The sequence below is a fragment of the Cynocephalus volans genome, chromosome X, assembly GCF_027409185.1.
Source record: "Cynocephalus volans isolate mCynVol1 chromosome X, mCynVol1.pri, whole genome shotgun sequence".
Lineage (NCBI taxonomy): Eukaryota > Metazoa > Chordata > Mammalia > Dermoptera > Cynocephalidae > Cynocephalus > Cynocephalus volans.
In genome coordinates, this window is record NC_084478.1 from 22,505,652 (window position 1) to 22,649,830 (window position 144,179).

At 36.4% G+C, this 144,179-nt stretch overlaps 1 long non-coding RNA gene across 1 annotated transcript; it reads left to right on the forward strand.

The window, feature by feature from the left end:
• Positions 1–37,719: 37,719 nt before the first annotated feature.
• Positions 37,720–120,536, forward strand: LOC134367694 (uncharacterized). The gene is made up of 3 exons (XR_010022437.1): positions 37,720–37,852; positions 87,132–87,219; positions 120,464–120,536. It is a non-coding gene; the product is annotated as an uncharacterized LOC134367694 (long non-coding RNA).
• The last annotated feature ends 23,643 nt before the right edge of the window (positions 120,537–144,179 follow it).

A 144,179-nucleotide genomic window follows, 5' to 3' on the forward strand; every position in this document is an offset into this window, starting at 1 on the left:
TGAGGGATGGAGGCTCCATAAATGGCAGTGTGCATGGGTTCCAGCACGGGTTGGCGTACGCATAGGACAGTTGCAGGAGCCCTGCAAAGCCTCTGAAAACTGAAGTGACTTTGGAATCCCAGTCCCCAAGAGGTGGGTTGGAACCCATGGCCTAAATTTAATCAGGTCAACTCCCTGCTAAAACAAAAAATATTAATATTCTCCATTTGATTTAAACAAGATGCATCTCACAGCATGATATTCATAGTGTCCAAAACACAATCCAAAATTACTAGGCATGTGAAGAACCCAGAGAACCTCAACTCACACAGGAAACAGCCAACATGTGCCAACACCAGGATGATCGAGATGTTGTAATTTGCTGACAAAGGCACAGGCCCAAAACCAGCTGTGATAAAATCTCTCCAACCTGAGGTCATGCATGTTCCTCAACCAAGGGAAAAACAGAAAAACTCAGGGAGGAAATAGAAGACATATGGAAACCAAATGGACATTGTAGAAGTGGGGATTCAAAAAAGAACAAGTTTATTAAAAACCTCACCAGGTGAGATTAGTAGGAGAAGGTGGATTAATAGCAGAATGGAAGAAAAAGTCAGTGAATTGGAATACAAGTGAATAGAAATTATCCAATATTAACAAGGAAAAAAAACACTGAGAAAAGAATGGTTAACAAGTTATCATATTGTCTGGTGGCGTTTTCAGCACGTGTAGATATAACACACAAGATAATTGTACTATAAATGGAGAAGGCAGGTAAAGGAGACCTAGAGGATTGTAGGTTGATAAATTCCAACTAGTGAAATGTTGATTCTAAGCAAACTGTGAAAAGCTAAATATGTATAATTTAATTTCTGGACAACTATGTACCATATAAAATTAAATCACTTCAAACAATATCCCATGCAGGCACTAATCAAAGGCAGATGGGGAAGCTGTGTTAACACCAAACGCAGTAGGCTTTAGTATATGTGTTGCCGAAGCGAGCACAACACCAAACGCAGTAGGCTTTAAAGTAAATAAAATTGCCAGGAATAAAGAGAAAAAATATACAGTGATGAAAGGGTTAAAGGAACAGGAACCTGAAACGTGAATCCACCGAATGACAGAACTTCAAAATACTTGAAGCAAAAATTAACAAACCTGAAAGGACAAATAGACAAAGACACAATTATGGTCAGGGTATTAACACTGGCCTATTGATAATAACTATACTGGGAAGGAAAAACTTCTCGATAATGTAGGCTTCCACTTTTAAAAATGTAGAAAAAGAAAACCGAAAATAAAAAATCAAACACAAGCAAGAGGAAGGAGATAATAAAGAGCAGAAAAAAATAAAATTATAAATAAAAATAAACACAGAAAAATAATGACATCAAAACCTGATTTTCTGAAAAGAGGAACAAAATTGATAAACCTCTAGCAACACTGTTGAAGGAAAAATAAGGTGGGGGGTGGGGGAGACGCAGATTGCCAATGTCCAGAGAGGAGGTCAGGACATCACCGCAGACACTGCAGACATCACAGGAAAGAAGGAAACGATGTGACAGGTCTACACACATCAGTTCAGCACCTCAGATAAACCAGACAAGTTCTCCAGAAAACACAAACTCATCCACTACCAAGACAGACCAGGACTGGGCTACTAGTAAAGAAACTGAATTCATAGTTCCAAACCTTGTAACGTGAGAATCTCCAGGCCCAGTTTGTTTTGCTGAGAAATTCTACTATATATAGAGAGAGAGAGAGAGAGATAATTTTATTTTATTTTGTTAATATACAGTGTGGTTGATTATTGTGGCCCATTACCAAAACCTCCCTCCCTGCTCCCTCTCTCGCCTCCCTCGCAACAACCTCATATCTGTTCACTTGTCCTATCGACTTCAAGGAATTGTAATTGTTGTGTCTTCTCCCCGCCCCCCACAGTTTATTTGTGTATTTATTTATTTATTTTTAGCTCCCACAAATAAATGAGAACATGTGATATTTCTCTTTCTGTGCCTGACTTGTTTCACTTAATATAATTCTCTCTAGGTCCATCCATGTCATTGCAAATGGCAATATTTCATTCTTTTTTATTGCAGAGTGGTATTCCATTATGTAGATGTACCACATTTTCCATATCCACTCATCTGAAGGGCTGATTTGCATTCCCGGATGCTGAGTGATGTTAAGCATTTTTTCATGTGTCTGTTGGCCATTCGTATGTCTTCCTTTGTGAAATGCCTGTTTAGCTCTTTTGCCGATTTTTTAATTGGTTTACTTGTTTTTTTTTTGTTGTAAAGTTGTTTCAGTTCCTGGTATAGTCTAGATATTAATCCTTTTTCAGATGTGCATTTGGCAAATATTTTCTCCCACTCTGTTGGTTGTCTTTTAACTCTGTTAATTGTTTCTTTTGCCATGCAGAAGCTTTTTAGTTTGATATAATCACATTTATTTATTTTTCCTTTGGATGCCCATTCTTTTGGGGTCGTATTCATGAAGACTGTGCCCAGTCCTACTTCCTGAAGTGTTTCTCCTATGTTTTCTTTAAGAAGTTTTATTATTTCAGGGTGTACATTTAATTCTTTAGTCCATTTTGAGTTGATTTTAGCATATGGTGACAGGTATGGGTCAAGTTTCATTCTCCTGCATATGGATATCCAGTTATCCCAGCACCATTTGCTGAAGAGGTAGTCTCTTCCCCAGTGTATAGACTTGAGACCTTTGTCAAAGATCAGATGGCTGTAGGTGTGGGGTTGATTTCTGGATTCTCTATTCTATTCCATTGATCAGTGTGTCTTTTTTTATGCCAGTACCATGCTGTTTTGGTTATTATAGCTTTGTAGTATAGTTTAAAGTCAGGTTTATTTATTTATTTTTTTTGCTCATAATTGCTTTGGCAATGCATGGTCTTTTGTTATTCCTTATAAATATCTGGATAGTTTTTTCCATTTCTGAGAAAAGTGACATTGGAATTTTGATGGGGATTGCATTGAATTTGTATATCACTTTGGGTAGTATGGACATTTTCACAATGTTGATTCTTCCAATCCAAGAGCATGGGATATCTTTCCATCTTCTTGTGTCCTCTTTAATTTCTCTCAGCAGTGGTTAGTAGTTCTCATTGTAGAGATTTTTCACATCCTTGGTTAACTCTGTTCCTAAGTATTTTATTTTTTTGGTGGCTATTGTAAGTGGGCAAGCTTTCTTAATTTCTCTTTCTGCATGTTCACTATTGGAAAATAGAAATGCTACTGATTTTTGTGTGTTGATTTTGTATCCTGCAACTTTGCTGAATTCATTTATCAACTCCAAGAGTTTTTTTGTAGAGGCTTTAAGCTGTTCAATATATAGGATGATGTCATTTGCAAACAGGGACAGTTTGACTTCATCTTTTCCAACCTGGATGCCCTTTATTTCCTTCTCTTCTCTGATTGCTCTGGCTAGTACTTCCAACACTATGTTGAATAAGAGTGATTAGAGTGGGCATCCTGGTCTAGTTCCTGTTCTTAAAGAAGAAGCTTTCAGCTTTTCCCCATTGAGGTTGTTATTGGCAGTGGGCTTATCATATATGACTTTAATTATGTTGAAATACTTTCCATGTATACCTAATTTGTAGAGAGTCTTTATCGTGAACGAGTGTTGAATTTTATCAAATGCTTTTTCAGCATCTATGGAGATGATCATATGGCCCCTGTGTTTAATTTTATTGATATGGTTGGTGTATCACATTTACTGATTTGCATATGTTGAACCAACCTTGCATCCCTGGGATGAATCCCACTTGATCGTGGTGTATAATTTTGTATATGTGTTGCTGTATTCTGTTAGCTAGCATTTTATTGCGGATTTTTGCATCTATATTCATTAAAGATATTGGCCTGTAGTTTTCTTTTTTAGTTGTATCTCTACCTGGTTTTGCTATCAGGGTGATGTTTGCTTCATAGAATGAGTTTGGGAGAATTGCCCCTGTTTCAATCTTTTGGAACAGCTTGTAGAGAATTGAATGTTTGGTAGAATTCTGTTGTGAATCCATCTGGCCCTGGGGTTTTCTTGGTTGGGAGCCTCTGAAAACAGCTTCAATCTCTTTTATTGCTATTGGTCTGTTCAGATTTTCTACATCTTCTTGGCTCAGGTTGGTAGTTTGTGTGTGTCCAGAAATTTATCCATTTCCTCCAGATTTTCAAATTTGTTGCTGTATAGTTGTTTATAGTAGTCTCTAATGATTCCTTGTATTTCAGATGTATTGGTTGTAATATCACCTTTTTCATTTCTAATTTTTGTTATTTGGGTCTTCTCTCTTCTTTTTTTTAGTCAGCCATGCTAATGGTTTGTCAATTTTGTTTGTCTTTTCAAAGAACCAACTTTTTGATTCATTGATCTTTTGTATCGTTTTGGGGGTTTAAAATTCATTAAGTTCTGCTCTTATCTTAATGATTTCTTTCTGTCTACTAACTTTGGGTTTGGATTGTTCTTGTTTTTCTAGTTTTTTTAAGGTGAAGTGTTAGGTTGTTCACTTGCCATCTATCCATTCTTCTGAAGTAAGCATTTAATGTGATAAATTTCCCCCTTAAAACTGCTTTTGCAGTATCCCACAGGTTTTGGTATGATGTATCAGTGTTTTCATTATTTTCAAGAAATTTTTTGATTTCCTGTTTGATTTCTTCTTGGACCCATATGTCATTAAATAGAGTGCTGTTTAATTTCCATGCATTTGTATAGTTTCCAGAATTTTGTTTGTTATTGATTTCTAATTTTAATCCATTGTGGTCTGAAAAAATACATGGGATAATTCCAATTTTTTTGAATTTGTTGAGACTTGCTTTGCAACCTACCATGTGATCTATCGTGGAGAATGATCCATGTGCTGATGAGAAGAATGAATATTCTCAGGTTGTTGGATGGAATGGTCTGTATATATCTGCCAAGTCCAGTTGGTCTAGAGTGTTGTTTAGAACTTCTGTTTCTCTGCTGAGTCTTTGCCTAGATGATCTGTCCAGTATTGATAGTGGGTTGCTCAGGTCCCCTGCTATTATGGAATTAGAGTCTATTTCCTTCTTTAGGTCTAATTGAGTTTGCTTTATAAATCTGGCCACTCCAACATTGGGTGCATATATATATTTACGATTGTTATGTCTTCTTCATGCATGAATCTTTTTATCATTATGCAGTGGCTATCTTTATCTCTTTCAATGGTTTTTACTTTAAAGTGTATTTTGTCAGATATAAGAATAGCTACTCCAGATCAGTTTTCATTTCTGTTTCCATGGTAAATCTTTTTCCATCCTTTCACTCTTAGTCTATGTGAGTCTTTATAGGTGAGGTGGGTCTCTTGAAGGCAGCATATAGTTAGGTCCTCCTTTTTAATCCAGTCAGCCAGAATGTGCCTTCTGATTGGAGAATTTAATCCTTTTCATTGAGTCTCTATTGAAAAGTATTGATTTACTCCTAGCATTTTATTAATATTTGTTTGGATGTCTTAAGTGTCTTTTGTTCCTTTCTTTCTGATGTACTCTTTATCTTCTGTATTTGCTTGTTTTTAGGGTTGTAGATAATTTTTTTTTCTCTTCATTGTTGGCATTTTTAATTTACTAGTGGGTTTTGATTTTTCTTGAGTTCTTATGACAGTGGTAGTTATTTTTCAGGTACCACACCCGGTACTCCCTTGAGAATTTCTTATAAGGGTGGTCATGTTGTAGTGAAGTCCTGCAGTTTTTGTTTGTCTGAGAAATATACTATTTGCTCTTCATTTTGGAAGGATAGCCTTGCAGGGTAGAGTATTCTTGGCTGGCAATCTCTGTCTTTCAGTATTTTGAACATATCATCCCATTCCTTTCTGGCTTGTAGGGTTTGTGATGAAAAGTCTGATGTTAGTCTGATTATAGCTCCTTTATAGGTAATTTGACACTTCTCTCTTGCAGCTTCTAAGATTCTCTCTTTGTCTTTGAGATTTGCCAATTTGAATATAACATGTCTTAGAGAAGACCTTTTTGCATTGAATACAGTTGGGGATTTTGGAGCTTCCTGAATCTGAAGATCTGTGTATTTTCCTATACCTGGGAAGTTTTCTGCCGCTATTTTGTTGAATATGTTTCAATGCAATCTCCTTTTTCCTCCCCTTCTGGAATACCCATGACTAGGATATTTGAGCAATTAAGGTTGCCTGATATCTCTCTTAGATTTTCTTCAATGTGTTTAATTCTTTTTTCTTTTTTTGTCTGCCTGTGTTATTTCAAACAACCCATCTTCAAGGTCAGAAGTTCTCTCTTCTGCTTCTGCAAGCCTGCTGGTTAAACTCTGTTGTGTTCTTTATTTCGTTGAATGAATTCTTCAGCTCTGCAAGCTCTGCTACATTCTTTTTCAGGGCATTGATTTCCTTGTACATTTCTTCTCTCAGGTCCTCTGTACTTTTCCTCATTTCCTCATGTTATCTAGTTGAGTTTTCTTGTATCTCATTTAGTTTCCTTAGAATTATCACTCGAAATTCTTTTTCAGATATTTCAAGGGCTTCTTGTTCTGTAGGATCTAGATCTTGAGAGTTATTACCCTTTGTTGGTGTACTTTCTTGATTTTTCACATTTCTGGTATCTTTCCTTTGATGTTTAGTCATTGTAGCAAGGGATTTCACAGTCCACTGGTTCAACACTACTGTCTGTGTAGGATCCTGCCAGGGCTGTCAATTTGGTACAGCTACCTCAGTGTCTGCTCGGTTGCCTGCTGGTGCCTTGGGCACGTGGTCACCTCAGGTCTTGGGCCTCTCTGGGGAGGCACCTCCCTGGTCAGCACACACTTGGCCAGGCTGGGGATGGGGTCCGATGGCAGCAAGGCCTCCTGCTAGGTTGTGTGCTGGCACCACAGGGCACATGGTGTCCATGGGACTCGGGCCTCTCTGGGGGGGCACCTCTCTGGTCAGCACGCACACATCCAGGCCGGGGATGGGGTCCGGCAGTGGCGAGGCCTACCTGCTCAGTCACCTGCTGGCACCACGGGGCACATGGTCTCCACAGGACTCGGACCTCTCTGGCGGGGCACCTCTCTGGTTGGCGCACACTCAGCCGGGCTGGGGATGGGGTCCAGCGGTGGCGAGGCCTACCTGCTCGGTCGTGCACTGGCACTGTGGGGTGGGTGGTCTCCACAGGACTCCGGCCTCTCCGGCCTCCACTCATCTTTAATAAAAAAAAGTCATAAGTTTTAAAGAATGTCTTCTAGAAAATAGAAGAGAAAGAAGGTTTCCCAAACCGTTTAATAGGCCAAGTCATTCTGATACCAAAACCAGAAAAAGAACATTCAAATAAATTAACTACAGATCAAAACCTCTCATAAACATAGACAAAAAAGTCCTCACCACAATATTATCATATTGAATCTGGCAGTATATGGACAGAATACTACACTACAGTCAAGTGGTGTTGTTTATTCCAGGAACGCAAGCCTGATTTCTTATTTAAAAAATAAAATCAATTAATATCATATACCATATTAACAGTCTAAATAAGAAAAATGACCTGATCATATCAACTGATACCAAAAAGCATGTGGTAAAAGTCAACATCAATTTATGATACAAACTCAGCAAACAAGGACTAGAGAGGAACTTCCCCAGCCTGAGAACGTGTATGTACACAATGTCTACAGTTAACACTTGATGATGAAAGACTGGGTGCTTTCCCGATGAGATCAGGAGCAAGCTGAGGGTGTCCAGTATGCTAGTCCTACTGAATACCATGCTGGGAATCCTAGACAGTACAATAGGCAAGAAAATAAAATGCTTGTAGATTGGAAAAAAGTAAAATAAAACTGTCCTTAGTTGCAGATGACATGATTTTATTCACAGAAAATCTCAAGAAATACATGAATAAATAACTCTCAGAAAAAATGAATGTTTAGAAAAGTTGTACGATCTATGCTCAACAAACCATAACTTTACATATGCATAGAAAGCAAATCACGTTTATATATAATAGCAATGTTTAATTGGAGATCCAATTTTTTTACACACCTTTTTACAATAGTTCCAAACAATGAGACACTGAGATATAACTGAAACATGCACAGGATCTCTAAGCATTACATACAAGCTGTAGGGAGGCAGAGAGAGAGAGAGAGAGAGGTGTCATGTTCATATGTTGACTCTTTCCAGATTGATCTGTACATTAATGCAATTCCAATCAAAACCCCACCAGAAATTTTAGAGTAGGCTGATTTTAAGATTTACATAGAAAGGAAAAGGACCTAGAACATGCTGCCTAATACTGGAGAAGAACAATGTTGGGGGAATTACATAGCACCATTCTGCAACTTGCTGTAAGACTCCAGTAATCAAGACGGTGGCATTGGCAGAGTAACAAACACACACATCCATGAAACAGAATACAGCATCCAGAATATCAGCACAAACGGACCCGAACATGCCAAGGGAATGATGGCAGGAGGAAGTCTTTCCAACAAACAGCTGTGGGTCACGTCCACGTCCACAGGCAAAAAAAATAAAACTCAGTCTGAACCTAACATCATACACAAATATAACTCAAAATCAATCCTTGACATCAATGTAAAATGTAACATATAAAAGTTTCAGAAGAAAACATGAGGGGAAATCTTTATGATCTGGAATTATGCAAAGAGTTCTTAGTACAATGATGTTGTACTCCATCAAAAATTTTAAAAATAAAATAGACTTTTTACTAAGCCATTCACTTTATATTGATTCCTCCCTAACAAAGGCCTGGTCCCAGCTGGACATCTCAGGAACTCTGTGCGAGGTGTGAAAAGCACGCTGGTGTCCTAGAGGTGCTGTAACAACTCACTACAGACTCGGTGGCTTAGGACAGCAGTTTATTTTCTCACAGTTCTGGAGGCAAGAAGCCCAGAACTAAGGAGCTGGCAGTGTTGTGCTCCCTCCAGAGGCTCTGGGGGAGGCCCTGTCCTGCCCCTGCAGGAGTGCCTGGGCTGTGGTGCAGACTCTAGTCTCTCCTCGGCAGGCACGCGGCCTCTGCCTCTGCTGCCCGTCAATCTCCTGCCTCTCCCTCCTGTAAGGACACATGTGATGGAATTTGGGGCCCACCCACAGAGTGCAGGACTATGTCCCCACCTCAAGATCCTCAATCTCATCACATCTGGAAGTCCTGTTCTGCCATGTAAGGTAACATATTCTCAGGTTGCAGGGATCAGGACGTGAACTTTTCTTTTGGGGGCTGTTATTCAGCACCCTACAGAAAGATACGTGAGGCAAAAAAAAAAAAAAGAAATCAGACACATAGTTTCACGCCTGTGTTTTTCTGTCACCATTTCACAGACATCTGCATCCTCAGGATGCTGTCCCAGCTGCATGTTTGAAGAGGTGGTGCTGCTGGTCTTTGTCTACAACAGCAAGTGGAACCGCGTGCACGCTCCAGCCCTTTTGCCATAGCGGGATGTGAAAGCGTGAAGCACAGAAGGCTGAATCAGGCCTTACACCGTCCCCTTGGAAGGCACATGTGACACAACAGCACAGGAGAGTCACAGATGTGAGCACACCTGCAAACTCTCCGAGCTGCCCCCTGAGAGGTGGGGTCTTCACCCCCACCCCCGCTGTAATGAGCAACCAACCTATGATGGGACAGCCACTGCAATGAAGTAGGAACGACACTGTGCTGTCCAGGCTGGTCCTGATGGGGCAGCTTCATCTTGGGGGCAGCACGCTGGTGCTTGTCTCTGAGCCACCACACATACCGTCTACCTGCCGCGAGGCCACCATGCTGTGAGGAGCCCATAGGGCACACTGGGGGGACACAGAGAAGCCCGAGACAGCATGAGCAGAGGCCGCATCTGACTGCAGCTGCCCAGGGACCCCAGAGAGTCCTTCCCAGGTCCCCAGCCCGTGGACACCCGGGACAGGATGGAACGGCTGCTTCACTGGAGCCCTGTACTCTGAGTGACTGATGAGCTGACACGGCTCACTGCAGTCACTCTCATTGTTGGAGGTGCTTTCGCTAGGAAAAGAAAGGCCCGGTTTGAAGACAGCAGAATATTACCGAGCTTGGACATATTCCAAAATGAAATCCTCTGTACGAGGGCCTATGCAGTTGTTTATCGTGTTGCCAAGGCAGGAAATAATTGGAGAGAACTCGGCGAGGGCCTTGTCCAGAGGTGGCCTCTCAGGTCTGAGAATCACCTCTGTGACATCAATCACAGCAGAAGGGCCCATGTCTCCTCTAGCACCTAAAGAGTGTTACAGAAGAGCTGGCAGCTGTGCCCTGTCTCTGTCAGCACAAAACCACGTGAAAACAGGACGGCTGCAGCCACCGTCAGCCCTGTCACAACATTGCAAGACTCCATGTCTTCAAAGTGCTCAAATGTTGTGGAAACTTCAGCTGGTGGAACACCTGCTCCTGTGTCCACATGCAGATGGTCTGAATCCTTTACCTGCTGCTGGTTTCCCTGCTTCAGAGGAAAATATATGGATGCACATTAGGGGAAATTGCCCCCATCTCAGCCAGAGGCTAACCACCCTCCATCAACAATTTCAAAAATGCTGCTTTCTGCTGCCATGAAAATTACAACCTTCATTGGATTCAGTGCAGTTCAGAGTCTGTTTCAAGAAATCGAGGTCAAATGTGGTTTTTCTTCTATGACAGAATTCAGTGGATGTGCCAGGCTGATCTCAAAGCACCAGACGGAAACCCAGAGGGCAAAGGCGGTTTTGAGGGAGAAGTGAAAGAGCCTGCTTTGTTCATGATCTGCTCGGAGGGGGCTTCCAGACATGGGCTTGGAGGAACCCTGAGCTGGAAGCACCCGGGCCTTCCTCGAGGAGGCAGCTGTGAACTGCCATCCTCTCTGGGTGCAGCCAGGCTGCTCCCAGAAGGGAAATGTGAGCATGGAGTTGTCCTGGGCTCAACTGTGTGCTCCTAGCACTCATGTCGAAGCCCTAACACCCAGGACCTCAGAATGTGGCTGTCTCTGGAGACAGGGCTTTTAAAGAAGTGATTAACTTAAAGCGAGGTCATACGGGTGGGGTCCTGATTCTACAGAACTGGTGTCCTTATAAGAAGAGGTGGGGACACCAGGGATGTGTGTGCACAGAAGGGAGGCCACAGGAGGACACAGGGAGAAGACACACCTGCAAGCCGAGGACAGAGGCCTCAGGAGAGACCAGCCCAGCTGACACCTTGATCTCGCACTTCCAGCCTCCAGAGGCGTGAGAAGAGGCGTGTCTGCTGTGTAAGTCCCTGCTATTTCAGCCCCAGCAAACTAACACAGGTGCCGTTAGTAAAACTCACGATGAATTTGAAAGTGTTAATTTCATGTCTGAGCATAGCTCTGGGCTTATAACCAGGACACAACCTTCAATCTTCTGCCTCCCCAAGCTGAGCATCTAGAAAATTCATACACGAACTCACAGAATGACAGGGCTACAGAGAAAGCTGAGCTGGAGGGGGACAGGGGTGTGTGTGCTTTCTTTCAAGCAAGTCAGGGAGTTTCCTCTGATGACATTTGAGTGGAGGCCTGAGAAGAAAAGCCTTCCAGGCTGAGGAGAGCACGAGACCAAAGACCTCAAAACATGCCTTGTTATTCAAAGAAACCACAGCAGCGTCAGACCAACACGATTTCCCTTTGAAGAGAACCAATTTTAATTCAGTTTCATTTAAACTATATTTCTCCATCACTCATTTTTTATGGTTTGCTCAAAAAGCACACATTAAAATAATGATTTTTGAAAAAAAATATGCAAATGCAGAAGAGCGCAATAGAAAGTAATAGTCAGCCTTAACCTCAGTGAACATGTGTTCATATTGGCTTCTGTTCTTTAAGTACATGTTTTTACATTGCATAAATAATACAATCGTACTTGGCATTTTAAAAATGAGAATAGTACCTGTAAAGGACTGCACACCGCTCACCCCCATTCAACGCCCTCCCTCCTCCCCACTTAACACCATCATTAACTAGTGTGTGTCCATCCAGCCTTTTCCTATACTTGTGCATAAGAACTGTGTGCACAGGTGTGTCAGTAGAAGGTATGTAGTATCATTTTTGATGGTGATGTGTTGTTTGTGTCATTGTGCAGATTTATTTTTATCGTAAGTAATAGATTTTGAAATCTCCTCATGTGTCTTAGTCAGCCTGGGCTGCTATAACAAAATATCAAAGACTGGGTGGATTAAACAGCAGACGTTTCCTCCTCAAGCTCTGGAAGCTGGAAGTCCAAGGTCAAGGTGCCAGCCTGTCAGTTCCCAGTGAGGACTCTCTTCCTGGTTTGCAGACAGCCACCTTCTGGCCATGTCCTCACATGTGGAGAGAGAGATTGTCTGTCTGGTGCCTCTTGTTATAAGGGCACTAATCCCATCATGAAGGCTCCACGTCATGACCTAATGTCTTCCCTAAGGTGTCATCTCCAAACACCAACAACTTGTGGATTAGGGCTTCAGTGTGTGAATTTGGGGAGGGCACAAACATTAACCCCCAGCACGATGTCGATACACAGACCTGAGGGATCCCTTTTGAGGGCTACATAGCAGCCCACTGTAGTCTTAACTGGGTTTTCCGTGGTCTCAGCATGGTAGGTTATAACAAGAAAAGCTTTTTTGGTTTTTCCTTTAATAATGTCCTTCAAGCAAACTCAGTTCATCTCTTACTCGCATCCCCAAAGGAAACCTCTAACAAACCCCTTAACCTTGCTGGTCATCTCAGTCACCAACCCAATCCCTGTTTGAGAGCATAATCATAAATTCCATTTATGCGGTGTCCCTTTTCCTCCCCAAGCATAGGCTTGAGTTGGGATGAGGACTCGGGGGAAACCTGCAGGCACATCGCAGCTGGACTGCCTCCCAGGCCCTAAGGGCTTCACCTCCTTCCAGACACGGTGCCGACGGAGTGTCAGCTTGGCTCTCGGCCCTCAGCCCCTCTGGCAGCAGCCGCCCTGGACCCCACCTGGACTTCCCACTCCTGTTATTCTCTCCAGAGCTTAGATCAGCACACAGGAAATTAGCGTGTGGACAGCCCAGACCGAGCTTCCCCTCAGAGAGGCCCTGCATGGCCCGGGGTGGTGTCTCTGTCCAGGAGCCCCACAGGCCCACCGTATGGTGGGCAGACATGGACCTGAGACTGCCACCTCATGGAGCCCCTGGGAGGGGCTGGTTCCCCAAATCACTCCCAGGTGTTGGGTTAGATTCTTCTGCTGTGGTTCTCAGTGCCAGTTCTGGCCCCAGGAAATGGCCTGTGGACACTGTGTTCTCAGCCCCTGCACATGGAGGTTGAGCTATTGCCGTGTCTTTGCAAACAGTCCTGTGTAGAGTGTTCTGACCTGGAAGTTAATCTGCTGCCTGAGACACACACTCTGAAGTATAGTCGCTGAGCCAGGTGAGCTCTGCAACCCAGGCCATTGGCCACATGTGGCGTCAACATCTATGAATTTGGCAGTCTGCTGGGTGAATCTAGACTGTCCTGGTTTTCCTGTCTGTGTGTGTGTGCACCATGTGTGTTTGAGAGTTGCATTGCGTCGTTATTTATAAACAGTAAGATTCACCCATCTTAACCATACAGTTTGATGAGTTTTGCCAATTTTATAGTTTCATAACAAAATGTAGTATGTGGTTAGGCTGACCTCTTTTTCTTTTTTACTTCTTTATTTTTGGTGGCCACTGTATTGAGACATAATTCACATGCCATACAATTCACCCATTTAAAGTCCACAATTCAAAAATAATGATTTTTTAGCATATTCATATATCTTTGCATATTTAGTATATGTAAACATCACCACAATCAATTTTAGCAGATTTTCATCACCTCAGAAAGAAACCCCACCCCTCTGGCTTTCTCTTCTGGACTGTCCCAAGTCCTAAGCAACCACTAACCTACTTTCTGTCTCTGTGGACTTGCTCGTTCTGGATGTTTCTTGTCAATGGCACCACACAGCACTCGACACGGCCTTTTGTGACGGCTTCTTTCACTCACGGTAACATTTTCAAGGTTTATCCACATTGTGGCGTTTGTCAGTACTTGGTCTACTTTTGTGGTCATTGCGTGTGGTCATTCTTACAACTCAGTAATAGAAAGGCAAATAAACTAATTAAACCACCTCCTTATTTTTATAGATGGAAGTTTTTTTACATACAGTTGCTGGGCATCCGAACATCCTTTCATAAGCTACCTACACATGTGTATGCATTTTTCACTTTGTTCTCATTTGTTTATGAGAGATCTTTAAGTATCCTGGATACTGATTCTTCCTTACCTATGTTGACAGTACAGTTTTAAATAACTAAAGAACTTTTATTTTTGACATATTTAAATTTATTAATTTTTTAATGCTCTTTTTATTTTGTCTTCAGTAATGTTTTTTAATTATAAGATTATGAAGCCACAACTTTGTTTTCTTTAATAACTTTAAAGATTTATTTTCAAAGATTTTTGTTATCATTGAATTTATTAACGTATTGATGTCATTGAATTTATTACATGTGGATAATAGGAGAATGGTCACTATTATCTTTCCCAATTTGGATTTGAGTTGTTCTAGCACCATTGATTAAATAGTATATTCAATTTTTTTCCTATTTATTTAGTGAAACTTACATCACACACAGATTCCTAGTGAATAAACACTCGTTCCATTTAATTTTGTCTCTTTGCCAATGACATAATGTTTAATTAACAATAATTTAATAGTATGTATTTCTGTCTGGTAGGGCATATGTCACCATGTTGTGCTATTTTCTCATAATTATTTTTTTTTTAATTTTTTTCAATTTTGTTTATGTTTAGTTTTGTGTGGTGCAGTGTGGTGTTTCAGTACATGCACACACTGCACCGTGATTCACTCAGGGTACATGGCACTGTTTTCTACCCATTTTCTACCCGTCACTCCACCACTTCCTCTCCCTCCACTCACAAATGTCTTGTTTTCGCTTGCCCATTTGCTCGTTCATATAAATTTTAGAATCACTGTCAAATTAAAGTTGTTTTGTTATTTTTATGGTAATGAATTGCCTTTGCAGGTATCTTAATAATATTAAGTCTCTTAAATCATGACTTGTGATTTCATTCGACTTTTTAAAGCTCTTTTTCATTATTTTGTCTTGTGTATTTCATTGTTATAGACACAATCCTTTATTCTTTTGCATTTTCTTATTAGCATTCACTTGTTAGTATTATATTATTGATTTTTATTTCTTAATATTGCACTTGGTAAATGTGGAAACCTCACTGTATTCCTAATAATTTGATTTTGGGGGGTTCTACATCTATTTTGTTAGTATATTTGCAGAACTGTGCATCAATTTCAGAATATTTTCATCACCTCAAAAAGAAACCCCTACCTGTTACTTATCACCCCGATTCCTCTCACCCTCTCACCCCTAGCCCTTAGCAAACTACTAATCTACCTCTGTCTCTATGTTTTTGCCTCTTTTGGATGTACTTCATATAAACAGAATCATCCGATGTGTGTTTTTTTGTGTGGGACTGGCTTCCTTATCTTAGTGTGATGTTTTCAAGGTGCATCCATGTTGCAGTGTTGAAATCGTTGCTATTCTTGGTAAAACCTACTTAGTGAAAGTTTTCTATGATTTTCATATATTGCTGGATATGATTTTCTATATGCTATTTGGAATTCTGGTAGCTTATAGATCCAGACCCACTGTGACATGGTTTTCTCTCACTATCCTGAGTGTGGTTTTGGTGTCTTATGAAAGCAGTTATGGATTCACTCACTCAACATTGAACAGATCCCATTAACAGATCCCATGTCCCTAGACATGATCTTCAAAACAAAGTGATTTTATATATGATGACAGCAGGAAAGGAGACATGTCTCTGACAAAGACGATTCCTGGGCAGCAAACCCCGGCTCTGAGCCAAGCCTCCATGCATGACTAGATCACTCCGTGTGAGTTACTGATACAAACACGCATGTGGCCAGTGTGCCTGGCTGACTCCTGAGTGCTTGAACTCAACACCACAATCACTGAGTGATCACTGGTCTGTAATCTGGTGGCTATCAGCAAATAGTCCAGATAACTGATTATCACTGAACCCACTTGGAAATCCTTTATGCTATCCTCACCCATCTTAGTATTTATAGAGTGCTGTGCATATCTTACAGATCCTTACTTTAGCTAAACAAAACCATGCATTTTGCCAGAGCTTTTCTTCTAAACTTAAAGTCACAAAGTGAGGCCATGATTCTCTAATACTGTTCTTTCTCTGCCTCTTTTATGTCTGATGAATGAGAAAATTCTTTTAGGTATTTGATTATTCAGTCCAATGGTCAGAAAAATGACATTTCACATTAGTTTCTCTCCTGATAGAAAAGACCTTCTGTCACTATTTTTCTTTGAAAATTATCTTTGATGCCCATGTTCCTTGTACTTTGCTCTGCCATTGAAGCAAGCGAGAGCCAAAGACGAGTCTCCACTGCGGAGCTCCGTGGCAGCTGCGTGGCGGCTGCATCCATCCAAGCCTGTCACTGTGCTCAGGACTCTAGCTGCTGTGGTCAGCCCTGCACAGACCTTCCTGAGGCAGGACAGTTCAGCTTGGCTTTCCAAGCGGTCACACCATCTGAGAGTCTCAGAAACAAGTTATCAAAACAATTGTCCCCACTCCACCAAACCTGTACCTAAAATCCTCACAGAACTCTCTTTTTAAGGTCAGGTCACTGAAAGTTCTTATTAAAATTCAGATATTCCCCCCAAAAGGAGCATTTTGAGCCTTAACTGTCCCCTGACACCTTGCTTCAGCTGACCCATTAGCAGGTGAGCAGCAGGACACAGGGTTGGTAATTTTGAGAGGAGGGAAGGAAAGGAGCCTGTTTCTGAGGACAGGCCAGGGTGGAGCACATGGATGTTGGATGAGGAGGAATGAAGTCCACGGCAAGGACAAGAGGGGAGACCCCCAGGAAGATGGGGTCTTCCCAAAGACAGTCTGTGCAACCACCTGGAAACACCAGATGTGCATCAGCTGTCGGCACAGGAGATCACCCAGCGTGTCCTGCAGATGTGCATGCATCTGCGGCAGGTGCACCGCAAGCTTGTTGTGTGTGTGTCACACAGCATGCCCTCACATGTAACACGTGTGCACACACACACTTTTATTTGTCACCTCTATGGCCCTGCACATGGACTGAAAGTCCACCTGGTAAGCACAGGGAGGAAGCAGTTGACGTCCCTGGACATCCAGTCTTGATTTTTCCTCGGCCACAGGAGTCAGTGTGACTCTATAACCACACGCTGGACGGACAGAGGCTACCGGCTGGTGTAAAATAAGCATTGCTCTGTGGTTAGTGGTCAGAGAGCAGCTGCTGGGGAAGGCATCCTGTGGACACAGGCCAGGCTTTCCCCACCTGGGCACTTTGGTGTCCTTCTTGGCCATAGGGACTGTCCTGTGCCTCGTGGGGTGTTTAGTGGCATCCTGGCTCCCACCCATATAGGCCATGGGTGACACCATAGATGCATCCAGATACTACCCAATGCCCCCCGTGGGCAACAGAAGCCCAGAGGACAACTGTCCCCTGGAGCTCTGGGGCTGGTGAGGGGGACAGAGAGAGGACTCAGAACTACGGGATGAGTAATGCATAAAGTATCCCAGAGAAAAGGAAGAGACGGGGCATGCCGTAGTGTACCAAGTCCTGGGAGGCACCGTCGGGAAGGCTTCCCCCAGGGAAAGCTGGAAGCAAAGGCTGGAGATGGACAGCCCTGGAGACAGTGGGGCCCACCGGCCAGGATCACCGTCCTGCAGGAAAGGCCACTCTTCCAGTGTTAGTTTTAATCAAATCCTGGACCAACAGCCAATGAGAATTTTATCGATGTGTCTCAAGTGCAGCATGAGTGAGACTGAAGACCACCTTCGATTCCCTCTAAAACTGCAATTCTATGGTTAAAATTAAATATCAAACTTTCTACTACCTCCTCGATGATCTCAGAGAAGGAAGGTAACATTAATGTACTATTGGCAGAAGAGTTTGAATTATTTACATGAAAAAAGCTACATAAATGAAATTATTGTTTTTATAAAGAGCTTGATGGAAGGAAGATAAAAGCGGAGTTATAACTAGCAACGAGGACTCTACGCAGTTGAAAGCCACTCACTTTTTTATGCACGAGCAGCTTTTAACTGAGGGTTGTATGTGGCTTTAAAATATGTCGTTATTCAACACTTTTGCAGTTGTTTAGTGTCCACATCTTTCCCCACACGACCGTCGCAGAGGTCAGGATCTTATTGGTGATATCACCTCCTGGGCTCATAAGAGACAGCGGCTCTGTGTGACCGCCGAGCACCATTTGGGATGTCTCCCAGCTGCAGAGATGCAGAGGCTGGACGTTAGCGATGGGGTGGGGAGGAGCGGGGTGCAGAGCCTGTGGTCACCTTGCCCTGGGTCAGGTCAGGAAGCTCATGTGCTGTCTGCGGAGGACAGTGCACCTGGACCGGGTCCTCCCACTGATGGCAGCTCAGCTCCTGGAACTGGCCCAGAGAACCCCCAAGTGTTTGGAGTTTGCAGACACCTAACAGAGCAAACATATTTCTTTCTTACTTCTCATCTTAGTTCAGTGGAATAAGAGAAGAAGGATCTATTTTTCTTTTTAATTTTTCTGCTAAAATGATTAACACTTAATCAGTGATAATCAGATACCCAGGAGGAAGTGGCACTGGAGCAGACAATATAAATGACCTGTGAGCTCCGTTCATGGAATTGTGTCAAAGAGACCAAGTCACCATCATTGTCTAGACGGTCTGTATTGAGGTGTGCCCTGGACACAAACAAAATGGAACAGAGTAGAGTCCAGAAACAGACCCACATACACATGTTCAAATTATTTTGGGCCAAGGTCCCAAGATAATTCAATGGGGAATGAATAGCCTTTTCAATAAATGATCCAAAACAAATGAAAACCAGTACTCTGAAAAGAAACTTTTCTTGTAACCATACACCACACATAAAATTCAAAGAATGGAAAATAAGATATAAAAATCATTTTTTCCAGAGATGGTAGGGCTGTGTTTCTAGAAAATTACAAAGAGTATATGAAAAGATTATGAGAATTGATAAATATGTTCATTAAGTTTGTTAGATACAAAGTAATTAAAGAAAAATAAGCACTTCTTTATTAGAAACAAACAGAATAAGAAATTTAAAAAATTTGAATAGCTAGAAAAAATCTAAACAAATATGTAAAAACCTCTACATAGAAAATCATACATAGAAAATCATAATACATTATTGAGAGGAATTAAGTCAGTCCAAAACACAGGAGAAATAAACCATACTCTTATCTTGAAAGATTAAATTTTAAAGTGCCTCATTTATCTCAAGCTGACCTGTAGATTCAATGCAATTGACTTCAAAACTCTGGTCAGGTTTGTTTGGTTTGTTTTCCAAGAACATTTACATGCTTTTCTACAATTTTCATAGGGTGGCAAAGAAGGATTTCTCGCAAGGCTTATTATATAGCTGAACTGATTAAGACAAAGCAGGCATCTTGCAAGGATAGGAAAGCAGGCCATTAGAAGATAAAAAGCTGCCTTCGGGTTTTGAGTAATGAAGAGTTATTGAAGATTTATTCTTCCCAAGTCTGGAGTAAGTTGAAGCATTCTTTTAAAAATTCCATTAATGCATTTCATTAAGAAGCATTAAAGAGAAGACAATTTGCTGAATGTGGCCAGCTGGGGGATTGTCACTGTCTGGATTTTAGTGATACAATGTTTCGTGATCATGTGTTCTCCACACCTTTTTTCTCAGGAATGATTCAAAAACACAATTTCATCTCTCTACCCTGGAGGTGTTATGATATAGAAATCTGTTGTGGAAGGAGGATTAGGGGGAAAACACTGAGAGATTTAATGGCATTTCAAGCTGTCTGAGTTTGCTAGTAAGTGTATCTTTACCCCTCATGAAATGAATTTGATGTCCATAAAATAGGGTAAATACAGTTTCTGCTGAAATTACTGATAGGAATATTAATATAAGTAGCAGAATATAAATCACAAAGATGCTTCTGAGGCATAAACAATTATTCTACCATGATTATTTTTGAAGATAGCTAATGTTATGACATAATGATATATTTAAAGGCTAAATAAGGAAACCCACCTTTAAGCTTGACATGTTTAATTTGGTATAGTTCAATTTATTCCCAATAGATAAGAAAAAACTCATATAAGAATTTTTATTTTGTTTAAAATGCAGGAGATACTTTTGTCCTTGGAGATTTAATAGTTTATACACAGTTACACTAGCAGGAGTCATCTATCATTTTTAATACATAATAGGACATAAGCTTTATTTATTAATTAATTAATTAATTTATTTATTTATTTATTTGTTTATTATTATTATTTTTTTAAATTTTATTTTGTCGATATACATTGTGGCTGATTATTGCTCCCCATCACCAAAACCTCCCTCCCTTCTCCCTCCCCCCCTCCCCCCCAACAATGTCCTTTCTGTTTGCTTGTCCTATCAACTTCAAGTAATTGTGGTTGTTATATCTTCTACCCCCCCCCCCCGGTTTTGTGTGTGTGTGTGTCTGTGTGTGTGTGTGAATTTATATAATAATTTTTAGCTCCCAACAATAAGTGAGAACATGTGGTATTTTTCTTTCTGTGCCTGACTTGTTTCACTTAATATACGTCTCTCAAGGTCCATCCATGTTGTTGCAAATGGCAGTATTTCATTCGTTTTTATAGCTGAGTAGTACTCCATTGTGTAGATGTACCAAATTTTCCATATCCACTCATCTGATGATGGACATTTGGGCTGGATCCAACTCTTGGCTATTGTAAAGAGTGCTGCGATGAACATTGGGGAACAGGTATACCTTCAACTTGATGATTTCCATTCCTCTGGGTATATTCTCAACAGTGGGATAGCTGGGTCGTATGGTAGATCTATCTGCAATTGTTTGAAGAACCTCCATACCATTTTCCATAGAGGCTGCACCATTTTGCAGTCCCACCAACAATGTATGAGAGTTCCTTTTTCTCCACAACCTCGCCAGCATTTATCGTTCAGCGTCTTTTGGATTTTAGCCATCCTACCTGGGGTTAGATGGTATCTCAGTGTGGTTTTGATTTGCATTTCCCGGATGCTGAGTGATGTTGAGCATTTTTTCATATGTCTGTTAGCCATTTGTATATCTTCCTTAGAGAAATGCCTACTTAGCTCTTTTGCCCATTTTTTAATTGGGTTGCTTGTTTTCTTCTTGTAAAGTTGTTTGAGTTCCTTATAAATTCTGGATAGTAATCCTTTGTCAGATGTATATTTTGCAAATATTTTCTCCCACTCTGTTGGTTGTCTTTTAACTCTGTTAATTGTTTCTTTTGCTGTGCAGAAGCTTTTTAGTTTGATATAATCCCATTTGTTTATTTTTCCTTTGGTTGCCCGTGCTTTTGGGGTCGTATTCACGAAGTCTGTGTCCAGTCCTATTTCCTGAAGTCTTTCTCCTATGTTTTCTTTAAGAAGTTTTATTGTTTCAGGGTGTACATTTAAATCCTTAATCCATTTTGAGTTGAGTTTAGTATACGGTGAGAGGTATGGATCTAGTTTCATTCTCCTGCATATGGATATCCAGTTATCCCAGCACCATTTGCTGAAGAGGCAGTCCCTTCCCCAGTGAATAGGCTTGATGCCTTTGTCAAAGATCAGATGGCAGTAAGTGTGTGGGTTGATTTCTGGATTCTCTATTCTATTCCACTGGTCAGTGTGTCTGTTTTTATGCCAGTACCATACTGTTTTGGTTATTATAGCTTTGTAGTATAGCTTAAAGTCAGGTAGTGTTATGCCTCCAGCTTTATTTTTTTTGCTCAGCATTGCTTTGGCTGTGCGTGGTCTTTTATTGTTCCATATAAATGACTGGATAGTTTTTTCCATTTCTGAGAAAAATGTCTTTGGAATTTTGATGGGGATTGCATTCAATTTGTATATCACTTTGGGTAGTATGGACATTTTCACTATGTTGATTCTTCCAATCCAAGAGCATGGGATATCTTTCCATCTTCTTGTATCCTCTCTAATTTCTCTCAGCAGTGGTTTGTAGTTCTCATTATAGAGATTTTTCACCTCCTTGGTTAACTCAATTCCTAAGTATTTTATTTTTTTGGTGGGTATTGTAAATGGGCAGGCTTTCTTGTTTTCTTGTTCTGCATGTTCACTATTGGAGAAAAGAAATGCAACTGATTTTTGTGTGTTGATTTTGTATCCTGCTACTGTGCTGAAATCATTTATCAATTCCAGCAGTTTTTTTGTAGAGGTTTTAGGCTGTTCGATATATAGGATCATGTCATCTGCAAACAGGGACAGTTTGACTTCATGTTTTCCAATCTGGATGCCCTTTATTTCCTTCTCTTCTCTGATTGCTCTGGCTAGTACTTCCAACACTATGTTGAATAGGAGTGGTGAGAGTGGGCATCCTTGTTTACTTCCTGTTCTTAAAGGGAAAGCTTTCAGCTTTTCCCCATTCAGGATGATATTGGCAGTGGGTTTGGCATATATGGCTTTAATTATGTTGAGATACTTTCCCTCTGTACCTAACTTATAGAGGGTCTTTGTCATGAATGAGTGCTGAACTTTATCAAATGCTTTTTCAGCATCTATAGAGATGATCATATGGTCCTTGTGTTTGAGTTTATTAATATGGTGTATCACATTTATTGATTTGCGTATGTTGAACCAACCTTGCACCCCTGGGATGAATCCCACTTGATCGTGATGAATAATTTTACGTATGTGTTGCTGTATTCTGTTTGCTAGTATTTTAGTGAGGATTTTTGCATCTATATTCATCAAGGATATCGGCCTGTAGTTTTCTTTTTTGGTTATATCTTTACCTGGTTTTGGTATCAGGATGATGTTTGCTTCATAGAATGAGTTTGGGAGATTTGCGTCCATTTCAATCTTTTGGAATAGTTTGTAAAGAATCGGTGTCAATTCCTCTTTGAATGTTTGGTAAAATTCTGCTGTGAATCGATCTGGTCCTGGGCTTTTCTTTGTTGGGAGCCTTCTGATAACAGCTTCAATCTCCTTTATTGTTATTGGTCTGTTCAAATTTTCTACGTCTTCATGGTTCAGTTTTGGGAGCTTGTGTGTGTCCAGAAATTTATCCATTTCCTCCAGATTTTCAAATTTGTTGGCGTATAGTTGTTTATAGTAGTCTCGAATGATTCCTTGTATTTCAGATGAATCAGTTGTAATATCGCCTTTTTCATTTCTAATTTTTGTTATTTGAGTCTTCTCTCTTCTTTTTTTTTGTTAGCCATACTAATGGTTTGTCAATTTTATTTATCTTTTCAAAAAACCAACTTTTTGATTCGTTGATCTTTTGACTTGTTTTTTGGTTTTCAATTTCATTCAGTTCTGCTCTAATCTTAATGATTTCTTTCCGTCTGCTAAATTTAGGTTTGGATTGTTCTTGTTGTTCTAGTTCTTTAAGGTGAAGTGTTAGGTTGTTCACTTGCCATCTTTCCATTCTTCTGAAGTGAGCGTTTAATGCAATAAATTTCCACCTCTGTCCTGCTTTTGCAGTTTCCCACAGGTTTTGGTATGATGTATCATTGTTTTCATTAGTTTCAATAAACTTTTTGATTTCCTGCTTGATTTCTTCTTGGACCCATATCTCATTAATTAGAATGCTGTTTAATTTCCATGTGTTTGTATAGTTTGCAGAGTTTCGTTTGTTATTAATTTCTAATTTTAATCCATTGTGGTCTGAGAAGATACATGGGATAATTCCAATTTTTTTGAATTTATTGAGACTTGATTTGTGACCTAATATGTGATCTATCCTGGAGAATGATCCATGTGCTGATGAGAAGAATGAATATTCTGAGGTTGTTGGGTGGAATGTTCTGTAGATATCTGCCAATTCCAATTGGTCTAGAGTCTTGTTTAGATCTTGTGTTTCTCTACTGATTCTTTGCCTACATGTTCTGTCTAATATTGACAGTTGGATGTTCAGGTCCCCTGCTATTATGGTATTAGTGTCTATTTCCTTCTTTAGGTCTAATAGACTTTGTTTTATAAATCTGGCTGCTCCAACTTTGGGTACGTACATATTTATGATTGTTATGTCTTCTTGATGCATCAGTCCTTTTATCATTAAGTAGTGTCTCTCATTGTCTCTTTTTATGGTTTTTAGTTTAAAGTCTATTTTGTCAGATATAAGAATAGCTATTCCAGCTCGTTTTTCTTTTCTGTTTGCATGGTAAATCTTTTTCCATCCTTTCACTCTTAGTCTGTGTGAATCTTTATGGGTGAGGTGGGTCTCTTGTAGGCAGCATATAGTTGGGTCCTCCTTTTTGATCCAGTCAGCCAGTCTGTGTCTTTTGATTGGGGAATTTAAGCCATTTACATTAAGAGTTGTTATTGAAAGGTGTTGATTTATTCCTAGCATTTTATTGGTTGTTTGGTTGTCTTAGGTGTCTTTTGTTCCTTGCTTTCTGATTTACTGTTTGGTTTCTGTGTTTGTTGGTTCCTTAGGTTGTAGATAGCATTTTTGTTTGCTTGTTTTCTCTTCCTGAATGCCATTTTTATTATACTAGTGGGTTTTGATTTTTCTTGGGTTTTTATGGCAGTGGTAGTTATTTTTCAGGAACCAAACCTAGTACTCCCTTGAGGATTTCTTGTAAGGGTGGTCGTGTGGTAGTGAACTCCCGCAGTTTTTGTTTGTCTGAGAAATATACTATTTGCCCTTCATTTCAGAAGGATAGCATTGCAGGGTAGAGTATTCTTGGCTGGCAATCTTTGTCTTTTAGTATTTGGAAAATATCATCCCATTCCTTTCTAGCTTTTAGGGTTTGTGATGAAAAGTCTGATGTTAGCCTGATTGGGGCTCCCTTATAGGTGATTTGACGCTTCTCTCTCGCAGCTTTTAAGATTCTCTCTTTGTCTCTGAGTTTTGCCAATTTGACTATGAAATGTCTTGGAGAAGGCCTTTTTGGGTTGAATATGTTTGGAGATCGTTGAGCTTCCTGGATCTGAAGATCTGTGGTTTTTCCTATACCTGGGAAGTTTTCTGCCACTATTTTGTTGAATATGTTTTCTATGGAATCTCCATTTTCCTCCCCTTCTGGAATACCCATGACTCGGACATTTGAGCGCTTAAGGTTGTCTGATATCTCTCTCAGATTTTCTTCAATGTCCTTGATTCTTTTTTCTTTCTTTTTGTCTGCTTGTGTTATTTCAAACAGCCCATCTTCAAGTTCAGAGGTTCTCTCTTCAACTTCGACAAGCCTGCTGGTTAAACTCTCCGTTGTGTTTTTCATTTCACTGAATAACTTCTTCAGTTCAGCAAGTTCTGCTACATATTTTTTAGGACATTGATTTCCTTGTACATTTCCTCTTTCAGATCCTGTATACTTTTCCTCATTTTATCATGATGTCTAGCTGTGTTTTCTTGTATCTCATTCAGTTTCCTTAGAATTATCACTCGAAATTCCTTGTCAGTCATTTCAAGGGCTTCTTGTTCTATAAGATCTAGAGTTTGAGATTTACTAACTTTTGGTGGTGTACTTTCTTGATTTTTTGTATTTCTGGTATCTTTTTTTTGATGTTTATTCATTGTAGCAGGGGATTTCACAGTCCACCGGTTTGAGACTAATGACTAACTAGGATGTTGCTGTGGTTGCCAATTTCGTATGGCTACCTCCGTGGCTGCTCAGTTGGCCTCTAGTGCCTTGTGTGTGTGGTTGCCTCGGGTCTTGGGCTTCTCTGGGGAGCCACCTTTCTGGTCAGCTTGGACTCTGCTGGGCTGGTAGATCACCAACCACAGGGTGTGTGATTGCTGTTGAGCTTTCACTTCCTGTGCAGGACTTCTACCTGTTCCGTGTGCTCTGGCCCAGGCTGTTGGATCGTGCAGTGGTGACCCTACAGGGTGTGTGGTTTCTGTCAAGTCTCCGCCTCCCTGGCCGCATGCCTCCCCACTCTGTGCGCACTGTCCTGGCCTAGGGCGTGTTTTCTGCAACCCTCATCTATCAGCTGGGCCTTCAAGACCCTGCTCGGCACCGCCTCACCCAGGAAGTCTACCAGGTTTCTGCTAGGCACAGACGACCGGTCGCTCTGGGTGCCTTTGTAGTACTGTGTAGATCTTTCTCGGGACTTGTTCACCTTTGTATCCTCCCGGTATAAACCGAGTCTAGCGCCCGCCTGCAGCCAGCTCTCCGGCAGGTTCAAGCGGACCTGGGAACTCTCCTACCACGCTATTCCCAACCAGAAATTGGTTAGGCTTTTTTCCAAACTGGTGGCCGCAGAGATGGTATCTGCCTCCCAGTAACAGGAAGTTTACCGGGGTTGGAGTCCAGGGTTTGGTGGAGTGACAGTCGGCCCACCCGTACTTCCTTGCCCTCCCGACACTGGCCGGGGATGCTCCACGCCACCAACCCGCCAGAGAACCGCGGAGGGAGTGGGAGGGGAGGCCGGCCCACAGGCTCCGGAAAGCCCCGCGCCGGGCCGAGCAAGTGGGAAGGCTCAGTGACGGCCGAGCTGGGCGGAGCTGCTAGCACCTGGGAAAATGGAGGCAGCCCCGGGGCACTGAGTGACCCGGTGATGCAGGCGGGAGCCGCGTGGGCGTCAGCCCCCCAAACAGGGCTGGTCCAGGGTTCACTCACAGGGTTGTGCCAGGTCCGGCACTCACTCTCTGCCTCTGGTTTGCCGCCTTCCCCGTTCTTGGCCGCTGCCGCGTCGGGTTGTTCTGTCGCGGCGCGGCTCGGGCACTCCCAGGAATCTACTTTAATGCCGGCCTGAAACCTCAGTTTCTGAATAGGGCAGCTGGCTGCCTTCAGCACGGCCCCGGCCTCCAGGATCCTGTCTGCAACCACAGCAGCCCTGGCGCCGTGTTCCCTGTTTTGAGACTCGCTGCAGCTAAGAAACAGTTCTTTTCCTGCTCCACACTTCAAAGCTGTTGCCTGTAAATGAGGCAGCCTCTCCTGCCGGGGGCAAAGTGGCAGTCAGCCCCCATGACCGGCCAGCAGCTGCGGTCCTCCCTTAAGAGATGGCAAGAAGAAGGTCCACAAGTTTCCTGGCTGCCTGAAGCCCACTGGCCGCCTTTTCCACCTCAGCTACTCCGCGCCAACCGCCATCTTGAAACCTCTATAATCAAAGTTTTTAATTGAGCCCTTCTAATAGGTTTTCATTGGTATCTCATTGTCTATCTAAATTGCCTGTATGTAGGCAAGTCATACTTTTTTTTTTTTTGGTCACTCTCAGTAAATTGAGAAAATAGATCACCATGGGGAGGAGCCACTTGGGGTAAGGAAAGGGCACATTTGGGCTGAGAGTGGAGGTCTAGACTCTCAATTGGACCTTTCATGGTGTAGGTGAAGATGATGTTTGGCTACAGAAGAGTAGTTATTGTCTACAGGTTATCTGTTTTGTTTGGCTGTGTCTTTCTTAGTTCTTTGTCTAGAGAGTGGGCTTTTGTTGGCTTCCATTTTTTGTTCTTGTTTTTGTTTATACCCTTTGGCATTTTGGGATTGCCTGATTCTTCAGGTCTGGGTCTGGCATGTATGACGCAAAACAAAGCAAAACAAAACAAAAGGGAACTTAGCATCCTATTGTTCCTTGGGTCCTGAGTTCCCTAGTAGTTTTGAATTCTCTCCACCTACAGTTTTACGTTTGTTTTATATATAATATCCAGATTTTTTAGTTGACCTTCGGGTAAAATATGGGGAGAAGACGTTGACTATATCTTCTCTGCCATAGATATCCAGCAATATTTTTTAGCTAAATTACCTTTAGAAGCAGCGGATCTTTTGGGGGGGGGGAGCTTCATTTGTTTAATTCTCTTAATGTAATTATTTCATTCATCTTATAAATGTGACTTTAGATTTAGACACATCCCAGGTATAGACAATGTGCTGGAATTATGTTATTGAGGAACAACCTAGTAAGAATATAGACATGTAAATGTGGGTATTATTATGGAGGATAAATTTTGTGCTAATTTATTCCGCAGTAATACAATTAGGATATTACCTAACTTTTTGCATTAGATTCAGTGATTCAAGGATTAGCATTTGAATTATTTATTTTTCATGGTCCATGTAGAGTTAAATAGAATCACTTTTTAGAAATGTAACTTCATAATACTACAATTTCATATATTCACCCTTTCCTTTATGTTCTTCTTATATAATATTCATTTACACTAACATTTATCATTTTGCTTTAAAGAATCAGTTGTCTTTCAAAAATATTTGAAATTTTGCCGTTTTAAATTTATCCAAATGTTTTTCTTCAGGTATTATCTCCCTTTAGCGTAAAGAATTTTCCTTAGCATGACTTTTATTACTGGTCAGCCAGCGACATATTATTTCAGATTCTGTTATGTATCTATGCCTGATTTCCCTCTAAATTAGGAAGGATAATTTTGCTGAATATATAATATTGGTTGAAAGTTCTATCTTTTCTTTTGTCATTGGAGGGGTGCCTCCCCATTTACTTTTGTTTTCCATGAATTTTGTTGAGAAGACAGGCACCATTTAAATCATTTTTCCTGGGAATGTATTGTGTGCTTATTTCTTTCATTTATTTTTTGTTTGCTCTTATTTTATTAGTTTATATAACATTAAATGAAATAACTATAACGGATACACTTGTCCAAAGTAGATTTGGGAATGAAAAAGGTTGGTCAGTATTCACCTTAAATCACAAAAGCAGGAGGGTATAATTATAAGAGAAACTAGCCTACCGGCCTACTAGAGTAATCAGCTAATTGTGACAATTCTCCCTTCAAAAGCACTTTACTTTTCCCCTCAAAAAAGTGCCAAGCACAGATGGATTTGAATTTTTTGGTGGATATACATTTGTTCAGTTCACTAATGTACTTTATATTTTATATAGATGTCCAATGTATAATTTATTATTAAATATTTCAAAAACATAACTAGTTATTTTACCACTGAAAATTATTCTATTTATATAAGAAAATAACCTAATCAAAAAGAGCAAAAAAAAAAAATCGTAAGCAATAAGTCTGCATGAAAAGCACCAAATAGAAAAAATGATTTCTTACTTAAATATGTAAGAATGCCTGCATAGATATATACCAATTAAAATAATTGAAGCACATTCACAAGCAAAATATCGAAAAAGTTTGTTGCTACAACTTATAATGTGATCATTAAGTATCCTGGACTTGATATTGTATGATAGCCAAAATATCCTGATAGTGATACTTATATTTACTACAGCAAATATTTTATGTCTAATATAGTTATATAATATACAATACATTTTGCTTTGGGAAAATATGTTCTTTATGAAAAATTATTTATTTAAATATACTAAAATGTCACAATCAATTAAGGAACATGTGATACATAGAATATAAATGAACATAACAAGAGTTTATATATGGGTGTATATATACAATATATGTTATAAATACTTTTATGAATTAAGCACCTCTCTTCTCTCTCCCTTTCTGTCTCTCTCTCTATATATATAAAGAACAAGATAGAGAGAAAAAAGGGAGGCTTAATTTATAGTTTGGATATTCAAGTAATTATGAAATAATAGACTTTAAAAAATAGAGTTATTCGGGTGGGCCCAGTTAGCTCCTTTGGTTAAAGCATGGTGTTATAACACCAAAGTCATGAGTTCAAGTGTGCATATTGGCCAGCTGCCAAAAAAAAATTAAACAGAATTAGTAATTTGCATCCAAAGATGTAAGGAGAATAAATATAAATGGGCCATTAGTGTATTAAATATGTTGAATGCTTAGTGTAAAAATTTTAAGTAACAGGATACCCTTTTTATCTTGATAACAGATTACTGATAGAGTATAAAATGTCACTGGTTTTGAAAAGTATTTTTTTGTTGTTGTTCAATTGTTAACTTACCTATGGGTTGACATATTAATTTTCCTTGAAGGACTCTCTGAGAAAGTTACACGCGTGCACAAAAACTACTACACACATATGGTACAAAAGGCTACTTACGCATATGCTACAAAAAAGCAAAAAAAATCACTGTATTCATCACTTTGTGTTGGTTAATTTAACTATGTAAATTTTACCTCAGTTTTGAAAAAGTAAAAAGAGCAAAAGAGCCAAACTGCTATTTTAAAAATAACTTATCCTATGTCTATTCTATTAATACCGTGCAGCTTTTACACTCGTTTCGGTATTAAATGTTTACAGAATATATCTCCAAGACATGTTGCTAATAACAATAAAGCAAGTTGTAATTTACTTACAAACTTGAGTACAAAAATGTAAATATATGGTTTGTTTAAATGCATGTGTATACTTGTGTACAAACTGCAGTGCTAATCATAACCACTTCTTTTTTAAATTTTCTTTTTTTATTTATTTCTATTTGCTATTGTACATACATGTGCAGTACAACGTTGATTTTCAATAATTGTGTACAATGTGTGGTGGTTAGATCAGTATAGTTAGCTTATTCATTGTTACAATATGTGATAATTCTTTGTGTCTGTTGATCAATGAGAAATATTTGCAAAACGTGCATCTGACAAGGGATTAATATCCAGAATATACAAAGAGCAAAGACCACTTTACAGCAAAAAACAAATACCCAGTTAAAAAATGGGCAAAGAAACTGAATAGACAGTTCTCAGAGAAAGACATACAAATGACCAACAGGTATATGAAAAATGCTCAACATCACTATTCATCAGGGAAATGCAAATCAAAACCACTCTGAGATATCACCTTATAATCACTTCTTAAAAGGCGTCTGCATTAGCAATTTTTGGAAAATTTTACTTTCAGCATATGCCATATTTGTATGCAGTAAGAGATTTAAACAGTCACATGATGACTTCTTATTAATACCTTTTTTGAAAAACCTACACAGCTTTTATTTCAGAGTAGTACAGGATAGCTTAAGAAGGTAAGCCTATATAGAGATTTTTAACAACAGGTAAAAAGGAAAAATTTTAAGAAAAAAATAGAAAAACGATATGTGGAGAAATTAATTTAAATGAATTGTGAGCTATTGAAAAGAAGCTGAACTCTAGTTAGTTAGTGAAATCATTAAACAAGAAACTATAGGTAAAATTGTCACAAAAATTCTCTTTTATTATTTCACTTGGATTAAATTTCAAATGTATTGTAAATTATCTTAAAGATTAGAACCTCTGTTACCATAATGTCAGAAAATAATAATAATATTCAGGATTATAATAAACTCTCAAGTTTTATCTGATAAGTATATAGAAAAAATATGGCATTATTATGTAGACTTTTTGTGCCATTTTTGGTAATGTGTAATAAAAGTTTTGTAAGGACTGATATTCTTAGAAGAATATGTTTGTGTTTAACTGAATGTAATCTAACAAATTCGATAAATTCTCTAAGAAATTTTAATATATGACCTACAGGTTCCTTTTAGTTTCCAAACATGATCATGCTCTTTTTTTTTTCTTGCATTATTGCCCTGCCTAGGAACTCTATAAAATGTTGACTGAACTGGTGATAGTAGGTGTCCTTTTATCACTCTTGATCTCAGGAGGAAGATTCTCAATATTTCACCACTAATCATGTTATTCTTAATTCTCTGAGTTTTTTTTTAATAATAAGTGAGTGATAAGTTTTGTCAAATAGTTTTTCTATCTATTGTGATGTGACACATTTTTATTCCTTTGGTTTTTTAAAGTTGTTTGATTTCTAAGTGTTAAATCTACAATAATTCAGTCTTGGATTAAACCCAGATTTTCCTGTCATATGAACAGTGCTGTAAGATACATGATATTTGATGTGTCTTGGGAATCCATTTCTCACAAAAAAGCTTTTTGTTTTTTATTTTCCTTTTTTCAGCTGCCCGATATGGGGATCCAAACCCTTGACCTCGGTTTTCTAACACCGTGCTCTAACCAACTGAGCTGACCAGCCAGCCCAGAAATAAGTTTTTTGTTGTTGTTGTTGTTTGTTTGTTTATTTTAGCTTTTGTAAGTTAATGATAAATGTACAAATATCACAGTAATTTTTATGATTGCTGTTTTCTATGAGAGATATGTTTATCCTTCCACATATTGTCCCTAGTAGATTGGTGTAAAGTTTATATAGGTCTCATAGAACATTTTGGGAAGTGCTTTTACTCTTTGTTTTCTGTAGAAGAACTCCTGCAAGACTGATTTTATTTCTTTCTCAATTGATTTTATGGAAATGTTTATGGCTTAGGGCACCAGGGCATGGAAATTATTTTTAGGAAGGATTTTGATTAGACAAAATTTACTTAGTTGATATCGAAATATTTATAGTTCCTAAAGTTTTTTCTTATATATTATGTGTGCTTGTCTGAATTTCATCATTTTGTGTCATTTCAAATGTATTAAAATGAATTTGCTTATAGTATTATGTTTATGTCTCCAGAATCTGTAGTTAACGATACTTTCTACATTCCTGGTATTGCTAACGGTAGCCTTCTTTCTTTCTTAACCAGTTGTGCCATGAGTTTATCTTTTTTGAACTCTTACAAAAATGAAAACCAACTGTTGAATTAGTTTATCTTCTCTGTAATTTTGTTCAAAATTTCTTTTCTAGATCTTAATGTTACCGTTTTGTTTCTATTTTTTTTTGTTACTAAATTACTCTTTTTTTAAATTTCATCTTCTTGAGGCTGATTATCAGATCTTAAATTCTCTAGATTTCCTCTGCTGCTTTGAAATGGTGTATAAGTTCCTTTACACATGTACTTTCGTATAATTTACATGCATTTTATAACAGATTCATGGAGATATAATTGACTTAAAATAATCCATATTTATTAAGCTAACAAGTATTGAATTTAACAAGTAAAAAGTTACTTTATTAACAAGTATTAAATTAACAAGTATTGAAATGTGTGTATATTTGTAGAACCATATTCACGATTAAGAAAATGTAAATCTCTCTCTCACATGTCCAAGGTTTCTTCTGTATCTTTTCATTTCCCCCTTCTTATTTCTGCCTGTGTACCCACCCCTTTCCTTTGAAATAAACATTCTTGTGTCTTTGTATACATACATAATTTCATTCTTCTTGGATAAACTTCAATAAATGAAATTGTATGATTGGTGTACCTTTCAGTTATTTTGGAAAATATCAGTGTTTGGCAATATGCTTATACTATTATACACCCAACCAGCAGCACATGAGACTTGTAGTTGCTGTACATCCTTGCAGCACTTGCAGTGGTCAGCACTGTATTTTCCTTTATAAGTTTCATGTGTACAAAATGATGGTCAGTATTTTTAATTGTGGTTCTGTTAATAGGTATGCAGTGGTATCTCACTGTCCCTCTAAAGTACATGGGCATAATTAAGTCATTGTCCTTTCTTTCCCAGGCATCCCAATAAATGGAGAAAATGGATCACAGGCCTGATGCTAATTCTTTCCCTCTTATTCATATTTTGCATGTATGGTTCTTTTTAAATTGCAAATTGTATCACGTGTATGAAATATTATGAAAGTAATTTGAAGCCAGCGAGCATTTAATTTTGCTTCTGAGAGGCAGTTAACATGGAAGCAGTTTATCTCACAGCAGTCAGGAACTGAGAAGCTGAGTCTCAGGTTTTGTCAGGAATGATCTCTTTCGAGTTCATATCGACATTTAGGTCTTAGCCCCTCCAGGATGTCAAATGGACCTCTGGGTTGTTTTTGAGAACCTCTCTTCATTGGTGCACACTTAGGTGCAATCTGTGTCTTTTGGGATGGTAAAACTGCTGAAAGCCCTGGTCAGCTGCTTAGCTTCTCAGCTCCAGTTTACTTCTTAGCATCTGGACTTCTCAGTCATGTCCTTTGAGTTATCAAAAGCCTTGGGAGTAAAAGGGTACCAGGTTTGGGTCTCACCACCTGGGATTCTCTTCTAATTGCGACCCTGTCTTTTGAAATATTTATTTCCTTGGCTTTAAGGTGCCTTTAAACATATGTTTTTGAAGTTTCCAGCTTTCCCAGTATTTCTCAGTAGCATGGTTGGGCTATAAAGTCTCTCTGCCATTATTAAAAGCTATGTCTCTACAAACACTTCAAGTTTTAGTACTTTGTGTAAGGTCGCTGAGGAAAGAGACACTAGACAGGTAAAGGAAGAAGAGAAGATTTTGTTAGCAAGCAACATGCAGACCTGCCGGCCTGACCCGAGAAATGGCGTCAGCGCCGAGAGACAGCAGGGTGTCATTTTTCTAGGGATAAGATTGTCATCTGGCCTAGCCTAGGAAGACGGTCACAGTTTTCTACTCCGGATATAGCCTGCTTATGGGAGCAGACTTGGGGAGACAGAAACCTTGGGCTATCGGGGGAAGCAGTTACAGTGCTACACTCCAGGGACAGCTTGCTCGGCCTGCTAGTTGAGGCAGAGAACTTGAAGAACGAAACTGTTTTATTTTAAATTGACAAATAATAATTGCATGTATTCATGGGGTACAATGTAATGTTTTGATACACGTATACGTTGTGGAATGACCAAATCAGACTCATTAACATCCATCACCTCATATACTTATTGCTTCTTTGTCGTAAGAACTTTGAAAATCTAAACATTTAAAATTTAAAAAGAGAAAAATGCTTTTATGTTAGACTGTATGATAGGGCCATAGTGAAGTGCAGAAAACCACGTAGGCGACATTAAAATCAGTGGACCTTTGAGCTTATTTTGAAAGTGAGGAATATAGTGAATAAAAAGATCCAGCTTTCAGAAATAGTTTTTAAAAACACAATGCTTCATTTGTTTGTGATTACATACTGGAGAAATGAAAAAAATGATTAGTTGTGACCTGGGCCAGATTAGATCTCAATTACAGCACTTAACTCAAATTCGAGAATCTGATTGTGAGGATTTTGAATGTGTCTGCCTCTCATTTACAGGGAAGCACACTTGTGGATAAATGTCCACCTTTATGGAAATTTACATATGGATTATGGAAATAGCATAGTCTAATGCTCAGGACTGGATTACAGGAGGGATATTCTAAGGTTCGATTCTTCTATTCTCTCCTTAAACATGGGAAAATCTGGTCGATTCTCTTACTTTAGTGTTTTTTTTTTCAAACAAGCAAAGCGTCACTTAAGTGCTCCCATTCTATAGGATCTGAACACCAAGTACATGACACAAGCCTGAACATAAGGTATAGTATTCCAAAGAGATGCTAATATTTAAATGTGCAGCAAATTATACAACGTATCTTTTATACAGTGAGTCTTCAAAAAGTCATGGAAAGATTCGTATTGTCTTTTAATTCCGTTTTTCCACGAACCTTTCGATGTACCCTTGGATAAGCATGCCATTTTAAAATCATCATAAAGGGCCGGCCCCGTGGCTCACTCGGGAGAGTGTGGTGCTGATAAAATAATCATAAAAATGAAAACCCTCTCCATGGTTTAAAAGATGCACTGTTGAATAATATGCTATAAGAAAATTGTATATACAATCAAATTCATATATATTCATACATATTCAAATTCAGTATGTCATCATTTTTTAAAAAGTTTTCTAAATTAAAAAAAAATAATGAAAATAAAAAGGAAAGAAAATCCAGTAGGTAGGTTATCAGATACCCAAATACTCTTAAGCAATGGAATCATATCAGCTGAGATATAATATAAAGTGTAAGTGTCACAAGCCGCCAGCCACCCTATCTTTAATTTCCAAGTAGAACATCTTCATCAACGGTCCATACAGTTCGTACTTGAACACCAGTTGCAGGAATCCGCAGTTTTCGGAACTGGCCTAATTAATCGTTTCCCAACATGTTACTCTACATTAGCCCATTTTTTAAATTAAAGAATTTACAAGACATGCTGAGTTACTGTTGGGATTTGACCTGGGTTCACATTGAATAGGATTGCGTATGCTTCAAAGTGGGAAGAATTGATTGCCTTAAAAAACCCAAATCTTCCATTAATAAATGTTGTTAACCATTCCAGTTATTCATATCTCCATGAATTCCTCTCAATAATTCCCTGTAGTTTGCTGTGTGATGATTTCGCCAAGCTTTCATTAAAATTTTACCTAAGAGTTCGAGAAATTTTGATGGAGTTGTAAATGGTAATTTTAATAAAATTAATTTAATTATTTGTTGCTGGTATTTGGAATTACAGTTACAATTTGTTTTGTAACCAGGTAATCAATAATCTTGCTATATTCACTGATTCATTCTAGTTGTGACATATAGATTGATGTTAGTGTAGAAATATACACATTCAATATGTGAATAAGGGCAGTTTCATTTCTTCTTTTCCAATCCTTATGTATTTCTTTTTCTTGTTCTTGTATTATTGCCCTAAATACATATTGAGTGGAACTGGTGATAGTAGGAATCCTTTCCTCATTCCTGATCACCAAAGATGTGAATATTTCATCACTGATTATGACACTTGCTGCAGCTTTATGGGTTTTTTACTAATCTTAAGTGGGAGATAAGTTGTGTCAATATTTTGCATCTATTGTAATAATCATAACATTATTATATATTCCTTTGTTTTATTGAAGTCATTTGATTTCAAAGTGTTAATCCAACAAGAATCAATTCTTGGATAAAACCCAAGGTTTTCATGGTGTATCAGACTTGATATAACTTTGGATTCAGTTTGTCAAACTAACTTTTTATTTCCATTTGGTCATTAAAGATATAACTCTATCATTTTCCTTTTATGTAGTCAGTTCAGTGTAAAGTTAAAAGATTTGGAGGCGATGCCTGCTGTTTCTATTCTCTGCATTGTCTTGTGTAAGATTGGTGTCATGTATTTCTCAACTGTAGAGGAAAATTCACCAATTCAATCACCAGAGCATGGGATTCACTTAGAGGAAGGTTTTCCATCATAGGTGTAATTATTTTACAAACTTAAGACTATGCAGACCTCAGTTTTATTTTTCTTTAAGGTGGGTTTACTTGGACTTCTACATTTCATAGAATTTCAAATTTATTGGCATGTAAATGCTTATATTTTGTCTGTTTCCAGATTCTGTACTGATATTTCTTATATAAATAATGTCTTTCTTCCATTTTTGATTAATGGATTCTTTAATCATAAGACAGTGTTCTCTACTTCTAGTTACCTTCCTTTCCGGAAAGTCTACTTAGTTTGGCATTACTCTACCAGTTCTGGTTGTCTTATGCTTAATTTTACGTGATATGTTACCGTCTGTACTGTTACTTTCAACCTTAATGTGCCTTTCCATGTAATTGCCTCTCATTTAGCATATAATTGGGACTTACTTTATCCTAATCTGAAAAACTCTGCATTTTAATTGGAATGTTTAGACTTTTGAAAAATTCATGTTTATATTAATATTGTTTCATTTAAAGTTGGCCATTTTGCCAGTCTTTTTTATTGATTTTTTTTCATCACTTTTTATTTGTCTATTCCTCCTTCCGTGTCTACTTTTGGGATTATTGAAACTTTTTAATTTTTCAATTTAAATTCCTTCATTTTATTTTTATTTGAGGCAATTTAAAAATACACCCACCCGTTTTTTGCCACATCCTTCCTTCAAAAGTAGGGTTTATGGCCCTTTGTCTGGACTCTGGAGAAAGCTTAGTGCCTCTGGTCACGCATACAATGCGGGCAGTTGTGACATTACACAAATTCCTGGGCTGAAATTCTATCACCCGCCATTACCAACTGCCACCAGCGGAGGGCGCCGTCGTTGCCTTCGCGCCGGGTGCTCTTCCGGATTCCCGAGATTCTCAGTTCCCATCACGGGTCACTTCCAGCAGCCAGAAGGACTTCAGGTAACAACGCAAAGTACAGGTTGTCCCGCCACAGATTGTCTCGGGTTTGTTTATGTGGACTTGTGCTATTTAACTCTCAGTTTGAAAGGATAATGTTGCCTCATGTAGAATTCTGTGCTGACTGTTTTATTTTTTCTTTCAGCACTGGGAAGATTCTGCTCCGTTTTCTCCCGTTCTGCATGGATTCTGTCTCGAAGGAAGCCGTCTTTCCAATCGTCCCTCTGGGATAGGTAATGTATCTTTATTTCTCAGACGTTTTCACTTGGTATACATTTGCTTACTTCACTGATATTCTGTATATTTCATACAGATGCCTAACATATAGTTTAATAAAAAAAATTCAAAAATTCCAGCACCTATGGTGTCAAACTAAGAATTCCATTTATGTAAATGAAAATAAAACATGTTTTGACTGACAATCACTACAAAACACAGCAAAAGCAAGGGAAAAGCTCCCATGGAGAAACATCTCATTTTTATTTAAATGGATAAATATCTACAAATTATATACAAAATAAAATAATTTAAGCACATTCCCAAGAAAAACCTAAAAGTTGTTTTTATGATTGCTCATGTGTTGCTGATATTGACATGCATGAGGAAATGCGTGGGAAGGAATGAAAACTTTTTATAAAGAATAACGAAGTGACACTTGTATTACCTATAGCAAAATATTTGCTTTGTCAAATCATATTCCGTGTCTGAAATAGATTAAATATAGCACACATAGGAGTTGATTCACTAACAGGCAAAAATACAGAACATAAGTGAAAGTGAGAAGAGTATACGCACAAGTTCAATATATAAAATTTTTGGTGTTTAAAATAATTTTGAATTATAAAGTGAAAATGTAATAATAAGAGACATCAAACAATTTACACAAAATAAGCATAAATTTTAATTAACTCTTAAAATATGCTTAATAATTAGTACAAATTAAATAAATTACAAGATGTTTCTTTATCTTGATAACAGAATATCAGGGGAGTATAAAATAGTACTGGTGTTTTAGAAATTAACTTAGCATTAGCAAAGTATTTTTTTACCTACTTAAAAATAATACTGCCTTTTAGGACTAAGCTAGTGATTGTTTTCTAAACAACTACCATTTGCTTTCTTTTTCCTTTTAGTAGTACAGAATGTAGTACAGAAACAGTTAAGAAGTCAAGCTGAAATGTAGAACTAGAAAATAGAAAGGAAAGAAATAAGAAAAAAAAAAACAAGTTTAAGAAATAAGAAAAAAAGTGATTGTGATTCACTTTAAAGAAGCCGATGTCTAACTAGTCAGTGAGATCATTAAATAAAAGACTGTAGGAAAATTTGCACAAAGAATGATCTTTTTATTGTTTCCCTTGGATTAAATGTCAAGTGTTCTATAAAAGTTTTTTTTATATGTTAGTATCTCTGTTTTCATGATATCAGAAAAAATGATAGCAATCTTTAGAGTTATAGTGACTCAAATTTGATCTGATAACCATATCGAAAAAGTCTTCAAAATATAACCTTGTGCAGTGTGGTTATTGTGCTCTTTTTTATGATTTGTATGAAAAATGTTTTAAGAATTCCTATTCTCTGAAAAATGTGTCTTGTTTAACTGTACGGTATTCATCAATCTTGATTAATTCATTTATTAATTCTACTGCATTATCTAGAAGTTGCTTTTAGATTCTCTGCAGGCATAATTATGCAGTGGATAATGGCGGGGCTCATTTCATTGTTTCCAAACTTCATGCTTTTTTAATATCTTTTCTTGCATGATTTCCCTGACTAAATAGAACTGGTGGTAGTAGACATCCTTGTCTCTATTTTGATATGAAGGAGAAGTTTTTCAATATTTCACCACTTATTATATGTGCTGTAGTTTTCTAGGTTTGGGGGGGTTGTTTTAAGGAGAAAAAACCCTCATATGTAGGAGATAAATTATATCAAATGACTTTTCTGTATCTGCTTTCATAGTGACCTGATTTTGTTTGTTTGTCAAAGATGTTTGATTTGAAAGTGTGAAACCAACAAGAACAGCCTTCCTGTATTAAATCCAGCTTGTTCATGGTGCATTGTAGTTGTAGTGTCTTCGAATTCTGTTTGTTAAACGTAAAGTTTTAATTCCACTTAAATTTTTATGTTTATTCTGAGGAATACAGACCTTTGATTTTTTTCATATGATGTCTTTATCAGTTTGGTGTCAATTTTAAAGGGTCCTATAAAACATTTTGGGCGGTTTTTGCTGTTTCTCTCCTTTTAAGAGGTTGTGAAATATTGGATATTATTTAATTCTCAAATATGGGAAAAATCAGGAATTCTAGGTGGAAGACTTGGAATTCATTTATAGGAAAGTTTCCCTATAAATATGCAGTTTACTGAATAAAGAATCCTTGAGATTTCCTACTTTAACTATTTTGCTATTTTTTTAAATTTTATCATTTCATGAATTTCAAATTTATTGGCACAAATTGGCTCATAACGTAATGCACATGTGTTCAGTATCCTAATGATGATTCCTCGTAAATTCCTGCTGTTGATAATGTGCGTCTTCTTTTTTATCACCTTGATCACTGTTGCCAGGGATTCATCACATTTTTATTCTTTCACACAAAAAAAGAAAACTCTTGCATTTGTCTTTTCTTGTTTGTTTTCGGTTTCATTAATTGATGTTAACTTTAGTTTTTCATGCTAAAAATTCTGGTTTAAATTCCTGAATTACTTTTTAATTTTATGAAAAAATATTTTTAAATCTTAAATTTGCATGATTTCATCTGTTACATTAATGCTCTAAATTTTCCATTAGACATGTATTTTGGTATGTACCACACAATTATTTAGAGCTTGAATGAGGTGTAATTGATTTAAAATAAACTGCACAAATTAAAATAAACGCTATATATTTTGGTGTGTGTGAGAGAGAAACCATCACCTCAGCTAAGATTATGAGCATATTTATCCCTCTCCCCAGATTTCCTAGTGTACTTATGGACTTTCCCCTCGTAATTCCGCCCAAGCCCTCCCTCCTTTGCCATGCTACGCACATTCCTGTATGAGTCTGTTGATGGACTTGTAATTTCTTTTTTTCTTGGATAAACTTCAAGAAGTGGAATGGCTGAGAGGTGTTATTTCAGAGATGTTTGTGGTCAGTGTTTTTAATTGTAGCTCCTCTAATAGGTGAGCAGTGATATCTCGCTGTCACTCTAAATTGTATGGTGTACACGAGTCATTACTTTTTCTTTCATAGTTATCACCAATAAATGGACTGAATGAATCACAATCGTGATGCTTATCCTTTCCCCACATTTAGGCTTTTGCGTATATGTATTTTTTTAAATCATATGCTTTATTTTCTGTGTGAAATACAATAGAAATAATTAGAAAGCTGAATTAATATTACTTATTTTAGTGAGCATTTGCTTTTGCTTCTGAGAGGCAGTCAGCAGGCACAAAGTTCATCTCATAGTTCATCTCAGAGAATTAGTCCTTTTGAACTGGATGTCAGGTTTTGTGAGGTGTGTTCTATTTCTGGTTGGTATTGACATTTAGGGCATAATCCCTCAGGGATGCCAAATGAACCCTTGGGTGTCTTTCAGAACTTTTCTCTTTGGTTCACCATTAGCTCTGCCTGTGTCCCCTAAGCTGAGCTTTTGAGACTGCTGGAAGCTCTGCTCAGCTGTTTAGTTTCTAAACTACACCTTTTTGCTTAGCGTCTTGGCTTTGTAATCACCTCATTTGAGTTATCATATATTTTGAGTTAAAAAGAGTTACCAAACTTGGATGTCATCCCCTGGGCTTCTCTTCTGAGATCTTGTCTCTTCAAATGTTTGCTTCCTTGGGTTTGTAGTGCCTTCAAATAATATCTCTAATGTCTTCAAGTTTTCCTAGTTTTTTCTCAGCGAATGGTTAGCCTGGTAGACATTTAGTTGTTTTTCCTCTGATACCAAATTAACCTAATCTTTATAAAAATAAGGTAAATTTTCTTTAAAGGCAGGTAGTCTTCTGAAGAGTGGATCTCTTCTGTCTTTTTCTGCTTAATGTACTGCACTTAAATGTTTTCATTGATTGCCTAAATGTTTCTCCAGTTGCCAACATGTGCCAGGTATGGATCATGTGGTGGGGGTACATTATTGAGGTATGCCATAGTGTAAGACAGACAAGTAAGTTTGGAATATATTATAGGATATAAGTTTTGTGGTAATTTTTAAGCTACATTAGTAACCAAAGTGTTACCTATGCCTCTTTGTGTTGTGAGTTATGTTTACTGGTTGAAATAGAGTTTGGCAAATGAATCCTTTACTTATCTTGGTCTACTTAGAATTAAGAAAGTAGCAGTTTATATAAATGCAACCTCCTAACAGGGAAATTCCATTTATCCCCCCTTTTCTTTGTGGTCTTTTTGTCCTATATTTTATTTAAATGTCTTGTGGAAATTTTCCATTATTTTTTTAAATGAGAAACTTGAATATTCAGTTAAATGTGTAGATCTTCATCTAACATTTCAATGAAGTTTATAAATCATATTTTATATTTAAAATATTACTTAACATTTTGCTTCGCAAAACTAGTTGTATTGTTAATGTTCTAACTTTTCATTTGAATTCTTTTTTGACATATTTTTTATGTTGTACAATGTGGTTTAATTTTTACATGTTTAAAATTTTCCAAATTTCTGTCTGTTGTTGATTTGTAATTTCAGTGTGTTGTGCTAGAAAACATACTTTGTTGCATTTCGGTATTTTTACTCTGTTGAGGTTTTTTCTGCGGCCTAGTATGTGGTCTACACTGGAAATGTTCCATGTATACATGCAAAGGATGTGTATTCTGCAGTTGTTGGATGGAGTATTATACAGGTGTCTTTTGGGCCTTCTTATTTTATGATGTTGTTCACATCTTGCATATAATTGTTGATTTTTTGCCTGATTTTGTGCCTACATGTTCTGTTCTGCCACTCCAGCTTTCTCACAGTTGTTCATTGTATGGTGCTTCTTCCATTCTTTTACTTTCAGCATATTTGCAACTTTGAATATAATGTGTCCCATGTAGACAGCATAGAGTTATATGTTTTTTTATCTAGTCTGACAATCTTTTCCTTTGCTGGGATTGCTTAATCCTTTCACATCTAATATTGTGCTTGATATGGTTGGATTTGTGTCTGACTTTATTTTGGTTTAGTTTTCTATGTGACTTATGACTATTTTTTCCTTGTACTCCGCATTTACTTCCTTTAATTAAGTAGACTTTTTCTGTGTACCATTTTAATTTCTTTAATAATTTCTATCATGCTTTCAGGTTATTATCTTAATGGTTTCTCTGTGACTTACAGTATAAATTTTATCAAAATCTAGTTTGGACTTACACTATTTTTTAAATTTGAACATTTAGTTTTACATAATTGTGGGGTACAGTGTGTTGATTCAATACATGCATATACCGCCCAATGATTCACTTAGGACAGAGAGCATAGTTTTGTACTCATTAGTCCACCACTTCTGAGATTTACACAAAATTAATCTATACATCCATTCTATACATCCATCCAGTAGGATCCAGAATATTTACTACCATTAAAGTCCCTCATTTTCATGCTGTTTTTTATTCATATATTTTTGTATGTTACACACCCCAAAATACGTTTATGTTTATTGCTGTATACAATCTAATGTCCATTGAAGAAGGTAGAAGAAAAGAGAGTGAATTATATTTGTAGAGTTCATTTGGTTTTGTATTAAACTTATGTACTACTTCTGAATTTTTTCATTTGTTTTCTGTGAATTTGTTACCATTTGGTCTTAATTTCTTACTCCTATGGGGTTTCATTCAAAAGCCCCTTTATCATGTGCTTATTGTCAAATATATTACATTGATATATGCTATATGACCAAAATACAATTTCTTTTATATTGTTTTGTGCAATTGTCCTTTAAGTCAGTTATGACTAGAAAGGAACATCAGTAAGTCACTATGCTTTGTTTAATCATTACCTACACAATTACTATTATTGGACATCTTAATTTTTTATCCATACAGATTCTACCTGCTGTCTACTATCACTCCTCTCCTGCTAAATAACTTCATTTAACATTTCTTACATTGCAGGATATTAACAGTAAATTATTTGTTTTTATTTATCTATGAAAGTTTAAATTTTTCCTTCATTTTGAAAGATGGCCTTGCTGGAAACAGGCATCTTGGATGACAGTTTCTTTTTTCTTTCAGCACTTTGAATATGTCATGCCAGTGCATTCTGGCAGCGTTTCTGATGAAAAATAATCTGCTGGCCTTACCCATGACCACTTCTATGTGCTGATTTACTTCTCTCTTCCTGCTTTCAATATTTTCTCTTCATTTTTGGCTTTCAGCATATTGACTCTTATATCGCTTGATGTGAATCTCCTTGCATTTAACTTCTTGAAAGTTCATTGGGTTCTTAGGTGTGTAGATTAGTGTTTTTCATTGAATTCTGGGAGGTTTTTAGCTATTGTTTCTTTGAATATATGTTCTATCCTATTCTCTCTTGCCTCTTTCTGGTACTTAGTTATGTGTGTACTGGTATTCTTGATTGTGTCCCGAATTTATCTGAGGCTCTGTTCATGTTTCTTCATTCCTTTTCCCTTCTGTTTTTCCAATTGCATGATTTCTATTGATTTATGTTCAAGTTTGGTGATTTTTCTTTGTCATCTCAAATTTCCTTTTGTAGTCATCTAGTGAATTTTTAATTTTGTTAATCATAGTTTTCTGCTTCAGAATTTCAATTTAGTACTTTCTCAAAATAAGAACTTCTAAGTGTTTATTAATATTCTGTATTTGATGTGTCATTACTAATAGTATATCTCTTTAAATTTCAAAACATGGTTTTCTTTTGTTCTCTGAACATATTCATAATAGCTGTTGTAACATCTGTCTGCTAGTACAACATCTGGGTCCCCTCAAAGGCAGTGTCTGATGTTTGCCTTTTGTCCTTTATATGTGTCACACTTTCCCATTTCTTTCAATTTCTCATAATTTTTTTTGTTGTTAAGAAGTGGACATGTTGCATAATATAAGGTAGGAAACATGGACATTTATCGCCCAGCTGGCTTGGTGCTGCTATTTGTCTGGTGTTTGTTTGGTGACAAAACTGGACTAATTTTATGAAGTCTGTTTCTACTGCAGAGTACGGCTTCTGATATCCTTTCTCAGATATTTCCCCATGTTGTCATCTTCTAGCTTGGCTTTTTGGGTTCTTCGTCTGGTCAGCATAAGACACTGTTTTGTCACAGGTTTTATCTTTAAGCTTCTTACCAAAAGGGTATTCATCCTTTACCTTTGGTTCTGTTTGTGGCTTGGGTACTGCTCTCATGGTTCTGGGTTTGAAATTTTACCTTGTTCCTCAGCATTGGAAAGATTGCATACCATATTTCTTGTTCTCCGTGGATCCTGCTAAGAAGGCAGCTGTCATTTAAATCATTGTTCATGGGTTTGTAATCTATATCTATTTCTGTGAAGTATTTCGTGGGTTTACATTAGCTTACTTCATTAATATTACTTATATTTCACATAGGTGCCAAATATACAGTTTACTAAGACTTCAAAAACTTCAATATAGGGCCGAGCCCGTGGCGCACTCGGGAGAGTGCAGCGCTGGGAGCGCGGCGATGCTCCCGCCGCGGGTTCGGATCCTATATAAGAATGGCCGGTGCACTCACTGGCTGAGTGCCGGTCACGAAAAAGACAAAAAAAAAAAAAAAAAAAAAAAAAAAAAACTTCTATATATTTTATGTCAATGCAGGTTATTCCATATGTGCAAATAGAAGGTAATTTATTGGACAGTAACAATAAAGCAAAGCAAAAGCAGAACATATAGCTGGTATGAAAAATAAGAAAAGCCAAAAAGCAAACATTTAATTTTATCTTCAATACGTAAAGATATCTGCATGTGCACAACTTGAAATAAATTAAGCACATTTCCACATAAAATATCCAAATGGTTTGTTATTCTTATTGCTGATCTGGTATTACTTGTGACTTGGATGAGAAATTGAATGAGAAATGCCAAAACCCCTTGAGGGAGAATAAGGAGGTGACACTTGTATTGCAAAATATTTTATATCTAAGGCTATTCTACAGCATTCAGTAACATTAAACTTTGGCAAAACCATATCAGAAGTGATTCATAGAAATGTAGCAAATATCAGAATCTATGAGTAGCAATCAGAATCTATCAGCATGGACATGTACTTTCTGTGGACAGATAGAACAGAGGCCAATGATGAGAGGATATGCGTAACAATTCGATAGGCTTAATATGTAATAATTTTGGTATTTAAAATAATTATAATGATAGGTTAACAAATGGACTTAACATTGCATCTAAGTACTGATGTACACACAAGCTAAGTATAAATTGGCAATTACTCTCTTAAATATGCTTAATACTTAGTTCAAGTTATTCATAGCAAGACTCTATATAATATCTTGCTACGAGGTTGTCAAAGTGGTATAAAATAGAACTGGCTTTTTGAAAGTCATTTGGCTTTTTTTTTACTTAAACTTCTATAATGTAATTCACCTTCTAATACCACATCTGACACAATTATTCACACATGTACATGAAATTATGGGTCCGAATATGGCAAAACTGCTATTTCTGAGTAAATTATGCTTTGTCTGTACCATGAATACTAGGTAGCTTTTTCAACCAATTTAAAGCTAGACTTATGGAAAAAAACTTCCAGGATATATTGCTAAAAAAGAAAGCAAATTGTAATTTACTTTCCAATCTGTGCACAATTTGTAAATATACTATTTATGTGAATACATATGTGTGTGTAGATCTATTAATACACACAGTTCGCTGCTAGTCATGGTTACTTGTGAAAGGAATGGAGATCTGCATTTTGGAGAGTGTTCAGTGAGCACACGATGTATGTGTAATTAATAAATGAAAAACCAAAGAAATTGACAAAAGGTGGCATATGCTTTTCTTCTTTTTTTGAGTTAGTGCAGAACAGGAAAAGAAGCTATGCTTAAAAACTACAGAATTAGAAGTTTCACTGACATTAAACGTCAAGTGTATTATATAGTTTCCTTTATATTCAGGGGCTTCTGTTACCGTGATATCGGAGAAAATTGACAACAATGATCAGGGTTATGACGACTCTCAAAGTTTATGCAATAAGTATATAGAAAAAGCCTAAAAAACAAATCCTTGTCCTCTAGGGTTTGTCTGCCATTTCTGATGATATGTATACAAAGTTCATTAAAAAACTGCTATTCTCTGACAAATGTGTTTATGTTTGACTCTTTTGTGTCCATCAATCTTGCTAACGCTTATTAATTCTAATGCATTTCCTACAGATTGCTTTTAGATAGTCTGGAAACATAAACATGTAATGTTTTAATAGTGATGTTTGCATATCTTCCTTTTAAATTTCTGGTCTTTTACATTTTCTCTTGCATTATTGCCCTGGCTAAGACCACCATAAAATGTTGCGTAGAACTGGGGACAGGAGATATTGTTGTATCTTTTCTGATTTCAGGGGTAAATTTTCAATGTTTTTCCATTGAGTAGGATATTTGCTGCAGTGTTCTGAGTTTTAGTTTTTAATCTTAAGTGTGGCAAATTATGTCAAATGGTTATTCCCTTTGTAATAGTACATTTTTTTCTTACTTTTTAAAAAGTGGTTTGATTTCAAAATGTTAAACCAACAAGAATTCGTTCTTGGATTAACCACAATTTGAGCATTGTGTTTTATAATTAATGCATCCTTGATTTTTTATATCAAACATAAATTGTCGTTTTCTGTGGTTTGGTCATGCAGGATATGAACGTTTGATTTACTTTCTTATAATATCCTCATCAATTTGATGTAAAGTTTACAAAGTTCTCCTATAACATTTAGGAGAGTGTTCTTCTATTCTGCGGAAGACTTTGAACAAGATTAGTGTTATTTCTTTCTCATTATATGGAAAAGTTCAGGAATTCTGGCACTAAGACATAGAATTCTTTTGTAAAAAAGGTTTTTTTATAAACACTACTGATTTAATAATTGAAGGAATATTGAGATTGCCCACTTTTAAAATTTTTTGTCATTCCATACACTATAAAATTTGTTAGCATAAAATTTATATAAATATCAATTTGTAGTATTATGTGTTTGTCTACAGGATTGGTAGTGGTGATTCAATCTACGTTTCTCGTACTGGTAATAGGTTTCTTTTATTTTTCTCCATAATTTGTGCAAGGGATCTGTCAATTTTATATTCATTTCAATAAAAACTTTGGGATTCGTCAATCTTCTCTGCAATCATTAAAATTTCATTCACTGATTTAATTTTATTGTTTCATGTCTTCAATTATTTTTATAGTAAATTACTTATTTTTCAATTGCTTGAGGTCAGCTGTCATATCTTAAATTGTCAGTATTTTCACTTGTGCAATTAATGCTATTTATTTTCATTTGGATATATTTTGGGTCAATTCATACATCGTAATAGCTTTATTGAGGTGTAATTCACTTAATAAACTGCACAACTTTTAAATGAACAATATATGTTTTGAGATATTATATATTGTGAAACAGTCACCATAATCAAGATAATGTAACTATCCATCTTACATACTTTTCCAATTTTTACTTCTAATGAAAAACCTTATTTAGAAAACTCAAGAAGAGAAACTTGGTTTATTGTATTCACCTGGCTTTTGCTCACCTTGTCCTTCCTTCTTCTTGGATATTCCACGATTTCTGATTTTTTAATTTCTTTCTGTTTAGAGAACTTCCTTTAGCTAATATTTTAGGGTAGTTGTGCTGACAATAAATTCTCTTAGTTTTCTTTCATCTGAAAATGTCTTGGTTTTCACTTGATTCCTGAGGATCTTTTCAGTGGGTTTAGAATTTCACATTTCTTTCCGTTCAGCACTTGAAAAATGTGGCACTTTCGTCTAGCTTCCCTGGTTTTTGATGATAAATTCAACATAATTAGAATGTTGTCATATTTTTTTTCTCTTTTGGTAAGCCATTTCTCTCTTGGTGCTTTCAATTTTTTTTTTTTTTTTTTTTTTTTTTATCTTTAGTTTTCAGAATTTTGGTCATGATGTATCTTGGTCTGGAATTCTTCAGGTTTATCCTGGGAGAATATTGTTAGGCCTTGTACATATAGATTTTGTTTGACAAATTGGGAAGTTTTCAGGCATTATTTATAAAAGTATTCGCAGTACTATACTCTGTCCACTCCTTATGGGATTCTAATGACAGGAATGTTAGAACCTTTGTTATTGACTCACAGGTCTCTGAGACTTTGTTCTCCTACCCACCCCTTATTCGTATTTCCTTTCTGTTTCCTGACTGGGTAATTACTCTTTTTCTGCCTTCAGGATCAATGATTATTTCCTTTGCACCACATCAGCAGGGGAAAAGTGAAGGCACGGCCTCTGTTGCCAGGTGATTGTACAAGTCCAGATTCAACCCTTGGCCTCCATGGACTCCTGAGTGGGGGATGTTCCTCGTTACTCCTGTGTAGGGTTGGAAGTTCTGTCCCCCCACTAGGCTTCCACTAAGAGTGGCAGGTCACAGCTCCTCTTGTGCATACTACTCACACCATATAGAGTGACTTCTTTAGCATGGGCTGTGGTGAAAACTGTTACTCTTCTCTGAGCTTCCTCTGACGGCACATCAGCAAGAACGGGAGCAGTATATCATTAATTCCCAGAGAGTAGAAGTCCAAACTTTCTACCTGCTCTCCATTACCACTGTGGTGTGGTGGAGGGTGCACTCTTTAGTAACAGCAAGTATAAACGTACCAGCTTCCAACTGCACCGCTATGGATGCCATGTGATGGTGATTTGAGTTAACTAGGTAAATACAGCCTGGTCTGGGTGGACCTTAGATAACATAGTTAAAGATGGGAATTCTATTTTGTTGTGATGTTTTGCTTGAACAGAGTAGTTAGCTCTACTCAGTTATTAATTAAATAAATAATCGTAAATAATCGTGTATTTATTCACATATTTTACTTAATCAGAGCTTTTCACTTCTTCCTGCAGTTCTTAGTTTGCACCAGGAGAGATAACTCTACCCTCACCCTGAATGACTTCCTTTAGCGTTACTTCTTTTACAGTTTTCCCAGTGGTAAATTGTCTCAAGCTTGGTTGTTTCTTATTTCACTCTCAGTGAAAGCATAATTTTTCTACATATGGAATTCTCAATTGACAGTTTTACTTTTTCCTTCAGCATTGGAAAGATGGTGCTATATTTCTCCTGTTCTCCACTATAACCACTGATTTTATTTTCTTATCTTTCTTATAGTATTGATTTCGTGTAAAGTTTATACCAGTCTCATAATATAATTGAGAAGCATTTCTTTTATCCTAAATTTTTCTCTAATTTCATTTTTTTAAAGAATTTACTGATTTCATGTAACTTGAATTTTATCAGCGTAAGGTTGCTTAAAATATTATGTGTATGTCTCAAGGATCTGGACAGATAATTCTCCATTCCTGGTAATAATGTCTGGTTTTTGTGTTGATAAGTGTCTCAAGTGTTCATCATTTTTAAACCTATTACAGAAAAGAAAAACAACAAAAGTAACATCTAAAAACAACTTTTGGATTTGTTGATTCTGCTTTTTGTAACTGAAAATATTTCATCCATTGATCTTAATTTTGTTTTTCATTTTTTTCAGATTAAGATTACTGGGTAATTTTACAAATACTTGAGCTTGATTATCAGATTTACAGATTTTAGTACTTCCTGTTTTAAATTTAATGATCTGAAATTTCTTTGCGACACATATTTGGAGCATACTGCACATTTGGAACAATTCTTTGAGGTATAGTTGATTTAAAATAAACCACAAAATTTTAAAGTCATCAAAAAAGTTTAAAGACTTTCATGTGTTAATGAAACTGTCATCACAATCAAGATAACATAAATATCCTCTCCTCTTCCACCAAGGTTCCTTATGAACCTCATATTGTTCCCTTCTCATCTTGCCAAAGCCATCCATCCTTTCCTGTGTTATGGATATTCTTGAAGGTGTCTTTGTATGGATGTAAATTTTTATTTATTTATTTATTTATTTATTTTTTAATTTCATGGAACTGAAAGGCTAGATCACATGATAGTGGTGCCTTTCAGATACTTTAGAATTTGTGTAAATGTTCTGCAGTGAACATACTGTGTGTTAAATTCTACCAGCAGTGTAAAAGAGTCACCTTTGATTAGGTACTTGTCAGCACTGATTATGGTTAGTATTTTTCATTGTTTCTCATTTAGCAGGTGTGTAGTGGTATCTCACTGTTGCTGTAAATTGTGTGGGAATCACCAAGTCTTAGTTCTTTCTGTTCCAGACATCCTCATTATATGGAGAAAATGGATTCCAATCCTGATGCTAGTCCTTTCCCACCCCATTCGCTTTCTGCATGTGTGGGTACTTTTGATTGCAGGCTGGATTTTCTGTATGAAATAGTGTAGAGGTAACTGGAGTTTCTGGGTGATTTTATCATTCTCTGGCATACATTTGCATTTGACAGGCAGTTAGGGTGGGGACAGTTAATCACACTGCAGTCAGAAATTGAGTCCTTTTAAAGCTGGATCTCGAGCTTTGTGTGGAGTTTTCTATTTTAGGTTTATATTGACCTTAGGACATAACCCCTTGGGGATGCCAAATGAACCCTTGGTTTGTTTTCTGTGATTCGTTTCTTCTGTGAACTGTCAGGTTGAACCTGTGTCCTCTTGGTTGGGTGAGACTGCCAGAAGTCTTTCTCAGCTGCTTAGCTGCTCAGCTCCAACTTTCTGCTGAAGCCTCCTGGAGCCTCACTCACATCCTTGGAATCAGCAAAAGCCTTCAAGGGAGAAGCGGTAACAAATGTGAGTGGTTCTCATGACAAAGGCTTCTCTCCTAATTGAGACTGTGTCTTTTTGAATGCTTTCTTCCTTTGATTTGTGGTGCCTTCAAACAACATCTTTAATATCTTCCAGCTTTCCTAGTTTTTCTCAGTAGGATGTTTGAGCTGAAAAGGCTGGTGTGCTATTAGAGCAAGTTTTTTTTATTTCTACAAATGCTAGTTTTTGAAATAGTTTTGAATCTGTACATTTTATTTCTTTTATAGAAAGTTAATTCAGTCTATATGTCCATAAGATAAACAATTGCTGTTAAGGCAAATGATCTTCCTAAAGAGTGCATTTCTTTATTATCATTATACCTAGTTATTTTAAGTTAAATTTTTTATAGATTCAATAAATTTTCCTGTAGTTTTTAGCATTCACCAGGTATGAGTCCTATGATGCAAGTACTTTCATTGAAGTACAGTCTGTTAGGAAACAAAAACAGTAAATAATGAATATAATAAAAAGCTAAGTTTGGGGGATTGAATTATACAGCCACAGTAACCAGATTACTACCTACACCGGGACGAATGGTTGCTCTAGGGATTGGCATATCAACCTTTATCTTAGCCTAGTGTACTTCGAGTTATGTTTGTACCACTCCATGTAAATATACCCTCATGACTTCGTCCTTTCTTTTAATCCTTTTTACTTTGTGGTCTTGTTGTCATATATTTTACGTATACAATACTGTTTTTTTTTTCGGTTTTTGCTTTATACATTGAAATGCATGTTAAAAATAATTGAAAAATTGTCTTGTATTTCCCCATACATTTTATTTTATTTATGAGTAGTAGACTTTATGTTATAGCAGTTTTAGGTTTGCAGAAAAATCGAGCAGAAAATACCACCTACACACATACAGACTTTATCCTATTATTAATATCCAGCATTGCTGTTACAGTTATGAACCAATATTGATATACTATTATTAAGTGAAGTTTACATTAGGATTCCCTCCCTGTGTTGTATAGTTCTATGGGTTTTGCTAAATGCATAATGTCATGTATTCACTATTGCAGTATCATACAGAATACTTTCGCTGCCCTAATAAGCATCTGTTTTCCACCTATTCATCGGTGCATCTCTCTCTCTCTCCTTGTTACCCTCGTAACCACTGGTATTTTTTTTCCTGTTATCTCAAACATTTATTGTTTCTTTGTGTTGGGTGCATTCAAGATCCTCTTTTCCAGCTGATTGAATGTATACAATAAATTGTTGTTAATTACAGTCACCCTGCAGTGCTATAGAACACTAAATCCGATTCTTCCTACCTAGCTCTAATTTTGTATTTGTTAATCAACTCTCACTATCCCCTACCACTTTATCCTTCTGCTAAAAACTTGTTGCTTTGCCCATGGAATTGTCACCCCACGTCCCCTGAGTGACGGAGCCACAAAGGATTACTCATAGCCCATCTCTTCTGAGCAGTGAGAAGCGCCGAAGTGGTTAACTTCCCCAGAACCCTCAAGCGAGAGGCATCCCTTCCTTAGGAAGTCAACCCCGAATTGGGGTTCTCTTCCTGCATTTATTTTCCAGAGCAGGAAGTTACAGGAAGAGAACAAAGGTGGGGTTATAGTTTAACAATATTGGCTGGTACCTTTCAGTGAAACAAGTCAGATGACATGCCCTTAGACAATTAAGTGATCCACCACCAAAAGCTTGATCTTAGCAAACATTCCTTCTCTTTCCAGAAATTTTCCAGTATCTTCACATAACAATCAGTAACCTTTCTGTCCTTGAGCCAGCAGCCTTGCTGTTCCACAAATCTTTATCTTACAGCAGACTTTATAGCCTGAGGAAAATGTCCAGTCCTCTGCAAGGTCAATATTTGAAACTGCACGGCTTTAGAAAACCAGGACCTCTGAAGAACATTTGCTTTAAGAATCCTCTGCAAAAATTCAACATGGTAAACTCTGGTAAGCACCATTCTTATCTCTACTTACCCATGATCAACTTTCTTTGCTTCCAGATATGAGTGTGAACATGTAGTATTCCTCTTTCTGCTCCTGGCTTATTTCATTTAACATAATATCCACCAAGCTCACACATGTGCCCATGTCAGGATTACATTCTTTTTAATGGCTAAATAGTATTGTGTGTTTACATAGCTCATTTTCTTTATCCATTCATCTGTGGATAGATACTTAGGTTGATTCCATATTTTTGTGATTATAAATAGTGCTGCAATAAAAATGAGTGTGCACACATCTCTTCGAGATACTGATTTCCTTTCCTTTGTTTAAACGTATATCCAATAGTGGGGCTGTTGGATCATATTTTAATTCTATTATTAGCTTTTTGAGAAACCTCCATCTTGTTTTCCATAATGGCTGTATTAATTTGCATTCCCACCAACAGTGTGTAAGAATTCCACTTTCCGTGCATCCTCGTCTGCCTTTGGTATTTTCCATCTTTTAATGTTAGCCATTCTAACTGGAATGACATGATATTGCATTGTAGTTTTGATTTGCATTTCCCTGAAGATTACTGATATTGAGCATTGTTTCCTATACCTCTTGGCCATTTATATGTCTTCTTCTGAAGCATGTCTATTCAGCTCATGTGCCCATATTTTAATTGGATTATTAGTTTGCTTGTTTTTTGCTGTTAAGTTGTTTGAGTCCTTTTTATATTCTGGATATTAATCCTTTGTCAGATGCATAGCTTGCAAATACTTTCTCCCATTCTGCAGGTTGTCTCTGTTGATTTCTTTTCTCTGCTGTGCAGAAGCTGTTTAGTTTGATGTAATCTCATTTGTCGGTTTCTTGGTTTTTGTTTTTATTCTTTTGTTGCCTGTACATTTGAGGTCTTGTTCATAAAGTCTTTTCCCAGACCAATATTCTGAAGCATTTCCTCTATGTTTTCTACAAGTAGTTTCATAGTCTTTGGTCTTACATTTAAGCCTTTAATTCATTTTGAGTTTATTTTGCATATAGTGAGAGATAGGGTCTAATTTCATTCTTATGCATATGGGTATCTAGTTTTCCCAGCACCATTTATTGAAGTGACTGTCCTTTCCCTAATGAATATTCTTAGGGTCTTTGTCCAAAATCAGTTTTGATTTGATCATCACACACCATACACAAATACTCATAAGTCAACTCTGAACCCCATAAATATGTAAAAATACAAATAATAATAAGAAGAAATCATTTCTGGGAAATATATAATTTGTGATGTGCAACAGAAAAAAAATTTCTCAAGATTTTTAAAAAATTATCAATAAATTATTTTATAATCTGAAAAAAGAAGAGAGGAAACTAGTTGGCTGTAAATATGTGGCTTTATTTCTGGGTTCTCTATTCTGTTTTATTAGTTTCTAGTCTTTTTTTATGCCAGTATCATGATGTTTAGGTTTCTATAGTTTTGCAGTATATTTTGAAGTCAGGTAATGTGGTGCTTCCAGCTTTGTTCCCTTTGCTCAGGTTTAATTTGGCTATTAGGGTTTTTTTGTGGTTTCAAACAAATTACAGTAGTGTTTTTTCTATTTTGTGTGAAGAATGTCACTGGCACTTTGATAGGGATTGAGTTGAATCTATAGGCAGCTTTTGGTAGTGTGGTATTTTTCACATTAATGATTCTTCCAATCTGTGAATGCGGAATGTCCACGTCTAACCATTTCTTGATGTCTTCAATTTCTCTCATCAGTGTTTTATAGTTTTTCTTCTGCAGATCTGTCATTCCCTTGGTAAAATTTATATTTAAGTAGTTTATGTTTTTTGTAGCTGCTGTAAATGGGATTGCTTTCGTGATTTCTTCTTCAGGTTGCTCATTATTGGTGTTCAGAAACTACTGATTTTTGTATTTTCATTTGTATCCTGCAACTATATTGAATTCATTTATCAGTTTTAAGAGTTTTGGCTGGAGCTTTTAGGATTTTCTACATATAAGATCATGTCATCTGCAAACAAGGACAATTTGACTTCCTCCTTCACAATTTGCATGACCTTTATTTCTTTTTCTTGCCTAATTGCTTCAGTACTGTGTTATGAGCGGTGAGAGTGGGCATCGTTCTTAGAGGAAAAACTTTCAGCTTTTCCACATTTGTGTGATATTAACTGTGGGTGTGTCATATGTAGCCTTGATGGTGTTGAAGTATGTTCTTTCTATACCCTGTTTGTTGGGCTTTTTGTCAGAATGGGATATTGAATTTTATAATAAATTTTCTGCATTAGTTGAGATGATCGTTTGGTTTTTGTCCTTCATTCTGTTGCTGTGATATAACAAGTTTGTTGATTTCCATTTGTTTAACAACCCTTTTGCATTTTAACTGAAGCATAATTGATTATACGTATTTTGGGGGTACAATCCCACTTCCGGGAATATACCCAAAGAATGAAAATCATGTTGAAGGGATACCTACGCTCCCATGTTCATCACAGCTTTATTTACACTGGAAGAAATACAGAACCAACCTAAATGTTGAACCATTCTTGCATCCCTGGGATCAATCCTAAAACAGACAAGAACAAAAACAAGAATAGAAAACTATAGGCCAATATCCCGATGAAAAAAGGTGCAAAAATTTTCAACAAAACGCTAGCAAACTGAATCAAGTAGCCCTTTAAAAAGATCACTCACCACGTATTTTCACATCTTCTTTTTTGTGTGTGTGCTCTTCATTTTTTTCCTTAATTTTTAATTTACATGAAGTGTTGTTTCACTATAGTCTGAAGAACTTGCTACAGTATTACTTGCCTTACAGGTTATCCAGCAGCAAATTGTCTCAGGTTTGATTGTGTGGAGGTTTCTTATGTCATTCTCAGTTTGGAAGGATAATTTTGCTGGATACAGAATTCTGAGTTGACAAACTTATTTTTTCTTTAGCATTGGAAAGATGCTGGTCCGTTTTTCTCCCACTCTCCATGGATACTCTTGAGAAAGCAGCCATTGTTTACATCATTATTCCCAGATAGGAAGGCAATGCATTTTTATTTCTCTGGCACATTTAATTTTACTATTTGTCTTTTAGCTGTTTAAGTATGATGTACCACATGCATATCTATTTTGATTTTTGGGTTCCACTAAACTTGGATCTGTAATTAGAATATATTTTTCAAAAGTTGGGAATTTTTGACCTCTTTTCTATAAATCATATGTTTTTTTCCCTGATCCATTACTCTTCCTACTCATATTGGACTCTGATTAAAGCATATGTTTGATGACTGAATATTATCTAACAGATTGCTACAGGTTGCTGTACTTTCCCACAGTCAATGGGCACTGCAAGACCTCTGTTATTTCCATTCCTCTCTTAGCCTCACAGCCACTGCCTGCTATGCCTTGATGAGTCTTGTGCACATGTTCAGCCCAGGCCCTGACCAAGGACCTATTGTAAACTTCCACACATATTATTGCCTTGGTCCTGTGAACAGCTCCCTCATCTAGAGTGTCGTACCACGTAAATATCAGCTGCACAGCAGCCTCGACTTTTAATCTCTGTTTCATCAGCTTAACAACTCTGCCATGCTCTACCTGTTTCAAACTCCCTGCCATAGGTGAAATTGCCTCATCCAGAGAGCCTGGGCGAACATAAATCTCACACCTTGGCAATAGCTTGTGTCAGTGAGGAACTCTCATACATAGTTTGTGGAAAGAGAAATTAGAGCCAGGACTCTGGCACAATTTTGGCAGATTCTATTAAGCTGAATAGATACATACAATATGACTCAGTAATTCTACTCTAACTTACATAGTTATCCTAAAAATGCACGTCTGTGCCAAAAACATGTATAGAAACACTAGTACTTAGTAGCTGGATAAAATCTAAAAGTTCACCATTTCTAAGAATGGGTAAAATAAGGTATTTTACACAATGTACTGCCACTCACTAATGAATATGAACAGACTTCTTCTACATACAAACTGTTGTTGTGACGTGATCCCTGCCAGCGCATCCTGCCATGCACTGAATGGAGCAGGGTCTCAGGTCACGTTGGAAAGGCTAACACATTCCTTGGCTATTTATTGTCGTCAGTATTTCCAATAACACCCCTCTTTCTGATTCTAATTGGCTGGTCCTGCGATTTGGGCAGAATTCTTTTTGGATCCAGGGGAGAAAGGAGCCTGTATGGGCCAAAATAGGTTGTTATGCTGGTTTTTGAGAAATACCAGGTCTAGGTCACCTTCTTTTGTAGGGTGGGTGGTCATGAAATGCCTGCTGCTCTGTTATTCCTTCACTTTGCCTCCACTTAGAAGCCTGCCCTCTTCTAACCACTGTTCAGAGTTTCTTTCTAGTTGTGTTTTTTATTCTTTCCAGGGTTTTTGGCTGTATCTAGTGGAAAGGAGCAAGGAGAGACAAGTATACATTATTTGGGGCAGAGAATAACTTCAGCCTAATTTTTTTGAGTTTTACCAATCTTCAGAATGACGAGTATTTCAGGTTTCTTAATGGCAAATATACTCCATCATATGGGTCTAGCACATTCTGTTCATTCATCAGTTGACAGACATTTGGGTTGTTTTTACTTTTTGCTATTATGAATAATGGTGCTATGAACAATCGGATATAGTTTTTGCATGGACATATGTTTTTAGTTATCTGGAGTGGACATATAAGGTTGGAAATTCTGGGTTATATACTAACTGCCTAACTTTTTGAAGAATGACCAAACTGTAGAGCTATATATGAGGATTTCAATTTCTCCTCACCAATACTTATTATCTGTCTTTTTGGTTATACGAATTCTTTTGGATATGAAGTAGTATACCATTGTGGGTTTGATTTGCATTTCCCTAAGGACTAATGATGTTTGACGTCTTTTCATGTGATTATTGACCATTTATATATCTTCTTTGGAGAAACGCCTGTTGGAATTCTTTGCCAACTTTTTAAAAATTGGATTGTCGTTTTCTTATTGAGAACGTTCTTTTCATATTCTGTATGCAGATCCCTTATCAGGTATATGATTTTTAAAGATTTTTTCTTATTCTTTGTTTTGTCTTTTCATTTTCTTAATGATGTTCTTTGAAACAAAAACATGTTCAATTTTGATGAATTACAACTTATCAGTCTTCTATTTTATTGCTTATGCTTTGCTGTCATAATTAAGAAACGATTGCTTAACCTAAGGTAACACATGTTCATTCCTGTACTTTCTTCCAAGAGCCTTTTAGTTGTAACCCTTACATTTAGATCTATGATCCACTTGAATTCCGTTTTCTATGTGATGTGAGGTAAGGGTCCTACTTCTTTCTTTTGCATGTAGATATCCAGTTGTCTCAATACCACATGGTGAAAATATTCTTTTCCCATTGGTGTATTTCCATCATAAAAATATTTATACTTGCAATCTATAAATATGGTTATTTCTCATTTATTTAAATCTTTAATCATTTCTTTCTACATTGTTATGAGATTTTTGATCTGTAAGTCTTGCATTTTTTTAATTGAATATATTACTAAGTAATTAATATCTTGTGATGTAAACAATTATTTTTCTTAATTTCAGTTTTGGCTTATTCATTGACTGTATAGAAATAAAATGGATTTTGTGTATTTCCTCGTATTCTGCAACCTTGATGAAATTGAACATTGTTCTAATTTTTAGTGGAGTTCTGAGAATTTTTTATATACAGTTTAATGTCATCTGCAAGTGGAGGTAGTTTTACTTCTTTCTTTCTAATCTGTATACCTTATGTGTCTGCTTCTTGCTAATGCATATTGAATAAAGTTGGTCAGAGTGGACATATTTATCTTGTTCTTGATATTAGGTGGAAAACATATAGTCTCTCAGTAAGTGTGATATTAGCTGTAGGTTTTTCGTTGATGCATTTTGTCAGGTTAAGGAAGTTCTATTTTATTCCTAGTTTCTTGTCTTGTTAGGTAAATGTGTTGGATACTGTCACGTGCTTTCTCTGCATATCTTGAAATGATGGTATGATTTTTGTTTTTCTGTTAATATGGTGTTTTATAATGATTGATCTTTGGATATTGAAGCTATCTTGTATTCTTAGCATAAATCCTACTTGGTCATAGTGTATAATCCTTTCATATGTTGCTGGATTTAGTTTGCTGGTATACTGCAAAGGATTTTTGCACCTGTATCCATAAGAGATACTGGTCTATACTTTTCTTGTGATGTCTTTGTCTGGTTTTGGTATCAGGGTAATACTTTCAATAGAGAATGAGTAGGGGATTGTTCTCTCCTGTTAAATTTTCTGGAACATTTTGTGAAGAATCGCTGTTAGTTATTGTTTAAGTGTTCTTTAAAATTTTCCAGTGAAGCCATTTGGGTATGGGCTCTACTTCATGGGAAGAAATTAATTTCAAATTACTAATTTAATACCTTCACTTGTTGTAAGTCTATCTAGAATTTCTTTTTTTTTTTTTTTTTGCGCAGTTAACTAGTTCATGCCATTCTAGGAATTGGTCCATTTTATGTAAGTTATCTAATTTTTAGCATGTAGTTGTATATAGTAATCTCTTATTAGCCTTTTTTTTTTTTTTTTGCAAATTTGAGAGTGATGTCCTTTGTTTAATCCCTGATCTTAGGTATTTTAGCTTTTTTTTTTCAGCATTTTTTCTTTTGTATTTTATGTGGGAACTTTTCTTTCGATGTATACTGAGGCTAATTCCACATATTTGAAAATGGACTAATTGAAGTATAATTGACATACAAAAAAAGTGCAGTTTTTAAATGTGCAATATGATGCAGTTTATAATATGCCTACACTAATGAAATTATCAGCACAATCAAGATAATAAACATAACTGTTATCTGCCAAATTTCTGTATGGAGTTGTGTAATCACCCCTCCTGACCCTCTCTTTTTAAATTCAGTGTTATTGTTAATATAGTTAGTTTTAAAGTTGTACATCTTGCCATTTGTTTTCTGTTTTTCCCATCACTTTTTATTGTTCTGTTCTTCTTTTTATACCTACTTTTATGGTTGTTAAATTTTTAAATTATTTGATTTGAATTTCTCTTTTGGATTGTTACCTGTGGTGGTTTAAAAATATGCCCACACATTCACTGACATACATTCCACCAAGAGATGGGGTTTGGAGATGGCCATTAGCTCAGTTGGTTAGAGTTGAGCCCTATAACACCAAGGTCATGGGGCCAGATCGCAGTACCCACAAAAACCAAACCAAACCAAACAAACAAACAAACAAACAAGCGAAAGTCATGAAAAGAGAAAGGAGATGGAGCTATGGCCCCTGCTTGGATTCTGGACCAAGCTTAGTGACTCTCTCAAGACCAGTAATACAGTGCAGCAGTTGTGATGCTACATAAATTCTTAGACTGAAGTTCCAGCCCACTGCCATTACTAACTTCTGTCAGTAGAGGGCGCAATCTCAATCTTCCTGCCCAGGGCTTTTCTGGCCTATGGGATATTCTCGGTTTTCATCACGTGCCACTTCCTGCAGCCTGTAGAACTTCCTGTAGCAACAGAAATTACTGACAATTCAGTGACAAACTGTCTCAGGTTTGTGTATGTGGATATGTCTTATTTCTTAGTTTGGAAAGAAAATTTTTCTGGATATAGAATTCTGTGGACTGTTTCATTTGTTCTTTCAGCACTGGAAATATTGTGCTCATTATTTCTGGTACTCCATGGATTCTGTTGGGCAGGCAGCCATCTTTAAATCGTCATTCCTGGACAGGTGATGTATCTTTAGTTCTCAGAGAGTTTCCTTTTGAATTGAATTGCTTTCACCCTTCCTGACCTGCTCCTTCTAAAGTCAGTGTTACTATTAATATAGTTTGTTTTAGAATTGACCATCTTGCTGTTTGTTTTCTATTTGTCCCCTCACTTTTTTCCTGTCCCTCTTTTTGTACCTACTTTTGTGTTTATTGGATTTTTTTATTATTATATTTAAGTTGTTCTTTTAGATTTTTATCTGGCAGCTTAAATTTTTCAAATTTTAATAGCTATTTTCAATAGCAATTCAATTCAAATTTTCCCATTTGTGTAAATAAAAGGATAATTTATTTTATTGTAAATAGCAACAAAACAAAAGCTAATAAAACCCCACGTATAGAGAAAAACAAATGTCAAACGCCCCATTTTTTAATTTCTCACTAAAAAACATTAAAAATCTGCATCAATTATATGTACACACATTAAATGAATGTAAGCACATTTACAAGCATATATTAAAGTCAATCGTCATAATTGTGGATCTGATGTTAATGTTGAATAGTGTGAGAAACTGTAAGATGACACACTTGTGTTACCCATAGCAAAATAATTTAAATTACTTTATGTAATATATAATAACTTTATGCTTTGGAAAACATGTTCTATTAGTGAAATGATTTATGTAAACAGAGTGCATATCAGAACCAATTCAGTAACAAGGAATGTATAGAATGTAAGTGAAAGTAACAATTTATGCATATATTTATGTACATAATATGTAATAATTTTCGTATGTAAATAATTATAAAATGACACACTCTAATAAATGATATTAGTAAAATTCATATATGAAATACACAATAATAAGTATTAGTTGGCTATTAGTATCAAAATACTTAATAATTAGTGTAAATGAAATATCAAGATATCACATTGTTATCCATTGATACCAGATTCTGGAGAGCACATAAATACTATTGTTTTGGAAATCAATATGATATTTTTACGGAATATTTTAAATTCACCCATCCTATTCCACAGTAGTTGCCTTTCTATGACTGTATTTGACAGAACTCTTCTTGAAAAGTGCATAAAAATATGGATATCAAAAGGCAAAACTGCTATTTTTAATAAAATAAGATGAGTTGATACCATAAGTACTATGCAGAATTTACACCCAATCAGGTAAATCTTTAATAATTATAGAAGATATCTTCATTATATAGTGTTAGTGAGAAAACAAGCAAACTCTAATTTTTCCACGTGTTCCCATGTACATAAATGTATTATTTATGTATGTATATAGTGATATGTATATGTGTTAAATTATGCACTTCACTGCTAATCATGATTGGTCCTGTGAAAGATTATGAGTCTGTATTTTTTGGAAATTTGACATTGAGTGAACATTTTATTTGTAATTAATAAAGGAAAATAAAATGTTTACGTGACAGCATATTACTAATGATTCTTTTGGGCGATCTTTTTTTTTTTCTTTTAATGACTACGTTACAGTACAGGTAAGAAGTTATGCTTAAAGCCAGAGTTGGAACAGAGGTATAAAGGAAAAAAAAACAATAAGAGAAATATCGAAAATTTATGTGGAGAAATAATTTTTAATTTAGTTGTGATTGATTTATAAGAAGCTGACCTCTAATTAGTCATTGAAATCATTAAAGCGGAGGCCATAAGAGAAATTGTCACAAAGAATGATTTGTTTGTTGTTCTGCTAGGATTAAATGTCAAGTGTAAGCTAGAATTTACCTAATATTCATGAGCCACTGTTGTCATGATATCAGAATAATTGACAACAATAATTAGGGTTAAAATCTTCTCAGTTTTTATCTAATTAGTATATGAAAAAAGACTTAAAATATAGCCTTGTTGTGCAGGGTTTTCATGCCATTTCTTATGATATCTGTAAAATAGCGAGAATTGTTGTTCTCAGAAAAGTGTGCTTAGATTTAACTGTATGAAATCCAGCAATTTTGCTGGATGCAGTTATTAATTCTAATTTATTACTTGTAAATGGCTTTTAGATATGCTAGAAACATAAACATAAAATCTGTGAACAAAAGTGGGTTCATTTCTTCCATTCCAGTCATTACACATTTTTTTCCCTGCATTTTTGCCCTGGCTATGACCTCTGTAAAATGCTGAATAGATGGAAATAGTAGACACCCTTGTCTCAATCCTGATCTCAGGGTGAGCTTTTCAACATTGCATCACTAATTATGATATTTGCTGCAGTTTTCTGAGTTTTTTCTTTTAACCGTAACTGGATGGTAAATTTGTCAAACGATTCCTGTGTATTTGTTGTGATCATGACATGATTTTGTCCTTTGTTTTGTTAAGGAGATTGAGTATGTTAGACCAGTAACAGTCCATTGGATTCACCTCAATTCATGCGTGGGGTATTATAATTGAAAGTGTGTTTGGATTCCATTTGTCAAACATAAGAATATTTTTAAAAATTTTGTCTTGATGCATATTAGCCATTGATTTTCTTTTATTCTAGTGTCCTTATTAGTTTAGTGTAAAGTTTATAGTGATCTTACTAACATTCTGTGGAGTGTTTTTACTGTTTTTATTCTGTGGAAGAGGTTGTGCATGTTTGGTATTCTTTGTGAAATGTATGTCAGAGTTCACAAAATCAGGGATTAGGCTGTGGAAACTTTGTAGGAAGGATTTTCACTATGGGCTTCAATTAATACACATAAGTATCCTTGAGACTTTCTGAATTTCTTATTTTGTAAGATGTGTTTTTTTTTTTTTTTTTGGAATTTTATCATTTTGTATAACTTCAAATATTATATAAGCATCACCAGCATCTTTAATGATGATCTACTCTACATTTCTGGAATTGAAATGCATGTCTTCTTTTTCTATCTTTTTTCCCATCAGTCTTGTCATGATTTATAATTTTTGAACCTTTTCAAAAAGAAAGCAATTAAAAATAAACTGACTTTTGGATTTGTTGATTTTACCTTTTTCTTCTGAGTTTCATTAACTGATTCTAATTTTATTATTTTATTTCAATTATCTTTTGGTTTACATTGACTCCCTTGTTCCCAAGTTTTGAGGTGGCTGTCAGACCTTAAATTTTCAGGATTTGGTCTATTGCTTTTAATGCTGAAATGTTTCTTTAGACTCATATTATGATGGGTACTACACATTTTTAGCAACTTTATTTTGTTATAGTTGACATAAAATTAACTACAGAACTTTGTAATAATATAACGTTTTGAGATATGTACATATTTGTGAAACCATCATCACAATTAATAGAATGAACCTATTCATTCTTCACCCAGGTTTCCAGGTTCACCTTTGGATTTACCCCTTCTGGTCCTGCCCGAGCCCTTCCCCATTTTTCATACTCTGAAAATTTTAATACAATCCTGATTTGCACAGACACTTTCATTTTTCATGGAAAGCATCAAGGAATAGAATGGCTGGATCCCATGATATTTGTATGTTTAAGATATTTTAGAAAATGTCAACCGTTTATAAACAGTAATTTTCCTTCTAGGGCTACAGTCAACAAAGCTACTCGTAAATGTTCATAAAAATTTGGTTAAAAAATGACAAGAGATCTATTTTTAAGTAAATTATATTTTATTCAAAGCATGAATATTATGGTTTATAGCATTTAAAGCTTTGCAACCAATCAGGTAGTTCTTATACATTAGCCGAAGATATGTCCAAGTTATATCACTAACGAAAAAAGAAAGTAAATTGTAGTTTGTTCCATACGTGTGTGCATTTGTATTACTATATCATATGTGCAAGTGAATGTGTATGTGTATATCTGTTCATATAAAACTTCACTGCTGATCATTATTACCTCCGTGAAGAGATATGATCTGCAATTTTGGAAATTTTACACCGAGCACCTGCTAAATTTTTAATTTGTAAAAGGAAATCAAAGAAATAGTCACATGAAGGGATATCACTAATGATGTAATTTTCTCCCTTTTAAAGTTGTACAGAATAGATGAGAAGTTATGCTTAAAGACAAACCTAAAAGTGAGACAGAGCAAATATTTAATTAGTAAATGAGATCAATAAACTGGAGGCCATAAGTAAACTTCTCAAAAAGAATGCTTTTTCATTTCCCTTGGATTAAACACCAAGTGTATTATCAAGTTCATTTTACATTCTGGGGCATCTATTCACAAGGATTCAGAAAATACGACAACAATAATCAGGGTTATAATGACTCTCAAATATTATCTAATAAGCATATTGAAAAAACATTTAAATATAACCTTTTTGTGTAGGTTTTTGTGCCATTTCTTAAAATGTGTATAAAAAAGAAAGAATTGCTATTCTCAGAAAAATGTGTTTATGCCTTTTCCCCCTCTTTGTGTTGCATTATTGCCCTGGCTATGACATCCAGAAAATGTTGAATAGATCTGGTGACAGTAGGCATTCTTCTGTCTTCTGATCTCAGGGGGAGGTTTTCCATATTTCTCCAATAGTTACAATATTTGCTGCAGCTTTCTAAGTTTTTAAAAATCATAAATTAGTAGTAAATTATGTCCAAAGGTTTTCTTTATCTTTAGTTGTGATAGTGATATGATTTTACTCCTTTGTTTGCCGATGTAGTTTGAGTTCAAAATGATAAGACAACAAAAATCTTCTCTTGGATGAAACACATTTTTTGAATAGGGTATTTTTCTTGATCTCTTTGTAAAACGAAAGCTTTACATTTTATTTATTTATTTTTGTTTGTTTTTTTGACATGAGGCATAAAAACCTTTGTAGATTCCCTATGTATAATGTCTTTATCAGCCTGGTCCAAAGTTAATAGGGGTCTCATAAAACATTTTGGGAGTGTTTTGACGTTATTTTTCTGTGGAAGAGGTTGTGCAAGATTGGTGGTTACATCTTTCTGAGTTACATGGAGAAGATAGGGATTCAGGCATCAGGACATTGAATTCATTTGTAAGAAGGTTCTCAGTACAGATGCATTTTATCTAATAAATACAGAATTACTGACATTTCCTAGTTTATCTGTTTTATGAGTGGTGTTTTTATTTTTATTGTTTTTTTAATATTACATGAAATTAAAATTTAGTGGCATAAACTTGATTGTAATATAATTATTGTGTCTCCAGAATCTATAGTGATGATCCCTTCTGTATGTCTGCTGGTGATGCTGGTGGTGCAGGTGGTGGTGTTCTTTTTTGATCAGTCTTGCCAGGGTTTATCTAACATATTTAACCTTAGGGAAAAATCCATTGAGTATTGTTGATTATTTAATATTTTTTAGTTTGATTAATTGATCATACTTTTAAGTTTTTATTTCAAGTTTTGGTTTATATTCCTCATTTATTTTCTAATTTTGTGTTTTATCAAGTCTTAAATTTTCAGTACATCCTCTTTTGCAATAATGGCATGAATTTTCCTTTATGCCCATGTGTTGATGCATCTACACAGTTTTTGATAACTTATTGAGCTATAATTGATTTAAAGTAAACTGTACAACTTTAAAAGAAACAGTACAAGTTCTAATATTTATATATTTAGGAAATCCCTACCACAAGCAAAATAATGTAAATGTCCATCCGCCCTCATCAAGTTTCTTTTTCGGCCATTGTATTTCTCCTTCCTGTTTCTACTTAAGCCCTTTCACCATTCACATGCTATTAGAAGTCTTCTTGCACAGAACTTCGTATTAACATATGCTTTGGGTATTTCTGCTTGTTTGTTTGTTTCGTATTGTCTTGGAAAAACATGAAGGAAAGAAATGACTGGATTACATGAGAGTTGTATATTTAATTTTTTCTAGAACATGTCAGTGTCTTGGGTTGTGAGTGTACTATTTTCCATCCTACCAGCAGTAAGAGTTGCGGTTGCTCTACCTCCTTGCCAGCAGTTGTTATAGTTAGTTCTTTTGTATCTCACCGTGACTGTAAATTACCAGGTCGTATGTCTTTCTGTCTCAGGTACCCCCAGTAAATGAAGAAAATAGATTGTTGGCCTGAAACTAACCCTTTCCCATGACATTTTGCATGTATACTTATGTTTTATTGCATGCTGAATTTTCTGTATGAAATACTTTAAAGATAATTGTATGCTCTGGATCATTTTATTTTTATCCTGGGAGTATTTTGTTTTTGCTTTCAGAGGTGGGGTGGGGTAGTTCATCTCATCTCAATCAGTGATTGAGTCCTTTGGAAGCTGGATGTCATGATTTGGAAAGAGTTTTCATTTTTAGTTTATATCAACACGAAGTAAATATAGCCTATGACGGATGTTGTGTCAATCTTTGGATTGTTTTCCAGATCTTCTCTGCCATGGTGATCCCTGAACTCAATGTGCGTCCCCTGATTAGGTGAGGCTGCTGAAATCCCTGGTCAGGTGCTTAACTTCTCATCTAAAACTTCCTACATAGCATCCTGGCTTCTCAGTCACCTCCTTTGAATTAGTATAAGCCTTGAGGGAAAATGAATATCACTTTGGGTCTTACCATCTGGACTTCTCTTCCAACTGAGATCCAGTCTCCTCCAATGCTTGCTTCCTTGGGTTTATGGTGCTTTCATACAATGTGTTTAATATCTACCCGCTCTCTTGGTTTTTCTTAGCAAGAAGGGTGGACGGAAATGTCTGGTTTGCCATTTAATGATAGCAGACAATACTACACATACTATTTTTTTGAAATATGTTTTTGGTTTTAGATGTTTCTCCTTCTATAGACAATTAATAATATTTGTATTAATAATATAAAAATATTTTATGGCAATAACCTACCCAAGCCGTGGAGCTTTTCTATCATAATTTGTTTAATGTACTCCAGTTAAATTTTTTCCTTTGATACTCTACATATTTCCCTAGTTCCCATCATGTACCAGGTATGAATTATATGGTAGAAGTACAGTCTATTAAAATCTAAGAATTAAGAATGGAATATATTGTAGACAGTATGTGTTTTGGTGATTTGTTATTATGCAGGCATAGCAACCAGAATATTACTTATACCACTTTGTATTATGTTCAGTCATTGTGAAGGGGCTAGCATATGATTCCTTTACTTATCTTGGTTTATTTAAAGTTAGGATCATATCACTTTGTGTAAAAAGTTGTATAACCACAACAGTGCAATTACTTTTGGTAAAGGATTTAAAACCCATTAAGTTAAATACACAAATCTTAACCTTATACTTTGATGAATTTTCACATATTTTCCCTCTACGTTTCTACTTACATTTTTGTTTCAAATGTTATTTTTCTTTTAATGAAATAATAGAAATAAAACACTCTTTAATATTTGTTCATTTTTTTTTTTGGAAAAACATATTTTACATGAGAAGTGATTTATATGTAGTATATATAAAAATCAATTAAGTAACAGGAAATATATAAACATAAGTGGATGTAACAAAATTTTAGGTGTATACATGGGCTTACTATTTAATCGTTTTGGTATTCAAGTAATTATGAAATGATAGTCTCTTTAATAAGTGGAATTAATAAAATGCACTAAGGATATACACAAAAATAATCATGAATTAGCAATTAGTGTATAAAATATGCTGAATACTTAGTGGAAATTAAATAACCAGATGCCCTATTTTTTTCTTGATACAAGATTATGGAAGATGTATAAAATGGTCTTGGATATTTAAAATTAATTTGGTATATTTAGCAAAGTTTTTTTTTTTTTTTTTTTTGTCGTTTTTTTGTGACCGGCACTCAGCCAGTGAGTGCACTGGTCATTCCTATATAGGATCCGAACCCGCGGCGGGAGCGTCGCCGCGCTCCCAGTGCAGCACTCTACCAAGTGCGCCACGGGCTCGGCCATATTTAGCAAAGTTTTAAATTTGCCTAGTCCTTTATATGGTAATTGCCTTTTTACCACTGTGTCTGACAGACCTTGTTAAATGTGTGCATAAAAGTGTGGATACAAAAAGGCAAAACAAATATTTTTTAAATAACATATACTGTGTTAATACAATGAATACTATGTAACTTTTACAACCAGTTAGGTAGATCTAATATACTTGCAAAAGCAATCACAAGGAAATAAAAAGGGAAGCAAACTACTTTATTTCACTCATGTGCATGAGTGTATAAATGTATTACATATGTAAATATTTTTGTATGTATCTTGCTTAAAAATACACCCCACTGCTAATCATGGTTCCTTCTGTGAAGGAATATACAGTTACATTATTTTTTAAAAAATTTTACATTGAGTACATGACAGGTTGATAATTAGTAAGAGAAAAATCAAAGAAATATGATATAAAGGCACATCCCTAGTGATATTTTTGGAGGATCTACTGTTTTCTTTTTTTTCATTTTTTTTTTCCTGGTAAGATAGTACAGAACAGGTAAGACACTAACATTTAAAGCCAGAAACAGTAAAGTGTTAAAAAAAAAGAAATAAGAAAATACATAAAGAATTTATGTAGAAAAAGAATATAATTTAATAGTGAAACATTTAGAAGTAGCTGATCTCTAATTAGTCAGCAAGATCATTAACCTAGTGGCCAAAAGTAAAATTGTCACAATGAGTGCCCTTTTATTTGTTCCACTAGGATTAAATATTAAGTATGTTTTTGTGCAGTTTATCATACATTTAGAAGCATCTGTTCCCATGATAATAGAAAAAAATGGTAACAGGAATCTGGGTAGAATGACTTTTGAATTTTGGCTGATGAATACCTAGAAAAAAATGTTTAAATTAAGAACTTGTATGATTTTTGTGCCATTTCTTATGATGTGTGTTAAAAAATTTAAATAAGAATTGCTATTCCTAGAAAAAATATGTTAAGGTTTAACTCTGTGAATTTCAGCGTTTTTGCTAATTTCACTTCAAAATTCTACTGTATTACCTATAGATCGCTTTTTAATAGCCTGAAAACATAATCATTCAATCTGTGAGTAAAGGGGGTTTCATTTTGTTCTTTCCAATGTTTATGCATTTTGTTATTTTTCTTGCATTATTGTCCTGGCTATGTAACCTACCTAAAATTCTGTATGGAACTGGTTATAGTAGGCATTCTTATCTCTATAATCTCAGGGGGAAGGTTTTCAATATTTCACCACTAATTATGATATTTACTTAAGTTTGGTAATTTTTTAAAAAAATTATAACAGAATGGTAAATTTGTCATATGGTTTCCCTGTATCTATTATGATGGTGATATAACTCTCTCCTTTGCTTTATTAAAGTAGTTTCTTTCCAAAATGCTAATCCAGCAATAATTCGTGCTTGCATTCTACCCAGTTTATTCATGATCTTATATCATTGAAGCTTTTGTTTCTGTTTGTCAAACATAAGTCGTTTCTGGTTTATTTGGGGGGGGGCGGGAGGAGATGGGGGGCGGGAGGAGATGTTGGTTGGGCAGTGTGCTTTCGTGAGGAATATAAATATTTGAATTTATTTTCTTATAATGTACTTGTCATTGTGACATAAAATTTATAAAGGTCACATGAAACATCTGGGCAGGGTTTCTACAGTTTTTATAATGTGGAAGAGTTTCTAAAAGATTGTTCTTATTTTATTTTCATCATATAGAAAATTTATGATTTCAGGCATAGAATTCATTTGTATTTCATTTGTAAAAGTATTTTTCAATATAGTGGCAATTTTTTTATGAGCTGCAGGGCAATTGAGATTTCCTAGTTTTGTGATTTGTCGAGCTCTGTTTTTCTTGGAACTTTCTCATTGTGTGTAATATCATATTTTTTAGTATAAATGTTCCTATATAATTATGTATATGCATCCAGGATGTTGTGTGAGGATTTCCTTTACATTGCTGATATAAATTATTCAGATTTTTTTCTTTGATCAGTCTTGCTAGGGACTTATCAATTTTTTTAATCCTTTATGAAAATAAAATTTTTTAGATGATTTGTTCTTTTTAATTTAAAATTAATATCTCTTTCTAATCTTATATTGTTCTACTTGCCTTTGCTTCTGTCTTAGGTTTCCCATCCGTCTGCTTACATTACCCATCTGCTCTTGCTTGTTGTCCACTTTTTCCATTGGAACCCTTAACGTATTAGTTATAGTTATTTAAAATTTCCAATCTGAGCATTCCAAAATATCTGCCATATCTGGATTTATTTTGATGCTTTTGATGCTGACTCTTCAAACTGTTATTTTATTTTATTTCTGACCTTTTAACGTGCCTTGTAATGTTTAGTTGAAAGCCCAACATAAGGTATTGGGTATAAGGAACTGAGGTAAATAAGTCTTTAGTGTAAGGTGTTATGTTTTTATCTGGCTGAGTGTTAGACTGCATCTACTGTTAGTTGTAGCTGTAGGTGTCATAGGTCAAAAATTTTTCCAGGGTCCTTGTTTGGACTCCCTGTTGTCTTTTAGTTTCCCTAGAGACTTAGATAAGGTTTGAGATGTGCAGTTCTTTGCATTGTAATACCCTTGGTACTAGCTGCAGCGGTGGCCTTCTGCTCCTGGGCTTTTGCTTCAGCAAGCTGTGACTCTGTGTTTTCCTCTCTTCAGTACTTGGGGCAGCGTTTCACACTGTAACATCATCAGTTGTGAAATGGATTAAGAAGAGTTAATTTCCAGTTTGTTCAGCTCTTTTCTTGTTGTGAGGATGAGAGTGACACCTTCCAAGCACCTTACATGTCTCCTAGGAACTAGAGGTTTTGTCTCATTTCTGCCAATTTTTAATATTAAATTACTGCTTTTTGTTCAATACCTTGAGATATATTATCAGATTACAAATATCCAGGATTTCCATTTTGCATTTATTGCTATAGATGTCCCTTTAGGGCATATACTGGTTCATCTTACTCTTTATAACAGATTCATTGGAATATAATTGTATTTCAATAAAATTTTCAACTTCAAATAATACAAGCTTCATATGTGTGTATGCAAGCGTACTTCAAAAAGTTCAGGAAAACTACAATGAAGAGATTACAGGAATCTTTTCATGAACTTTTGGAAGTACTCTCTCATGTATAAATAAGTATATAGATATGTACACACATACATATGTACATTTATTTGTGAAACCATCAATAAAAGCCAGGCCATGTGTGTATTCATCCCTCTACTTCAGTTTCATTGTGCAATTTTATATTTCCTGCTCCTCCTCCTGCCATAACCCTGTCCTTCTCATATAAGGTGTACCCTGTCTACAAGTGTTTGTGTGATGGATGTTTTTATTTTATTGTATAAACATGAAGACATGGTGTGGCTATTTTAGAAAATTTTAATGTTTTTGCATATTTTTGTGTATTTTATACTCTACATAGATTACTAGCAGTGTATGAGATTTACATTTGTTCTCTATTCTTGTTACCACTTGTTATGGTCATTATTTTAAAATGCAGATAGGTGTTCAGTGCTATATAGTGTCACCCTACTTAGTATCTTGGGTCTTCAATATCCTCCTTTGAGTTAGGACACTATGGGGAGGGAGGGGTATTAAATTTGGAAAATGTCACTGGGACTTTTCATCTTGTGATAATCCTAGATTCACTTGCAAATGTAGAACTGATACAGAGACATCCCAAGAATCCTTTATCCACTTCCAGCCAGTTTTATCATCTTGCAGTGCCATAGTGCAATATTCCGCCCAGGGTATTAACACTGATCCAGCCAGGTTGAAGTATGTTTGAATCGTCTGAAGCATCTTCGTGTTGCACTTTACAAATCCACCCACGTCCCACCACTCCAGCCCCCACCTCCCTGCCATCCCTGATTTCCAGCAACCAATAATCTGTTCATCATATATGTATGTGTGTGTGCATGTGTATACATGAGTGATTCATTTCAGCAATGCTGTATAATAGAATAATACTGTATGTCAGCTTGGTATTTCTTTTACTTCACTGCGTAATTTGCTGGAGATTTATGCAGGTTTTTGCATGTATCAGTAGATTGTTCCTTCTTCTTGCTAAATAGTACTTCCTGATATGGCTGTACCACATTTAGTTTAACCATTTACACTTCTATGGACTTCAGGTTGTTTCAGGTTTAGGCAATACAGATAAATCTACTATGTAATTAAGACAAATAAATAAGGAATAGAAGAAAAAAAGAGATAAATAGAGAATAGAATAGTGATTACCAAAGCCCGGGAAAGTGAGTGGATGGGGGGCCCGGGGAAAGGTTGGTAGGCCAGTAGAAAGTTAGAAAGTTACAGTTACATAGAAGAATAAGTTCTGGTGCTCTAGGGTGACAATAGCTAATAATATTGTATTGTATATCTCAAGATAGCCAGAAAAGAGGATCTTGAATGTTATATGTACAAAGAAATGATAACTGTTTAGATGATAGATATGCTAATTATTCTGATTAGACATTATAGAATATATGCATGTATTGAAACAAAAAAATGTACCCCATAAATATATACAATGAAAACAATAAACTTAAAAAAATTCAAAATTTAAAAAATTTGCAATGAACATGTAAGTTTCCACGTGAACAAAAGTCTTCATTTCTCTTGGATAAATGCCCTAGACTGCAATTGCTGTATTGTATGATATTTGCAAGTTTAGTTTCTTTATTTTTAAAGAACCTAACTGTTTTCCATAATGAGACATTTTACATTCCCACAGCAATGTGTGAGTGATCTGGACTGCCTACAGCCTTCTCAGTCTTTGGTGAGGTCACTATTTGAAAAAAAAAGTAGTAAATCTGATATACGTGTAATGATGGCTCACTGTGGTTTTCATTTGCATTTATCTGGTGGTTGTGATGTTGAGCATCCTTTCAATTTCTATTTCTTTTTACATTTTTTTTCTTACCACGTTATTGTATTGGTTATGAGATACAGAGCTGATTGTCACCACTTGTGCCCAAGATGCGATGGCCAGTAGCATCCTTTCATTTTCATTTGCAATCTGTACAGCCTCTTTAGTGAAGTTTCTGTTTATGTCTTTTTCTCATTTTCAAATTGGATTGTTCCTTTTATACTGTCGAGCTTTGAGAGTTCTTTATATATTCTAGATAGAAGTCTGTTTTGGGCATATGGCATGAAAATATTTTCTTCCAGTCTGCAGTTTGTCTTTTCATGTTTTTAGCACAGGATAAAACTGTTTGAATAGCAAAAGTCTTCAGTTTTCTTGGAGCCTAATTTCTCAGTGTTTCCCTTATGTTTCATGCTTTTGGTATCAAGCCTAAGGATTCTTTCTTTTGCGTTATTCCAGAGATTTCCTTTTCTTATTTAATTACGTTTTACAGTTAAATCTATGATCCATTATGAGTGAATTTCTGTATGAGCTGTGAGGTTTAGATCAAGGTTCATGTATTTGCTTCTGGATATCTTATTGTTCCAGAACTATTTGTTGAAAGATTATGCTTTCCTCTGTTGATTTCCCATTCCAGCTTGATTGGAAATCAGCTGGCCTTGCTGTGGGGACATTTTGGGTTGTCCTTCCATTCTGTTGATCTATGTTTATCCATTCACCAGTACCTCACTTTGTTGATTGCTGTAGCTATACAATACATTTTGAAATTGAGTGCTGTGATTCCTATAACTTTATTTTTAATTTGAAATTTATCTATTCTCATTTCTTTGCATTTGCATTTTTATTGGAACTATCCTATCTGCATGTAAAAAGAAAAATCTTGTTATGGTTTTGTTAGGAATTTACTAAACCAATATATCAATTTGAGGGAATTGTAATGTTACTGTGTTCAGTCTTCTCATCAGCAAACATGGTACGTCTCTGCATTTGTTTAGATCTACTTTGATTATTTTTTATCAGCATCATGAAGTTTTCAACATATAAGGCCTACTCATGATTCATCTGATTTATACAAAAGTGCTTTATTTTTTCAGCAATCATAAATTTTATTGTATTTTTAAAAGCAGTGTATATTCATTGCTAGTATACATAAATAGAGTTGATTATGTAAGCTTGTCTTGTCCTGCGCCCTTGATGAATTGAGTCATTACTTCTATGAGGTTATTTTTAGGTTCCTTATGATTTTCTATATAAACATCATGCCCTCTGCAAATAGGGCCAATTTTATGTATGCCTATTACACCTTTTTTGTTCCTTTACCACCCTAACTTACCTTCCATCACTGTGTTGCATAAGAGTGAAGAGAGTACACGTTCCCTCCCTGTTTCCTAAGGGGAAAGCATTCAGTTTTTCACAATTAAGCATAATGTTAGCTATGGGTTTTTCTAGATGCTCTTTATAAAGTCTCAAAAGTTTTTCTCTGCTCCTGTTTTCATGAGGGCATTTAAAAAATTATAAACAGGTTTTGATTTTTTGTTAATTGTTTTTCTTCATCAATTGATACAATAATATTCACTTGGTTAGAGGGTGATGTTATCACACCAAGGTTAAGGGTTTGAATCCCCATGCTGGCCAGGCACAGAAAAATAAATAAATAAATTGTTAATACAAAAATTCGGTAAACAAAGAAAGAATTGGGCACATATTATATTCTGCTTTTCCACAAATAAAATATTAGATTTAGATTCCCTAATGAAATAATACATTTCCTTTAAATGGCTTACTGGTTAGCTGTGTTGCTTAGAACATGACATTGTAACGCCAAGGTCAAGGCTTTGGATCCCTGTAACAGCCAGTTGCCAAAAAAAAAAAAATATATATATATATATGTATATCATATATATATATATATATATGTATATCATATATATATATATATATATATGTATATATATATATATGATATACATGTGATTTTTATTTTTCTTTAGCCCGTTATTATGGTAGATTACATTCATTGGTTTTCAAATATGGACTCAACCTGGTGTCACTGGTATTAATGCTGCTTGGTCATAGTTTATAATATTTTTATATATGGCTGGATTCTTTTTGCTAATATTTCATTAAGGATTTTGTGTCTATATTCAAGGGATATTAGTCTGTATTTTTTATTTTTCTCTAATGTTTCTCTCTGCTTTTATCAAAGTAAAGGTGGTTTCATTAAATGAATTGAGAAGTGTTTCATTTTTTCTTTATTCATTTTCTATTTCTGTTTTCTGTTTTAAATTTTGAAATGTTGCGTTTGCATCTATTTGAGTGGATATTCTGATTTTCCTTGATAATTCCTCTTTGACTCATGGGTTACGTATAAAGTATATTGTTCACATTGCAAAGTTTTGGAGTTTTTCCTTTATGTTTCGGTGGGTTCAGCTTGCTTAGATTGTGATGGGAGAACAAACTCTGTATGATTTCTGTTCTTTTAAATTTGTTGAGATTTGTTTTCTGTCCCAGGATATGTTCCTTCTTGGTGTATGTTTTGTAGAGATTTGAAAAATATGGAATTTTGCTGCTGTTGAGAGAAGTGTTCAATTATTATCAATTAGAACCTGTTGGTTGACAGTGTTGTGGAGATATTCTGTATTATTGCTGAATCTGCCCAGTTGTTCTATGAATTATTGTGAAAGGGGAGCAGTAATCTCTAGATTCTTCTATTTCTCCCATTAGGTCTATCAGTTTAGTTCACATACTTTGCGGATAGGTTATTTAGGGTGTATGCACTTAGGATGGCTGTGTCTAATTACTGAATTAAACTTTCAATCCTTATATAATGCTCTTTGTTTCTGAGAATTTTCTTTGCTCTGAATTCTGTTATCTGACATTAAGATAGCTGTTTTCTGCTGGCTTTTGTTTATCATTGGCATGATACATATTTTCTCATCTTTTACTTTCAGTCTGCCTCTATCATTGTATTTAAAGTGTTTTTTGTAGACATCCAATAGTGGAGGAATGTTGTTTTAATCTACTGTGCCAGTGTCTGTCTTGTAAATGTTATGTGTGCACCATTTACATTTATGTTATTATTAATGTGTTATTGCTCTAGTCTGCCATCTATTTATTTTTCTCTTCGTTGTCTCTTTTTTTTTTTTTTCACTGTTTTCCGTTTTCTGCCTTCCTTTAAGCTGTTTTAAAAGTCATTCTTAGTCAGTTCGGGCAGCCATAACCAAATACCGTAGACTAGGTGCCTTACGCAACAGAACTTTACTTCTCAGAGTTCTGGAGGCTGGGAAGCCAAGATCTAAGAGCCACCATGGCTGGATTCTGGTGAGGGCTCTCTTCCTGGCTTGCAGAGAACTGCCTTCTCACTGTTTCAGAAAGAGAAGGAAAGAGAGAGAGAGTACACACTTTCTGGTGCCACTTTTTATAAGCACAAATAATCCCATCATGAGGACCCCACCCTCATGCCCTTATCTAAACTTATCTGCCTGAGGCCCCATCTCCAAATACCATCACATTGGGGGTTAGGACTTCAGCATATTAATTTGGGGGACACACAAACATTCAATCCATAGTACTTATTAATCTCCATCAGGCCGCTTCTGACACCACTCCAGCAAGGAGAGAAGAGGAACTTTATGATTTCCCAGGGAGAATGGTAATCAAGGCTCCCCTTATCCTATCCAGGTACAGATGCATTAACTGAATGTTGTGTGGCATGCTCTTTATTTTTATCCTTCCAGGGTGAATGTCCCAGCTCTCTATTGAGACATCCATGACAACATTGGGGGCAGTTTGAGGTGACTGCTTACAGCCCAGAAAGTGTGAATTCTAGATTCTCAATTGGCTTTTGCTGGCATGTGTGAGGATAGTGTTTGGCTGTCGTTATGTGTCTGTTGTCTAAAAGTTTTCAGGCATGGGTGAGGATAGAGTTTGGCTGTAGTCATGTGGCTACTGTCTAAAAGTGTTCCGTAATGTCAGACTGTCCTTTTTCTTGCACTTTGTTTCAGAAAGCAAGCCTTGTTGTTTTTTTGTTTATTTTTTTTTGTCACACACTCTGGCATTTTTTGGGTTGCCGGAATCTTCAGCTACAGATCTGCGATGTATAAGGCAAAATTAAACCAAACCAAAACAAAATGAAGAAATAGAAACAAACAGACAGCAATAGGGAAAATACGGAAAAATATCGAAAAATACGGAAAATATCATCATGATGTTTAATGGGGTCATAAGCTCCCTAACAAATCTCACATCGTATCTCCACCTGTCCAAGCCTTCTCATGTTTGTTTTATATATAACATCAACATTTTTAGTGTTACCTAGAGCAAAAAATAGGAAAGGTGTGTCTACTCCATTTTCTCACACACAGACATTCAAGAATATTCTTAGACAATGATCTTAATAAACAGTGGATTTCTTTCTGCCCATCGTTTCTTTAATTTCTTTCAAACTAATTATTTCGTTCATCCCATAAATATTCATTCAGTTCCCATCGTGTTTCTGGTGTGGATTATGTGCTGCATTTTTATTATTGAGAGAGCCCTGTGGGAAAGCAAACAATTAAATGTGGAATATATAATAGCAGATAAATTTTGTGGTAATTTTTTATGTAGTAATAGTAACTAGTATATTAATGTATATTTTTGTGTTACTTTTAGTGGTTTCTCAAGGGATTGATGTTTGAATTCTTTACCTTTTATTTTCTACCTAGAGTTACATAGTATTGCTTCTTGTAGTATACAGTACTGTTGTGCTTTGGCAAAATTTGTTTTAAGTGTAAAATTATTTACATAAATATAATACACAAGTATTAGGTACAATGCAATATATTAAACGTAAGTAAAAGCAATGATGGTTTATGAATGTATGTAATACTATCTATATATGATTCATATGTGTGTATATATATAAATGTATATAGACTTCATATATAATAATTTCAGTAATCAAATAATTATGAACTGATAGAGTTCTTAAAAGTGGGATTAGTATTACCCTTCAAAGGATATACAAAAATAAATTTAAATGGGCAACTGCCTATTAGTTAGGCTCTATACTTAGTATAAATTACCTTAGTATAAATTAACCTTCAGTAATACATAATAATTCACCTTCCAGAACTATACGTGACACAGCAATAAAGTATGGGCCCCAAAATTCAAAACTATTTTTTGATACATTGTGCCGTGTCTATACTATGAGTACTATGAAGCTTTTAAAACCAAATAGGTGTATGTTAAGTACTTTCAAAAATACATTCTCAAGGTATGTTGCTAATATGGGAAGCAAATTGTAATTTACATAGAGATATGTGTACAATTAGTAAATATATTACTCATGTAAATATATGTATATGTTTACACCAGTTTAATATGCATACTTTATAGCTAATCATAATTACTTCCTAAAACAGTTATGTATCACAGGTTTTGAAACTTTTACACTGAACAGATGTCATACTTATATACATAATAAACTATATATATAATAACATATATAAAAGCACCATGGTGATGACATTTCCTAATTTTTTAAAAACCTGAACTTTGCTTTGTTATGTTAATGTAGTACAGAATGAGATAGGAAGTTAGGCAAAAGTTAGAGGATTCAGAAAAGGAAAAAAAGGAGTTAGAAGGGAAAAATAATAAAAATAAGAACAAATTTAATTGAATTGTAAAGTTGAACTTCCAGTCAGTAAGATCATGAGACGAGGGGCCATTTGTGAAATGGTCACAAAGAATCATCTTTTTATTGTTCCACTAGAATTATACACTGTCAAATGTATAGTAAACTTTCTCATATTTCAGGGTCTCAGTTACCACGATAGCAGAAAAAATGACAACAATAATAAGGGTTAAAACCCTGTCAAGTTTTGTTCGGAAAAAGCAATAAAAATGTGACCTTGTAGTGTAGGGTTTTCTACCATTTCCTATGATGTGTAAAAACAGGTTAGTAACAATTGCTGCTCTTGGAAATATGAGCTAATATTTAACTTTATTTAATCAGACAGTCTTGCTAAATTTACCGATTGATTCCACTGTGTGACCTCAGGGAGAAGTTTCAATATTTCACGACTAAGTTTATTTGCTGCAGTTTTTGTGTTGTGTGTTTTCTGTGATTGGATGCTAAATTTGGCCATATTGTTTCTCTACTGTGATAGTGACAGTGACATAATGTTGCCCTTTGTGTGTTATAGTTGTCTGATACCAAAATTTTTATCTGATTTGAATGTATTCTTGGATATACCCATAATGATTATGGTACATGAATAGTGGAAGTACCCTTGGGTACTGTTTGTCAAACATAAGTTGTGTTTTGGGAGAGGAGTGATTGGGTGTTGGGAAGTGCTAGGGATTTGATGGATGCACACCATTGAATTTCATTTTTCTTATCATTTTGACGTAAAGTTGATATGGTTCTCACAATGCATTTGTGGGTAGCACTTTTACAGTTTCTTTTATGTGGAAAGCCTTGTGCAAATATGATGTTATTTCTTTTACTGTTATATGGATAAGATCATGACTTCAGACACCATGCTGTATGCATTACTGTTCAAGGTTTGTGTGTGTGTTTGTGTATGTATATGTATATGTATTTATATATATTTATTTATTTGGATGGGGATGAAGGAAAAGGATGGCTGGATCACATGGTGGGTGAACCTTTATGTTATATCAGAATATGTCAAAGACTTTTGCAAAGTGATTGTACCATTTTATATCCTACCAACAGTCTCAATTTCTCTGTACTCTTATCAGCACTTGTAATGGCCATTGTTTTTTACTGTGTCTCATCTAATAAGTGTGTGGTGGTATCTCACCATTTATCTAAATTGCATAGGTATAATCAAGTCATAGTTCTTTCTTTCCCATGCGTGTCCAGTAAATGGAAAAATTAATTAGCATGGGGAGAGACATTTAAGGGTGACTCTTTGGAGCCTGGTCCTCACCGGGTCTAGGTTCACTACAGAGTCTCTGCTGGTGTGGATGACGATGGTGTTTGTCTGGCATAGAGCACTTACTGTCTACAAGCTTTCTGTCTCTTTTATCTGTGACTTTCCTAGTCCTTGGTTTAGAGAGAACAGGCTTTAAAGGCTTTTATTAGCACGTTTCGGTGTTTTCGGGTTGTTGGATTTTTATGCTCCAGGTCTTGGATTTATGAGGCAAAAACAAGACAAAACAAAAGACTGTGGAAACACCACGTTGTTTCCTGAGTTTTGAGGATCCTAGTCAGTCTTCCCTATTTTTTCCACCTTTTTATGTTCACTGTATATAATATCCAGGGATTTAAGTTGGACTTAGGGGAAGAAATAGGGAAAATATTCCATCTTTCTGAAAGCAGACATCAACATCTTTTTTTCTTTTTACCAAATGATCTTTATGAAGAAGCAGTGGATCTTTTTAATTTTTCAATTTTTTTTGGCAGTGATTTGCTTAATTTCTTTCATTGTAGTTAATTTATTCCTCCCATAAGTATTTCTTCAATTTCAAATGTGAGCCAAGTTCAGATGATATGGTATAGTTACACTGTTGAGCTAGAAAGCCTAATGAAAAAACAGACAACTGTATATAGATTATATTATAGAAAATAAATTTTGTGATAATTTGTTATCCTGTGATAGTAACTAGAATATTATGTATACATTTTTGTGGTGTGTTTAGTGATTCCTCAGGGACTGAATGATATTAAATTCTTTACTTTCCTCATCGTCATAGAATTAGGTGGTGTCACGTCCTGAGTATGTACCCTTACTACACTACAATTCTATTTATTTCCACTTTCCTTTGAGTTCTTGCTTTATAGTTTAGATCAGTAGCAACGTTTATCATTTTTGTTTTAAAGAGGCAAATATCTCTTAAATAAATTTTAAATAAATTTTATATTTATCCACTTATTTTCCCCATCCAGTGTTCTTCTCGCCTTCTTGTAGTCCTGTAGTTTTTGGTTTCCATCAGGTGTCATTTCCTTTCAGCCTGAAGAACTTTCTTGCTACTTGTTGAATTCTGTCACCCAAAAGTGTCCTACACCTCCCATTACCTCAGAATGTGACCTTATTTGGAAATAGGGTCTTTGCAAGATGTGGTTAAGATAAGGTTGTTAGGATGAGCCCTAATCCGATTTGAATGGTGTCTTTGCAAAAAGGGAAAATCTGGACACAGATGCAGATATGCAGAGAGGAAAGTCTATGTGAAGATACATGCAGGGGGATAACATGTGAAGATGGAGGATTGGGGTGATTCAGCTGCAAGCCAAAGAATGTCAAAGATCGCTGGCAAACACCATGAAACTCAAAAGAAGCAAGGAAGGAGTCTGCTACAGGTTTCAAACAGAGCGTGGCCTTGTAGACACCATGATTTCACACTTCCAGCCACCAGAAGTATGAGACAAAAAATTCCTGTTTTTTTTTTTTTTTTTTTTTTTAAATGCCATCTAATTGTAAGCCTCCTAGTTAGTGGGACTTTATCATGGCAGCCCTAAGAAACTAATACATTCCTGTAGTATTGCTTAAGGTTTGACTAGCAACAAATTTTCTCAGTTTTGCTTATCTGCATGTGACTTACTTCACTTGTAGTTCGGAAGGACAATTTTGTTGGATATTGAATTCTGGTTTTAAAATTCTGTGTCATCTTTCAGCATATGAAAAATAGTGTTTTATTTTCCAAATCTCCGTGGATTGTGTGGACAATGCAGGCAACATTTAAGTCATCATTTTCAGGTAGGTAGTGTATCTATTAAAGGTTTTGGTGATATACGTTTGTTCAATTTATTAAAATACTTTATTTTTTATAGGGGTGCCAAGTATATAGTTTGCTAATGAACTATTTCAAATCTTCGCTAGCTATGTTGTAAACAAGCATGATTCCATTTGTGTAAAAAAGGTTAATTTTTGATCAACAATAGAAAAAGAAAGAAAAACAGAGATAAGCTGCATGAAAACTACCATAACCAAAAGAGGACCAATATTTTTCTTATTAAAATACATACATGTATCTGTACTGTTCGTATACAAATTAAAATATTTTCATCACAAATATAAAATAGCCGAACTTTTTTATTATTATTTCCCATCCTGTGGTAATGTTGATATGAATGTAATAATGTATAACAGCCAAAATCTTCAGATAAAGAATAATGAAAAGACACTGTATTAACTATATCAAAATATTTATATCTATCATAATTTTAATAAATACAATGTATTGTACAAGCAAAGTAATTTATATAAAACAGCATATAGTATGTATGAAAATCTGGTACAAGGAAATATATAAAACAAAAAAAAAGTCAGGTGTAGATATTTGTAAATATGTATGTTTTTACCTGTAATGTATAATAATATTGTTTCATAACTTAAATTATGAAACAATAGAAAATGGGATCAATAGTGTGTATCCAATAGTAGATGAATAATAAATATATATGGACAATTTCTACCTTAAGTATGCTTAATACCTTGTGTAAGTTATTTAAGTAACAATATATTCTTTTAAAATCTTGATACCAGCTGATCAAAAGAGGATATAATGGTAATGGGCTTTTGGAGTGTAATTTGTCATTTTCTTTAAAAGTTTATGAATTTACATGCCGTTTGACACAGTAATTCACCTTCTAGGACTGTATCTGACAAAGCTCCTCACTCATGTGCATTAGAGTATGGGCACAAAAAAGTCAAAACAGGTATTTTTTGATAAATTATGCTGTGTCCATACCAAGAATACTATGAAGCTTCTACAACAAATCAAGTAGATATAAAATACTTAATAGAGGACATCAAAATTCCAATGACATTTTACTCTGAAATGGAAAAAAAAAAAAAACTATCCTTACATTTATATGGAATAACAAGGGACCATGCATAGCCAAAGCCATTCTGAGCAAAAAAACTAAAGCTGGAGGCATAACACTACCTGGCTTTAAACTATACTACAAAGCTATAATAACCCAAACAGCATGGTACTGGCATGAAAACAGACACACGGATCAATGGAATAGAATAGAGAATCCAGAAATCAACCCATACACCTACAGCCATCTGATCTTTGACAAAGGCACCAAGTCTATACACTGGCGAAGAGACTGCCTCTTCAGCAAATGGTGCTTGGGTAACTGGATATCCGTATGCAGGAGAATGAAACTAGACCCATACATCATACCATATAGAAAAATCAACTCAAAATGGATTAAAGAATTAAATATACACCCTGAAACAATAAAACTTCTTAAAGAAAACAGAGGGGAAACACTCCAGGAAGCAGGACAAGGTACAGACTTCATGAATATAACCCCAAAAGGATGGGTGACCAAAGGAAAAATAAACAAATGAGATTATATCAAACTAAAAAGCTTCTAATCTGTAAAATAAACAATTAACAGTGTGAAAAGCCAAACAACAGAGTGGGAGAAAATATTTGCAAAATATACATCTGACAGAGGATTAATATTCAGAATATACAAGGACCTCAAACAACGTTACAGCAAAAAAGCAAGTAACCCAATTAAAAAATGGGCAAAGGAGCTAAATAGGCCTTTCTCATAGGAAGATATATGAGTGGCCAATAGACACATGAAAAGATGTTCAACATCACTCAGCATTTGGGAAATGCAAATCAAAACCTCACTGAGATACCATCTCACCCCATTAGGATGGCTAATATCCAAAAGACTGTGAATGATAAATGCTGGCAAGGTGACGGAGAAAAAGGGACTCTCATACATTCTTGTTGGGAATGCAAAATGGTGCAGCCTCTACAGAAAATGGTATGGAGGTTCCTCAATCAATTGCAGATAGATCTACCATATGACCCAGCTGTCCCACTGCTGAGAATATTCCCAGAGGAGTGGAAATCATCATGTCGAAGGCATCCCTGTACTCCAGTGTTCATTGTAGCACTATTTACAATAGCCAAGAGTTGGAACCAGCTCAAATGTCCATCATCAGATGATGGATATGGAAAAAGTGGTATATCTACACAATGGAATGCTACTCTGCTGTAAAAATAGAGTGAAAGACTGCCATTCTCAACAGCATGGATGGAATTAGAGAAAATTATATAAAGAGAAACAAGTCAGGCACAGAAAAAGAAATACCACATGTTCTCACTTATTTGTGGGAGCGAAAAATATATAAATAAATACACAATCTAATGGGGGTGTAGGGAAGAAGACACAAAAATCCCAATTCCTTGAAATTGTTAAGATAAGAGATTAGATATGAGGTTGATGGGAGGGAGCAGAAGTGGGAAGGAGAAGGGAGGATTCGGAAAAGGGACACAAAAAACAATCACATTGTGTATTGATAAAATAAAATGAAATTTTAAAAAATAAAGAAATAAAAATAAAAAATGAACAAAAAAAATGTGGGAAGAATTGATTGCCCTAAAAAACCCAAATCTTCCATTAGTAAATATTGCTCACCATTCCAGTTATTCATATCTCCATGAATTCCTCTCAATAATTTCCTGTAGTTTGCTGTGTGATGATCTTGTCCAGCTTTCATTAAAATTTTACTGAGGAGTTTGACAAACTTTAATGCAGTTGTAAATGGTATTTTTAAGAAAATTAATTTAATTTTTTGTTGCTGGTATTAGGAATTGCAGTTAAAATCTGTTTTTAACCAGGTAACCAGTAATGTGCTATATATTCACTCATTAATTCTAATATGTAACATATAGATTGACGTTACTCTAGAAATATACACATTCAATATGTGAATAAGGGCAGTTTCATTTCTTCCTTTCCAATCCTTATGTTTTTCTTTTTCTTTTTCTTGTATTATTGCCCTAAATAAATATTGAGTAGAACTGATGATAGTAGGAATCCTTTTCTCATTCCTGATCACAGAGAAGATGTGCCTATTTCATCACTGATTATCACTGATTATGATACTTGCTGCAGCTTTATGGTTTTTTCCTCATCCTAAGTGGGAGATAAGTTGTGTCAATGTTTTGCATCTATTGTAATAATCATAACATTATTATATATCTCTTTGTTTTATGGAAGTCATTTGATTTCAAAGTGTTAATCCAACAAGAATCAATTCTGGGATAAAATCTAAGGTTTTCATGGTGTATCAGACTTGATATAACTTTGGATTCAGTTTGTTAAACTAACTTTTTTGTTTTATTTGGTCATGAAAGATATAACCCTATCATTTTCCTTTTATGTAGTCAGTTCAGTGTAAAGTTAAAAGATTTGGAGGCGATGCCTGCTGTTTCTATTCTCTGCAGTGTCTTGTGTAAGATGAGTGTCATGTATTTCTCAACTGTAGGGAAAATTCACCAATTCCACGACCAGAGCTCGGGACTCACTTGAGGAAGGTTTTCCATCATAGGCGTAATTTATTTAACAAACTTAAGACTATGCAGACCTTCTCAGTTTTGTTTTTCATTAAGGTGGGTTTACTTGGAGTTCTACATTTCATAGAATTTCAAATTTATTGGCATGTAAATGCTTATATTTTGTCTGTTTCCAGATTCTGTAGTGATATTTCTTTTGTAAATAATGTGTTTCTTCCATTTTTGATAAATGGATTCTTTAATCATAAGACAGTGTTCTCTACTTCTAGTTACCTTCCTTTCCGGAAAGTCTAATTTGTTTGGCATTACTCTACCAGTTCCGGTTGTCTTATGCTTAATTTTACGTGGTATATTATCGTCTGTACTGTTACTTTCAACCTTACTGTGCCTTTCCATATAATTGCCTCTCATTTAGCATATAATTGGGACTTATTTCTTCCTAATCTGAAAAACTCTGCATTTTAATTGGAATGTTTAGACTTTTAAAAAATTCATGTTTATATTAATATTGTTTGATTTAAAGTTGGCCATTTTGCCAGTCTTTTATTTTTTTATTTATTTTCATCACTTTTTTTTTCTCTATTCCACCTTCCATGTCTACTTTTGGGATAATTGAAAATTTTATTCTTCAATTTAAATTCCTTCATTGGATTTTTATTTGACACATTTTAAAAACACGCCCACCCATTCTATGCCACGTCCTTCTTTCAAGAGTAGGGTTTATGGCCCCTTGTCTGGACTCTGGAGAAAGCTTAGTGCCTCTGGTCACCCATACAATGCGGGCAGTTGTGACATTACACAAATTCCTGGGCTGAAATTCTACCACCCGCCATTACCAACTGCCACCAGCGGAGGGCGCCGTCGTGGCCCTCGCGCCAGGTGCTCTTCACGGATTCCCGAGATTCTCATTTACATCACGTGACACTTCCAGCAGCCAGAAGGACTTCAGGTAACAACGCAGAGTACAGGTTGTCCCGCCACAGATTGTCTCAGGTTTGATTATGTGGCCATGTCCTATTTAACTCTCAGTTTGAAAGGATAATATTGCCTCATGTAGAATTCTGTGCTGACTGTTTTATTTTTTCTTTCAGCACTGGGAAGATTCTGCTCGGTTTTCTCCGGTTCTGCATGGATTCTGTCTCGAAGGAAGCCGTCTTTCCAATCGTCCCTCTGGGATAGGTAATGTATCTTTATTTCTCAGACGTTTTCACTTGGTATACATTTGCTCACTTCACTGATATTCTGTATATTTCATATAGATGCCTAACATATAGTTTAATTAAAAAAAATCAAATATTCCAATACCTATGGTGTCAATCTGAGGATTCCATTTATGTAAATGAAAATAAAACATGTTTTGACTGACAATCACTACAAAACACAGCAAAAGCAAGGGAAAAGCTCCCATGGAGAAACATCTCATTTTTATTTAAATGGATAAATATCTACAAATTATATACAAAATAAAATAATTTAAGCACATTCCCAAGAAAAACCTAAAAGTTGTTTTTATGATTGCTCATGTGTTGCTGATATTGACATGCATGAGGAAATGCGTGGGAAGGAATGAAAACTTTTTATAAAGAATAATGAAGTGGCACTTGTATTACCTATAGCAAAATATTTGTTTTGTCAAATCATATTCCGTGTCTGAAATAGATTAAATATAGCACACATAGGAGTTGATTCAGTAACAGGCAAAAATATAGAACATAAGTGACAGTGAGAAGAGTATATGCACAAGTTCAATATATAAAATGTTTGGGATTTAAAATAATTTTAAATTATTAACTAAAAATGTAGTTCTAAGATACTTCAATTTACAGAAAATAAGCATAAATTTTAATTAACTCTTAAAATATGCTTAATAATTAGTACAAATTAAATAAATTACAAGATGTTTCTTTACCTTGATAACAGATTATGGAGGGAGTATAAAATGGTACTGTGGTTTTTGAAATTAATTTAGTCTTAGCAAAGTATTTTTTCACCTACGTAAAGAAAATATTGCCTTTTAAGACTATGGAACACACCTAGTTACAAATGGGCAGAAGTGTATGGTTACAAAACTAACAAAAGTGATTTTTTAATACATCGTTTTCATTCCATGAATATTTTGTGGGTATATGACGAATCAGGTAGATTTTATATAGTTTCAGAGGATGTCGTCAGTATATTTTGCCAATAAAAAAAAGAAAGCAAATTGTAATTTTGCATGCGTGCACACGTGTATAAATATAATCTTTATGTAAATACAAACATACGTGAATATCTGTTCTGGGAGACTCTTCACTGATCATCATCGTTACTTCTGAGAGGAAAGATACATCTGCCCTTTTGAAAATTTTACTGAACATTGACCAAATTTATGTAGTAAAATAAAATTAAGGAAATAGTCACGATTGCATGTAACTAGTGATTGTTTTATAAGGAACTACCCTTTGCCTTTTTTCTTTTCCTTTTAATGTAGTACAGAAACAGTTAAGAATTCATGCTCAAATATAGAACTAGAAAATAGAAAGGAAAGAAAAAAGAAAACAAAAGTTTAAGAAATAAGAAAAAAAGTTATGATTCACTTTAAAGAAGCCGATGTCTAAGTAGTCAGTGAGATCATTAAACAAAAGACTGTAGGAAAATTTGCACAAAGAATGATCTTTTCATTGTTCCCCTTGTATTAAATGTCAAGTGTTCTGTAAAAGTTTATTGTATATGTTAGGGCCTCTAATTTCATGATATCAGAAAAGATGATAGAAATCTTTAGAGTTATGGTGACTCAAATTTTATCTGATAAGCATATCGAAAAAATCTTAAAAATATAACCTTGTGCAGGGTGGTTATTCTCCTGTTTTATAATGTGTATGAAAAGTGTATTAAGAATTGCTACTGTCTGAAAAATGTGTTTATATTTAACTGTGTGGTATTCATCAATCCTTATAAATTCACTTATTAATTCTACTACATTATCTACAGGTTGCTTTTACATTCTCTGAAGGCATAATTGTGTGGTTGATAATGGCTGGGTTCGTTTCATTTTTTCCAGTCATCATGCTTTTTTCTCTTTTTTTCTTGCATTATTTCCCTGACTAAATAGAACTGGAGGTAGTAGGCATCCTTGTCTCTATTTTGATATGAAGGAGAAGTTTTTCAGTCATTCACCACTCATTATATTTGCTGTAGTTTTCTAGATTTGGGTGGGTCCTTTTTTAGGAAGAAAACCCCTCATATGTAGGTGGTAAATTATTTCGAACGGCTTTTCTGTATCTGCTGTCAGAGTGACCTGATTTTGTTTGTCAAAGATGTTTGATTTGAAAGTGTGAAACCAACAAGAACAGCCTTCCTGTATTAAATCCAACTTGTTCGGGGTGCATTGAAGTTGTAGTGTCTTCGAGTTCTGTTTGTTAAACGTAAACTTTTAGTTCCAGTTAAATTTATGGTTGTTATGAGGCATCCAGAATTTGATTTTTTCATGTGATATCTTTATAAGTTTGGTATCAATTTTATCGAGGACCTGTAAAAGATTTTGGACAGTTTTTGCTGTTTCTCTCCTAGTAAGAGTTTGTGCAGTATTGGCTGTTATTTAATTCTCAATTACATGGGAAAACTCAGGAATTCAGGCTCCAAGAGATGGAATTCATTTATAGGAAAGTTTCTCTATAAAGATGCAGTTTATTGAATAAAGAATGCTTGAGATTTCCTAGTTTAAATATTTTTTGAATTCATTTCATGGATTTTAAATTTATCGGCACAAATTTGCTCATAACGTGATGCACGTGTGTTCAGTATCCTCATGATGATCCCGTCCACCTTCCTGCTGTTGATCATGTGCGTCTTCTTTTGTATTCCCTTGATCAGTGTTGCCAGGGATTTATCACCTTTTTATCGTTTCACAAAAAATGACAGCTCTTGCATTTGCCTTTTTTTGTTTGTTTCTGGTTTCATTAACTGATGTTAACTTTAATTTTTCATGCTTAAAATTATGCTTTAAATTACTGATTTATTTTTTAATTTTATGAAAATTATTTTTAAATCTTAAACTTTCAGGATTTCACCTTTTACATTAATGCTCTAAATTTTCCATTAGACATGTATTTTGGTATATACCACGCAATTTTTAACAGCTTATTAAGAGGTATAATTGATTTTAAATAAACCGCACCATTGAAAATAAACACTATATATTTTGGTGTGTGTGAGAGAGAGAAACCATCACCACATTTAAGATGATGAGCATATTTATCCCGCTCCCCAGACTTCCTAGTGTACTTTTGGATTTTCCCCTCGTAATTCTGCCCAAGCCCTCCCTACTTTGCCACGCTATGCACATTCCTGTATGAGTCTTTTGATGGGTGTGTAATTGCATTTTTTCTTGGATAAACTTCAAGAAGTGGAATGGCTGAGTCATATGAGGTGTTATTTCACAGATATTTATGGTCAGTGTTTTTAATTGTAGCTCCTCTAATAGGTGTGCAGTGATGTCTCGCTGTCACTCTAAATTGTACGGGTGTACATGAGTCATTATTTTTTCTGTCACAGTTATCCCCAGTAAATGGAGAAAATGGATGACAATCTTATGCTAATCCTTTCCCCACATTTACACTTTTGCATGTATGTATTTTTTTAATTGTACGCTTTATTTTCTGTGTGAAATACAATAGAAATAATCAGAACTCTGAATTGATTTTTCTTCTTTTACTGAGCATTTGCTTTTGCTTCTGAGAGGCAGTTAGCATGCAGAAATTTCATCTCATAGTTCATCTCAGGGAATTACTTCTTTTGAATCTATTTCTCAGGTTTTGTGAGGTGTTTTCTATTTCTGGTTGGTATTACATTTATGGCATAGTCCCTCAGGGATGCCAAATGACCCCTTGGGTTGTCTTCCAGAACCTTTCTCTTTAGTTCACCATTAGCTCAACTTGTGTCCCCTGAGCTGAACTTTTGAGACTGCTGGAATCTCTGCTCGGCTATTTAGTTTCTAAACTACAACTTTTTGCATAGCATGTTGGGTTCTTAATCACCTCCTTTGAGTTAGCATATATTTGAAGGAAAAAAAGAGTTACCAAAATTAGATTTCATCCCTTGGGCTTCTCTTCTGAGAACTGGTCTCTTCGAATGATTGCTTCCTTGGGTTTGTAGTGCCTTCAATGTCTTCAAGTTTTCCTAGTTTTTCTCAAGAGAATGGTTAGCATGGTAGAAATTTAGTTGTTTTTGCTCTCATACCAAATCAACCTAATCTTTATAACAATAAGATAAATTTTCTTTAAAGGCAGGTAGTCTTCTGAGGAGTGGATCTCTTCTGTCTTTTTTTGCTTAATGTACTGCATTTAAATTTTTCATTGATTGCCTAAATGTTTCTCCAGTTGCCAACATATGCCACGTATGGATCATGTGGTGGGGGTACATTATTGAGGTATAGCATAGTGTAAAGCAGACAAGGAAATTTGGAATATATTATAGGATATAAGTTTTATGGTAATTATTAGGCTACATTAGTAACCAAATTGTTATATATACCTTTTTGTGTTGTGAGTTATGTTTACTGGTTGCAATAAAGTTTGGCAAATGAATCCTTTACTTATCTTGATCTACTTAGAGTTAAGAAAGTAGCACTTTATGTAAATGCAACCTCCTAAAAGGAAAATTCCATTTATCCCCCCTTTTCTTTGTGGTCTTTTTGTCCTATATTATATTCAAATATCTTGTGGAAATTTTCCATTAATATTTTAAATGAGAAAATTGAATATTCAGTTAAATGTGTAGATCTCAATCTAACATTTCAATGAATTTTATAAATTATATTTTATATATGAAATATTACTTCACATTTTTGCTTAGCAAAATTAGTTGTCTTTTTAATGCTCTAATTTTTCATTTGAATTCTTTTTGACATATTTTTTATGTGGTACAATATGGTTTAATTATTACATGTTAAGAATTTTCCAAATTCCTGTCTGTTGTTGATTTGTAGTTTCTGTGTGTTGTGCTACAGAACAAACTTTATTGCATTTTGGTACTTTTACTCTGTTGAGGTTTGTTCTACGACCTAGTATGAGGTCTACGCTGGAAATGTTCCATGTACACATGCAAAGGATGTGTATTCTGCAATTGTTGGATGGAGTATTATACAGGTGTCTTTTGGGCCTTCTTATTTTATGATGTTGTTCACATCTTGCATATAATTGTTGATTTTTTGCCTGATTTTGTGCCTACATGTTCTGTTCTGCCACTCCAGCTTTCTCACAGTTGTGCATTGTATGGTGCTTCTTCCATTCTTTTACTTTCAGCATATTTGCAACTTTGAATATAATGTGTCCCATGTAGACAGCATAGCGTTATATCTTCTTTTATTTAGTCTGACAATCTTTTCCTTTGCTGGGATTGCTTAATCCTTTCACATTTAATATTGTGCTTGATATGGTTGGATTTATGTCTGACTTTATTTTGGTTTTGCTTTCTATATGACTTATGACTATTTTTTCCTTGTACTCCGCATTTACTTCCTTTTATTAAGTAGACTTTTGTGTGTACCATTTTAATTTCTTTAATAATTATGATCAGACTTTTGGGTTATTTTCTTAATGGTTTCTCTGTGATTTACAGTATAAATTTTATCAGAATCTAGTTTGGATGTACACTATTTTTTAAATTTGAACATTTAGTTTTACATATTTGTGGGGTGCAGTGTGTTGATTCAATACATGCATGTACTGCCCAATGATTCACTTAGGACAGAGAGCATAGTTTTGTACACATTAGTCCACCACTTCTCAGATTTACACGAAATTAGTCTATACGTGCATTCTATACATCTATCCAGTAGGATACAGAATATTTACTACCATTAAACTCCCTCATTTTTGTGCTATTATTTTATGCATATGTTTTTGTATGTTACACACCCCAAAATACATTTATGTTTATTGCTGTATACAATCTAATGTCCATTGAAGAAGGTAGAAGAAAGGAGAGTGAATTATATTTGTAGAGTTCATTTGGTTTTGTATTAAACTTATGTACTACTTCTGAATTTTTTCATTTGTTTTCTGTGAATTTGTGTTACCATCTGGTCTTAATTTCTTACTCTTATATAGTTTCATTCACAAACCCCTTTATCATGTGCTTATTGTCAAATATATTACATTGATATATGCTATATGACCAAAATACAGTTTTATTGATATTGTTTTTTGCCGTTGTCCTTTAAGTCAGTTATGATTAGAAAGGAACTTCAGTAAGTCACTATGCTTTGTTTAATCATTATCTACACAATTACTATTACTGGAGATCTTAATTTTTTTCCATACAGATTCTACCTGCCGTCTAGTGTCACTCCTCTCCTGCTGAAGAACTTCATTTAACATTTCTTACATTGCCAAATATTAACAACAAATTCTTTGTTTTTATTTATCTGAGAAAGTTTTAATTTTTCCTTCATTTTGAAAGATGGCCTTGCTAGAAACAGGCATCTTGGTTGACAGTTTCTTTTTTCTTTCAGCACTTTGAATATGTCATGCCAGTGCATTCTGGCAGCGTTTCTGATGAAAAATAATCTGCTGGTCTTTTCCATGACCACTTCTATGTGCTGATTTACTTCTGTCTTCCTGCTTTCAATATTTTCTCTTCATTTTGGCTTTCAGCATTTTGACTGTGATATCTCTTGATGTGAATCTCCTTACATTTAACTTCTTGGAAGTTCATTCGGTGTTTAGGTGTATAGTTTAGTGTTTTTCATAAAATCTGGGAGGTTTTTAGTTATTATTTCTTCGAATATATTATCTATCCTGTTCTCTCTTGCCTCTTTCTGGTACTTAGTTATGTGTATATTGGTATTCTTGATTGCATCCCGAATTTATCTGAGGCTCTGTTCATGTTTCTTCATTCGTTTTCCCTTCTGTTTTTCCAATTGCATGATTCCTATTGATTTATCTTTAAGTTTGGTGATTTTTCTACTGTCATCTCAAATTTACTTTTGTAGTCATCTAGTGGATTTTTCATTTTGTTTAACATAGTTTTCTGCTTCAGAATTTCAATTTAGTGCTTTTTAAAAAAAGTATTTCCGACAAGCAAACAGAAAGGACATTGTTGGGTGGGAAGGGGGAGAGGGAGGAGGGCGAGAGGTTTTGGTAATTGGCCACAATAATCAACCACATTGTATATCGACAAAATAAAATTAAGGGAAAAAAATTTAAAAAGTATTTCGATGTGTTTATTAATCTGTACTTAATGAGTCATTGTTCTTACTGTATGTGTTTAAATTTTAAAACATGATTTTCTTTTGTTCTCTGAACATATTCCTAATAGCTGTTGTAACATCTGTCTGCTAGTCCAACATCTGGGTCCCCTCAAAGGCAGTGTCTGTTGTTTGCCTTTTGTCCTGTATATGTGTCACACTTTCCCGTTTCTTTCAATGTCTCATAATTTTTGTTGTTGTTAAGAAGTGGACATGTTGCATAATATAAGGTAGGAATTATGGGGATTTATCCCCCACATGGCTTGGTGCTGTCATTTGTCTGGTGTTTGTTTGGTGACATAACTGGACTAATTTTATGAAGTCTGTTTCTACTGCAGAGTACGGCTTCTGATATCCTTTCACGGATTTTCCCCCATGTTGTCATTTTCTAGCTTGGCTTTTTTGGGTTCCTCGTCTGGTCAGCGTAAGACACTGTTTTGTCACAGGTTTTATCTTTAAGCTTCTTACCAAAAAGGTATTCATCCTTTACCTCTGGTTGTGTTTGTGGCTAGGGTACTGCTGTCATGGTTCTGGGTTTGAAATTTTACCTTGTCCCTAAGCATTGGAAAGATTGCATGCCATTTTTCTTGTTCTCCATGGATCCTGCTAAGAAGGCAGCTGTCATTTAAATCATTGTTCATGGGTTGGTAACTTATATCTATTTCTCTGAAGTGTTTCGTGGGTATACATTTGCTTATTTCATTAATATTACTTATATTTCACATAGGTGTCAAATATATAGTTTACTAAGACTTCAAAAACTTCTATATATTTTATGTGAATGCAGATTATTCCATATGTGTAAATAAAAGGATAATTTATTGGACAGTAACAATAAAGCAAAGCAAAAGGAGAACATATAGCTGGTATGAAAAATAAAAAAAGCCAAAAAGCAAACATTTAATTTTATCTTCAATACGTAAAGGTATCTGCATGTGCACAACTTGAAATAAATTAAGTACATTTCCACATAAAACATACAATGGTTTGTTCTTATTATTTCTGATCTGGTATTACTTGTGACTTGGATGAGAAATTGAATGAGAAATGCCAAAACCCCTTGAGGGAGAATAAGGAAGTGACACTTGTATTGCAAAATATTTTATGTCTAAGGCTATTCTACAGCATTCGGTAACATTAAACTTTGGCAAAACCATATCAGAAGCGATTCATAGAAATGTAGCAAATATCAGAATCTATGAGTAGCAAGCCGAATCTATCAGTATGGACATATACTTCCTATGGACAGGTAGAACACAGGCCAGTGATGAGAGGATATGTGTAACAATTTGATAGGCTTAATATGTAATAGTTTTGGTATTTAAAATAATTATAATGATAGGTTAACAAATGGACTTAACATTGCATCTAAGTACTGATGTATACACAAGCTAAGTATAAATTGGCAATTAATCTCTTAAATATGCTTAATACTTAGTTCAAGTTATTCATAGCAAGACTCTATAATATCTTGATACGAAGTTATCAAAGTGGTATAAAATAGAACTGGCTATTTGAAAGTCATTTGGCTTTTTTTTTACTTAAAGTTCTATAAAGTAATTCACCTCCTAATACCACATCTGACACAATTATTCACAAATGTACATTAAATTATGCGTCCGAATATGGCAAAACTGCTATTTCTGAGTAAATTATGCTTTGTCTGTACCATGAATACTATGTAGCTTTTTCAACCAATCTAGAGGTAGACTTATGGAAAAAACTTCCAGGATATATTATTATAAAGGTAAGCAAATTGTAATTCACTTTCCAATCTGTAAATATACTGTTAATGTGAATACATATGTGTGTGTAGATCTATTAATACACACAATTCACTGCTGCTCATGGTTACTTGTGAATGGAATGTAGATCTGCACTTTGGAGAGTGTTCAATGAGCATACGATGTATGTGTAATTAATAAATGAAAAATGAAAGAAATAGAAAAAAGTTGGCTTATGCTTTTCTTTCTTCCTTTTTGAGTTAGTGCAGAACAGGAAATGATCTTCCTGAAGAGTGCTTTTTCTCTGTTATCATTATACATAATTATTTCAAGTTAAATATTTCATAGATTTAATTAATTGTTCTTCAGTTTTTAACATGCACAAGGTATGAGCCATATATTGCAAATACTTTTATTGAGGTACAGTTTGTTAGGAAACACAAACAGTAAATAATGAGTATAATAAACAGATAAGTTTGGGGGAATGAATTATACAGCCACAGTAACCAGATTACTACTTTAGTGTCCATCAGTCTTGCTAACACTTATTAATTCTAATGCATTTTTCTACAGATTGCTTTTAGATAGTCTGGAAACAAACATGTCATCTGGGAATAATGATGTTTGCATATCTTCCTTTTTAATTTCTGGTCTTTTACATTTTTTCTTGCATTATGGCCCTGACTAGGACCTCCATAAAATGTTGAATAGAACAGGGGACAGGAGATATTGTTGTATCTTTTCTGATTTCAGGGGGAAGTTTTGAATATTTTTTCACTAAGTATGATATTTGTTGCAGTGTTCTGAGTTTTAGTTTTTAATCATAAGTGTGGCAAATTATGTCAAATGATTTAGACCCATTGTAATAATACATTAAATTTTTCTTTCTTTTTTTTTAAGTGGTTTGATTTCAAAATGTTAAACCAAGAAGAATTCATTCTGGGATTAACTTCAATTTGTTCATTGCGTTTTATAATTGATGCATCTTTGATTTTGTTTATCCAACATAAGTTGTTGTTTTCTGTGTTTGGTCATGCAGGATATAAACGTATGATTTTACTTTCTTATAATATCCTCTTAAATTTGATGTAAAGTTTATAAGGGTCTCCTAGAACATTTGGGGGATTGTTTTTCGATTCTGTGGAAGAGTTTGTACAAGATTGGCGTTATTTCTTTCTCATTATATGGAAAAGTTCAGGAATTCAGGCACTAGGACTTGGAATTCATTCATAAAAAGGATATTCATTATAGACATAATTTATTTAATAATTGAAGGGCTATTGAGATTTCCCAACCTTTTTAAATTATTTATCATTCCATATACTTAAAAATTTGTTAGCATAAAATTTATATAAATATCAATTTGTAGTATTATGTGTTTGTCTACAGGATTGGTAGTGATGATTCAGTCTACATTTCTGGTTCTGGTAATGGGTTTCTTTTATTTTTCTCCATAATTTGTGCAAGGGATCTGTCAATTTTCTTTTCAGTTCAATAAAAATTTGGGATTCGTCAATCTTCTCTTTGCAATCATTCAAATTTCATTCACCAATCTTAATTTTATTGGTTCATGTCTTCAATTATTTTTAGTAGTAAATTACACAGTTTTCAATTTCTTGAGGTGAGCTGTTATATCTTAAATTTTCAGTATTTCCACTTGTGTAAGTAATGCTATTTATTTTCATGTAAACATATTTTGGTGCAACTCATACTTCGTAATAGCTTTATTGAGGTATAATTGACTTAAAAAACTGCACAACCTTTAAATGAACAATATATGTTTTGAGATATTATATATTTGTGAAACAGTCACCATAATCAAGATAATGTAACTATCCATCTCACATACTTTTCCAAGTTTTCTTGTGCATATATGTCTTCCCTCTCTGCTGGTTCTGCCCAAACACTCCACATTTTCCCCATGCTATGCACCTCCTTGTGTAAGTCTTTCTATGGACATATACTTTCATTTTCTTAAAAAAAAGTAAACTTCCAGAAATGGATGACTGGATCGCATGATTAGGGTTTCTTTAAGTTATTTTACAGTATGACAAAGTAGTTTGCAACATTATACCATTTTACAGCTTACCGGCAATATGAGTGTCACAGGTGCTCAACGTCTTTGCCATTGTTTGTCATGGTCAGAACTTTTAACTGTAGCCCTTCTAATAGGTATGCACTGGTATCACATTGTTGCTTTATGTTGCAAGGTGTAACCAAGTCATAGTTCTTTGTGTTCCAAGCATTCCCAGTAAATGGAGAAAACAGATTAAAGGCCTGATGCGAATCCTTTCCATTCATGTTTTGCATGTATAGTTCTTTTTTATTGCATGCTGGATTTTCTGTTTGATGTAGTATAGGGATAATTGCAGGCTCTGGGTGATTTTATCTTCCTCCAGGGACCATTTCTTTTGCTATTGAGAGGCAGTAACCTGGCGAAATGCCCTTTCTGACACTGAGAACTTTTGAGGCTGGATTTCAAGTTATATTGTATTTCTTGTTCACATAGACATTTACTGCATAGCCCCTCTAGGATGTCAAAAGAACCTAAAATTAAAAAAAAAATAATTAGCCCTCTGCTTTGTGGGCTCTGAGCTGAATTTGTGCTGCCTGTGATGGAGGTAGTACTGGAAGACGGTCAGTTGCTTAGTTTCTCAGCTTCAATTTTGTGCTTAGCATCTTGAGTGCTCATTCAGATCTTTCAATTAACAAATACTTTGTGGCGAAGATGATACCAAAGTTAGATCTCACCACTTGGGCTTTCTTCCTCCTGAGATTGTGAACCTTTAATTCTTGCCCCCTTAAACTTGTAATACCTCAAAGGGATATCTTTCATATATTTCCAGCTTTCCCAGTTTTTCTCAGCAGGATGCTTGGACTCGTAGATTATTACAGGAGGCAGGTTTTTTTTCCCTAAAAACCTATTATTTAAAATAAGTTTTAATTAATAGGTGTTTTCCTCCCATAGCCAACTAATCCCAATTCTATATCACGACTATGAACAAAATTAACTTAACTTTCTATTTTGAGGTCAGTGTACATTCATTTGCAGTTACAAGAATTAATATGAAGGGATCCATGTACCCTTTACTTACTTTTACCCAGTTTTAACATCTTGAAATCCATGGAGCACTATCTCAAGCAGGATATTAATATTTATACAGTCAAGATAGAGAACATTTCAATCGCCAAAAGAATCCCTCTCGTTTCCCTGTTATAGGCAGGTCGCTGTCGTTCATCTCCCCATCCTTGACTTCTGGCAACTAATGATCTGTTCTTCATTAGTGTAATTTTTAAAAATTTTATTGACATCATATTCATGGAATCATTCTGTATGTTATGTTTGGGACATTTTTTTTTTCTCTCTCAATATCTGGAGATTCATAAAGATTGTTGTGTGTATAAATAGGTTTTTAAAGTTTTTATTGCTGAGTAGAATTCCATGGTATGGATATACCACATTTTGTTTAACTATATGAGGGTCATCTGGGTGTTTTCACTTTGGGGCTATTACAAATAAATCTGGGTCAAACATTTCTGTATATGTTTCCTTGGAAACATGCGTCTTTAGTTCTCTTTGCTAAATACCAAAGAGTGCAATGCTCTGTCATATGGTACTTGCATAGTCAGGGATTTTTTTTTTTTTTTTTTTTTTAAGACTGCCGAAATTTGTAACAGTGGCTGCACCATCTTACATTCCAAGAAATACTGTCTGAGTTTGTCTGCATTTTATGGTGTCACTATTTTTTATTTTAGCCATTCGGATAGCTGTGTAGTGATATCACATTGTGATTATAATTTGCATTTACCAAATAACTATAATGTTAAACATGTTTCCATGTGATTATTTGCTATTTGTATATTCTCTTTGGTGAAATCTCTCTTTATTTCTTTTGACCATTTTACAGTTGGATTTTTCAAAATGTGTGTTATGAGTATACTTTCTATATTACAGATACTCGTTTTCTGTCACATATTTGGCTTATAAATATTTTTCCCAGTATGTAGCTTGTCTTTCTGTTTGCTTAACAGAAAATAAAGCTATTAGCATAGTATTTGCAAGTGAATATTTTTTTTTTTTTTTGCAAGTTTTTGGAGGTTTTCCTGTTATGTTTCTGTTATTGATTTCCCATTTGATTTTATTATGGTCACAGAACACATTCTTGTGATTTCAGTCCTTTTAAATTTTTTGAGGTTTATTTTATGCTTGACAATATGATCTGCCTTGGTGTATGTTCCATGTACAGTGGCAACAAATTTGTCTCCTGCTGTTGTTGGGTGCAGTGTTCTGTAATTGTGAAACACATCCTGTTGAATGATGGTGGTGTTGATTTCTTCAGAAATTTTGCTGAATCTATGTAATTTTTCTGTCAACTGTTGAGATATAGTGGTTGAAGTCTCCAGCTATAATTGTGAATTCAACTATTTATTCTTTCAAGTGTATCAGTTTTGCTTCTCATACTTTGTACATATTCAGGGTTTCTAGATCTTTTTGTTGAATTGGCCATTTGTTATTACATAATATAATGTCCATCTTTGTCTCTGGTAATTTTCTTTGCTCTGAATTCTGCTCTATCTAATACTCTTATTGCCATTCCTGCTTTATTTTGATTATTTTGGGTATATCTTTCCATATCCTTTACTTTCAGTCTGCTTATGTCATTATATTTAGAGCAAGTTTGTTGTAGACAGAAAATAGTTGAGTCATTTTTTTGTTAATTCACTCAGCCAATATTTGTCTTTTAGTTGTCATACAATTGTATAGGTCATTTTTATTTAATGTTATTATGTGTATGTTAGGATTTAAGTGTGGTATAACATTTTTTCTGTTTGTTTTCTCTGTTTTTATTTTTTCGTTTTCTATTGTCTGCCTTCCTGTGGGTACTTTAAAAATTTTTAGCAATTCATTTTTTTATTTTTGTTTATCTATAGCGTATTTGAGTGTGTCTTTCTGCATTACTCTTTTTACTGATTACTCTGACCATTACATATATATAAATATATGTATATGTATACTTATTACAATCGGGTGTAATCATTTTACCACTTTTAGTGATGTGTTAAAAACCTTATCTCCTATTACATCTCTCTACCCACTCCCTATTTTTAATATAATTATCATAAATACTTCCTCTTCATACTTTGAAGTCCACATCAGAAAGTGTTATAATTTTTACTTATAATGTAAAACGTAATTTAGAAAACTCAAGAAGAGAAACTTGGTTTACTCTATTCACCTGTCTTTTGCTTACTTTTACTGATGTTCCAAGTTTTCTGACTTTATTATTTGTTTCTGTTCAGAAAATTTCCTTTAGTTATTATTTTAGGGTAGTTGTACTGGCAGTAAATTCTTTTAGGGTTCCTTCATCGAAGAATGTCTTGGTTTTCACTTGAATCCTGAGGATATTTTCACTGGGTTTAGAATTTCACAGTTCTTTTCTTTCAGCACTTGAAAAATGTGGCACTTTCTACTAGCTTTCCTGGATTTTGATGATAAATTCAACATAATTTGAATGTTCTTGTATTTTTTTTTCCTCTATAGGTAAGATGGCATTTCTCTTGCTGCTTTCAATAAATTTTTTTTTCTCTTTAGTTTTCAGAATTTTGATCATGATGTATCTTGGTCTGGAATTTTACAGGTTCATCCTGAGAGAATTTTGTTAAGGCCTTGTACGTTTAAATTTTGTTTGACAAATTGGGAAGTTTTCAGGCATTATTTTTGAAAGTATTCTCAGTACTATACTCTGTCCACTCCTTATGGGATTCTAATGACAGGAATGTTAGAACCTTTGTTATTGACTCACAGGTCTCTGAGACTTTGTTCTCCTACCCACCCCCTTACTCATATTTCCTTTCTGTTTCCTGACTGGGTAATTACTCTTTTTCTGCCTTCAGTGTCAATGATTATTTCCTTTGCACCACATCAACAGGGGGAAAGTGAAAGCACGGCCTCTGTTGCCAGGTGATTGTAGAAGTCCAGATTCAACCCTTGGCCTCCATTGACTCCTGAGTGGGGAATGTTCCTCGTTACTCCTGGGTAGGGTTGGAAGTTCTGTCCCCCCACTAGGCTTCCACTGAGAGTGGCAGGTCACAGCTCCTCATGGGCATACTACTGACACCATATAGAGTGACTTCTTTACCATGGGCTGTGGTGAAAACTGTTACTCTTCTCTGAGCTTCCTCTGACAGCACTTCAGCAAGAAGGGGAGCAGTATGTCATTAACTCCAATAGAGTAGAAGTGCAAACTTTCTACCTGCTCTCCATTAACAGTGTGGTGTGGTGGAGGGTGCACTCTTTACTAACAGCAAGTATGAACGTACCAGCTTCCAACTGCACCACTATGGATGCCGTGTGATGGTGATTTGAGTTAACTAGCTACATACAGCCTGGTCAGGGTGGACCTTTGATAACGTAGTTGAAGATGGCAACTCTATTTTGTTGTGATGTTTTGCTTGAACAGAGTAGTTAGCTCTACTCATTTATGAATTAAATAATCGTGTATTTATTCACATATTTTACTTAATCAGAGCTTTGCACTTCTTCCTGCAGTTCTTAGTTTGCACCAGGAGAGATAACTCTACCCTCATACTGAATGACTTCTTTTAGTATTACTTCTTTTACAGTTTTCCCAGTGGTAAATTGTCTCAAGTTCGGTTGTTTCTTATTTCACTCTCCATGAAAGCATAATTTTTCTACATATGGAATTCTCAATTGACAGTTTTACTTTTTCCTTCAGCATTGGAAAGATGGTGCTATATTTCTCCTGTTCTCCACTATAACCACTGATTTTATTTTCTTATCTTTCTTATAGTATTGATTTTGTGTAAAGTTTATACCAGTCTCATAATATAATTGAGAAGCATTTCTTTTATCTGGAAAAAATTGTGCAAGATTGGGGTTCTTTTTCATTATATGGAAAACAGCAAGTCTTCAGGCACCAGGGTGTAGAATAGAATCACTGGGAGGAAATATTTAATTACAGATGCAATTTTTCAAATAGATGTAAGATTATTGAGACTTCCTAAATTTTTCTCTAATTTCATTTTTTTAAACAATTTACTGATTTAATGTAACTTCAATTTATCAGCGTAAGTTTGCTTAAAATATTATGTGTATGTCTCAAGGATCTGAGCAGATAATTCTCCATTCCTGGTAATAATGTCTGGTTTTTGTGTTGATAAGTGTCTCAAGGGTTCATCATTTTTAAACCTATTACCAAAAATAAAAACAACAAAAGTAACATCTTAAAATAACTTATGGATATGTTGATTCAACTTTTTATAACTGAAAAAATTTCATCCTTTAATCTTAATTTTTTTTTCATTTTTTTTAGATTAAAATTACCGGGTATTTTTACAAATAATTGAGCTTATCAGATTTATAAATTTTAGTACATTCTTTTTTGAATTGAATGATCTGAAATTTCTTTGAGACACATATTTGGTGCATACTGCACGTTTTGAATAATTTTTTGAGGTATGATTGATTTAAAATAAACCACATAATGTTAAAGTCATCATAAAAGTTTAAAGACTTTCAAGTATTAATAAAACTGTCATCACAATCAAGATAACATAAATATCCTCTCCTCTTCCACCAAGGTTCCTTATGAACCTCATATTGCTCCCCTGTCATCCTGCCCAAGCCCTCCACCCTTTCCTGTGTTATGGACATTCTTGAAGGAGTCTTTATATGGACATAAAATTTTATATTTTTTTGAAAAATTTCAAGGAACAGAATGGCTAGATCACATGATAGTTGTGCCTTTCAGATACTTTAGAATTTGTGTAAATGTTCTGCAGTGTTAAACCCTAGCAGCAGTGTAAAAGAGTCACCTTTAATTAAGTACTTCTCAGCACTTGGTTATTATTTTTCATTGTTTCTCATTTAGCAGGTGTGTTGTGGTATCTCACTGTTGCTGTAAATTGTGTGGGAATCACCAAGTCTTAGTTCTTTCTGTTCCAGGCAACCTCATTATATGGAGAAAATGGATCCCAATCCTGATGCTAGTCCTTTCCCACCCCATTCGCTTTCTGCATGTGTGGGTACTTTTGATTGCAGGCTGGATTTTCTGTATGAAATAGTGTAGAGGTAACTGGAGTTTCTGGGTGATTTTATCATTCTCTGGCATACATTTGCATTTGACAGGCAGTTAGGGTGGGGACAGTTAATCGCACTGCGGTCAGAAATTGAGTCCTTTTAAAGCTGGATCTCGAGCTTTGTGTGGAGTTTTCTATTTTAGGTTTATATTGACCTTAGGACATAACCCCTTGGGGATGCCAAATGAACCCTTGGTTTGTTTTCTGTGATTCGTTTCGTCTGTGAACTGTCAGGTTTAATCTGTGTCCTCTTGGTTGGGTGAGACTGCCAGAAGTCTTTCTCAGCTGCTTAGCTGCTCAGCTCCAACTTTCTGCTGAAGCCTCCTTGATCGTCACTCACATCCTTGGAATCAGCAAAAGCCTTCAAGGGAGAAGCGGTAACAAATGTGAATGGTTCTCGTGACAAAGGCTTCTCTCCTAATTGAGATTCTGTCTTTTTGAATGCTTTCTTCCTTTGATTTGTGGTGCCTTCAAACAATATCTTTTTTTTTTTTTTTTTTTTTGTCGTTTTTTCGTGACCGGCACTCAGCCAGTGAGTGCACTGGTCAGTCCTATATAGGATCCGAACCCGCGGCCGGAGCGTTGCCGCGCTCCCAGCGCAGCACCCTACCAAGTGCGCCACGGGCTCGGCCCCAAACAATATCTTTAATATCTTCCAGCTTTCCTAGTTTTTCTCAGTAGGATGGTTGAGCTGAAAAGGCTGGTGTGCTATTAAGCAATAGTATATCTCTACAAATACTAGTTATGGAAATAGTTTTGAATCTGTACATTTTATTTCTTTTATAGAAAGTTAATTCAGTCTATATTTCCATAAGATAAACAATTGCTTTTATGGCAAATGATCTTCCTGAAGAGTGCTTTTTCTCTGTTTCATTATACATAATTATTTCAAGTTAAATATTTCATAGATTTAATAAATTATTCTTTAGTTTTTAACATGCACAAGGTATGAGCCATATGATGCAAGTACTTTTATTGAGGTATAGTTTGTTAGGAAACAAAAACAGTAAATAATGAGTATACTAAACAGATTAGATTGGGGGAATGAATTATACAGCCACAGTCACCAGATTACTACCTATACCATGTCGAATTGTTGCTCTAGGGAGTGGCATATCAACCTTTATCTTGCCCTGGTGTACTGAGAGTTATGTTTGTACCACTCCATGTAAATGTACCCTCATGACATGGGACTTTGTGGTCTTGGTGTCATATATTTTACATATACGATACTATTTTTTTCATTTTTTGCTTTATACATTGAAATGCATTTTAAAAACAATAGAAAAATTGTCTTATATTTCCCCATACATTTTATTTTTTTTTGAGTAGTAGACTTTAGTTTATAGCAGTTTTAGGTTTGCAGAAAAATCGAGCAGAAAATACCCCCCTACACACACACAGAGTTTATCCTATTATTAATATCCTGCGTTGCTGTGATACATTTGTTACAGTTATGAACCAATATTGATAAACTATTATAAAGTAAAGTTTACATTAGGATTCCCTCTCTGTGTTGTATAGTTCTATGGGTTTTGCTAGATGTGTAATGTCATGTATTCACTAGTACAGTATCATACACAATAGTTTCACTGCCCCAGGAAGCCTCTGTTCTCCACCTGTTCATCTGTGCATCTCTCTCTCTCCCTGAGAACCTGGTAACCACTGGTATTTTTTTTCCTGTTACCTCAAACATTTTTTGTTTCTTTGTGTTAGGTGCATTCAAGATCCTCTTTTCCAGCTGATTGAATTTATACAATAAATTGTTCTTAATTACAGTCACCCTACAGTGCTATAGAACACTAAATCCTATTCCTCCTACTTAGGTGTAATTTTGTGTTTGTTAATCAACTCTCACTATCCCCTACCCCTTTATCCTTCTGGTAACAATTCAGCATGGTAATCTCTGGTAACCACCATACTATTCTCTACTTACACGTGATAAAAATTCTTTGCTTCCACATATGGATGAGAATATGTGGTATTTCTCTTTCTGCTCCAGGCTTATTTCACTTAATGCAATGTCCTCCAAGCTCATACGTGTTGCCACAGATGGCAGGATTTCACTGTTTTTAATCGCTAAATAGTATCACGTGTACACATACCACATTTTCTTTATCCATTCAACTGTGGATAGATACTTAGGTTGATTCCATATCTTTGTGATTATAAACAGTGGTGCAATAAACATGAGCGTGCGCACATCTCTTCGATATGCTGATTCCCTTTCCTTTGTTTATATATATATATCCAGTAGTGGGACTGCTGGATCACATGGTAGTTCTATTATTAGTTTTTTGAGAAACTTCTGTCTTGCCTTCCATAATGGCTATATTAATTTGCGTTCCCACCAACAGTATGTAAGAATTCCTCTTTCTATGCTTCCTTGCCTGCCTTTGGTATTTTGTCTTTTTAATATTAGCCATTCTAACTTGAATGTCGTAATATTGCATTGTAGGTTTGATTTGCATTTCCCTGATGATTAGTGATGTGGAGCTTTGTTTCATATACCTGTTGCCCATTTACATGTCGTCTTTTGGAACATGTCTATTCAGCTTATTTGCCCATATTTTAATTGGATTTTTCATTTGCTGGTTTTTTCTTTTGAGTTATTTGAATTCTTCTTATATTCTGGATATTAATCCTCTGTCAGATGCATAGTTTGTAAATATTCTCTCCCATTCTGTAGGTTGTCTCCATTGATTTTTTTTCTCTGCTGTGCAGAAGCTGTTTAGTTTGATGTAATCCCATTTGTCTGTTTTTTTGTTTGGTTTTTTTTTTTTTTTTTTTTTTTTTTTTTTGCTTTTGTTGCCTGTACATTTGAGGTCTTCTTCATAATGTCTGTTCTCAGACCAATGTTCTGAAGCATTTCCTCTATGTTTTCTACTAGTAGTTTCATAGTCTTGGGTCTTACATTTCAACCTTTAATTCATTTTGAGTTGATTTTGTATATGGTGAGAGGTAGGGTCTAACTTCATTCTTCTGCATATGGGTATCCAGTTTCCCCAGCACCATTTATTGAAGAGACTGTCCTTTCCCTAATGAATATTCTTAGTGTCTTTGCCCATAATCAGTTTTGTTTTGGTCATCACATACCATATGCAAATACTGGTAATCAACTATGAACCCCCTAAATATGGATAAATAAAAATAAGAAGAAAGAATCATTTCTGTGACATATATAATTTGTGATGTGCAACAGAAAAAAAAATTACTCAAGATTTAACTAAAGTTATCAACTAATCATTTTATAGTCTAAAAAAAGAAAAAAGAAAACCAGTTGGCTGTAAATATGTGGCTTTATTTCTGGGTTCTCTATTCTGTTCTATTAGTTTCTAGTCTTTTTTTATGCCAGTATCATGCTGTTTGGGTTACTATAGCTTTGCATATATTTTGAAGTCATGTACTGTGGTGCTTCCAGCTTTGTTCCTTTTGCTCAGGATTAATTTGGCTATTAGGGTTTTTCTGTGGTTTCAAACAAATTATAGGATTGTTATTCTATTTTGTGTGAAGAATGTCATTGGCATTTTGATAGGGATTGAGTTGGATCTATAGACATCTTTTGGTAGTGTGGTATTTTTCACATTATTGATTCTTCCAGTCTGTGAATGTGGAATGTGTATGTGTTCCCATTTCTTTGTGTCTTCACTTTCTTTCATCACTGTTTTGTAGTTTTTCTTGTACAGATCTGTCATCCTTTTGGTAAAATTTATTTTTAGGTAGTTTATCTTTTTCTGTACCTTTTGAGAATGGAATTACTTTCTTAATTTCTTTTTCAGCTTGCTTGTTATTGGTTTATAGAAACTCTGTTGATTTTTGTATGTTCATTTTGTATCCTGCAACTTTACTGAATTCATTAATCACTTCTAAGAGTTTTTGGTGGAGCTTTTAGGATTATCTATATGTAAGATCATGTCATTTGCAAACAGGGACAATTTGACTTCCTCCTTTACAATTTGCATACCCCTTATTTCTTTCTCTTGCCTAATTGCTATGAGTAAAACTTCCAGTACTGTGTTAAGTAAGAGTGGTGAGAGTGGGCATCCTTGTGTCATTCCTGTTCTTAGAGGAAAACCTTTCAGCTTTTCCACATTGGTATGATATTAGCTGTGAGTTTGTCATATGTGGCCTTTATTGTGTTGAAGTATGTTCTCTCTATACCAAGTTTGTTGGTTTTTTTGTCATAATGGGATATTGAATTTTATAAAATACATTTTCTGTGTTAGTTGTGATGATCATTTGCTTTTTGTCCTTCATTTTGTTGCTGTGATGTATCAAGTTTGTTGATTTGCCTTTGTTGAACCACTCTTTTGTTTTTTAACTGGAGCATAATTGATTGTACATGTTTTGGGGGTACAATCCCACTTCTAGGAATATATGCAAAAGAATGGAAACCATCATGTTGAAGGTTACCTGCACTCCCATGTTCATCACAGCTGTACTTAAAATAGCCAAAATGCAGAACCAACCTAAATGTCAAACCATTCTTGCATCCCTGGGATAATTCCTTAAACAGACAAGAACAAAAACAGAAAAAGAAACAATATCCCCATGAAGAAAGATGCAAAAAATTTCAACAAAATACTATCAAACTGAATCAAGCAGCCCTTGAAAAAGATCACTCACCACATATTTTCCTATTTTCTTTATTGTGTGTGCTCTTCATTTTTTCCTGTAATTTTTAATTTCCATGAAGTGTTGCTTCACTTTAGTCTGAAGAACTTACTGTAGTATTAATTGCATTACAGGTTATCCAGCAGCCAATTGTCTAAGGTTTGATTATGTGGATGTTTCTTATATCATTCTGAGTTTGGAAGGATAATTTTGCTAGATATAGAATTCTGAGTTGACAATCTTATTTTTTCTTTAGCATTGGAAAGATGCTGGTCCATTTTTCTCCAGCTCTCCGTGGATACTCTTGAGAAAGCAGCCATTATTTACATCATTATTCCCAGATGGGAAGGCAATTCATTTGTATTTCTCTAGCACATTGAGTTTTATTATTTGGCTTTAGCTGCTTAAGTATGATGTACCACATGCATATCTATTTTGATTTTTTGGTTCCTCTAATCTTGGATTTCTAATTAGAATATATTTTTGTAAAGTTGGGAATTTTTGGCCTCTTTTCTACAAATCATATGGTTTTCTTTCCTGATCGATTCCTCTCCCTCCTCATATTGCACTCTGATTAAGTATATGTTTGATGATTGAATATTATCTAACAGGTCGCTATAGGTTGCTGTACTCTTCCCACAGTCAATGGGCACTGCAAGACCTCTGTTATTTCCATTCCTCTCTTAGCCTCACATCCACTTTCCGCTATGCCTTGATGATTCTTGTGCACATGTTCAGCCCAGGCCCTGACCAAGACCTATTGTAAACTTCCACACAGACTTCTGCCTTGGTCCTGTGAACAGCTCCCTCATCTAGAGTGTCGTACCACGTAAATCTCAGCTGCACAGCAGCCTCGACTTTTATCTCTGTTTCATCAGCTTAACAACTCTGCCATGCTCTACCTGTTTCAAACTCCCTGCCATAGGTGAAATTGCCTCATCCAGAGGGCCTGGGCGAACATAAATCTCTCACCTTGACAATAGCTTGTGTCAGTGAGGAACTCTCCTACATAGTTTGTGGAAAGAGAAATTAGAGCCAGGACTCTGGCACAATTTTGGCAGATTCTATTAAGCTGAGTAGACACATACAATACGACTCAGTAATTCTACTCTAACTTACATAGTTATCCTAAAAATGCACCTCTGTGCCAAAACATGTATAGAAACAGTAATACTTAGTAGCTGGACACAATCTAAAAGTTCACCATTTCTAAGAATGGGTAAAATAAGGTATATCACACAATGTAATGCCATTCACCAATGAATATGAACAGACTTCTTCTACATGCAAACTGTTGTTGTGACGGGATCCCTGCCAGCGCATCCTGCCATGCACTGATTGGAACAGGGTCTCAGGTCGAGTTGGGAAGTCTAGCACATTCCTTGGCTCTTTATTGTCATCAGTATTTCCAATAACACCCCTCTTTTTGATTCCATCTGGCTAGTCTGGCGATTTGGGCAGAATTCTTCTTGGATCCTGGGGAGAAATGAGCCTCCAGGGGCCAAACTATGTTGCTTTGCTGCGTTTTGAGAAATACTAGGTCTAGGTCACCTTCTTTTGTAGGGTGGGTCGTCATCAAATGCCTGCTGCTCTGTTATTCCGTCACTTTGCCCTCCACTTAGATGCCTGCCCTCTTCTGACCACTGTTCAGAGTTTCTTTTTAGTTGTGTTTTGTATTCTTTCCAGGGTTTTTGGCTGTATTTAGTGGAAAGGAGCAAGGAGAGACAAGTATACACTATTTTGTGCAGAGAATAACTTCAGCCTAATTTTCCTTAGTTTTACCAAGATTCAGAATGATGAGTATTTTAGGTTTCTTAATGGCAGATATACTCCATCCTTTGGTTCTATCACATTCTGTTTGTTCATTAATCAGTTGACAGACATTTGGGTTGTTTTTACTTTTTGCTGTTATGAATAATGGTGCTATGAACAATCGGATATAATTTTTGCATGGACATATGTTTTCAGTCATCTGGAGTGGACAGGTAAGGTTGGAAATTCTGGGTCATATACTAACTGTTTGTCTAACTTGTTGAAGAATTACCAAATTGTAGAGCTATATATGAGGGTTTCAATTTCTCCTCACCAATACTTGTTATCTGTGTTTTTGATTATACTAATTCTTTTGGATGTGAATTTGTATACCATTGTGGGCTTATTTTCATTTCCCTAAGGACTAATGATGTTTGACGTCTTTTCATGTGAACATTGACCATTTGTGTATCTTCTTTGGAGAAACTCCTATTGGAATTCTTTGCCAATTTAAAAAAATTAGATTGTCTTTATCTTACTGAGAAAGATCTTTTCATATTCTGTATATAGATCCCTTTTCAGGCATATGATTTCTAAAGATTTTGTCTCATTCTGTGAATTGTCTTTTCATTTTCTTAATGATGTTCTTTGAAACAAAAACATTTTCAGTTTTGATGAGTTACAGCTTATCAGTCTTTTATTCCTTGTGCTTTGCTGTCATAATTACGAAATCATTGCTTAACCTAAGGTTAAGGTACTTTCTTCCAGGAGCCTTTTGGTTGTAACAGCTACATTTAGATCTATGATCCACCTGAGTTCCGTTTTCTGTGTGAAGTGAGGTAAGGGTCCAACTTCTTTCTTTTGCACGTAGATATCCAGTTGTCCCAGTACCACTTGTTGAAAACATTCTTTTCCAATTGATGTATTTCCATCATAAAAATATTTATACTTGCTATCTGTAAATATGATTGTTTCCCATTTATTTAAATCTTTAATCATTTCTTTGTACATTGTTTTGTGCTCTTTGATCTGTAAGTCTTGCATTTGTTTAATTGAATATATTACTAAGTAATTAATATCTTGTGATGTAAACAATTGTTTTCCTTATTTCAGTTTTGGCCTATTCATTGACTGTATAGAAATACAATGGATTTTGAGGATTCCCTCGTATTCTGCATCCTTGGTGAAATTGATTTATTAGTTCTAATTTTTAGTGGATTTCTTAGAATTTTTATATAGTTTAATGTTATCTGCCAATGGACATAGTTTTACTTCTTTCTTTCCAATCTGTATACCTTATGTCTGTTTCTGGCAAACACATATTGAATAAAATTGGTCAGAGTGGACATATTTATCTTGTTCTTGATATTAGGTGGAAAATATACCATCTCTCATTGAGTGCAATGTTAGCTGTAGGTTTTTTGTTGATGCATTTTTTCAGGTTAAGGAAGTTCTCTTTTATTCCTAGTTTGTTTTCTCTTATGAAAGTGTGTTGGATGCTGTCATGTGTTTCTCTGAATATCTTGAAATGATCATATGATTTTAGTTTTTTAATCTATTAATGTGGTGTTTTACAGTGATTGATTTTTAGATATTGAAACTATCTTGTATTCCTAGCACAAATCCTACTTGGTCATAATGTTTAATCTTTCATATGTTGCTGGATTTAGTTTGCTGGTATACTGTCAAGGATTTTGGCATCTGTATTCATAAGAGATAATGGTCTATACTTTTCTTGTGATGTGTTTGTCTGGTTTGGGTAGCAGGGTAGTACTGGCAATATAGAATGAGTTGGGAAGTGTTCTCTCCTCTTAAATTTTCTGGAACATTTTGTGAAGAATTGCTGTTATTTATTGTTTAAGTGTTCTTTAAAATTTTCCAGTGAAGCCATTTGGGTATGGGCTCTTCTTCATGGGAAGATATTACTTTGAAGTTACTAATTCAGTATCTTTACTTGTTATAGTTCTCTCCAGAAGTTCTGGTTTTTTGTTTTGTTTTGTTTTGTTTTGTTTTTTTCTTTTTTGAAGGAGTTGATTAGTTCATGCCATTCTAGGAATTGGTCAATTTTGTGTAAGTTCTCTAATTTTTAGCATGTAGTTGTTTATAGTAAACTCTTATAAGCCTTTTATTTATTTGTGCAAATTTGAGAGTGATGTCCTCTGTTTAATCCCTGATCTACGTTATTTTAGCTTTTTTTTTTTTTTTTTTTTTTTTTGTCAGTCTACCTAAACTTTTATCAATTGTGTTGGTATATTTAAAGAATCAACTTTTGCTCTCATTGATGTTTTTATTATTTTATATTGTCTGTTTATTTCTTCTACAATCTTTATTTTTTTCTACCCTCTGCTTTTATTAGTTTTAACTTACTTTTCTTTTTCTAGTTATGGTAAAGTCATTTATCTGAGATCTTTTTCACTATGTGAATATAGATGCTTACAGCTATAAATTTTCCTCTAATTGTTTATTCAGCTTCATCCCCTGAATTGTTTTGATGTTTTGTTTGCACTTTCATTCATCTCAAAGATTTTCAAAGTTTCCATGTGATTTATTCTTTGTCCCACTGGTTCTTTCACGGTGTGGTTTAATATCTACTTATTAGTAAATTTCTCTGTTTTCCTTCTGTTGTTTTCCAATTTAAGTCCGTTATTGTCAGAGAACATGCTTTGTTTTATTACAATTCCTTTGAATTAATTGGGCTTTGTTTTAGGCCTAATGTATCTCTATTCTTGACAATGTTTTATGTGTACTTGCAAAGAATGAGATCAGAGTGTTCTCCCTATTACCCTTTCTTTCTAATTATTTCTTTTCCTTTTTTTCTAATGAAAGTCTCTCCCTAAGTCTGGATTTGTTTTTATTTGATATTCACTATTTGATTAGTCATTGTTATCACATATTCCTTACGTCTTTAAACATAGTTTTATTTAGTACTTTGAACCTATTTATCAAAGCTGATTTTTTCATTTAATGATCTTAAAGAATATGTAAAACTTACTCTTCAGTTAAACACACTTAATCTCTCTACTTACTTGAAGCTGATATACATATATCTTTCATTGTGGTAAAAATGTATATAACATAATGTTTGTCATTTTAAGCAGTTTTAAACATACAATTCGTGAAATTAATTACAATTACAGTGCTGTGTGACCATCACCTCTATTTCCAAAACTTTCTTGTCATTGTAAACATAAACTCTGGATCCATTAAACAATAACTCCCCATGTAATAGCTGTTATGAACTATTTTTCCGCTAGTCCAACATATAGTTTCCCTTAAAGGCATTGACTATTGTTTGCCTATTGTTTTGTATATGTATCACACTTTCCTTTTTCTTTGCATGTCTTCAGGTATTTTTGTTGTTGTTGTTAAAAACTGGACATATTAGTAATATTTTAAATCTGGATACTATTCTCCAAACAGGCTTATTGTTTGTTGAGTGACTTGACTGGAAGTCTGTTTCTACTTCATAGTGCAGCTTCTGATATCCTTGCTCAGATTTTCTCTCTGTTTTTATCTTTTTAGCCTGGCTTCCTAGGGATCCTCCCTTTGTCGGCAGAAAACACTTATTGGTGAAAAGTTGTACTTGAGCCCCTAAAGTGGAAAAATGTTCATCCTTTACTTTTGGATCTATTTGCTGCTTGGAGACTGCTTTCATCATTCCAGGTTCAAAGTTTTATCTTTTAGCATCAGAAAGAACAGACTGAATATAATTTTATTTTTCAGCTTGGCTTTATAGGAATCCCCCGGGTTGAGAATAGCTTATTCTTCAGCCCCTGATTAGTCAGATTATGTTTAAGCAATTTGAGCCATTGAGGTTTTTACCTTTTGCTGATTGACCTGTTTGTAATTTGGGAATGCTTTAAAGTCTTCCTCCACATCCTACTCCAGTAACTTCTCAGTGGATGCAGCCTCAAACATGCAAACATCCTTCTGGACCCCCAGGCATAAGTGTGATCACAAATAGGCCCTTCCTGGCTTTCTCTATCTCTGGTTCTCTCTGTTAATTTTCTGGCTGCTCTACAATTTCCTTGTTGCTACTACTTCCATGGAGCCCCCAGCCCCTTAATATTTTGTCACCAATATCTCCATTGTTTTTGAAGCCCTTGGGCATGAACTGTCCACATTCTGTCCCATACAAAGTCAGTACCCTTAGGCACAGCTGCAGATATACTAGTCCGTACAGCCTACTTCTTCCCGTAGGCAAAACCTCACTACTACTAAGTCTTAGTTAGGGTAGGGGATAGAGATCCACTTCTGCCAGAGTGACATCTCTGCTGTAAGAATGGGCACTGGCGGGGGAAGGTGATAGCCCCTGGCCTTTTTGGCTTGCCTTCTCCAAAACTCAACTTCTGTCCAACAAGACATGTAGGAGAGGGAAATTACCTCCTGGGGCAGAGCCCTTGCCCTACAAGTGGGAGCTAGGTGAGAAAAATGTACCCCAGTCATCTTGACAGTGCTTTCCTGGAATAGAGCTTCTTCAACAGAGGGCTTGTAGGGGAGGTGGTGAATGAGAGACATAGCCTGTCCTCCCAAAGTGAAATTGGAGCTCTACATTGTATGCTGTGAGAGGAGGGAATGATTGTCTTCTTGGCTTCACTTCCTGCAGTAGAGATTCTGTAACAGAGCTGGAAGGAGGGTGCATGAGAGCAGATCATAACTCAAATGTCACAGTCATAGACTCTTACTGTTCTTACCAAGATTTAGTAGATTTTATTGAATGTTTCTTTTTCTATTTGCTATGTTCCATTAACTTCCAGAAACTTCAAATGTTTTTGATATAATATTCACCAGTTCAATGATTGTTTTACAGGGATTAGTATTCACCCAGATCCTCGCACATCTCTCCTGAAGTCTGCCCTTCTAGGTTTATTTAGAATAAACAAGCTAGAGAAGTTGTGCTCTGGTAAGACAGTGATAACTATTAGCATGTTTACAAAGAGTTATTACCAATGTCATTAGCACTTTTATAAGGAGGTCATTTCCTCCCACCTCGCATTCCAGGTAGAGAAGAAATAGTTACAGGATTTCTTTTATTCCTTTGCTCCACAACATGCAAAATCAGTCTAAAGTGTTAGGAGGCAGGGCAGTGATTAGCTATGGAGAAAAGGGAAGGCATTGTGATGGGAGCTGGTTAAGGGAATTATCTCTCTTATTCTTCTGGAAGTCTGAGAGTGTTTCATTCTCCACCCGAGTGGTGTTTATAAGCTGTGTTCTCTTTGCCTAACTACATGGATCTGGTTATTTGGTATTTTTTCACTCTTCTCTGTTTATATTATGTTATGAAAGACAAATACATAGGACATATAAATACAATAAATATTACCTAGAAAACCAAGGAAATATCATCACTAACTGTTTGGTGTGTGTGTATGTGTTTGTGTGTTTGTATGTTTGTGTATGTTTTTCTAGGAGGCAGAGTGATAAAATTTTGGAAGTGTATGTATGGGGTTCCAAAGACATTGGTAATATTCTCTTTCTGGTAGGTATACATGTGTTCACTTCATTAATAATTTCTGTATTTCATGTGTAAACCACATGTATATGCTAATAAAACATTTTAAAGAGATAACTTCTTTTAACTGGACACATAATATGTACTTTCTGTATCCAGCTTCTTTTTCTAAGAGTAATATCTTTGTAGTCGTTTGTAGGATCAGTTTCCATTTGCTTTTTGTGTGTAGTATTCTATTGCCTGAATGTTCCATCACATGGATATTTGTCCATTCTGTTGTTGCCTGATATTTGAATTTATCCTGTCTGTGGCTACTTTGGATAAGGGTGTATGCACATTGTGGTACATTTGTCCTGGTGAAAATAAGCACTTATTTTTCATGGGTACATGCTAGGAGCGGAGTTGTTGAGTTTCAGGGTAGACAGAGAAGATATAATTTTAAATAAATATTTGAGTTTTTACCATTATTATACGTACTTGAATATTTTACTTACTAAAATGAGTCTATTTTTTTTTTTTTTTGGATACCAAAGTGGCCAGAAGATAATTTTTTCTATCAGTGAATGAAAAAGTTGTGGACATACTTAGATTTTATCCATGGGGTGCACAGTTTAGACAGTGAACAAATTTAAATAGGCAGTGGAAGGCCCAGGGAATACATTTTTTTGTGTCCCAGATTCAGTACTGGCTATTCAATAGAATGGTTACATTTCCACACAGAAGAGAAAAAACAATGGTGCCTTGGAATTAATTTACTTCACATAATGTAATAACAGAGTAAGAATTGGTGCTGAAATCTCCTTACATCTTATCTCTTAATTATTCACTTTTGCGAGCAGGTTGTCTAATGTACTCTTTGTGTGATACCATTTTCTGCATTCCCCTTAGCTTTGTAAAAGGGTGGTTTAACCTGTTGTTTCATCATTGGTGCCAGGTACTGCCATTTATAGGAGCAATAAAAGGAAAATGGGTGCAGTCACAGAAAGCATATTTATCAAAAGAATATCATATTTTGTTCCATTAGGAGATAAACATGACTTGATCTCAGCTTCAAAGGGCACTTATATTCATCAAGGAACAATTATGTGATCAAAGCCCAAACAGCTACAGGCTTAAGAAAATGTTCACTGTGTTTTAGCATTGCTTAAGTGGACATCCAAATTAACCAATGAAACCAAAATGCCTAAGCAACAGCAATACTGTGTTAAAGGGAAGGATATTACTTACAGAGGAATGGAACCAGTGATAATGAGAGGCCCCAATTTCTGAGTGCCTACTGTGCGTCAGGTGTCGCACGTAGAACTTGCAGTGGGTTATTTACTTTAACTTTTACAGACAGTAACAGATCGATATTATGTGTTTGATGACGTTACTGGGGTTTAAGGCGTACGTAATCTGGCCATGGAAACTGATGCAGCTGAGAATTAAGTCTTGACACAATGAACTCCAGAAGTTGCTCTTTTTGCACTTTCATTGTAAAAGCAAGTCACAGATGGAGTTTTTGTTCTTAGGAACAGAAATTTCGGTAAGGACATTGTGGCTTCATAATATCCTGATAATTGTGTAGGATTTTATTCTCCCTTTTCTTCTTTCCTCTCCCACTCCTTTTCTTCCCTTTGCTTTTTTTCTTGCTCCTCCTTTATCTTTATAGCCATCATCATAATCAGTATATATGAGTGGTAAAGCATGATTATTCTCTACAATATGAGATTCGCCTGCCTAATTTTTAAAAATGGCAATAATTAAAAACTGAATTAAAATTGGTTGTTTGCTGTGCTATTATGTGAGCTGTAGCTTGGTTCTCTCTGAGTGCTTTTTGGTGAGAATTGAAGACGCTTAGAGAGAGTGTAACCCGAAATAAATATAGAGTTTTATTTGGGAAAAAAGTCAACATTTGTCTTTAAGTTTGAAGAAAGGAAAGCATAAAATATTTTATGAAGAGAAGCAGAAAAAGTTTCTTTTTATGATTATTATTTTTTAAATGTAGATATATTAAAATTTGAGGTACCTTGTCTAAATTTGATGAATAAAGTATATATACATGGTGTATTACATGAATATAGTAATATACTACTCTAATGCTATATATTAAATTATGTAGTAGCATTTATATAATGTATGTGTGTGTGTGTCTGTGTGTGTGTAGTTATATAGTAGTAATTTTGAAAGTGTCCGTGAGAAAAATTATAATGAAAAAGAAATGCCCACATCATCATCTGGAAATAGCTAGAAATATATATTGGATACAAATGTGGTCATTGCATATACTAACTAGATTATATTATTGCAGAGAAGACTCTTATGATGGGTGAAATATTACAATCTTTTATTGTTTAAAATATCATTTTACCACTGTTTGGTGAAAATGTCTGTTGATTGTATACGTTTTCCTACATTCTTATTTGCTGTACACCTCCCATCTCATTTACGGAACATCTGCTCTTTGCCAGATATTGTTTTATAAGGACAAATAAGGTATAACTTTTTCTCTTGAGTTCACCATTTAGTGAGAGAGATGGAGAAGCAAACAAACAGTGTTCACAGAGTAGGAAATGATATCAAGTAGTGAGAAAAGGGCACACAGGATCCTTTGGGAGCACAGAGAACAAGCTCAGTGGTCAGGAGGCCCGTGAATCTTCGGTAGGTTCTTGACACACGACAGCGGCACCAAGGTCGAGTGAGGGCACCTGCAGAGAGACACGGCCTGATCCATTAGAGTGCAGGAAGAAAGTCGATAGAACATGTTCTTTAGAAATAATGAGATAACAAAAACCTCGTTAAATAATTTGAGATTTAAAATTATATAAAATAAAAACTCTCACTGTTTTCAAAGTTATACTTCTGTAATATTTCATATAGTAGCATTATTTGATAATATTTTCTTTTCCAGTGTAAAATGCCTATATTAAAATTCCTTAAGTTCAGTATACAATGTTAAAACTAATCTAATCTATGCACATTTTTGGATAAAATTACAATTTAATTCTATGTTTATTAATTGCCTAAATGTTGATATAAGTGTTCACTAAGGCCAAATCTGACAGACCCCTGGAAGCCAAAGTGATAAACACTTCAATAAGGAATGCTTTGTTTGTGGCAAAGCTACTCATTGCGGCTACATAATAGATTGTTTTTTACACCCAAACCAGCGTCCTTCTGTTTTATACATGCATATGTGTGAGAGAAATATATCACTTACACGTATGCTGAAAACATACTTATGTTAGGAATTAGGACAGGTTCTTCGAAGGCAGTCTTTCTCCCACCTTTTCTATCTTCACCCATTTCTTCTCCATTGCTTTTTCTCCTTAGTATCTAAAAACGCCCAGTCATTCTCAAAGTCAACAAATGATCACAAAAATACAAAGAACTGACGATTTACTTGATCTCTAGCAGATCCCAGGCTCACATTGTCCATTTGTCTCCCTGTGGCCAACAAAAGTGCACAATAGCTTCTCAGGTGGTCATTTAAGGATGAGTAAATGCCACCAGAGCACAACTATCCCAATGTACAATGTAGTGGGCTTCTTTCTTTTTTTTCTCACGTCATAAATCTGTGCCTGAGAATTCTTCATCATCTTGCTGCCTCTTTGATACATTTCAAAGCTCTCCACAGAACAGCCCCTACCCACCAAACTCCCCTGCCCAGCACTGCCACACACACACATACTCACAGAATAGTTTTCCTCACGTTTTCTCTGGCAAGACCTAACATTTACAAACTATCGTGTTGAAAAGTCCAGGAATAATCAGACTCCTTTCTGTACCTCGCTTTTTCATTCACTCTAATCTAACTGGTCATAAATTCCTCAGGATTCCCTGGTTTTGCACCTTTATTTCTTCTTCTACACCCGCACTACTGCGACCTCAGGTTTTGACTTTATGAACATCTCTCATTCATGTCCTCATCACCTCTGCTGACCTCACGAATGATCTCAGTATTAGAAATTATTTGAATGGAACAAGCTTCCTTCCCCTTCCCCTGTTCTGCATATGTTATATTTTTCTTCTGTGTGGAATATTCTTACTCTTTGTCTCACTTGTAAACATATACTCCATCTTCAGTTGTCAAACCCGGTATCTCTGAGGTCTTTCCTGATCCGTACTCCCCATAGCTATTGTTTCGTGGCTTAAAAGGATGCCTGTTTGTTGTCTCTAATATCCTTCTGCTAAAATCATCCGTGGGGACTCCATATGCTCTGGAAGACCCAGCTCGACTTTGACCTCATTACAAGTGTCCCCCATTAGTGTAAGTCAGTGATTCTCACTTGTGACCCCAAACAGGCAGCATAAGTACCTGGTAAAATGATAGAAATGTAAATTCTCAAGCCACACAACAAAATTACTGAATCAGAAACTCTTGAGGTTTATGTTTTAACAAGAGCCTGAAGTCATTGTGGTGCAGCCTAAGTTTGAGAAACATGAATGGACAATATTTTTCTCATTCTCTGTGCTTTTACACCAACTTCCACACATCTTCAATGGAAGCAATAACCATATTATATTGTAATTATTTCTATTATTTTCAGAAACATTTTCCTCTTCCTTTCATAGGTGGTGAACACAAAGGGAGATTCAACCCGTACTAGGAATCTTCACAACCCCTTTGCATTCACCGCCCTCAGCACCTGCTGAGCAGTGGCCACAGCTGGCCGGCGTTCATGTGCTTCATCAGACCTAAGAAGGACGGGCAGTCTCTAGAGTCATTGTAATGCTGATTCCAGTTTTCCTCATAGGTCATAAGGAACTTCGTGGGTGTGAGTCTGAATCCCTTCTGCTCACAACACGTGATGAACTCTCCTGTATGCCTGCTTCGTGCCTCTCAGCTTGGTGACAGTGAAGGTGCCAGGTATACACTGCGTTGGATTGTTCTTCCCAAGATTCATTCACACTGTCTCCAAATCCTTCACGGCCTGCTCAGCGACAGCTACAACTCGCTGTGGACCCGCGTACTTCACCAAACCCGCGGAGAATGGCTGATCTGTCATTTCACGGTATTGCTGCTCCTAGTAATCGTCCGGCAGAGATGAGGTTCAAGAAGCTGCTTTATCACTCTAAAGTAACTTCAAAATGACTATTTAATTTGGTCCTCACAATATCCCTGGTGTGTAAAGTGGGTAGAAATGGGAAACAGGAGAAATGTACGGCCAAATATTTAAGCAGAGAAGATCTGTTACTACCGATGTGTTCCGTAGGCTGAGTTGATTTTTTTTTTTTTCCAGAAGGAATTTAGGTGAGACAAAATGAACTGGTCTAGCAGCCTAACGTTCACAGTGCTCGTACTTCAGTGATTCCTCACGTTACTGGAAGGACGTCATAGTAACAGAGGTGATTCCCTTCCTAAGTGCTTCATATCAACTCATTTTAAATGTTCACTTCATGTTGACAGCATGATGGAAATTATAAAGCCTGGCTCAAATCCATTGCACGATTCGTACAGAAAACTAGCTCCCTCGCATTTATCCACTCAGCCAATTGTTGCCATTGTCGAGTGGTGATGTAGGATGTGAACATGAAGCCAGTGGAGGCCACGTGACTTGTTGACAATGAAGTTGTCAAGACTAGCATGGCAGTCATTGGTTTCCCAGATTCACTGTTTTTTTATTGAACCCTAACAGGGCCAGCAATTGTTGTTGGCTCTGAACACAGCTCCCCCTGGATGACACAGGCTTGATAACCGTGATGTGTTGGTCTTACATAAGCGGGTATTGTTCCACTCCAGAGTGACTTGCCCAGTATTTATCCTATTCAGTGTTGTATGGAGTCATTTTCTAGCATGTTCTTTAAGACATACAAAATGGACCAGGTGTAAGTCCGATAGATGAGACTAATACAGAGTGTGGTATAGAAAGCAGTGGATTTGTTTTCCTCGGAATCAGTCCCTATGTTCATGACGTTCAGTTTCTAGTGGATGTTACCTCACATGTAACTCACTACAACTACTGTGTACATCAGAATTTATTGTTGGTCTAGTGTAGTCTAGTGTCAACGAACTCCTGCTTCAGGGGTTTCCCCAGTGCCTGAGTGAAAATTATGCTCAGGAAACTCCAACTCTTCTTCTCATGGTGCTTGGTGAGCTGTCCTCTGTCATCCCATTCCCTGCCCCTTTGCTGGATGCCACTTAAAAGGTCAGTCTATTGGATTGGTTTCCATATGAATGACTTGTTCCGTGTTCACTTTCCTCGGGTCCACTTACGGTCATATATGCAGCATATTATGCAGGCTGTGAACAATTACCCAGCACAATATTTTCTGTGTGAGAAAATAAACGGTGCCATATTATGTATACCAGGCAATAATTTCACTAGGACCACTTGCCATATGTTGGCTACCTTCAATTTCTGCTGAACTAGGTGAACATTGGTACTGTTTTTTTTTTTTTTTTTTTCCTCACCTCCCCGAGGAAAAACTGTTGGTCTTGTTATATCTGCTATAGAGATTGAATTAGGGCCTCAAAATTATATGCCCATGAGACAGACAGATTGACCTCCACCACTACTGATTTAGAAACTACCATGCATGCTGCCATAGCATGGTGACTCCCCACAGGAGTGATGCAGGTATATTGCTTAAAAATAACATGGAAAAGTACCTAAGATTGCAGCATTTATTCAGCACACTACAGGGCCGCATAAGAAAGCCTTGTTTAGCAGTTAAAGGTATGGGGGATTCAGTGATTATTCACATTACTGAAAGACTTTCGTTATCAAGGAGATGATTAAATTCCTCTTAAAACTCTTCATTTCTACATTTTAAATTTTCATTAAACCAGCAGCATGAGGAAAATTATAGGCTCTGTTGAACATTCATTATATCAATCTCACAGAGAATGACATCCTTGTCATCTACAATCAAAGGGGGTTGTTGCATTTGCCAAAAAGTGCAGTGCTATACGAACCTACGTCTAGTGCATACCACATTTGATGACAGGGATGCTCCAGGTTTCCTATGTCAGCCACTAATTTCTAAGATCTATACTTTCTCATTGTTTATTCACAGGGCCATGCAGGCACTATTAGAAGTTTTCTACCACAAGTCTATCTAGTGCACAGGCAAGAAAAGACCATCTTTACCTTGGAACAGTGCTCAGGTTAATAACTGGTCGTGTGTGCACCCCGGTCAGAGCTTCTGCACATCATCCTTCCTCATGGCATGTGGGCTTTAAACACACAGCGACCAGTTTATTTCCTGGAGATCCCAGGGGAATGAAGGTTCCATGCTGTGATGGCCAGATGGAAATGGTTGCCCATGAGGCTAATTACATCCTCCTCACACAACATCCTGAAGCCTCTTGTGTGTTCCCTTTGCATCATGCCGCTTTGATGGTGGCCAGCAAGCGTGCCTAATGATCCCAGGAGTGCCATGCCAGTAGAACTTTTCCCTATGGGTGTACCTACTCCTCAGAACAGGCCAGACCACCTTGATCACCACTGCACAGTACTGGTGGTTCAGGGGTTCCTTGGTTCCTGGCATTGGTGGATGAAGGTCTGGGTGAAGGGACTGAATCCCTCCCTCTTGGGTCCATGATTCCCGCTCCAAAAGGAGAGAGGGCAATGGAGATACTGGTCTTATTATGTCAGGAACCAGATTGCAAAAGGTTATTTTAAATAGCAAGCAGTTTCATTGCAGCAATTGTACAACAAGTATTGGGTGCTGCAAGCAGAGCTTCACCCACAGGAGACAGGTCTGTCAACAAAGACAGGGCCAGTCATGAACACACAGGTTATTGATGAGGGCAGAATGATTCACAGAGTAAATGCCCCTCTGAGGATGAAGTTACAGATATCTTCCCAAATGTTCTGTGGGATATGAAAGGAGAATCATGTGGATGTGCAGCTGGGGTGAACGAGATGGTGGAAAAGGTAGAATGCTTTGTACTGGATTTCCAGAACATGACCTCGGATTCACGGCCATCAGTTTCCCAGGTGATTTTGTCCCATAAGGAGCTGGTTACAGTCGATGTCCTATATGAAGACAAGTGGTGGCACATTTCCAAGTATTTCTGTTGCTGAAGGGTGTTGTCAGTAATGGAAGAAAAGTCATGCCCTTAGTCTTCGTCCTGTTGTCCTTCAGTGAGTGGATAGCCTCACGCTTCAGTCGTGACAGGCTGTCCCTATCGTGGTGATTCTTAGAATGGTGGGATGGGATTCCCCCTGGTTGTCTCCCCCTCTGCGACAGGTCCTGTGTCAGTCCTCTCAAGGGCATTAGCAGGCAACTGGTAGCATGTGCACCTTGGCGGTAAGCACACCTGGCAAGATATAACCTAGTACCTATGTACCAAGAAGGATTCACGGTCCTATGAAGGCAAAGGAAGTTTTACCCGAGAGCGAGTTACCCTTTAATTTATTTATTTATTTTTTTTTTATTTTTATTTTTTTTAAATTTTATTTTGTCGATATACATTGTGGCTGATTATTGCTCCCCATCACCAAAACCTCCCTCCCTTCTCCCTCCCCCCCTCCCCCCCAACAATGTCCTTTCTGTTTGCTTGTCGTATCAACTTCAAGTAATTGTGGTTGTTATATCTTCTTCCCTCCCCCCCCGGTTTTGTGTGTGTGTGTGTGTGTGTGTGTGTGTGTTTGTGTGTGAATTTATATATTAATTTTTAGCTCCCACCAATAAGTGAGAACATGTGGTATTTCTCTTTCTGTGCCTGACTTGTTTCACTTAATATAATTCTCTCGAGGTCCATCCATGTTGTTGCAAATGGTAGTATTTCATTCGTTTTTATAGCTGAGTAGTATTCCATTGTGTAGATGTACCACATTTTCCGTATCCACTCATCTGATGATGGACATTTGGGCTGGATCCAACTCTTGGCTATTGTAAAGAGTGCTGCGATGAACATTGGGGAACAGGTATACCTTCGACTTGATGATTTCCATTCCTCTGGGTATATTCCCAACAGTGGGATAGCTGGGTTGTATGGTAGATCTATCTGCAGTTGTTTGAGGAACCTCCATACCATTTTCCATAGAGGCTGCACCATTTTGCAGTCCCACCAACAATGTATGAGAGTTCCTTTTTCTCCGCAACCTCGCCAGCATTTATCGTTCAGAGTCTTTTGGATTTTAGCCATCCTAACTGGGGTTAGGTGGTATCTCAGTGTGGTTTTGATTTGCATTTCCCGGATGCTGAGTGATGTTGAGCATTTTTTCATATGTCTGTTGGCCATTTGTATATCTTCCTTAGAGAAATGCCTGCTTAGCTCTTTTGCCCATTTTTTAATTGGGTTGCTTGTTTTCTTCTTATAAAGTTGTTTGAGTTCCTTGTATATTCTGGATATTAATCCTTTGTCAGATGTATATTTTGCAAATATTTTCTCCCACTCTGTTGGTTGTCTTTTAACTCTGTTAATTGTTTCTTTTGCTGTGCAGAAGCTTTTTAGTTTGATATAATCCCATTTGTTTATTTTTCCTTTGGTTGCCCGTGCTTTTGGGGTCGTATTCATGAAGTCTGTGTCCAGTCCTATTTCCTGAAGTGTTTCTCCTATGTTTTCTTTAAGAAGTTTTATTGTTTCAGGGTGTATATTTAAATCCTTAATCCATTTTGAGTTGATTTTAGTATACGGTGAGAGGTATGGATCTAGTTTCATTCTCCTGCATATGGATATCCAGTTATCCCAGCACCATTTCCTGAAAAGGCAGTCCCTTCCCCAGTGAATAGGCTTGGTGCCTTTGTCAAAGATCAGATGGCAGTAAGTGTGTGGGTTAATTTCTGGATTCTCTGTTCTATTCCATTGGTCATACTACAAAGCTATAATAACCAAAACAGTATGGTACTGGCATAAAAACAGACACAGTTACCCTTTTTGACTGCTTGTTTCTGCTGGACCTGTCCACTGAGGCCACTGATCTCATTTCCGTCAGATCCCGCGATGAAAGCTGGCCATTCCTGTGAACTCTGACCTGTTCCCCTGCCTCTGATGCCTGTCTCAAAGACGTTCTCCCCTGCAGTCTGACTGTCTCCTGTTCTGTACTGCTTCGGGAATGCTCACGTATGTTCCCATTGTGTGACATTATCCTCCAAGGAAATGAAATTCCCTTTAGTACAATCCTTCGCAGATATTTCATCCATAGTTCTCATCCCCACTGTCACACCACTTGGCAGAGTACTCAAGCCTGTCTTCTCCGTGAGATGAGTCCATGCGTGCTCCTTGACAACTGGCTTTTCTCTCAGAAGTGGGAGAAGTATAATCCATAGTGGTGATGGGCCTTGCTTGCCTTCCCTTCAAAGTTCTTCGTTTGTACTCGTGTTCCAATCCTGGGGTTTCCCACATCTATATTAGAAATGAGGGTGTCTTAACCAAATCCGTTTTGTGGGTCTTCCTGAGAATTACCTGTCCTGTGTTTCCAACTTAAGTCTAGTGCTTGCACTACTCTCTGATGCTGTGTGTAGGGTCCAAAAGCGAGCTTATATCTAGCCAGAAGTCCTGGGTCTTCTCGTCCAGCAGTATGATGACAAGTAATCAAGTGCCTGTTGGGAGACCGAGGACGTGACGGCAGTGGAGTTGTTCGAATCAGCATATCAGGGCTCGGTGTTGGAGAATTTATTAATTATCAACAGCATGCACCCTGCAGCCATAGTACAAAATGTATGGGTTTCTTGGACTGAGCTTCCCGTGCAAGAACCAGGCCTGTTCACAAAGATGTGTTCATTCATGAATTCACAGGGTGTTGCTTCACAGCAGAATGATTCACATAGTAAACGCTCCTCCAAGGACCAAGTTTTGGAAATGTTCCAGAAGGTGCTGTGGGGTATGAAAGGAGAACTGCGTGAAGATGCCCTGGGGTAAACGTGATGGTCAAGAAGGTAAAATGCTTGGTACTGGATTTGCAAAACATGACTCCCATCATTCATGGCCTTCAGTTTCTCAGGTGCTCTTGTCCCCTCAATCGTTGGTTACAGTTGATGTCCTGTATGGAGACAGGTGGTGGCACTTTTCCAAGTATTTCTGTTGCTGAAGGGTGTTGCCAGTAATGGAAGAAACGTCATGCACTTGCTCTTCCTCCTCTTGTCCTTCAGTGAGTGGATAGCCTCTCACTTCTGTCCCCACCGACTTAAGCCCAGCATTCTCAGAATCATTACCATAGGGACTGTCAGTAGGGACGGTATTCTTAGAATACTGGGTTTGGACTCCCCCTGGTTTTCTCCTCCTGCACGGCAGGTCCTATTTCACTCTTCTCAGGCTCAAAGCCGCGTACTCATAGCATGTGCACCCTGCTGGGAAAGCACGTCTGGCAAGATATTCTCTATTCCCTTTGGAGAAGAGGATGCGCCCCCCCTTGAAGGCAAAGGCACTTTTATCCCAGAGCCGGTTCCCCCGCTTTGACTGCTTCTTGTTTCTGCGAGACGTTTCCATTGAGGGCAGAGATCGCATTTCCGTCAGCTCCCGCGAGGAAAGGTGGCCATTCCTGTGAACTCTGACTTGTTCCACTGGCTCCGAGGCCAGTCTGAAAGACGTTCTGCCCTGGAGTCTGAATGTCTCCTGTTCTGTACTGCTTCGGGAATGCTCACGTATGTTTCCATTGTGTGACATTATCCTCCAAGGAAATGAAATTCCCTTTAGTACAATCCTTTGCAGATATTTCATCCGTAGTTCTCATCCCCACTGTCACTCCGCTTGGCAGAATAGTCAAGCCTGTCTTCTCCGTGAGATGAGTACATGCGTGCTCCTTTACAACTGGCTTTTCTCTCAGAAGTGGGAGAAGTATAATCCATAGTGGTGATGGGCCTTGCTTGCCTTCCCTTCAAACTGCTTCATTTGCAGTAGTGTTCAAACCCGGGGTTTGCCACATCTATATTAGAAATGAGGGTGTCTCAACAAAATCCTTTGTATGGATCTTCCTGAGAATTACCTGTCCTGTGTTTCGAACTTAACTCTGGTGCTTGCACTGCTCTCTGATAGTGTGTGTAGGGTCCGAAAGCGAGCTTCTATCCATCCAGAAGCCCTGGGTCCTCTCGTGCAGCAGTGTGATAACAGGTAATCAAGTGCCTGTTGGGAGACCGAGGACGTGAGGGCAGTGGAGTTGTTCGAATCAGCATATCAGGGCTCGGTGTCAGAGAATTTATTAATTATCGACAGCATGCACCCTGCAGCCATAGTACAAAAAGTTTTGTATGTCTTGGACTGAGCTTTCTGTGTATGAGCCTGGCCTGTCCACAAAGATGGGTCCATTCATGAATTCACAGGGTGTTGCTTCACAGCAGAATGTTTCACAAAGTAAACGCTCCTCCAAGGACCAAGTTTTAGAAATGTTCCAGAAGGTGCTGTGGGGAATGAAAGGAGAACCGCTTGGAGGTGCCCTGGGGGTGAACGTGATGGTCAAGAAGGTAGAATGCTTTGTACTGGATTTGCGGAACATGACTCCCATCATTCATGGCCTTGAGTTACTCAGGTGCTCTTGTCCCCTCAATCGCTGGTTACAGTTGATGTCCTGTATGGAGACAGGTGGTGGCACTTTTCCAAGTATTTCTGTTGCTGAAGGGTGTTGCCAGTAATGGAAGAAACGTCATGCACTTGCTCTTCCTCCTCTTGTCCTTCAGTGAGTGGATAGCCTCTCACTTCTGTCCCCACCGACTTAAGCCCAGCATTCTCAGAATCATTACCATAGGGACTGTCAGTAGGGTCGGTATTCTTAGAATACTGGGTTTGGACTCCCCCTGGTTGTCTCCTCCTCCCCGACAGGTCCTATTTCACTCTTCTCAGGCTCAAAGCCGCGTACTCATAGCATGTGCACCCTGCTGGGAAAGCACGTCTGGCAAGATATTCCCTATTCCCTATGGAGAAGAGGATGCGCCCTCCCTTGAAGGCAAAGGCACTTTTATCCCAGAGCCAGTTCCCCCGCTTTGACTGCTTCTTGTTTCTGCGGAACGTGTCCATTGCGGGCAGAGATCGCATTTCCGTCAGCTCTCGCGAGGAAAGGTGGCCATTCCCGTGAACTCTGACTTGTTCCCCTGGCTCCGAGGCCTGCCCTGGAGTCGGACTGTCTTCTGTTTTGTACTGCTTCGGGAACGCCCACGAATGTTCCCATTGTGTGACGTTTTGTCAGGGCTCTGTGTCAGAGAATTTATTAGTTATCAAAAGCATGCACCCTGCAGCCATAGTACAAAAAGTTTTGGGTGTCATAGACTGAGCAAGCTTCCTGTGCATGAGACAGGCCTGTCCACATAGATGGGTCCATTCATGAATACACAGGGTGTTGCTTCACAGCAGAATGGTTCACAGAGTATGGGTCTTAAAGGAGAACCGCGTGTATGTGCCGTGGGGGTGAACGTGATGGTCAGGAAGGTAGAATGCTTTTTACTGGATTTCCAGAATATGACTCTCTGCATTCACGGCCTTCATTTTCTCAGGGGCTCTTGTCCCTTATGGAGCTGGTTACAGTCGATGTCCTGTATGAAGACAAGTGGTGGCACATTTCCAAGTATTTCTGTTGCTGAAGGGTGTTGTCAGTAATGGAAGAAAAGTCATGCCCTTAGTCTTCGTCCTGTTGTCCTTCAGTGAGTGGATAGCCTCACGCTTCTGTCGTGACAGGCTGTCTCTATCGTGGTGATTCTTAGAATGGTGGGTTGGGATTCCCCCTGGTTGTCTCCCCCTCTGCGACAGGTCCTGTGTCAGTCCTCTCAAGGGCATTAGCGGGCAACTGGTAGCATGTGCACCATGGTGGTAAGCACACCTGGCAAGATATTCCCTAGTACCTATGTACCAAGAAGGATTCAAGGTCCTAAGAAAGGAAAAGGAAGTGTTACCCCAGAGCCAGTTACCCTTTTTGACTGCTTGTTTCTGCTGGACCTGTCCAATGAGGCCACTGATCTCATTTCCGTCAGCTCCCGCGATGAAAGCTGGCCATTCCTGTGAACTCTGACCTGTTCCCCTGGCTCCGAGGCCTGTCTCAAAGACGTTCTCCCCTGCAGTCTGACTGTCTTCTGTTCTGTATTGCTTCGGGAACGCCCATGCATGCTCCCATTGTGTGAAGTTTTTCTCCAAGGGAATAAAATTACTTTTAGTACAATCCTTCACAGATATTTCATCCATGGGTCTCATCCCCAGTGTCACACGTCTTGTCACGGTAGTCAAGCCTGTCTTCTCCATCAGATGAGTCCATGCGTGCTCCTTGACAACTGGCTTTTCTCTCAGAAGTGGGAGAACTGTAATCCATAGTGGTGGCGGGCCTTGCTTGCCTTCTCCTCAAAGTGCTTCGTTTTCACTCGTGTTCCTATCCCGGGGTTTGCCACATCTATATTAGAAATGAGGGTGTCTCAACTGAATCCGTTGTGTGGGTCTTCCTGAGAATTACCTGTCCTGTGTTTCCAACTTAAGTCTGGTGCTGGCACTGCTCTCTGATGCTGTGTGTAGGGTCCGAAATCGAGCTTATATCCAGCCAGAATTCCTGGGTCCTCTCGTCCAGCAGTATGATGGCAGGTTTTCAAGTGCCTGTTTGTAGACACTGGACATGAGAGCAGTAGACTAGCCCGTATCAGCATGTCGGGGCTCGGTGTCAGAGATGTTATTTTAGATTACCAGCGTGCACGCTGCAGCCACAGTGCACCCAGTTTTTGGTGCTAGAAACGGAGCGTCCACTGCATGAGCCAGGCCTGTCCACAAAAACGGGTCCAATAATGAATACACAGGGAATCCCTTCAGTGCAGAATGATTCACAGAGTAAATGCTCCTCGAAGGACCCAGTTTTAGAAATCGTCCAGAATGTGCTGTGGGATATGAAAGGAGAACCATGTGGAGGTCCCCTGGGGTTAAATGTGATGGTCGAGAAGGTAGAATGCTTTGTACTGGATTTCCGGAACATGACTCTCTGCATTCACGACCTTCAGTCTCTCAGGTGCTGTTGTCCCCTAAGGAGCTGGTTACAGTCAATGTCCTGTATGAAGACAGGTGTTGGCACATTTCCAAGAATTTCTGCTGCTGAAGGGTGTTGCCAGTAATGGAAGAAATGTCATGCAGTTGCTCTTCCTCCTCTTGTCCTTCAGCGAGTGTATAGGCTCTTGCTTCTGTCCCCACCAGCTGTCCCTATGGTGATTATTCTTAGAATGCTGGGTTCGTATTCATCCTGGTTGTGTCCTCCACGACAGGTCCTATTTCACTCCTCTCAAAGGCTCATAGCAGGGTGCTCATAGCATGTGCACCCTGCTGGGAAAGCACGTCTGCCAAGATATTCCCTATTCCCTATGAGAGAAGAGGATTCGCCCTCCCTTGAAGGCAAAGTCAGTTTTACCCCAGAGCCAGTTCCCCCGCTTTGACTGCTTCTTGTTTCTGTGGGACGTGTCCATTGCGGGCAGGGTTCGCTTTTCTGTCAGCTCCCGTGAGGGAAGCTGGCCATTCCCGTGAACTCTGGCCTGTTCCCCTGGCTCCCATGCCTGTCTCAAGGACGTTCTCCCCCGGAGTCTGACTATCTTCTGTTCTGTACTGCTTCGGGAATGGTCACGTATGTTCCCATTGTGTGACATTATCCTCCAAGGAAATGAAATTCCCTTTAGTACAATCCTTCGCAGATATTTCATCCATAGTTCTCATCCCCAGTGTCGCACCTCTTGGCATGATTGTCTTCTCCGTGAGATGAATGCATGCATCCTTCCTTGACACCTCGTTTTCTCATGGCGGGGGGAGAAATATAATCCATAGTGCTGGCGGGGCTTGCTTGCTTTCCCCTCTAATTGCTTCACTTGCACTCGTGTTCCAATCCCGGTGTTTCCCTCCACTGTATTAGAATTGCGGGTGTCTGAACCAAAGCCTTTTTGTGTGTCTCCCTGAGAATTACTTGTCCTGTGTTCCCAACTCGGGTCATGTTCTTGCTTTGCTGTGTGATGGTGTCTTATGGTAGGGAAGGGGGCCGAGCTTGTACCTCCCTGATTGGTGAGAAGCGTGGGACCAGAATTGGCATTTCAGACATCAAGATCTCCGAGTTATTTTCCCTTCTTTGTCTCCCCTTCCAGTCCCTTTTTTTAGGTGTTGCATTTTTGGAGCAAGTACATTGGGCTGTGAATTCAGCCTCCTTCGGGTGACACAGCCTAGCTGGCCCTTATGTGCCTATCTTTGACTGTAGGGTGGGATTGGTTTCAGTGCCGAGCGCCTTGTCTTTCGTTTACCCCAGCTCGGACTGTTTGCTTGTCATTGCTGGGCGTGTGGTGTAAGATATGAGGAGGAGGTTAGTTGGGTGCTGTCCTGTGGAGTAATGTGTGGAGCATGTGGTAGAATGCAGTGTACTGGTTCTTCCCAAGAATCACTCCCTTCATTCCCAGCCTTGATTTTCTGAAGGGCTGTTGCACCTCATATCACTTTTTACAATGGATTTCTGGTTTTGAAGTATCTGGTTTTCTCTTTTCAATGCATTTGTTTTATTTCATGTGTTTCACTAGTGGGTAAGGTGTGTTTTGCTCATGAGGCTCGTTCTCTTCATGTTTAGTTTTTTCATGACCTCTTGCTCCTATCCCCATTGCCTGCTGTTTTGCTGGATGTCATTGCACTGCTGAGAGTCTACTGAATTAGTGTCTGCAAGCATCCCTCCCTCTGTTGGTCATTTTCTCAGGCTTTGCTGGATAGTCACCAGAAAAGATGTTTTTTTTTTTTCTTGTATTTTATCTCATGTACAAAAATGGTTCATCTTTCTGATCAGTATTTCTGCTTTAGAGGTGCCCTATTTCTTTTTGAATTTCATGGAAGCAAGTCTCAGTCTCGTCCTCTGAACTCACCTTGCATTCTCTTTCCTGAGTTACTCTACCAAGCTTACAAACTTGAAAGAAGCGTTGGTACCTGTCTTAGAATGCACTGAATTTCTGTTCAAAACATCATTTTTCACCTGTTTACCTCATTACATACCTGTTGGACAAAGACCACAAGTATTTCTGAGATCATTTTTTTCATTGGTTATGGGAAGTCTGTGAATTAGTCTTGTAAAGCCTCAATTTACCTTTTTGCATATTCTTCAGCAACTGTTGGACAATGACCACAGCCAACCATATGTCAATTTACTCCAGCAGTAGTAGAGAAAATGGCTGATCCAGTAGATTATCATACTGCTGCTTCAAGTGTTCCTCGCAGAGTTAAAGCTATGTCCTGGATATGAATCAGTGTCCCTTTTGATCAAAATGCTCGATGATTTCTTCCATAATGCCCTGCTGGATACAGCCCAACTAAATGGCAATGAATGTGCCTGTTTTATACTCCATTGGACTGTTTTTACCAACCATTATTTGCCTGTGTTCACCTTTTTCAGCACCTGCTAGACATATACTTTTTCAGCTATGGGAAAAAGGGCAATCTATCGAGTCAGCGTGGTGCTATTTGTGTTTTTTTTCTTACATTTCATTTAAAAAATGATACGTCCATGAATCCAACACCCTTCTGTTCAGATGTGTGACATCTGACTTGTTACACCCCACTGAATTTACTTCACCAGCACGGGGAAGACTGGACAGTAAATCATATCTTTGTAGTACCATTTCTGTTGTTTCTCACAGGTCAGAAAAACCGTTTTACCAACGGATCTGTCAGCACCGTGCTCACCCAGTGAGCTAGCCGGCCATCCCTATATGGGATCCGAACCCGTGGCCTTGGTGTTATCAGCAATGCACTCTCCTGAGTGAGCCTCAGGCCAGCCCTACCAACGGATCTGAATGCTTTCTGTTCAGATGTTTGAAATCTATCCTAATAAATCCCCTGCTGCATGCAGCTTGGCTTGATGATAATTTCAATGCCAGTTTACAATCCATTACATTGATTTTTATAAACATCACTTTCTATGTTTACGTCCTATTGTACCTGCCGATACTGGAAAAATTGGTGCTGAGTTTGTGTACAGTTTGTGTACAGACCTGGGAAGGATAGGCAGTGTATCAGTTCAATGTAATGAAGACTCATGTATTTCTCTGAAGTCCAAAGGATTGCCAAGACCATGTTGCTAAAATTTTCTGCTCAAAATGAATGATGCCTTCCACTGTCACTCTGCCTTTTTGCCACCCCACTTGATGGTAGTGAAGTAGCTGCCACTACAGTGCATTGGAATTGTTATTGCCATAGTCACTTGCCCTTTGGTAAAATCTTTCAGCTTTGCTGAGACAGTCACCACAACCCACCGGAGGTTATGTACCTCACCAGTTCTAAAAATAGTGTCCCATTTCAGTGTAGTGATGCTTTACATTTTCCTCATAGCCTGAGTGCATGCCAGTTGTCTTAAGCCCTTGGGAATGCCTTTCTTCTCAAGCACTTGATGACCTTTCCAGTAGTGCTCTGCTGTGTAGTCTCCTGGTTGATTGCAGTGAAGGTGCCTGTAGGAAGTCACTGACTGGGTATTCCCAGCATCACTTGCGCTGTGTTTAAGTCCTACCGCACATGCTAGACTATCACCACAGTCAAACATTTGCTCGTGTACTTTTCCAGCCCTGGGAAAGTAATGGCCTATCAGGTCAGTGAAATACTACTCCATATGTATCTCACTTGCCCCGAAGCCTCTGGACAGTCTAGGGCTGTGAGGGACTTCCCCCACATGCATACCTGTCAAAGCACTGGCCAAATAAAGCTTGTGTATGCTGCCTTATTGTGGTCTTATCTTTTTCCTTGATCAGCCCTGAAATCTCTTGAACTCTCTATATGGAGGCATGAAAAGAAGGTGGTAGAGTAATCTGTGATTATCTGTGGTGCATAAAACTTTTCTTAGAACGTGTGTTGGCCCATTTTCTGTTGCTGCTTATAACAGAATACCTAAAACTGGGTAATTTACAAAGAAACACAATTTATTTCTTACAGTGTTGGAGGCTGGAAAGTCCAAGGTTCAGGGGGCACACCTAATGAGGGCCTTCTTCTTGGTGGGATTTCTATGGAGTCCTATGGCAATGCAGGGTATCACATAGTGAGAGGGCTGAGCAAGGGCATTTCAACATTCTTTCTTCTCCTTATAAAGTCCCAAATCTACTCCCTGATAACCCATTAAACCATTAATTTATTAATTTATCCTTTTGTGAGGGCATGGTTCTCTTAAAAGCCCCACCTTTCAAATACCATATTGGGGATTAAGTTCCAACATCAGCTTTAGAGAGGGGATAAACATTCAAACTATATCAGAACATACTTTCACATTTCACATATGCCAAAAAGTTATGGGATTGGGATGAGGATATTTTGGCATGTAGTACTATTCTACAACAGTAATTATTTTTGTCACCTCTCCCAGGGTGATGGAGCACAAAGGATTACTCAAAGCCCATTTCTCCAGAGCAGTGAGAGGCCTGAAAGGGTTAATCCCAGGAAGAATTCCTTCAAGAGAGAAAGATTCCTAGGAAAATAACCCAAAATCAGGTTTTCATCCACAATCACACTAGCCTGGTCCTTCAAAACAGAATGTCTGTTCATGGTAGAAGTACCCATTTGTGGCTCCTGTTGCCTTGAGCGATCCCTCCACGATCTGTACCTTGGACCAGCTCTTCAGCCTCATGTTTAAGTTTGGTAACATTGTCTTTCAGAAAGCCATGTTAGGGCTCACAGTACTTGATGTGTTAAGCAGGACTTCCTCAATTTTCCACTTGCAATTTTAAAGGTGAAGTTAAGAATGGCATATATATGAAGACTTTCTTAAACTTTCAAGGTAGAATGGAGCCCCCATCTACCCCGTTTGTTTTGTTATCATCCATAGAACCCATAACCATATTGAGTCCTGTTAGATTCTGCAGGTAGACAATACAATTTCTTATCTGTCAGTGTTTATCTTGCACCTTTTACTGCTCTTAGCACATATTAGATGCTGAAACCTATTGGTTAGTTGGTTGAATAAATGAATATTTGGAGAGTTGAATGAATATCTAAAGAGTATGCATTTTCATTTAATTAGAGTGTATTTAAAATACTCTATCCTGAAACCAAATTTTTTTAATTTTAATGCCCAGGGTTCATAATTTTAATTTTGATGTTCAATGGTCAGTTTGCATCTATTTTTCTATACACAATAGAGAATAAGCTGGAGAAATATGTTTTTCAGTCATGTGTCTTACAAAGTTTTTGTTTGATTTTATTAAATACTATTTTATTGTTCCTCAATTAAATCTATTGGAACGAATAGAAGATAGCATGCAGAATATGTAAAAAGAAGCAAAATGTTTATCATCCTTTTATCTTTATGAGTTCCTTGGTTTCTAAATAAAGAAGAGTTTATTTAACTAATGAAAAGTGTCAACAATTCTTCCATCACAATAAGAGTGGTGAGACTTAAATGATCTTTTGTCATCTATATGCAATGTAAATATAAATAGAAAAGATTTCCAAAAGGATTTATTATTTGTCCAGAAACGTTTAAATGAAAAGACTGGCCTCTGTTTTATTTTCCTTCTCTCTAGTGAAGGGCTGTTTTAGTATACCAGATTTGTAAGGCTAACATTTTTCATCGGAACGTAAGTCAGAGAAAACCAAATACTATTTGACCTTTAGAAACTGATTTTTTTGTTGTTGTTGTTTGTATATGAATGGATTCTCTCTCTATTGTTTGAAGGAGAAAAATGTTTGACATGGTGATCTTTAGACAGGCAATGTACAAAATCATTTATTAATTTTCGACTTGGTAATTCAGTATAATAATGAGAAATAAGGCACTGCAATATATCACATATAAAAAATTACTGAAATTAAGTCAGTAGCAGATGTAGGGTTAAAATACAAAGCACCGGTTCTTCATGAAGTTCCATAAGTAATACTCTTTAAAGATTTAGAAAGTTAATGACATTTGAGCTTACCATAAATTAATGTTCAACAAGAATTTTAGCATAGGTGACTTTGTTTTAAGGAAGGTATCTTTCACGTAAATTATTTCTGCATTTTGGTAATCATTGCATTCACGATAATTTTTAAAATTTTTTTAAATTATAATTTTATAAAAAATAGTTTTGAAAGTTTTCTGGGAAGTGGGATTTGTAATTATATCCTGCCCCCAAAGCATGTTATTTATATATCAAATGTGCGAATATGCCTTGTCCACTAGTATTGCAGATACGCAAAGTTCAAGCAGCATAAATTAAAAATGTTATAATCTCCTTATCCCTCACAAAGTTCTTTGAAACCAGTTTAAAGTGATGGAGAATAAAATGTGAAAATATAAACACCATCACTGTAGATACTAAAGGCAGGTAATATTTAAGTAGGAAAAAAATAAAGTGTTCCAGTGAATAAAAGTCAAAGTGAATAATTATTCTGGTAGGGGGTATGGTAGAAGAGGGGTTGCATTCCACAGATGTCACAGCAGCCCCCAGCGGTCCATGTCAGGGCTTTTCTCTCTGCCGTGCTGCCTCTTCATGAATTCAGTTCCCAAATCACACCTCGCTCATCGAAAATCATGAATGGAAAAATCAGTTTGGGTAACCATGATGTTAAGTAGAAAATTTGGATTTTTAAAGCAACAATGAGGAAAAACACAAGGACCCTTCTGCAGCGCCTTGAGAGACATATTTCCCCCTCCTGGGAAGGCTGGTATTTTATCATAGGTGACCCACTTCTGTTAGCTAAATCCACCCCAGGAAGCTTTTCACATCTCTCTCACCTTGCTTGCAAGGGCAGTGAGTCAGGAAAAGCTGTACTAGAGGGAGAGGCAGCCAAAAGGGAGCCCAGCCGTCCTAGCAATTCCACTGTTTGGTGCAATGGAAATTTCCTTAGCCTTGTGTCTTCTTATATTTTCTTGTGTGATGTTGTGGTTTTGTCTCATTGTAGTGGCACTATCAGAATAGAGTGATGTAATGACGGGAATAACGTATACCCCTTGTCTTCTTCCTTAATCTACTGAGATTGCTGCTACTCCATGCAATCCAGTAAGTCCCTTTATAATGATGTGATAACAGTGTCCTTTTATTTCCAATTACAAAAAATAATTTTTATCACTAACTAAGGTTGCATTTTATCAACTGTCTTTTCAGTATCCATTAACATGATCATACAGTTTTTACCATTTCATGCATTCTAGCATTAAATTTCTTCACATTGATTCAACCGTTACATAAACTGGGATTTGTTAAAGTTTATTTTTAGCATGTTGCTGGAATTAATTGCTGGGTTTTCTCCTAGGATTTTAAAACCAATTTTCTTAGAAGAACATCATGTAGGTTCTTTTTCAAGTGCTGATCCTTGAAATCCTCCCCCCGCCCCCAGGACATACATTATCATCTTGAAAGTGATATAGAAAGATTTCTAATATTGTCTATGTTTAGAAATAATTATAATGCATTAAAAAAATGAGTTCACAGATGAAGAATCTGGGTGGGCCATGCATATTTTAGAGGAACAGTTTTTTGAAAATGTCTGACATTATCATTGATTTCAGGTTTTATCCTTCTTTCTGAGTCCAATTCGACTGTTTACAGTTCCAAAAAAAAATTTTATTGTGTTAAGATTTTCTAGTATTCTCATGGAATTTATAGAATATTTCCCATAGGATATCTACCTTTGTTGCTATGTTCTCTTTATATTTTCTAGTGTGTATGTACATTTTTCTCATTTTTCTATTACACTTGCCAGAAGTTCACCCATTTTTTGTTGTTGTTTAATCAAAGAACAAAATCTTGGATGTAATTTTCAATTCTATTCTTTCTGTTTTCTGATTCATCAGACTTATCTATATTTGTTTAGTCCTTACTCCTGTGGTCATTAAACTTGTTTTCTTCTTTTGATAACTCTTGACTTGGCTAATAGGCTCATTTATTTTTAATCTTTCTCAATTAATAACGACAATATCTGTAGCTATGACTTTTCCTTGGAGTACTGTATTGGCCACATGAAATAAGACATATAAATATACATTGTACTCATTCTTATTTTCTAAATAGGTTAAAATTATAGTTTTAATTTTTTCTTTATTCCAATAATTGCTTCAAAAAATGTTTGACAACAGCAAAAGAAACAGCAGCCCAAAATGGCATGAGTCAAAATACAGACTTCTATAAATCATGTCAGGGGAATAGCCAAAAGCTCAAATAACAGATATGAGACACTGTAAATAACTCGACTTCAAATATGAAGACACCACAAGTTACATGTCACATGGAAGGTACTAAAAACAAATTCATTGTGATATAGCTTGATGGAGATCTCAACAAAATAGATGGGAAACAGAACTAGGCACTAGGGTTCTTGTCTCTCAACATAATGTCTTTACTTGCTTATACTTTTCCAAACTTTGCACAAAATTAGTATTTGTTCTGACATACAAGTTTTAGGTAGTAAATGTTGAGATTTATATCTGTGTAACTTGCTTCATAAAATGCTCATTTCAGCAATTTCACGTATGGGAGGTTAGGAACTTATTAGTAACCATGGTAATGATGACAAATAAAGCAGTTTCAATCATTCTGAATATGCTAGCATTGAATTCTAAATGTTCAGAGCTTAGAGAATGTAAATAAAAAGTTCAGATTACTGTTGCCATGAGCAATACAAAAGGGCACCAAGTCTCCTGAGACAATAAAAATTCTCTTTCTTCATGTTCTTGATACTCCACAACACTACTGAAAAGTGGTTTCTGGGCACACAGCTATTTATCTACTGCTCTGGAGTAAGTAAAATATGAGATCACACAAAAAGACAAAATGTGTATTCTTTCAGTTCATGCAAGATGCCTTTTAAATTTCACCAGAGCCATAAATGCATGTGGGGATACGTAGGCTCCATTTACCTGCAATAAAGCAAGAAGTAGGGAGGGTCAGTGTTGCTTTTAAACTTTTACCTTGATTATTCGGTTTCGTTGTCACAAACAGGAATTTAGTAAACCTATAGTGCTTAAAATTAGTATAGTAAACTGTGAAATTATTTCCAATGTGACATTACTCTGTATATTTTTATTGGGTTCTGAGAAATGTATCTGGCTGAGACACATTAAAAGAAATCAAATAAAGCCTTTACTAACTGAACATGGAAACTTTTTATAAGATAAAACTTTTCACTTTTTAGGGTAACATCTTCATTAAATGGCTCCAATCAATGATTTTCTAGAGTACAAGCTGCAGAATTTTAAATAAATGTGATCCTTTGTTGTTTAAATTGGAATAAAATCAGTATACTATATAATAAACATCAAAATGTTTCTATTAATACACTATCTTCAATATAATTGGGTAACAATAATTTTATCCTCTTTAAATTACTGATTAGTATATACATGCATGGAGAGACAAGAACACTGTGCAAAAATATTCTATTTTAACTCAGTGGTTTTCAGTTGGGGGTTATTTTGTCCTCGAGAAAACATTTGGCAATGTCTGGAGCCATTTTTGGTTGTACAAATGGCAGGAGAGAGGGGTGCTACTGGCCTCTAATGGTAGAGGCCAGGAATGTTGCTAAACATCCTACAGTCTATAGTAACATCATTTAGACCTATATCTTTTACCTTTTTTGTCCTTGTAGTTGGGATAATAGAAATAACCCACACAAGAAAGAACAGGAGATAAAAGGGAACAAAATAGTGTGATTGCGTGTGTGTAAAACTCAGCATATATTGAGGCACTCATACTTACCTGGCTGTGTCCAGCCCAGCTGGGGTTGTTAGACATCCATGCTGTGCCATGCTATGCAGTAACCAAGACCCCCACCCAGATGTCATGTCACCCTGCCTTCTCTCATTCTGTGGTTACCACAGACTTGTTAACACCCTGCTGCAGCTACAGGCCCCCTAGGTCTCACCCTATGGTTTCCACAGACTACTAAAACAGAATTTTTCAGCATGCTTCTCACCTGCTGTACTTTTTCACCCTGAGACAGAGTCATACCCCCATAAGATCATAAGATCACTGCTCTTGCTCAGTCACAGAAACCCTGAAATACTATACTATAAAAATAACTGCCCCACTGTGTTGGGGTGCTCAGCGTTTGGACTTGAGTCTGCTGAGACAACGCCAGCATATCAATAAACTCTGTTTTCCTGTTTTAATCCTTGGTGTTTCCTGCCTGTACCTGTGAGTTCACAGTAACTCACTGCAACACAAGCAGTAACTCATGAAAACTTGAGTTGCACAAATTGACTCTGCTCTGGACCCAAGCTGTAAGTGAAATCAAGCAATTTGACCTATTTTCACGAGAAAACCAATTAAAATCAAGGGTACTGAGAAATGGCAGGATCACCTAGAGCACCACAGGCTTTTGAGAGGACTCCTATTATACAGAACTCACCATCCAGCTCTAAAGCACACAGCTTAGACCAGCCACTCCTCCAGAGCCTCCCAGGCTCTAAGCCAATCACTGGGTTCCTCTCTTTTGCTGCCTTCACCTCAGAAAGTGCCTGGGCTGAGGAAGTAGGGAGGGAGACTATGTCTCTCAACAGCTCACAGGCATATGCAAGCCTTGATAAATTTGCATTTAACGCCTAGCCACTCAGCCCACGTAAACAAAAAGGCTTCAGTTTCTTGGACCCATTTTCTTTTAATGGGAGTAATGTGCCTTAAAGAGCATAATAATGACTTCACCCGGCACCATTGTGTTTTATACATGTTACCTCTTTTAATCCTATAACAAGCAACTGAAGTAGAGAATGGTTCCACTTTAGAGATGCAGAAATGGAGGCCCAGACATATTAGGTATCTGTCCATGTCACATGACTAGTGCCTGGCAGAGCCTGGGTTTCAACATGAACTATCTGTTTTTGTGTTTGAGCTCTTAATCACCAAGACTGCTTCCTCTCAGTGACAGACACAGATAAGGAGAGAAATGTGGATGTGCATATGTATGCATATGTGGGTGGGATATAAATATGGATGCAAATGAACATATAGATGACTATAACTATATGCCACTGTATCTATCTATATATATCTTCTAAGTATAAAATAAATAGTAAATATATGTCATTGCACTTTTTTCCATGTGCTCTTTTATTTTCATTTCTTGTAGGCTTTCTTTTTTCAGTTCCTTGTTCCAGTAACTAGGTTTCTTCCTTCCTTTCCTTGATCTATTTTCTGCATGGGGGTAATTGCTTCCTATACTATAAGCAACTGACACTTCCCTGAAGTAACTGAAAAGACCCCAGGGACAGATTTATAGTCAGAGGCCTTAGGTGTTAAAACACCCTTGGGACTCCAGTTGAGCCTGAACGTTAGAGCCCTAGGGAATGGGTATGTCTTATCATTTTTCATTGCTGTTCTTTGTTGCTTATTCTTAATAGATGGCAAAGACTCCCATAAGTATGTGCCAAGAGCAACCTCAAGAATATTACAAAAAAGGCATATTCTTCCTCTCATATTTTCATTGTTGAATTAAAGTGAAAAACAGGCTAATATTGCTGAAGTCAACATAAATACACAAGACACAGAAATTGGATCATTAGGTACATATAATTTTAGAATAATGGGGGGTTCTTTGAAGATATATAGAATTGCTATATAGTAGAATTCTATTTCTCCTTGAGATATGCTGCTAAAGTTATCTTTTGTGAAGAGAGAAACATGCAACCAAGAAAGTCAGACACCATCAATGCAATGGCATGGTCAGGTGTGACTGTCCTGGGGAAGACTGGCGCTTACCTTCTGATGAAAGGAAGCCACTCAACGTATGTGACCTGTCATTCTCTGCCTCTGGCAGTGAAAAGAGAATAGGAGAAGTTACAACAGGAACGTTCGGAATGTTTATTTGAGAGGAAAGGCAAAAAAGGGTCTGATTGGTGCAAGCTGAATGATATTAGAAAATATTATCTATGCAAGTTGTCACATCTCCTTACTTGATCATCTTTAAAATAAAATTTTAAAAAAATCTTCTGCTCTGGATAATAAAACCAGTCTAGGTAATCTAATTCTACCTATGGATGGCATGAGACGCACAGAGTAAAGTATCAATGAGATAATCTCAAATGGATTTTTTTTAAAGATGAGCAGTAAGGGGATCTTAACCCTTGACTTGGTCTTGTCAGCACCACGCTCTCCAAGTGAGCTAACCGGACATCCCTATATAGGGATCTGAACCCGTGGCCTTGGTGTTATCAGCACCAAACTCTGCAAAGCGAGCCATGGGCCAGCCCCTCAAATGGAAAATTTTAAAAGGAGTTCTCCATATACAGCTGCATTAAAAGAGATACAGCTTGAGCAAATGAGTGGCAAGCATCGTAATGAGATTACTACAAAGAGTGATCCTACTGATGAGTGAATGGGACAAATGGCTGTAAAAACCATGTTTACAAAGATCTTTTATGAGTTCAGAGTGGGAAAAAATAAAGAGAGAAAAATACATTTGGAAAGAGAAACAGTTGGGAAAAGTCAAGGGGCAAGATATGCTGAAGGCAAATTCGAGTAGCACACATTTGTAAAGCTAGCATTTCAACTGAAGCTTAGTACAATCAGAAGCATGTGGAAAAAAGAAATAAACTCAAAATTAGTTTACCTCTATTTACAGCAAAAATAAGAAATAGGATAAGAATAGTTCTGTTTTGGAGACAAATACTTTAAGGTAGAGAGATGACCAAGTAGAAGCAGTTGATACCTAATTGCCCTCTATTCTTTCCATTATGGAGAAAAAGAGGGCGGTGAGAGAGGAAGGGACATATGGAGACATATATTTGCCTGTTCCGAAAAGCTGAGAATTCTAACCTGATGATTTTATAACATTGATATATAACTTGGCTTCAGCACCTATTTAAAGGGAAGGGAAAGAGAACGGTGACATGCTGTAGAGCAAAGAGCTTAACCACACAGGTTCTTGACTCTGACTCCAGTTTTCAAATCTAAGCTGAGTTTTACTGTGGAAACTCGGACAAGTTTGTTCACCTCAATACACTCAGACAGAAAAAAGTTTAAGGAAGATCCTGAAAAAAAAAAAAAAAACTGGTTTCTGAAATTGATACTAAATTAATAGATTTTAATAAAATGAGAAGGAATTTAATTCTTTTTATAATGAAATCCTTCCATCATAGTGAAGAGAGTGATTTTTTTCACATTCTTTTATACACTCGTTCTTAATATTCGCTGAATACGTTTCATCTTCTAGGCAGCGCGATACAGGGGAGAATAAGACTGTCTAGGATCCATCTTTGCCTCTGGTGGGGTGGGGGCAGAATAAGACCATAAAAGTAAGCAAATGATGTGGTGACTTCAGATTGAGAAAGTTCTATTGATAAGCTAAAATAAGGCAACGTTAGAGAAGAGAAGGGGTTGCTGTCTCAGATTGTGGGCCGAGAGGTATTTTTCAGGGACTGATTTTGGAGACAAAATGTGAAAGATGATGAGGGGGGGGATATGTGAAAATATAGTTGTACGGAATTCTGGCCAGTGGAAGCAGCAAAAACAGAGGCCGTAGACAGGAAAGAGATATGCA